The 144,179-nt window shown below is 43.5% G+C and overlaps 1 non-coding gene across 1 annotated transcript; it reads left to right on the top strand.

Moving 5' to 3' along the window:
* The first annotated feature begins 104,278 nt into the window (after positions 1–104,278).
* Trnaa-agc (transfer RNA alanine (anticodon AGC)) lies at positions 104,279–104,351 on the top strand. Its single transcript has one exon. It is a non-coding gene; the product is annotated as a tRNA-Ala (tRNA).
* The last annotated feature ends 39,828 nt before the right edge of the window (positions 104,352–144,179 follow it).

Genomic DNA, 144,179 nt, shown 5'->3' on the forward strand with positions numbered 1-144,179 from the left:
ACTGAATAAACGTTTGAGGAGATGAAAGAAGTTATTCAGATAGTTAAAGGAAACGAAAATTTAATAGTGATGGGGGGAATGGAGTTCAACAATAGGAAAATGAAGACGGGGAAATATAGTAGGTGAATATGGATTGGGCAAAAGGAATGAAAGAATAAATCGTCTGCTTGAATTTTGCACAGAATATAATTTACGTACTGCTAACACTTGATTTAAAAATCATAAAAGAAGGTTATATACGTCGAAGAGACCTCCAGACAACGGAAGGTTTCAGGTTGATTATATAATGGTTAGACAGAGATTTAGGAACCAAGTTATGAATTATTTATAAGCCAGGGGCAGATGTAGACTCTGACTACAATTTATTGATTATGAACTGTATATTAAATCTGAAAAAATTGCAAAAAGTTAGAAAATTGAGAAGATGGGACCTGGATAAGCTGAAAGAGCCAGAGGTTGTTGAGAGTTTGAAAGAACATTAGGCAACTGTTGACTAGAACATAAATACAGCAGAAGAAGAATGGCTAGATTTAAGAGATGAAACAGTGAAGGCAGCGGAGGATCAAATAGGTAAAAAGACAAGGCCAAGTAGAAATCCTTTGGTAAAACGCGAAATACTAAATTTAATTGACGAAAGGAGAAAATTTAAAAAAAGCAGCAAATGAAGCAGGCGAAAAGAAATACAAACGCTTAAAAAATGAGACTGACAAGAAGTGCAAAATTGATAAGCAGGGATGTCTAGAGGGGAAAATGTAAGGCTAAGAAGTAAATGCCACTAGGGGACAGATGTATACGGCCTACAGGAAAGTTAAAGCTGCTTTGCAGAAAATAGAAGCAGCTGCGTGAATGTCAAGAGCTCAGATGGTAAACCAATCCTGAGCAAAGACGGGAAGCTGAAAGGTGGAAGACGTACATAGAGGATCTGTTAAGGAAGATGAAACTGAAAGCAATCTTATAGAAAAAGGAAGTGGACGTACATGAAGGTGAGATGCGAATTGTGATGCTGCGAGAAGAATTTGACAGAACTCTGAAAGATCTAAGTCGGAACAAGGCCCCGGGAGTAGACGATATTCCGTCACAACTACTGATAGACTTCGGAGAGCCAGCCACGACAAAACTCTGCCATCTGGTGCGCAAGATGTGTGAGACAGGCAAATACCCTCAGACTTCAAGAAAAAAGTTGTAATTCCAATTGCAAAAAAAGCAGTTGCTGACAAGTGTGAAAATTACATTACCATCAGTTTAATAGGTCATGGTTGAAAAATAATATATTATATGTACAGAAGAATGGAAAAACTGGTAGAAACCAACCTCGGGGAAGATCAGTTTGGATTTCGGAGAATTGTAGGAACACGGGAGGCAATACTGATCCTACGACTAACCTTAGAAGATAGTTTAAGGAAAGGTAAATCTGCATTTGTAGACTTAGAGACAGCTTTGAACAATGTTGAATGGAATACTCACTGAACGTCTGAGGGTAGCAGGCGTCAAATATAGGGAATGAAAGGCTGTTTACAATTTTTACAATTTTTACCGCTAGCTTGTTCGGTAGCTCTGTGTGAGTCGAGTCAAGATAGCAATATCACAGCATGGAAGGGCATCTATGTGTGGAGTCAAACTGAGACAGATGCAAAAAAGTGAGTAAATTGTTTATTACTTCAAAAGAAGTCGCCGTAGCTGTTGATGCCTTTGTCGCACTTTGAGACAAGACGGACAATGCCGTCATGGAAAAATGGTTGCAGTTACATATATAAAATAATTGGTATTCTTGCGTCACCTGATCAAAAGTAGTTGACTATACTTCTCTGTTTAATGAATCGTTCGATACCATTCATAATCTGACGATGCTTCTTCTAAAATTCCGTATCTTGTTTCTGTTTTCGAGATCATTACATTGTTTGGGAACTGATACTTCAAATTTTATTCATCCTTTCATATTTTTTCTTTTATATATAGAAAACCTACTTCTTTCATTTTCGTGTCACTTTTGAAACTTTAATTATCTTATGAAATTGGAGTTATTTCTTTCGTCAGTAACCGGTAAACAATTATACATTTAACTTTACCCAAATGATGAAATTTCATTATCAAAAGCTATGTTTAGGAATATATAATTGTTTTTTCTGCGTAAAATATATGTTTGTGGACTTTGTTTATAGTTGTCAAGCCAACGGTCTTGTTGCAGTGGTAACACCAATTCCCGTCAGATCACCGAAGTTAAGCGCTGTCGGGCTGGGCTAGCACTTGGAAGGGTGACCATCCGGTCTGCCGATTGTTGTTGGCAAGCGGGGTGCACTCAGCCCCAGTGAGGCAAACTGAGGAGCTACTTGATTGAGAAGTAGCGGCTCTGTCTCGGAAACTGACATAGGGCCAGGAGAGTGGTGTGCTGACCACATGCCCGTCCATATCCGCATCCACTGACGCGTATGGGGGTGAGGATGACACGGCGGCCCGGTCGGTACCGTTGGGCCTTCATGGCCTGTTCGGCAGGAGTTTAGTGTTTAGTTTTTCTTATAGTTGTCAAATCAGAATTGCTGTAATGTTACCATACAAACTCTGTCTACTGCTATCTTTGTTTATTGTATTATAATGTTTTCGAGGCAGCCTCTTTGTTGGGTTGAAGGACGACGGATGTGGGAAGCGAAGTCTGTGATTGCTTCCAGATTATATAATGTGAAGTTCTTTATTGTGAAACGGGTGCTGTAAGACCAGATCGTATCAAGAATTTCAATGATTACATTACGTCACTGACAGCAGGAAATATAAAACGAGACGATCTTAAAAAAAATGTTTAGTTGGAAAGTGACCATTTTTACCCAGTGTCATTTATTACGTAAATGAAAAGAACCATACGTATTACTGTCCAAGCAGAATTCACTGATATACTATGATTATTATATGTTAACCAGTAAATGTTTTATTCGTAAACCTGTGAAGACCAGGCCTCTGAAGGAATCGTCTTCCGAATGTCACAGAAAAGCGAACTGAGGCAACAATTTACTTAGGAGAGATGAAGATGAATATATTTTATTGACTGCTAATTGATGACACTATCAACTTGGGATCAGCATCCCTACATTTCCGTTTTTCCACTTAAAATATTATACATTTCTATGTTAGTTGAATAATCACGGTGATAGTCAAAAATAAGTAATTTTCAACATTTCTCTCGGCATCAACTAAGGGAACGGGGTTGTTAGAATATGGAATCATGAGTGTACCCAGCGTGCATCTCTTCGTCCGAAGCAAATCGGTGGTCACAGTGGGCCCACATGTTGCCAACATTGTTTCAACCACGCTGCAGATATTTCGCCAGGAAGCCCTTACACATCGCCCACAGAGTCCCGATCGCTACCTATGCGACTTACATATTTTTGGAGCATTGAAGAGAGATATACGTGGCAGTATATTTGCTTTGGATGAAGAGTTGCACGCCTGGGTATAATCACGATTCTGTAGACAACCGCATACATTTTCCATGAAGCCATTGAGCGTCTTGTCTCACAATGGGATAAATGTATTAACAGTTACGGCGATTACTTTTGAAATAATAAACAGTTTATTTACTTTTTATGAATCTGCCTCATTTACATTTGGCTGCCTCTGTATGAATTTTGTTTAGCATGTGTAAGCGAAAAGGGGGAAGGGTGTTGCGAAAGACTCCGTCTATGTCCCCACTGCTTTGCGTGAAATACGACACTGCTTAGCAACAGTGGTGAACCCAGTGATTCGAGACGCAATCGCAAAAGCTTGGACCTGTTCGAATATGGTCTGGATTTTCGTCTTTCGTCCAGTGGGAAGCACACTGCACATTTGTGAAAAGTGACTCAATACATGTAATATATGTACAGTTGTATGATTCTTTTGAAAATAATCTGCAGCTCGTGGTCTAGTGGCCAGAGATGCTGCCTCTGGATCACAGGGTCCCGCGTTCGATTTCCGGCCACGTCGGAGATTTTCTCCCCCTAGGGCTGAGTGTTTGTGTTGTCCTCGCGCCGGCCGCCGTGGTCGAGCGGTTCTAGGCGCTTCAGTTTGTAACCGCGCAGTTGCTACGGTCGCAGGTTCGAAACCTGCCTCGGGCATGGATGTGTGTGATGTCCTTAGGTTAGTTAGGTTTTCGTAGTTCTAAGTCTAGCGGGCTGATGACCTCAGACATTAAGTCCCATAGTCCTTAGAGCCATTTGTTGTCCTAGAAATCGCCGAGACTGGCAAATGGAAAGATTGGGAATTTGTACGGGACCTGATAACAAGCTGTTGAGCACCTCACAAACCAAAAAATCATCATATTTTTAAAATAAGAACTTGATAGTTCCACGAGTAAGTTAAAATTTACCCTAAGTTTCTATCTTTATACATTAATAAAGTCTACTGCTGTGGAACCACATGGTTGTTTTTGGAAACATCCTGTATTTTTGAACAACGTTGTAGTTTAGCTGATGTGATGAAATGGATTCTAGAGGAAGAGGAGAACGAATGAGTTTCACAAGCGAATAAAAAACTGCGTTACACTTATGGGTACTCCGACAGCGCCAAATTGCGTTTTACTGCGCAAAACGAAGCGCAATCTCGTATGCCCAATAAGAACCAAGAGTGTCGCGTCTTGTACAGTAGGGCACTGTTCAGAGGCTGCCAGTCTCAGCAAATGCGACGAAGCGAGCGCCACCTCTGCGTACAGTGGAGTCCTTGATTGCGTCTGGCATTCGACAGCCGTCGCTCACTCCGCTTCTCTCGCTTGCGATTCCAGCCTAGACGCGACGTGCGATCGCTAGCACCACAGTTACAGCTGGTAACATTCACTTTATAATGACGAGAAACCAGCTCAGTTTGATGTACCTTTAGAGACGTACTTTTAAATATATTTTGTAGGAATTCGTAAAATATGTGAAAAACATAAAGTGCAACCATTTACTTAGCCTAGAGATCTGATGGTCTCTCGTTTTATAGCATCCGCACACTCACTGAAATTGCAATACAGTGTCAATGTCGCAGGCACAACATCGTTTTGGATATGGATGTTCAGAAGAAAACAGACTGTAAAATGTTGAGCAGACCTACAGTATTGGCGTCATAAGTCGTTCAGGACTGTACAAAGAAACAAAATAAAAAAAAAAACTTGGAAGGCATACACCCTAATACTCCATCCTGAATAGGTTTTTAATGGTTTTAGTTTTCAAGCATATGTCACAGTATGATAGTCCACAATGCTAGAAAAGAGCTAGTAGTTCGAACATGAAAATAAAAGGAACGCCAGAGCGTACAAAACAAACCAGTCAGTAGCTAATAATAGAATCTCATAGGTGGCTGGAGATCTCGCATACGCGCCAACGTTTTCTGCCAAAGCCTTTTGCTATGTCACTCATGAAATTTATTGCGTTTACACATCTGATATTGTTGACCATCTGCAGTGTGTCCGTAGCTTCAGTTACCTTTCCATGAGTCGGGATGGGCGCAAAACGGCCATTAAGATACCTGTGTGCCACTACACGCTCAAATACCAGTTGCTCGTGAACCTCAGCCAGCATATTTATCAAGGAGTCTGGCCAACAGCCCTTATACTCCACAAAGTAATTTTTCTTGCATTGCTGAGTACTTACAGGTCTGCAGATCTTCCAAAATAATAGCACCCTTCCCAACCAGTAAATACTGACGCAACATGAGTTCGAAGTTCTTTCTAACATGTGGTATATCTGTGGGATTAACCGTTCTGAGATAAAGAATGTCATGATTTATTTCGAAGTAATCATTAAACAAGGTATCGTATAGAGGTATACGTTTCAAAAACTGGCCCAGATATGTTCCAGATTCGTCCAGCACTAAAAACATAAATTTGTTTTGCGGGAGAAACAGCACAACTGTCTCACTAAAGACCGATTGTAAGCGTGCGGTCATATAATTGATTACTGCTCATATCTCTACCGTGCTCTCTTTAAAAACGCGACTGTAGTCCTTGCAAGTACACGTCTAAAGCCCTGCTTCCCGAGCTCGAATCCGTCCGGCGGATTAGTGTCGAGGTCCGGTGTGCCGGCCAGCCTGTGGACGGTTTTTAAGGCGGTTTTCCATCTTCTTCGGCGAATGCGAGCTGGTTCCCCTTATCCCGCCTCAGCTACACTACGTCGGCGATTGCTGCGCGAATACTTTCTCCGCGTACGGCATTATTACACTACCACGCAAACATTTGGGATTACACTCGTCTGGTGCGAGACGTTCCCCGAGGGGGGAGGGGGGCGGTGGAACCTACAGCGGGGCACAATAACCCAGGGTTAGGTGTGGGGCAGCGGTGAGGTGGGTGGACTGCTGTGGCCTGTTGGGTTGTGAACCATTGAGGGCAGGACGAAGCGTCTCCGTCGTTTCTAGGTCCCTGGCTTAATATGCATACACAATACATACGTAAGAACTACGGTTAAAGAGTAATGACGAATGGGACTTGCCCATTACCGGATGTGTCTATGGCTTGTGCTCCATGGCCAGTAAAGTCATTTCCAAACGGTCGCAAATCATGCTGAAAGATACTATATAGCTATGATACATATGCTCCGTCTGGAATATGTAGACGAATAGTTACATAGATATTGCTATTTTCTTGAAAAGTGAAATTTTAAGCCCGTGGCTGTGTACAAAATAGAGGTTGACTCTTACAGAGAAGATAACAGCAACCAGCCACTTTTTATAATGCTATTTATTTATTTAAATAGCGCCGTTACCGGTTTCGAACTGATAGGTTTATCATTAGACGGCTTGTTCCCGTTGAGATACATTTTACATTAGCTTTCACTTTTTGATCTCCCAAATGATAAATCTAAAATGTGACTCAATGTGAACAAGCCGTCTGATGATGAACCTATTGGTTCGAAACCGGTAACGCCGCTATTTAAGCAAATAAATAGCATTATAAAAATTGCTGTGTGCTGTTATCTTTTCTGTTAGAGTCACCCTATGTTATATAGATATTATTACCATTAAATAATGCCCGCCTCTCGTGGTCGTGCGGTAGCGTTCTCGCTTCCCACGCCCGGGTTCCCGGGTTCGATTCCCGGCGGGGTCAGGGATTTTCTCTGCCTCGTGATGGCTGGGTGTTGTGTTCTGTCCTTAGGTTAGTTAGGTTTAAGTAGTTCTAAGTTCTAGGGGACTGATGACCATAGATGTTAAGTCCCATAGTGCTCAGAGCCATTTGAACCATTTGAACCATTAAATACGGATGCTTTGTCAGGACGTTAATAATCACGCACGCCTGTGTGTCTCTTGGGAGATGTGAGCCCGTGCGGACTTGATGCTTTCGTGTGAAATGTCAATACAAGACAAAATGTACGACAAATGATAAGGCTTCACGTGTGGATGAACATGCGATTCGTTATCGTGTTGTGGCGACTAAATACATAAACCCGTGTCGCGAAGGCTGTGTATGCCCCCGTTAATAGGGACAGTGTGCCACAGAGTTATTATGGGCTCTGCATGTCAGGAAGTGACGTATCTATTACAATACTGTACCCATGAGGTAAAATGATTAGTGGATACCAATTGTCTTTAGCATACGGCCACTGCGTACAAATAATTGTAGACTGCATAGTGGAGCTCTCATTTATGGATGTTATTTCTGATCTCAGCTGAAAAGCAATTCAACCACAACTCCTGACTGATACCAAAGTGTATTTTTTCCGCTACCCTGTACACATTATCTAGTAACAGCTAAGAATGCTGCTGGTGGAACAGATATGGATGGCTTTTATCGGAAGAATAGATTGATCACCTCGACATCTGTGAAATCGTACAGGAATTTTTAAGTTGGGACTAGAAAAAGTGGTGGAGGAAAACTGATACGGGCATACAAAGTGCAGAGTGTCTGCTTTTCTTCCTCTCTGGTTCAACATTTATTCCTATGTTTCTCATTTATTTGAAGTCGTTTGCTCTCACGGAGGAAAATCGTGTCTCTGAATCGTGCACATTTTGTTCATTACTTATATTCGTATTTTATATCCTTTGGAGTTGTGTTCTGAGCGAAGATGGAGAACTAGTCTGCCGTTTTTCTATGCGTGTGAGGAGGTACACGTAAAATTCAAGCTATGAATGGCCGGTGAAAGAGACAAATCATTGCTGAGCCGGCGCGACAGTTAGAACATTCTCTAACTCATTTCCCAGTGCGAAAAGGTACAATGAATGGAATACGTAAAAATGCTTGTCGGGGTTGTTGAGTGCATTCCGTTTGCACAGATGAAAAGGTAGAATAGAAAATAGAACAGAAAATGTGAAAGAGTGAACGAAATGAGTCGAAATATGAGGGGGAGTCAACAAATAATTTGGGAAAATGGGTAACGAATAGGCACTTCTAACACCTGCCAGATATATACTGAAATTTTCAGACTAGTTTCTTAGTAATTTTATCCCGTCATTTGGCAAGACTCTTGAAAGTGCGCAGCAAAGAATTCTTGTGTAGCTGCAGTATCCAACGAGTGACCCACGCGCTGCGCCAGAGTCGTCTGCATAGCGCTGGTTTTTAAGGGACTCAAGGAGGTGAAAATCTGTGGGGGGAAGATTCTCTGCTTTGACCTGGGTGTTGCAAACGCTCGTACTTAACTGTCGGCAATAACCCGTGCGTTTGTCTTTCTATGTGAGGAAAGAAATTGTCAACCAGAAGAATCGTGCCTGTTGTCAGAAGTCCAGGATGCGCAGCATGCGCAATGATAACCCAACAGGAGCGAACAATTTTAGAAATTTTACACTCAGCACGTCAAAAAATCTGCAACTTGCAACTGCTGTACGTAATGCGCAGATCCATAAGAAACACCTAGTATGCGCGCCGCCTGATTGCTCGTCACACGACGATCTTCGTGGAATATTTTTTCCATGCGTAGCAATGTGAGATCACAGGGAAACTTAGCAGTCTCGTTCTTTGTTGAATTCCTGTAGCCATCTGAACACAAGTTTCCGTGAAGTACAGTTCTCAGTAATGAGTGATGCATTCCACGTAGGTCGTCCTCAGTGGACGTCTTCTTGGCCTACAAAACATACACAGCTGCGTGTTGTTCAGGTCTGGTACCCCCCCCCCCCCCCCCCCTGTAGCGCAGTTGACATCTACCACTGGTAACAATCCACTAACTGTCCATAGCGCAATATTGTTTAGCTGTTATCTATCACCCAACATATATTGTCACGCTCTAAATACATAGGAGTGCAAAATTAAAATGGTACTCAGTACTCTGGCGTTTGATACTGATTTACTGCCCACCGTCGCTATAACAAGCTGAAGTACGAGAAAAAGATTAGGGTTCAAGCTTCTGTCGACGAGATGGTCACCACAGACGGAGCAAAATCTCCAATTGGGAACGTTTGGGAAGGCAATCATCCATTTTCTTTCGAGGAAACATTCGCAGCTTTCTCTTTAAGAATGGGGGAATTATAAGTCTGCAGAGCTGAAGGAGGGTTTGACCCGCCTTCCTGCCGAAAGCAAGTCTAGTTTCTCACCACTGCGCCACCTCGATAAGTTGATAATTTAAAGACGAGAAAAGGAAAACAATACAGAGGAAAGTAAAAAAGATCCTACTTCACTGGAAAAAATCGTAATAAAAATATTCATGGCACTCGTAAGCAGTCTAAAAGGTTGGAAGGGTGTTCAGGAAACGTTGTCCCGAGAAATAATTGATAAGAAAAAAATTGTATACGTCTCGCTGTTTCTGAGTTAATTAGCATTGAAGTTAGTCAAGCAGGTCGTCGTGTGCGCAAAATTCGTGCAGCCTGCCAGAGACTGTGTTAGCAAACGTGTGCTTCATTTGGTTTCCTCAGTCGGAAACGTAGCTTTTGCTCACCACCCACCTTAAATTCATCCCTTCCGATAAAGGCGCATTTTAACTGGTACTGATGATTTCAGTAAGTTGGAACTAAATGTGTGTGAAATCTTACGGGACTTAACTGCTAAAGTCATCAGTCCCTAAGCTTACACACTACTTAACCTAAATTATCCTAAGGACAAACACACACATCCATGCCCGAGGGAGGACTCGAACCTCCGCCGGGACCAGCCGCACAATCCATGACTGCAGCGCCATATACCGCTCGGCTAATCCCACGCGGCAGTTGGAATTCGTAGACCCACAAGTGTCTGCGCAAGACTGCTTTTAGCGCGTTCAAGTGCTTGAATTCGCACGCACAACTACCTGGTTGCCCAACTTCCACGCTAAATAACTCAGGAACGGTGCAACGTATTGAGTTTTTTCTGAAAAATTATCTTTCAGCACAGGCTCCTGTGCAAAACCGTTACACAAGATTTACAGATTGTTTCCGACCACCCTGTATTTAAAACCGACGAGTATGCAGAGTTCAGTGCGGGAATAAAAAATGCAACAACAGGCAGATAACTAATATTTACGTACTGCTCGTACACGATCTAGTAGGAATAATGTTTGATTAAATTGGTAGGTGATTTGCGGATGTACGCCGTGCGAAATATACAGTGTGTCACAGTTACAGTTAGGACTGTGACTATGAAAGATATAGACTGATCAGCCAGAACATTATGACCACCTACCTAATAGCCGGTATGTCCATCTTTGGCACAGATAACAGCTGTGACGTGTCGTGGCATGGAAGCAATGTGATCATGGTAGGTCGCTGGAGGGAGTTCGCACCACAGTTGCTCACACAGGTCGCCTAATTATCGTAACTGCCGGGGAGGGGCGATGAGTTGTGGCGACGTTCAGTCACATCCCAGATGTGTTCCATCGGGTTCAGATCTGCCGAATTTGGGGGCCAGCGCATCACCTGGAACTCGCCACTGTGTTACTCGAACCACTCCATCACATTCCTGGCCTTGTGATATGACGCATTATCTTGTTGAAAAATTCCACTGCCGTGGGAAACATGATCGTCACGAAGGGGTGTACGTGGTCTGCAACCAGTGTACGATACTCTTTGGCCGTCAGGGTGCCTTGCACGAGTTCCACTGGACCCATCGATGCCCCCGTGAATACTAGAGCATAGTGTAGCCGCCGCCAGCTTGCCTCCATACCGCAGTTAGAGGACGACGTATTCGCTCCCTCTCATCGGCATGACAAAGAAGAAATCGGGATTCATCAGACCATGAAACGCTCTGCCACTGCTCCAACGTCGGGCAGATGGTCACGTGCCCATTTAAGTCGTAGTTGCCGATATCATGGTGTTAACATCGGCACATGCATGGGTCGTCGGCTGCGGAAGCCCATTGTTAGGAGTGTTCGGTACACTGGGTGTTCAGGCACATTTGTACTGTGCACAGCATTAAAGACTGATATTAGTTCCGCCACAGTTCGACACTTGTTCTCTTATACCAGTCTGCCCAGTCTACGACGTCGGAAATCTGTAATTAGGGGTGGTCGCCCAACTCCACGATGGCTGGACGTCGTTTCACCTTGGTTCCGCCACATGTTGTGCACGCTCACCATAACACTTCTCGAACACCCGACAAGTCTTGCAGTTTCCTAAATGCTCATACCGAGCCTCCAGGCCATCACAATCTGAGATAGAGAGCGCGCCTTCTCCATTCTGCACACGGACTGCACGCTCACTGATGCTACATACACTGTGCGTGTATCTGACTAGCAGTCATTCCTCGCCAGATGACGCTGCTATCGCCTGGCCGGGTTTATATGGATAGTTTGTCGTCATAATGTTCCGGTGATCAGTATAAGTCATGAGTTATCTTTACAAAACCACCGCATTTATTGAAAATAGTCCCCCCGTCCCTGAATCAGAACACTGGTGAAATCGTTTTAGAAGTGTTATGAAACGGTGATTTTAGTCATGTATTGGAATCGCGTTTTGTACTGCAGTACAGTTTTCTTGGATGTTAAATGCGTCATAACTGTGTTTCTTCATTGATAACTTAAATTTGGAGAACAAACGGAAGTCGGCTGGGCCAAATCCTACGAATGCGGTGGGTGATCCAGGACTGTTATCCATTTGCAGGCCGAAAACACACTCACGAACTTCGCTCCATGGGCTGTGGCGCTGTGGTGGAGGGCGACGAGGTACCTGCATCTCGGTATCTGGATTAAATTCGAAGAATTCCCGTCCAAGGACACTAAACTTAACACGTAACTTGACGTTGCCTCGCTACTCCACCGCCATTTTCCGACGAGTGTCAGACACGTACTGTTGCATTTGCCACCAGTATGCTTGCTGAAGTGATGCTAGTGCTTTGATCTTCTACACAGCTGATGTTGAAAATTCGAGGATCGTAACGCCACAGCTCTCCACAAGATGGCATTGAAGTTCGGAATTTCACACGGGCAGTCCTAACGAACTGGGACACACATAGTACTAACAAGGGAACCTCCCCATCGCACCCCCCTCAGATTTACTTATAAGTTGGCACAGTGGCAAGGCCTTGAAAAACTGAACACAGATCAATCGAGAAAACAGGAAGAAGTTGCCTGGAACTATGAAAAAAATAAGCAAAATATACAAACTGAGTAGTCCATGCGCATGATAGGCAACATCAAGGATAATGTGAGATCAGGAGCGCCGTGGTCCTGTGGTTAGCGTGAGCAGCTGCGGAACGAGAGGTCCTTGGTTCAAGTCTTCCCTCCAGCTAAAAGTTTATTTTCGCAAAGTTATGATCCGTCCGTTCGTTCATTGACGTCTCTGTTCACTGTATTAAGTTTAGTGTCTGTGTTTTGCGACCGCACCGCAAAACCGTACGATTAGTAGGCGAAAGGACGCGCCTCTCCAATGGGAACCGAAAACATTTGATCGCAAGGTCATAGGTCAACCGATTCCTCCACAGGAAAACACGCCTGATATATTCTATACGACACTGGTGACGGCATGTGCGTCACATGACAGGAATATGTTGTCGACCCACCTAACTTGTACACTTGGCGAATGGGTAAACAGACTCTTCTACCTTGCCCAATTTAGGTTTTCTTGTGGATGTGATAATCACTCCCAAAAAAGTGATGAAAACATAAGAGTTTGTCACAAAAACTGCAACAAATGAATGCAACAGTTTCACAGTCGCACAGTTTTCCCTGTGCACTGTCAAGACATGTTTTTAACGTTTTCAAATTTTTCCCTATGTAGACCTTCAGATCCTAAAAATTAAGCTTTTCGCTCGAGGGAAGACTTGAACCAAAGACCTCTCATTCCGTAGCTGCTCACGCTAACCACGGGACCACGGCGCTCCTGAGCTCACGCTCTCCTTGATGTTGCCTATCTTGCACATGGACTACTCAGTTTGTATCTTTTATTTATTTTTTTCATAGTTCCACACAACTTCTTCCTGTTTTCTCGATTGGTCTGTGTTCAGTTTTTCAAGGCCTATCCACTGTGCCAACTTATAACTAAATCTGAAGGGGGTGCGATGGGGAGGTTCCCTTGTAAGTGCTGCCACGTCTGGCAGTTACGACGGCTATATATAGACTGGGCATGGAGTTGAGGTGAACTTGGGCCATGGATAAGGGGAAATCATTCCATGGCGATTCTCCTGTATGGCATAATTCATGAATCGTAATCGCTGGCGTGTGGCGGTGTGCCAGGGTCTCGGCGTCACATGACTAGAGGCTATCAGCGGGTGAGAAATCTGGAAAACTTCCTGGTTAGGGCAACATTCGAACACAGGCTGCATCAAGGAAGGTCAAAACAGAACACACCCATACGATATTGCGTGATCTTGTTGAAACAAACGTTACGAAGACCGCTAACCAGACTAATCGTGTTGCCTATCCAGTGACACCTTGTACCATTGACCCAGTTGCTGGGCCTGTATGACGATGAAGAAAGCATTCTAGTACCGTTCGTTCTCCTTGTATCCTCCACACAGAGATACGTGGAGGCATCCACGCGTGAAAGGGACTCATCTGAAAAGACGACACGTTGCTACTTCTGAGTCCAGTGTCGGAGTTTCTCCTGTGCCTCTGCTACAGCCTCAAGGGAAGTCGCAACAGTCTCGCCATGCTGACATTCTCGATGTTCCAGGCGCAATCGTATTGTCTGCGTTTATAGTTGTATCACTGGAAACACGCCCATATCCTGGCTCAAAGTGCGTGATGTAAGTGTCTGGTCTTGCACCTCTGAGCGGACAATATGTCTGTCTTCACTAGCGCTAGTGGAGTGTGGCCAATGAGAATCTGCACGGCGTTGAATACGCCTGGATTCACTGTCTCCATATTCGTATGACAGTCGTGGGATCCCGACCAATATCAGCAGCAATGTCACGGCACGGTAAACAGCCGTCCCGAGAGGCCTGCCGCTGTGGAATTACGACACGTGATGGTGGACGATTGTGTTTCGTAAGCCTGGCCTACTCGTAACGTTTTGTCGTCAGTCTTGTACAGTCACTCAAGACTGATGACAGGACTGACAAAAATGGCGCAGCTACGCTATTTAAACTTCCGTTCAGTCTTTTTCTCAGTCGTTCCGAAATAATCATGGGGAAGAACTACTAGTGACGCCGGCTGCGCTACGTGTTCTTAAAATGAAGAAGAAAACAAGGTCCACTCGTCGTTCACGATGGTCCCGGGTTTGGTTATTGAAGAAAGAGACCAGAAAATTGACACAGTACCTTACGTATGGACATAGAAACATACAGTAAGCTGTTAACAGAAGTTGAGAAAGAAGATAGTGTCATGAGGGTGGCTATCAACCCACACAAGAGTCGTTAAGATTTTTATCGACCGACGGGAACTACAAGCACCATGAACTGCTTAATTCTGTATGAAGGACGCAATAAATAATGGTTGTTGGCCACGAAAATTAAAAGTGACATTTATTACGGGATTCCTTTCCAGAACATTCTATGTCTGATCGTAATCTTCGGCATTCAAGATGGGAACTAAATGAAACTACCACGAAGATGGATATACATTTCTTCCCTTCCAGCTCCAGATCTTATGGTCGCTTTTATTTTCGCACTCTCTTTGCAGTAAACTGTTCGAAATGAGTTGACTTTTATGGTGACAAGGTCTTTTGTTATTTAACGATCCACTTCATGCTACTTATTAACTAAAGTGGCGTATGCCTACTTTTTCCTGTCTTGCTTGCTGTAATAGATTTTACATGCCAGAGGCAAGCAAAACTTTGGTACAGGTCTATGAACTCCATGAAAATTCGTGAGTCCAGTGTTGCAAGTCTAAAATTTTCTTTCACCACTACACACTCTAAAATGACAGTTGGAACCTTTACACCGTCGCAGAGAGTAGATTGGCAGCAGAGCTAAGTTTGAGCGATAACACGGACATGCGTCTACATGCACAGGATTTCCGGTATTGTTGCATGTGCACACAGCTTCAGCCAACCAGTCTTCTACGAGTTTGTCAGATTTCATTCAGTTTGTGCAAGACTATCAAACTTCCATCCACAAGTAATGTTTTATTTGACAAACCTGACATGACCACACAAGATTGGCGACGAAACGTTACGTGTAGACCAAGCTTTACTCGAGGCATTAATAACATTCAGACGCTATCTCTGAATGACAAATCCTCATAATTATCTATATTTATTTATTTATTTATTTACCTATTGCTCATTCAGCCTTACCAGATTCGGGGCCTTAGAGCCATCTCTTCCGTTTGACAAGGCACAACACATGCCAGATTACATAATAATCACAACTATGGCAATTTGCGTCCTTAATAAAAATAATAATAGGAAAAAAATAGTAATAACATTAACAGTAAAATGCAAGGTGCGATCAAAAAGTTTCCGTTTGAGGACTTTGCTGCAGCCTGTATGCAACGCAGCGCGATTCCGACGCGGGTGTGTACGCAGCGACACTTACGTAAAGGCAAAGGATTAATGTGGCATTCGTGTCTTTCCCACGTGCGTGCTGTAAGTGAGGAAACGTGAACTGTGGCGATGTTATTACCAAATGCGTCCAAACAAGATAAAAGTGTTGCTGTTCTTTTCTTGGCTATTGAGGAACGAACACCGGTAGACATTCATCGGAGAGTGAAGAATGTGTATGGGGAGAAACTACGGCTTGCAGTTAAGGCTAAACGTCCGGGAAAATTGTGATAAGAGTTGCGGCTGCTTCATGATAACGCACGTCCACACATTGCAAAAGTCGTAAAGTACAAGTCACGCCAACTCAAGTGGGAGACACTCGAGCGGCAACCCCATAGTACTGACCTCTCCCCATGTGATTATCGGGCCTTCGGTCCCTTGAAAAAGTTCTTGAGGGTTGACGATACCTGTCGGAGGAGGATGTCCAGCAGGCAGTTACGGACTTCTTCACATGGCAGGACACGGTGTTTTACCAAACGGGTATTTTCAACCTGGTGTGTGTGTGGGATGATTTCCTCAGTGGTGACGGTGGTTTTGCCTGTTTGAAATATCGATTGTGGACTGTAAGGCCCTAGAAAGGATACTTCTTGATCGCCTCTTATAATAGAGGGCATGAAGAATAATACTTATTAGTTGAGCACATTAAAAGCTGTGTTTAGTAGTATAAGAAGTGGAAAAGTTAATGAGAGGAGAAGGTTGAAATGAAAGTGACAATGGCTGTTAGGAAAGAACAGAATTTCAGTAGAGAACTATGTAGACAAATGGGAGGGAAAATTAGTGGGGAAGGGAGGAATGACGAGAGTGAACTGCAGAAATATATGGTAGGAAAAACTATGGTCTTAGAATTTAGACCATTAGCTGTTGTCTTTTGAAGTTTGAAAGAATTTTAAGTTCTCCGATATTTTCAGGAACATTGCTCCAAAGTCAGGTTCCTTACAAAGAAAATGATTCAGAGAAGATGGTAGGATTGTGTAGCGGAACAGAGGGGATTTTACTTTGTTGCGAACGAGCATTTTTGCTGCGCTGTTTCAATAATAGTGTAAGAGTCGTAGATAAATTAGCCGAGCGGTCTGAGGTGATGCAGTCATGGACTGTGCGGCTGGTCCCGGGGAGGTTCGAGTCCTCCCTCGGGCATGGGTGTGTGTGTGTTTGTCCTTAGGATAATTTAGGTTAAGTAGTTTGTGAGCTTAGGGACTGATGACATTAGCAGTTAAGTCCCATAAGATTTCACACACATTTGAACATTTGAACATTTTGAAGATAAATAAGAGGGAGTGCAATGACTGAGAAGACGATAGGGCAAACACAGGGTATGATAATCTCTACGCTTATCGGCATGTAACCATGATAATTGTTCGTAGGCAGGAGTGATACGGTCGAAATGGCGTACGTCACACAGAAACATTCATCGCCAGTTCCAGCTGGCGTAAGCCCTCGTACGAAAGTCCTTGTTGAATTGGATTACCATATTCCAGAATGGGGTGGATTACCGACCATACGAGTTTGTTGGTAAGCTCGAGAAGAAATATATTTTTATACTTCTCTTGCGAATTACGTGCCGCTGACACCACCTTAGAGACTGCAGTCCAGTCTAAGTGATGGTCTAAAATTATCCCAAAGTTCTTTGCAGAAGAAGAAAAGGTTACTTCTGCGTCCTCTAAGCGACTGTGAGCGTCTAACACTGATTGCGTTTTGGAAGGGTCAATTTTGAATCCTAGCTTCTGCCACCACTGTGATAAAGCAAGTAAGTCAGCATTTACGTGCTCGATGTTATGTGAGGGTTTGTTGGATTTACACTTAAGCCGTCGGCACACTGTACTAGATAGTTAACGCTGACATAGCGCAGTACGAGTTTTGTGATGTCACTTCCGGCTGTTTCATATTGACGTTCCATTTCGTGACGTGAAACACAAAATAAATTCTGCCATTTTTCAGGAACGTGCCACGTGAAGCAGAAACGATAAGAAGCACGAATGCCCTTTGCGTCACAAGCAGGACTTGCGAGACGCCATAATGTATTTTTCATGCTTAGCTGAAGCCCACATTTGGCGAGTTTTATCTTTTATCTAACTTCTTTATAAGCTCTTTCTAAACATCAGACATCGATTCTCTTTAGAGCGTGTCGTTATTGGTTCGATTTGTTGTAACAAAATAACGGGAAACATGTCGTTCTTGACAGAATTCCTCAAAATGAAGTGTCGGTTAGTAACGTATCGGCGATAATGTCTTCAGAAAACTCTAACATAAAATATAAGGTCACTCCTGGCAAAACTTCAACGTGATGTAGATGGTAGGAGCGCCAAGTTATGAGACAATGGGTAGTAGGTTCGCTTCCACTGTATCCGGATTCTTTTCACCTTCGCATTTTCTAGAAGGTTATGGCACTCTCTTATTAAATTAATAGAAATAATTACCATAGTATTTGTTGTTATGTATAAGTGTAAATGAGCTCCTTGTCAGTAGTGAGTTGCTTACATTTTAGATTTTGTGAACTTCTATTAGCTGATGACCAGAGCTGCGCTTTAGCAAAACAACGGTTCGGTAATTTTGGTACACTATATAAATGACGTAGTAAATGGTAGTATTACCAATAGTATTGATAGCGTTAGTAAAAAGAGAGGCATAAATGAATGTTAAACTGGGAGCCGACGATTTCTCTTTCTTTTTTTGTTTGTTTGGTTGTTTTTTTGGCACGTAATTACAACCGCATGTCATTCAGTGTTAGACCATTGTGAATTTTATATCCTTACAGAATATAAATTGCACTTTATAAATCATGAAACTTAGTTGATCTCGTAACTTCTGCACTTTTATGTAATCAAAGCAAATACTTTTGATGCAAGTAAAGTTATCATGCACAAACATAAAAAATTATTTATGTGTTTATTGTTATTTTGTACTCAATAGGATATGCTTCATCATGATCAAAGGCAAGGGTTTCCTTTTATTATTGATAAATGTGAAAGTTTTTTATGAATAACGGGAACATGTTTTATATAGGTTCCACGAAGTATTGAAGTGACGTTTGGTACATTTTTGTTTTGCAGTTTTATATTTTATTTAATCTTTTTGTTGAGCAAACTGCGTTTGATAAATTGCGTGTGATAAATCTGTGTTGTTTTCTTTATTTTACTACAATCTCCCTCTGATTCAGGTTACAGATCAATCATTTTCGAGTAAAATCTATATTAAACATTGACAAATTAATTTTGCCATGAATACTGTTTACTTTCAAGTAAGAGACAGGAAGATAAATATATAGAACAAAAATTTTCAGTAGTTACCTGGCCCTTTATGTATCCTCACTCAGTTTCTAGATGGTTCATCATTTCTGGTTTTTAGGGGAATGTAGGAAGAAACAGATTGCTTATACAAAGAAAGCAATTGACGTAAGGTAACTCGCAACAGATATGAGACACCTAATGTGCAGGTACCATAACTACGACCTGAACTGACCAAACCTGCAAGGAAAGTACTGTAGTGTACGCTTATTTATTGTAGTCTGCTGTAGCTGTCAGTAGTTTTACAACTCTACTGATGTCCTTAATAACTGGACATGCGTGGTTCCTTCTTGTCTTATTACATGTTCACGAATATTGCTGTGTTTATTAATGTATACTACAGACAGAACAACATGATTTACATATGAACAACGGAAGAAATCTGCATTTTAATACAGTTAACGTAGGAATTTTACTCGCGTCCATTTTCGTAAAAAAAACTGTGCGGTTTGCCAGCCCAATAAAGCCGACAATTGCCTCTGCAGAGAGCTGAGAGCATAAAATCAAGTTAATCAGCCCATCCAACGTGCCGATGACGCTGTGTCTCGTGATGTTGGATTTAGAATCTGCGTCCACCTCAGTGATAGTTGCCTTCTCCCGTGTGACGACAGCTTTACGCTGAGGTGACGTAAGTCATGGTATAGAGATATGCTGAGAGGCACCCACATGCCTTGCTCATACTGTGGCATCAAGCAGTCAGGCCTGCAAGATGAGTGGTCTGCCAAGCGAGTGGATTCATTCTTATTTATCGAGTAACATGAACTCTCGTACTCACAATTAAGTTACCAATTATCCTCCTGTACGAATAATACGCAACGGAAACGCACATCTGACTATCAGTGATTTACAGAACTCAGACTGTTCACTACACACTGGCAATACCACATTTTCTTTGTCTTTTATTTAACGGCTTTTATCAACACGTGGCCACCGCACTGAATATGAATGGCGCACACATTATAAATTCGGGACATCATGACAACATACAATTCGAAGGAAAAGTCCACCAATCTTTTTCTTTTCACTATCTTATTTATTCCGATAAATTCTCTAACCTAAACACACGAATTCTATAACCTACAACAATAACACATGAGAAATTCCGCCCAGTGGGCATGGCATAACATTGGTGAATCTCTATATTATGGTCTCGTAATTATTTAACGCTACAGTGCACTTTCTGGATAGGATGGTGGATCTTTTATTATTTCTCACACTTCGACTCTCACAATCATCATCACGAAACTTTCCTCCAGACCGAGCGGTAGAGAAGGAACAAGCATAACCCACTAATCTTTTGAAACTACCTCGCTACTCTCCCATGCAAACCACACATACCCAAATTACATGGCATACACCACACTACAATACGAAATACTACACAGGTAATAGTCACAACATTATCACTTTCAGCTTTCCCACTTCAATTAATATTTATCTCAGTTTCACACGACACTGCCCCACTTCGTAATTCTACTTTCCTACTATGAACTCTGGAGATATATGCACGTCTTCCTGTGCAATGCAAGCCAAGTGGCGTTGCTGGATAGACGGCCGACTCACCGTGTTTCTCTCTCAGAGTTTGAATCTAGCGTCACACGGAATCATATCACGCAAAGTAATATTAAGAACGTATTCATCACACACGCGAGTCCTCAACTGATACCATGGACGAGTACTTCTCTTTATCCTTTGTCTCATACACAGTTTGAGACTCTCACAGTACTCACCACGTGGAAGTACTCGTCTCTAATTTCAAGTCCTGCACACGCCATTTCTTAAATATTTCAACTTAAGGTACACATGCTATTTCTTAAATATTTCAACTTATTGTACACACGCTAGTAATTCAGCTAAACTTAAGCACACGGGAGTATTTCAACTTATTGCTACACGTGGTTTCATTGTGACCGTTGGTCACTTCCGAAGATTACTACAATCCCATTAATATTACCTGCCTGACATTTAATTCTCCCCACAAAAGTTCCTGAAATAAAGAAATTATTATTTCAAACTACTCTTAAATATTCCACATGCATACCATGTCTCCACTCTTTCGTCATTACGGAGCACATCTAAAACAGGTCATAACAGCACAAGATCCAGCGGCAGAGTGCTGAAACATGGCCGTTCTCGAGGTCCTCTCGCAACTCTTCTGAAGTGGGGGAGCACCTTGCTACCGTATTGGTCAGCCACATTTCAGGCGCTTACAGCTCAGGTAAATTTCATCTCTTTGGTCCCACCAAAGGTGGCCAAAGGATCGACTCAAAGATGATCATATATTCACATTCACTATCTGCAGTTAGCAGACGACCATACATTCATTCATTTCACAGATCTCACCAAACTGGATGTAGGGATTTACTTTGTGGGAGTGCACATGTGATCAATTAAATAAATAAATTGTCATTATTTCCCACACTGGTATCCGGCTTCGCTGTATTAATTGAAATTTAGTTATTTTACAAAAGAAATGTGTTGTTCTGACAAAAATAATGAAGTATGTTGTACCTATTTTCAATGTCGGGCGGTATTGTACCCTTTCAATGCAAAAACAGAGATGATGGTAGTATCGTGTACTCAGGGTATAAAAGGGCAGTGCTTTCACAGCGAATTCATTTTTACTGAGATGATTCAAGTGAAAAAGTTTTCAACATGATTATGGCAGCACGATGGGAATTAACAGACTTTGAATGCGGAATGGCAGTTGGAGTTAGACGAATGGGACATTCCATTTCGGAAATCGTTAGGGGTTTAAGCATTCCACGATCCAGAGTGTCAAGAGGGTGCTGAGAATACCAAGCTTCAGGCAATACTTCTCACCACGGACAAGACAGCGACCAACGGCCTTAGCTTAACGCCGAGAGCAGCGGCGTTTGCGTGGAGTAGTCAGTGATAACAGACAAGCAACATAGCGTAAAATTAGCGCAGAAGTCAGTGGGTATGATGAACGTAACTGTGCAGTGAAATTAGATGTTAATGGTCTAGAGAGGCAGATGCGTGATGCTACTGACTTTGCACGATGTCGCCTGCTGTGCCTCTCCTGGGCTCGTGACCATCTCAGTTGGACTCTAGAGGACGGGAAAGCTGTGGCCTGGTCAGATGATGCCCGGTGTCACTTGGTAAGAGCTGATGGTAGAGTTCGAGCGTGGCGCAGACCTCACGAAGCCATGGGCACAGGTTTCGGCAAGGCACTGTGCAACTTGGTGGTGGCTCCATAATGGTGTGGGTTAGGTTTCCATGGAATGGGCTGGATCCTCCAGTCCAACTGAACCGATCATTGACTGGAAATGGTAATAGAATTTTTATGGATGACAATGCGCCATGTCACTTGACCACAATTGTTCGCAATAGGTTTGATAAACATTCTGGATGATTCGAGCGTATGATTTGGCCACCCAGATCGCGCGACATGGATCCCATCGAACATTTATGGGGCATAATCGAGAGGGAAGTTCGCGCACAAAATCCTGCACTGGCAAACACTTTCGCAATAATAGACTGCTATAGAGGCAGCTTGCCACAGTATTTCTGCAGGAGACTTCCAAAGACTTGTTGAGTCCTTGTCACGTTCAGCTGCTGCACTAAGTCGACCTAAAGGAGTTCCGACGCGATATTAGGAGGTATTCCATCACTTTTGTCGTCTCACTGTAGTTATACATAATGTCGATGGCGTTTCTCCTACCTAGTTTGTGTGGTTGCAGTGAAATGCTTATGATTTGTATGTCTTAGCATGTTGTATCCTTCATATCAATTTGACTACTGCCGTTCGCCTTCTTCGCGGTGTTGCAGTTTTAATGGCCAGCAGAGTAATAAACAAGTCAGTAGAGGCGGTGGCCGCAACCTCCCTGCCGCTATGAAGGATGCTGCCTGGTTGTCTGGCTAGCCGCCTGGCTCATCCTGATCGCTGACCGCAATAACGCGGCCAAGCCCGACCAAGCCAGGCCGCCCGCCGAGAGCGCGCCGGCCGCCTGCGGCGCCTCCCACGCAATAACAGCGCGCGCGCGTCGCCGCTCCACATATTGGCCGCCCTGGCTTAATGGCCCTCGCGGGCCGGCTATCAAGCGCCGCCATAAAAACGGACGCTCAGAGTCGTTCGTCACATAAATTAAGCGGAAAAAGTGCCCGCAAATCTAGTTCCAGAAATGCTGACCGAGCACAAGTGATGATTTAAGAAGTCTGGGCCAACCGCTGGAATGATATCGTCACCACGTGGTACCTCCGTGCATCTAACGACGGCAAAGCTGAAACGTCTCCCTAGAAAACTTAATGAATTACTGTGCTGATAAACCTCTTACATTATTTGATTTTCAAACAGCTGATCAGAACTGAACGTACTCAGACATTTCGCTCTTTGCTTTATTCTGATCAACACTAAACTGACACACAATATTTTTAGCGCAACGCAGTCTGACTTTCAATAATCCCTACAAAAGAATAGCCCTGACTAACATTAACCTATACTTTCACAAATCACTTACCTCACAAAAATCTGCGTTACACGAACTACTGCAATACAGCGAGCGCCACTACTGCCAGCTAAATAAAAGATTCAAACTACGGAAGGCACTAACTACTGATAGGCATAGTTAGCAAATGAAAGATTTTGATAGAGAACAAACAATGTATTTACCTTAATAGTGTTCAAAAGTCATAATATATTTATCAGTCCATGATATCCAATATTACAAATTTACTGTCTCTGTCCAGATCATCCGCTCTGAAAACTCCGCCATCTCACTCCCCACTCACTCCCCACATCCACCACTGCTGGCGGCTCACCTCCAACTACGCGCTGTTAACATCCAGCGCCCAACACTACAATAGCAAATTCCAACAATGCCACCCAGCCACAGACTGCACACAGCACAGCCAGTGATTTTCATACAGAGCGCTAGGTGGCGGTTGCGTTACCAATATAAGAACCTAAACAGCCTACTTACAAAGCTTTTTGTTTAGAAACATTGCTGATCAAATATCTTTTCCTTATCCGTTCACCCAGGTGTGGACGAATGTTCCTACTGTAGTCACCAATGAGTACTGTATCGAGGGCAAAGCACGTATTAATTTGGTTGAATTTTCTTATGTCCTGAAATGAGAAGGAGCGATCTGTTTTATTTGGTAAAGAAAACTTTCTACAGCCAAGATTGCATGAAATATTACTTTATTTTCAACAACGGGTTTCGACAGACTTCGTTGTCATCTTCAGGTCTTCAAAATTTTTGTTAAGAAACGTGTTCATTGCGAGTTGGAACCTCACGTCAAGTTGTCAAGTTAGTTGGCACATGAACATCACAACTTGGCGTGAGGTTCCGACTCGCAATGAACACGTCTCGTAAAAAAATTTTGAAAATCTGAAGATGACAGCAAAGTCTGTCGAATCACGTTGTTGAAAATAAAATAATATTTTATGCGATCTTCGGTTTAGAAAGATTTTTTTACCACTTTTCAATTTTCAGAGCATCTGATGATGTCTAGTTTTACCTTCCGTTATTTTGTAGTGCTCTTTAGTATCTAAAAATAGTGACAGGTTTAGATCTATGATTTTTATGTATTTTTGTCGTTAAAGCGAAGCGACAGTTTTATTGACGAAATAGTTCATAGGTGAACGGCCGGAAGTCTGTCAGCAAACGTCACGTTGTCATCGTCAGATTTGCTTATGGACTGACTGCTTGGCGGTTTTTCCATTCCCTTTCTCTGTGGGTGGACAGCGTGCTGTTCTAGAGCGTCTTAATTGCTCTTTCCAGCCGTACATAATTTTTTCGTCTTTCCTTATTGTTTTATCAATTTTCTTTAAGTAACATTTATTTCAACGTTGCTTATCAGTTGCGTTATTTTCAAAATTACTTGATGTTTATAAAAGGCGCTTATATCTGCACAAAAAACTTATTTTTACATCTTAGTTGGTACATTGTTTGCTGTCGACATTTTTTTGTTGAAGGAATCCTAAAATTAACGGTCTTGTACTGGATATTTTGGTAGTTTAAATATTTGTTGTTACACGTAATTTGGTTATATGTCTGTTGTTTAAGCCCGCTTTGTGGTTATGGTTCAAATGGCTCTGAGCACTATGGGATTTAACTTCTGAGGTCATCAGTCCCCTAGAACTTAGAATTACTTTAACTTAACTAACCTAAGGACGTCACACACATCCATGCTCGAGGCAGGATTCGAACCTGCGTCCGTAGCGGTCGCGCAGTTTCAGACTGAAGCACCTAGAACCGCTCTGCCACTCCGGCCGGCTTGTGGTTATGTTTATCTTAATATTATTTAGCTATAGTATTTTACAATTTTTTTCCGCATTGTGTTTGTTATACAATATTTTCTTAACGCCTAATGTATTGTTTCTGTTGCTAAGATGTTATCCTACGGTGGTGGTGATTTAGGTGCTGTGGGAGGGGGGGGGGGGGGGGTTAGGGGGGTGGTCGCTCGTCTAGACGTTCAGGTGATTGTTCATGCTATGTTATAAGTGTTATTGTGAGAGTTCCAGGAATATTAATTTTATAGCAAATTTCGTCCATTGTCCGTACCCAGCACCACCTCCGTGGCCGGCCGGGGTGGTCGAGCGGTTCTAGGCGCTACAGTCTGGAACCGCGCGACCGCTACGGTCGCAGGTTCGAATCCTGCCTCGGGCATGGAAGTGTGTGATGTCCTTAGGTTAGTTAGGTTTAAGTAGTTCTAAGTTCTAGGGGACTGATGACCTCAGAAGTTAAATCCCATAGTGCTCAGAGCCATTTGAACCATTTTTGAACCACCTCCGCTCTTTCCGCCGACACCTTCTGCAGTGCTTGGTTCGCACACAGGAACACGTGCTGCCGGCACCTCTGCTTTTGCTCTGTCCCTCCCCCTCCCGTGTCAGTTCGTTGTGGAGTATCTCCTTCCTCTTCTGGGGCGTATGTAGCCATTATTACGGTGGATTATCGGTTCCCTTACACGAATCTCGATAGGTTCTTTAGCAACACAGTCCCAGAAACTTAGTATCGTCGTAATCCATTCCGGAAATTCCTGTGGACAAAGTTCCACAATTGCCGCCTTGGTAGGCTGCTGCAGTCTGATGTGCCATTGGTGTTCTCAGCAAGTATCTTCGACAATACGCATCGTCTCATCTATATATGTCTTGCCACATTGGCAGGATATCTGTCAGGCTGCGATTTCCGTAATATGAGGTCGTCTCCCATTCTTCCAACCAGTGCCTGGTATTTAGCTGGTGGGTGGACTACTGTCTTCATTTCGTCTTTTATTTTTGTATACTTGACCAGACGTGTTCTCCCACGCACGTGAAATCATTAGTATGTCTTTTCTTTACTTAATATTTGTCAGATTACAATATACAGGGTGTTACAAAAAGGTAGGGTCAAACTTTCAGAAAACATTCCTCACACACAAAGAAAGAAAATATGTTATGTGGACATGTTTCCGGAAACGCTTACTTTCCATGTTAGAGCTCATTTTATTACTTCTCTTCAAATCACATTAATCATGGAATGGAAACACACAGCAACAGAACGTACCAGCGTGACTTCAAACACTTTGTTACAGGAAATGTTCAAATAGTCCTCCGTTAGCGAGGATACGTGCATCCACCCTCCGTCGCATGGAATCCCTGATGCGCTGATGCAGCCCTGGAGAATGGCGTATTGTATCACAGCCGTCCACAATACGAGCACGAAGAGTCTCTACATTTGGTACCGGGGTTGCGTAGACAAGAGCTTTCAAATGCCCCCGTAAATGAAAGTCAAGAGGGTTGAGGTCAGGAGAGCGTGGAGGTCATGGAATTGGTCCGCCTGTACCAATACATCGGTCACCGAATCTGTTGTTGAGAAGCGTACGAACACTTCGACTGAAATGTGCAGGAGCTCCATCGTGCATGAACCAAATGTTGTGTCGTACTTGTAAAGGCACATGTTCTAGCAGCACAGGTAGAGTATCCCGTATGAAATCATGATAACGTGCTCCATTGAGCGTAGGTGGAAGAACATGGGGCCCAATCAAGACATCACTAACAATGCCTGCCCAAACGTTCACAGAAAATCAGTGTAGATGACGTGATTGCACAATTGCGTGCAGATTCTCGTCAGCCCACACATGTTGATTGTGAAAATTTACAATTTGATCACGTTGGAATGAAGCCTCATCCGTAAAGAGAACATTTGCACTGAAATGAGGATTGACAAATTGTTGGATGAACCATTCGCAGAAGTGTACCCGTGGAGGCCAATCAGCTGCTGATAGTGCGTGCACACGCTGTACATGGTACGGAAACAACTGGTTCTCCCGTAGCACTCTCCATACAGTGACGTAGTCAACGTTACCTTGTACAGCAGCAACTTCTCTGACGCTGACATTAGGGTTATCGTCAACTGCACGAAGAATTGCCTCGTCCATTGCAGGTGTCCTCGTCGTTATAGGTCTTCCCCAGTCGCGAGTCATAGGCTGGAATGTCCCGTAATCCCTAAAACGCCGATCAATTGCTTCGAACGTCTTCCTGTCGGGACACCATCGTTCTGAAATCTGTCTCGATACAAACGTACCGCGCCATGGCTATTGCCCCGTGCTAATCCGTCCATCAAATGGGCATCTGCCAACTCCGCATTTTTAAACATTGCACTGACTGCAAAAGCACGTTCGTGATGAACACTAACCTGTTGATGCTACGTACTGATGTGCTTGATGCTAGTACTGTAGAGCAATGAGTCGCATGTCAACACAAGCACCGAAGTCAACATTACCTTTCTTCAATTGGGCTAACTGGCGGTGAATCGAGGAACTACAGTACACACTAACGAAACTAAAATGAGCTCTAACATGGAAATTAAGCGTTTCCGGACACATGTCCACATAACATATTTTCTTTATTTGTGTGTGAGGAATGTTTCCTGAAAGTTTGGCCGTACCTTTTTGTAACACGCTGTATATTCTAACCTTCACAAAAACAAATATTCAGAAGCACACTTTTTGTTATTATTTTTTAAATTTGTCCATGTTACAAAGAGTTCGAAGAGGTCTGCGACAGTATTGGGAAATTCATGAAACAACGCTTTGTCAGCTTCAGTCACTTTTATTTTTCAATATTTATTCGCACGCTGCGTTTAGGCAGTATGCTGCTATCATCAGGAGCCTAACTGTTACTTATGCAACAACTGGTAGTAACAGGTTCTTGTGAAATGAGAAGATATTTTACTGTTTGTGGCACAGATGTTACGTTCTGAAGTGTTGTTGCCCGTCTTGGCATGTAAACAAACAAGAGAAAGTATGAACTGTTGGCGTTCTGTTTGTTCCTGTGCCACGGATCCCAGATAAGGATGTACTCCCACAACACGTGCGACAATATTTCTAAATATAACCTCACTGGTGCACACAGTGATCCGAGACTCACTCTGAAGATGGCTGGACGGTATTCAGCCGAAATATTAGTAGAAGAAGTTGAATTTATGCAGCTGCACGCCCGAAATTTTATGGACCAGTCTTTGCGCTGCGAAAATATGAAGACGCACATGAAAGACCATAGTCTCACGTGGCTCCAAACTCAGCAACGGTGGTTTATCTTCATATCTGAATCGCCCTGAAAAATCTGCACAACAGTGCAGATGTCGAAGGTAATGCGCTGTGCATCTTGTTTGAAAACTACTTCAATAATTTCGCTAACGAGATATCTAAACTCGCCCACTACTTCTAGTGTCAAGTTTCCTAAACTAATCCCCTCGAAATCGGCTGATTTAATTCGCTTTGTTGACGTTCATCTTATAAACTCCTTTTTAAGACAGTATCCATTCCATTCAGCCAGTTCTTTGCTGTCTCTGACAAAATTTTAATGTCACCAGAACACCACAGAGTTCTTATTCCTTCTACCAAAATTTGAATTGCCTTCCCAGATTTTTCCATTACTGCTCAGGCTGGATAATACAGGGGAAACCTAAAATCGGCATCACTCTCTTCTCAACTACTGCTCCCCTTTCACGTCCAGTGACTCATAACTGTAGTCTTGTTTTTGCACAAGTTGAAAATAACATTTAAATAACTCTTTTTTTATCATTATGCACTTCACAATTTCGAAGAGAGTACTGGAATCAACTTCGTCGAACATTTTCTAACTCTATAAATACTATAACGAAAGGTTAACCTTTCTTCAGTCTGGTTTTTTTTTTTTTTTTTTTTTTTTGGATAACTGATAGGGGCCGTATTTCCTTGCGTTTTCCTACATCTCTCGCGAACTTAAGCTAATCATCCTCAAGGTGGGCTTTACCAGTTTTCCCACTCTAACGTGAGTAATTCGAGTTAGTATTATACAAGAATAATTGATAATAGTGAGGGTCTGTAATATTCAGCATCTGCTTCCTTTGGAGTTGTAATATTATTACATTGTTCTTTAAGTCTGAGACTCTTTCGCCGGCTATATGGTTCTTGCGTAGCAGGCGGAGAGTTAACTTTCCCAAGGACGTCATTATTCCGAGGGTCATTGGTCAACTCCAGGTGCCTTGTTTCTGGTTAGGTCATTCAGTGCTCTGTCAGACCCGTCTCGCAGTATTGCATCTCCTTCATCATCTTCATGTAATTCGTTCTCCTTTATTGTAACACCGTTTTCAAGTTCATTTCCCTGAAGAACCCTGTTCTACATACTGCCGGAAAAAGATTAGTATACCAGAAAAGGCGACGATGATTTTGACCCGGTGACTACACATGCCACCTGAGGGGTAGTAGATGTACTGATAACAGTTTAAACGTCATCTGCCAACAGATAGGGCAGTTGCACAGCTGCCAAAGCGCCATCTGGTAGGGAAGGCTCATAGCTAGAAGGCTCAGTGTGGCGCCAACGTGTGAAGCAAGCGGGCAACCACGCCACGGAGATGCACTTGTGCTTCCTGCAACAGCCAACTGACCGAGTTTTGGGGTCAAATTTGGCCTTCCGAGTGTTGCGGTTTCTTTCGGAGAATTGCCACGCAAATTGGAAGTACTGTAACAGTTGTGCTACGATGTTGGTATCAGTGGTCACGTGAATATTCTCACGTGCGTAGATGAGTTATTGGATGCCCGGGAAGCACAGACCCGGCCTGGATCGTCGCATTGTAAGGGCAGCAGTGGCAGAAGGCGCAGCTACCACAGCAGAGATAAGAGGGCTTGTGAATCCCGATGTGTCCACTGGAACTGTTGCGAACCGGTTATCAGCAGTGGGACTACGGGCACGCACACCTCCAGCCCTTATTCCACTCCCGCCACAGCTTCGACATGCACGACTCGAGTGGTGCCGTCAGAGGGTCGCTTGGAAGGTAGAATGGTGAGCCGTTGTCTTCAGGGATGAAAGCAGATTTTACCTGCACGCACATGATGGTTGTTTGTGCATATGTCATACACCTGGTGATCACTGTCTCATAGAGTGCCTTCGTCGAAGACACTGGATCCACCGCAAGCCTTACAGTCTGAGTTGCGATAAGCTACAACTCTCGTTCACTTTTCTTGTTTCTGGAGGCGACGCTAACCAGCGCAGAGTGTTGTTAGATCCGCTCTTTTGCAATTCCTGTAACAGGATAATGCTCGCCTAAACACTGCCCGTGAAACTCAACGTGCTCTACAAGACGTGCAGCAACTTCGCTGGCCAGCACGATCTCCGGACTTGTCTCCAATCGAGCACGTGTGGATATGATGGGAAGAGAAGTGACTCGTCAACCAACAACTCTTACGGAACTACATGAATAGGTAGAGCAGGCGCGGCATAACATATCCCAGGACAGTATTCCGCATTTGTATGATCGCCTGGAAGCCAGAGTCTGTGCCTGTACTGCCGCCTGTAGAAGCTCCACCACGTACTAATATGGATGTTGCAGAATGGGTCGATATCTGGTACCTCGGAACCGCTTGTGATATTGATCTGTAAGTGTTATCATTTCGTTTGGTCCATATGCACTGTTGCAACAATAAAATTAATGCCTGGAAACCCCTAAAAGGGTGCACTAATTTTTTTACGGTCGTGTATTTAATGCAGATTTTACCTTTCACTATTTTTCCCCAGTACTGAGTATCTATCATATATTTTGACCTCTGTAGACATTACTGTTTCAGGTCATTTTCGTTATTTTCGTCATCGTTTTTCGTCTTGTAGTCTGTGTTTTCCGCACATTGCTTTTCTCGCCAACTTGCGGAGATCATAATTTCTTGTGTAATGTTGTTGTTGTTGTAGTTGTGGTCTTCAGTCAAGAGACAGGTTTGATGCAGCTCTCCATTCGACTCTATCCTGTGCAAGCTTTTTCATCTCCGAGTACCTACTGCAACCAACATCATTTTGAATCTGTTTAGCGTATTCATCTCTTGGTCTCCCTCTACGATTTTTACCCTCCACGCTGCTATCCAACACTAAATTGGTGATCCCTTGATGCCTCAGAATATGTCCTACCAACCGATCCCTTCTTCCAGTCAAGTTGTGCCACAAATTTCTCTTCTCCCCAATTCTATTGAATACCTCCTCATTAGTTACGTGATTTACCCATCTAATCTTTAGCATTCTTCTGTAGCACCACATTTCGAAAGCTTCTATTCTCTTCTTGTCTAAACTGTTCATCGTCCACGTTTCACTTCCATACATGGCTACACTCCACACAAATACTTTCAGAAACGACTTCCTGACACTCAAATCTATACTTGACGTTAACAAATTTCTCTTCTTCAGAAACGCTTTCCTTGCCATTGCCAGTCTACATTTTATATCCTCTCTACCTCGGCCATCATCAGTTATTTTGCTCCCCAAATAGCGAAATTCATTTACTAATTTCAGCGTCTCATTTCCTAATCTAATTCCCTCAGCATCACCCGATTTAATTCGACTACATTCCATTATCCTCGTTTTGCTTTTGTTGCAGTCATGCACTGTGCAGCTGGTCCCGGCGGAGGTTCGAGTCCTCCCTCGGGCATGGGTGTGTGTGTTCGTCCTTAGGATAATTTAGCTTAAGTAGTGTGTAACCTTAGGGACTAATGACCTTAGCAGTTAAGTCCCATAAGATTCCACACACATTTGAACATTTTTTGCTTTTGTTGGTGTTCATATTATATCCTCGTTTCAAGACACTGTCCTTTCCGTTCAGCTGCTCTTCCAGGTCCATTGCCGTCTCTGACAGAATTACAATGTCATCGGCGAACCTCAAAGTTTTATTTCTTCTCCATGGATTTTAATACCTACTCCGAACTTTTCTTTTGTTTCCTTTATTGCTTGCTCAATATACAGATTGAATGACATCGGGGATAGGCTACAACCCTGTCTTACTCCCTTCCCAACCACTGCTTCCCTTTCATGCCCCTCGACTCATAACTGCCATCTGATTTCTGCACAAATTGTAAATAGCCTTTCGGTCCCTATATTTTACCGCTGCCACTTTCAGAATTTGAAAGAGAGTATTTTCAGCACCCCCCTTTATTACCACATCCAACCACAGATTCTGTCCATTTCCATCTTTCAGCCTCGCTTTATTAGTTGTCTGTAGCGTTTTCCTGTCGGCACGATACTGGCGTCGTGCACCTCGTTAGGGGCCTAGTCTGCCTAACTGCTGCCTACGTTTGGGAGGGGGATGGAGTGCGTGTCAACCGTGGAGGCAGACCTGGAGCGCTCAGCCCGTCGTTGTTGCCGCGGGCGGCTGGTAATAACAGCGCCGGCTGCCCGCTGCGCCCTCGCCGCCTCCAGCGCCAGCGCAGGCACGCCTGCAGTGGTTGCGAGTAATTTCCATGCGGAATGAGACCCCCTCCCCTCCCCTCACCACTACTTCACCGAGCAGTAGCAGTGACTGCCGCGCCAGGTGCGCCCCAGCCGGTCGTGCTTCCGCTTCCCTCCCCCACATCTAGGTCACTGCCGGGCCCCCAAAACCCAGCAGAGCTCTCGCGCACGTTCCCGGATGAACTCGGTAACCGCTCATTCCTCTAATTTTTCGCTGACGTTGAAAAACTCTTAAACGTCCATGTGGTCTGTTGCATTAACCAACTGTACGTGGCCCACGTGATACACAAGAACATATGTTAAAAACGTTGCTCTTGAGGCAATGTTACTTATCTGGTGCACACGTTTTGGGATTGCTCCTTCTACACTACAGGCCATTAAAATTGCTACACCAAAAAGAAATGCGGACGATAAACGGGTATTCATTGGACAAATATATGATACTAGAACTGACATGTGATTACATTTTCACGCAGTTTGGGTCCATAGATCCTGACAAATCAGTACCCAGAACAACCACATCTGGCCGTACTAACGGCCTTGATACGCTTGGGCATTCAGTTAAACAGAGCTTGGATGGCGTGTACATGTACAGCTGCCCACGCAGCTTCAACACGATACCACAGATCATCAAGAGTAGTGACTGGCGTATTGTGACGAGCCAGTTGCTCGGCCACCACTGACCAGACGTTTTCAATTGGTGAGAGATCTGGAGAAAGTGCTGGCCAGGGCAGCAGTCGAACATTTTCTGTATCCAGAAAGGCCCGAACAGGACCTGCAAAATGCGGTCGTGCATTATCCTGCTGAAATGTAGGGTTTCGCAGGGATCGAATGAAGGGTAGAGCTACGGGTCGTAACACATCTGAAATGTAACGTCCACTGTTCAAAGTGCCGTCAGTGCGAACAAGAGGTGACCGAGACGTGTAACCAATGGCACCCCATACCATCACGCCGGGTGATACGCCAGTATGTTGATGACGAATACACGCTTCCAATGTGCGTTCACCGCGATGTCGCCAAACACGGATGCGACCATCATGATGCTGTAAACAGAACCTGCATTTGTCCGAAAAAATGACGTTTTGCCATTCATGCACCCAGGTTCGTCGTTGAGTACACCATCGCAGGCGCTCCTGTCTGTGATGCAGCGTCTAGGGTAACCGCAGCTATGGTCTCCGAGCTGATAGTCCATGCTGCTGCAAACGTCGTCGAAATGTTCGTGCAGATGGTTGTTGTCTTGCAAACGTCCCCATCTGTTGACTAAGGGATCGAGACGTGTCTGCACGATCCGTTACAGCCATGCGGATAAGATGCCTGTCATCTCGACTGCTAGTCATACGAGGCCGTTGGGATCCAGCATGCGTTCCGTATTACCCTCCTGAACCCACCGATTCCATATTCTGCTAACAGTCATTGGATCTCGACCAACGCATGCATCAACGTTGCGATACGGTAAACCGCAACCGCGATAGGCTACAATCCGACCTTTATAAAAGTCGGAAACGTGATGGTACGCATTTCTCGTCCTTACACGAGGCATCACAACAACGTTTCACCAGGCAACGCCGGTCAACTGCTGTTTGTGTATGAGAACTCGGTTGGAAACTTTCCTCATGTCAGCACGTTTCGCCACCGGTGCCAACCTTGTGTGAATGCTCTGAAAACTAATCATTTGGATATCACAGGATCTTCTTCCTTTTGGTTAAATTTCGCGTCAGTAGTACGCCTTCTTCGTGGTGTAGCAATTTTAATGGCCAGTAGCGTATGAAAATGCAGCGGACCACGATAGGCAGGTATTAAGAACACTGGTTCCCTAAACAGCACTGAAGAACTACTCAGCCTGCCACTTATTGGACGATCCAGTATTCAGGAAGACCAAGAAGTACTCCACGAGTTATTCAACCACACGACACCGTACTTACACACTCTCAGTAAATATTTTCCACGTGAGATCGACGTTTCCCGCGATGACATCCTTATATTAGGCTTACAACCTTGCCTCCACCGTTTTGTAATAGATGGCAATAGTGACAAGTAGTGGTGCAGTTGAAAGATCGTATGAGTCGTGCAACAAGTTAAGGCATTTATCAACATAACGGTATCGAAATATTAGTCGATTTATTATTGCATCATAAAGTTATTCTCGATTGAACATGTTAACTTACGAGCCCGCTTCTCGTCATTTGCGGGAAGTTTAAATTTTATGCTTTAACGTAAAGAAATCTGCTGCTGAGACTCATAAAATGCTGGGTAAGATCTATGGTGAAGCGCCTATCAGTGAAGGATCATGGAGAGAATGGTTCAAACGATTCAAGAACAGCGATTTTGACGTGCGGTAGAGAGAATGTTGCTAATGAAACCGAGGGAAACAATCACAGTATGTTGTTGTTGTTGTGGTCTTCATTCCTGAGACTGGTTTGATGCAGCTCTCCATGCTACTCTATACTGTGCAAGCTTCTTCATCTCCCAGTATCTACTGCAACCTACATCCTTCTGAATCTGCCTAGTGTATTCATCTCTTGGTCTCCCTCTACGATTTTTACCATCCACACTGCCCTCCAATGCTAAATTTGTGATCCCTTGATGCCTCAAAACATGTCCTACCAACCGATCCCTTCTTCTAGTCAAGTTGTGCCACAAACTTCTCTTCTCCTCAATCCTATTCACTACCTCCTCATTAGTTACGTGATCTACCCACCTTATCTTCAGCATTCTTCTGTAGCACCACATTTAGAAAGCTTCTATTCTCTTCTTGTCCAAACTAGTTATCGTCCATGTTTCACTTCCATACATGGCTACACTCCATACAAATACTTTCAGAAACGACTTCCTGACACTTAAATCTATACTCGATGTTAACAAATTCTTCTTCTTGAGAAACGCTTTCCTTGCCATTGCCAGTCTACATTTTATATCCTCTCTACTTCGACCATCATCGGTTATTTTACTCCCTAAGTAGCAAAACTCCTTTACTACTTTAAGTGTCTCATTTCCTAATCTAATTCCCTCAGCATCACTCGACTTAATTTGACTACATTCCATTATCCTCGTTTTGCTTTTGTTGATGTTCATCTTATATCCTCCTTTCAAGACACTGTCCATTCCGTTCAACTGCTCTTCCAAGTCCTTTGCTGTCTCTGACAGAATTACAATGTCATCGGCGAACCTCAAAGTTTTTACTTCTTCTTCATGAATTTTAATACCTACTCCGAATTTTTCTTTTGTTTCCTTTACTGCTTGCTCAATATACAGATTGAATAACATCGGGGAGAGGCTACAACCCTGTCTTACTCCTTTCGCAACCACTGCTTCCGTTTCATGCCCCTCGACTCTTATAACTGCCATCTGGTTTCTGTACAAACTGTAAATAGCCTTTCGCTCCCTGTATTTTACCCCTGCCATCTTCAGAATTTGAAAGAGAGTATTCCAGTCAACATTGTCAAAAGCTTTCTCTAAGTCTACAAATGCTAGAAACGTAGGTTTGCCTTTTCTTAATCTTTCTTCTAAGATAAGTCGTAAGGTCAGTATTGCCTCACGTGTTCCAACATTTCTCCGGAATCCAAACTGATCTTCCCCGAGGTCGGCTTCTACCAGTTTTTCCATTCGTCTGTAAAGAATTCGCGTTAGTATTTTGCAGCTGTGACTTATTAAACTGATAGTTCGGTAATTTTCATATCTGTCAATACCTGCTTTCTTTGGGATTAGAATTATTATATTCTTCTTGAAGTCTGAGGGTATTTTGCCTGTCTCATACATCGTGCTCACCAGATGGTAGAGTTTTGTCATGACTGGCTCTCCCGAGGCCATCAGTAGTTCAAATGGAATGTTGTCTACTCCCGGGGCTTTGTTTCGACTCAGGTCTTTCAGTGCTCTGTCAAACTCTTCACGCAGTATCTTATCTCCAATTTCGTCTTCATCTACATCCTCTTCCATTTCCATAATATTGTCCTCCAGTACATCGCCCTTGTATACACCTTCTATATACTCCTTCCACCTTTCTGCCTTCCCTTCTTTGCTTAGAACTGGGTTGCCATCTGAGCTCTTGATATTCATACAAGTGGTTCTCTTCTCTCCAAAGGTCTCTTTAATTTTCCTGTAGGCAGTATTTATCTTACCCCTAGTGAGACAAGCCTCTACATCCTTACATTTGTCCTCTAGCCATCCCTGCTTAGCCATTTTGCACTTCCTGTCGATTTCATTTTTGAGACGTTTGTATTCCTTTTCGCCTGCTTCATTTACTGCATTTTTGTATTTTCTCCTTTCATCAATTAAATTCAATATTTCTTCTGTTACCCAAGGATTTCTATTAGCCCTCGTCTTTTTACCTACTTGATCCTCTGCTGCCTTCACTACTTCATCCCTCAGAGCTACCCATTCTTCTTCTGCTGTATTTCTTTCGCCCATTCCTGTCAATTGTTCCCTTATGCTCTCCCTGAAACTCTCTACAACCTCTGGTTCTTTCAGTTTATCCAGGTCCCATCTCCTTAAATTCCCACCTTTTTGCAGTTTCTTCAGTTTCAATCTGCAGTTCATAACCAATAGATTGTGGTCAGAATCCACATCTGCCCCAGGAAATGTCTTACAATTTAAAACCTGGTTCCTAAATCTCTGTCTTACCATTATATAATCTATATGATACCTACTAGTATCTCCAGGATTCTTCCAGGTATACAACCTTCTTTTATGATTCTTGAACCAAGTGTTGGCTATGATTAAGTTATGCTCTGTGCAAAATTCTACAAGGCGGCTTCCTCTTTCATTCCTTCCCCCCAATCCATATTCACCTACTATGTTTCCCTCTCTCCCTTTTCCTACTGACGAGTTCCAGTCACCCATGACTATTAAATTTTCGTCTCCTTTCACTACCTGAATAATTTCTTTTATCTCGTCATACATTTCATCTATTTCTTCATCATCTGCAGAGGTAGTTGGCATATAAACTTGTACTACTGTAGTAGGCATGGGCTTTGTGTCTATCTTGACCACAATAATGCGTTCACTATGCTGTTCGTAGTAGCTAACCCGCACTCCTATTTTTTTATTCATTATTAAACCTACTCCTGCATTACCCCTATTTGATTTTGTATTTATAACCCTGTAATCACCTGACCAAAAGTCTTGTTCCTCCTGCCACCGAACTTCACTAATTCCCACTGTATCTAACTTTAACCTATCCATTTCCCTTTTTAAATTTTCTAACCTACCTGCCCTATTAAAGGATCTGACATTCCACGCTCCGCACAGTATATCGTTTTCGAAAGCAGTTGATGCGTTTGGGCCTAGTACTGAAAGACAAACGGCCACAAAGGAGTGATAGACACGAAAAGGTGATTTTGTTGATGATAGTCCTTTACCCCATCTCGCAAAGCCCTTGAATACATATTTGGAAAAGTTGAAATGGGAAGACCTACGCGACGCGTCGTATTCTCAGTATATTGCTGCCTTTGACTATCACTTGTCTCGTTCAGCGGAACACGGCCTGGCTCAACAGGACTTCCGGTCATATGAAAAAGTGCAAAATTGGATAGATTCGTGAGTCCCTTCAAAAGACACCCCCTTCTTTCGCTTCGGAATTCATATGCTGCCCAAAAGATGGGAGAAAGTTTTCCTCAGGTACGGCCAGTAATCTGAATCGTATTTTTTTTTCTAAGTTGTTCACTTTAAAGTCTCGAACTTCGAGAAAAGACGACACTAGTTTTAGACCTAATACAAAGTATTCAAATCTGATTAGAATCTTTTGCCGAAATCGTGCAGCGTATTCGTCAGAAACAACTGATTGTCGTGACTGCCGTTGTGGTAACCATTTATAGCCAATAGGGGCTTGCGATTGGTCGGCGTACGTCATTAATACGTCACTCTGCCATAGATTGTGTATGTCTGCACTGGTGGTGTCAGCGGCCTCGTAGAAACGAAAACAATTCAGCGCATTCTTCTGTGTCCTCTCAGCGTCGAGAGTTGCTAGGACTACGGTAGTTGTTCTGGATGAAGCTGTTCTCGCACGTTCTAATTTCCGCTGCTTCTTCAGCAACAGAATTCCAATATCGGGAAGCGTGCGACAAGATTTTACTTTTATCAAATGATCTTCTGTGTCTATTTGTGAGGCTGTGAAAGGCGGCAAGTCCTTTAGACTCGCCTTTCTTTCACTTTATTTTTTCATTTCATACGGACACATGCAAAATTGTTCAAATGGCTCTGAGCACTATGGGACTTAACATCTGAGGTCATCAGTCCCCTAGAACTTAGAATTGCTTAAATCTAAGTAACCTAAGGACATCACACACATCCATGCCCGAGGCAGGATTCGAACCTGCGACCGTTGCGGTCGCGCGGTTCCAGACTGAAGCGCCTAGAATCGCAGGGCCACATCGGCCGGCGGACACATGCAATTAGGGCACTTGTATCGAGTCAGGATGACACTGTGAGCGATATAATGTTTATTAAAGAGGGCTGACAGTTTTTGCTTACTGAGTTCGTTGGTAGCTAACTGCACGGAGTAATTTTGAGGTGTCGGGACTGAGTTTATGTTTTGTTGCGCAGTTATGGCTCCAGGTGGGGAAGGGAAGCTTGTCGGACGTAGATGATGAATAAGGCCGTTTTATTGGCACCAGTTGGGAGAGCAAGGAAGAGACGCTGACGCAGGTATAGCGACTACGTCTGGGAGCCTCAGTCGCTGCTTTCACACAGAGGAAGTCGGCTGGCAGACACGGCCTGTGCAGCAGGAGGTCCTCTAGGTATCGGCAGAGAGTTGCTCTTAGCGAGCCAAAGTACATGCTCCAGAGGCCTGCGGCAGAGTTACTTACACGTTCTTTAGCTTTGAAACGACAGGCCGGCGCCCTGACAATTGTTCTTTGTCGAGAAGATTGCACTCTTGATATTCTGCAGGTATTCACCTGATGTTTTCTCTCGTAGACCACCTGTGAGATCCATATTAGTCAGGACCGTGAAAAGATTGGCTGAAATAGGCTGGCATGACAGGACGCCCCACACAATGCCGCTAGAATAGCCATTATGTTTTTGGAGTCACGTAGGCATCCACGCCAAATTGCTTTCTACATGAGCAGAGAAAAAACGTCTACATTCGGATGCCAGCGGTGCCACTAGGAAACGCACCACCGGGCGCCTGTTCTATGTCATAGAAAGCATTAGGACTGGAGGAACGGAATTTGCCTGACTTCTGGATGGAGGCTGTACTGAGAGTGGGGAATTACGCGATTGGCGTACACAAGCGCTACCACATTGTGACACGTTGTTTTAGCTTTTCAAGAGTACTCAACTGTAGTGGTTTTTGGAAATGATAGAAGAGAGACTGAGAAGTTAGGTGGATAGATTCGGCCTCAGGTCACGAGTAGGCTGTGGAATGGTGGTTTCATTCATTCGGGTGTTGGGTGTGAGGCGAGCCTCATCGCACTATTCCGGTTAGATCCAGAGACACGGTCACAGATCCTGGGATGTAGGAAGGAAGGAAGAGTGGGGTTTAACAACGCGTCAGAATAGAGGTCATTAGAGGCGGAGCACATGTTTCAAGGAAGGGGGAAGGAAATCGGCCTGCCCTTTCAAAGGAACCATCCCGCCAACTGCCTGGAGCGATTTTGGGAAATCACCGAACACTTAAATATGAATGGCTAGACGATGATTTGATCTGTCGTCCTCTCGGATGTGAGTCCAATGTGCTGACCACTGCTCCACCTCACTCGGTCCCGGGACGAGAGGAGACGGAGGTCCATAGTCCGAATTGACACAGATGCACACTAGACACAACATTGCAGCTCCGGCATATTAGGAATCTTTAAGGGGGCTAGGACGTCAAACGGGCCGACTTGGAGCAGGAGAGGCATCAAAGTACACTTTAATTTCCAGTGTCTATACTTTTACAAACAAATTCATAAAACCTTGTCAGTATCACCAGGAAGGATTCAGGATTCACGCTCATTGCAGTGGAAGTCGAAAACATAAAAAAATAATTTTCGTTTACGTGTGAAATTTCATCTATTTTTCACTTACTAATGGCTGCATTGTTGCTATAGGTACACTTTTCTTCATAAGTTACAGAGATACTTCGATGGATTTTGCACAGCATACATACCATACTTACAGGTGTATGAAACTCTAGAATTTATTTAATTTATGAAAAATCTAATGATCTGTTGTATTTTAAACTTCATGTTTAGAAAAAACACAAATTTTGTAGTTAATTACCTCAATGTTTACCACAGTTTTTAAAAGATTTGGAAAATTTTAGAGTTTCATGCACCTTTAAGTATGGTTTGTATGCTGTGCAAAATTCATCGAACCATCTCTCTTACTTACGAAGAAAAGTGTACCTATAGCAACAAAGGCTGCCATTAGTAAGTGAAAAAAATGATGAAATTTTACATGTAAAAAAAATTACTTCGTTATGTTTTCGAACTTCCACTGTTATGAGTGCGAGTTCTGAATCCTTCCTGGTCATGCTGACAAAGTTTTATGAATTTATTTGTAAAAGTATAGACAGTGGAAATTAAAATGTCCTGTGGTGCCTCTCCTGCCCCAAGCCGGCCCGTTTGACGTCCTACCCCCCTTAAGCTGAAGCTTCACAGTCCACGACGCACTCTTTCAAACGGCAGCAGTCGCTATCCAATATATGCATACTGTGGGACTTCACACCTTTGCAGTTCACAATCACTGTCAGATGAAATAGTCAGTCAGATCGTGTTATCCACAGTCAGAGCCGAAATTAATTTTTCACCACTCCCCCACTTTGTCAACCGTACACAGGTACATACTTCATTTCATTAAACAAGAGCTTGTATGCTTGCGTGAAATCAGGGTTGTTTGTGCCTATTCATTGTCCAAAGTCTTTTTTTCCTTTTTTGTAACAAATCTCTTGTGATATTGAATGTCATCTGTTGTTTCAGAAGATACCATTCCCTGATCACTTATTAATTTGATTCATTTATGTGGGAGACGATAAGAGTTATTTTGGAATATTATACATTGCATCAACTCCAGTTTCACCGTTAGGGGTGCAAATTAGTCATATACGTATAAATATCCTGTTGCGTTTAATTTCACAGTTGTGTAACTGAACGGTGGTCCTGTGCCGCAGAATATTCCAGAGCAGAAGTTCGGTAGAGGTATCCCACATACCTTCCTACAGAATGAGAGAATTTGTAATTGTATTCAGCAACTGCAGATTTCTCAAGTTCTCGATTTTTAATGTGCCTTTGGTGCTAGACACTGTAATCGGCAACGGTACGGATTGATTGACCGGTATAGTTGCTTCCGCATTCACAAGAGCTGTTATAAATTCCAAGGACCCTGACAACGAGACTACCCTGCGAAGAAAAGACATGAGACCTATTTTCCGACCACTCAAGAGGACAAAGGAGATGCAGCTCCCAGCTTCTGTTTGTTAAAGACGCACTAGAAACTAGAACGCGTGAGTATAACTTCAACTGAGACAGCCGCTGGAATGTTAGTAGCTCCCGAAGCTGAGAAGACAGAGAGAAATGGGCTGAACTGTTTACGTTCGTATGAGAGCGCTGGCAGGTGCGCAACAGTGCACATGACAAGTGGCAGCATGACGTAATGACGACGTACGCCGACCAGAGACAAGCCGTCTATGGGCTGTAAATGGTCACCACAACGGCACCCACGACATTCAGTTCTTACTGACGAAGAGAGTGGAGGATTTCATCCAAAGCTGAATATTTTACCAAGATTTGACGCTACAAGTAGACCGAGAATGTTTCTTACAACATTCCGTAAAGATGGAGAGAAGGCAACTGGGGTCGGCGACCGGTGAAGATAACGGTTTTAAAGATTGCCCATTGCGTTAATGCTTACAGAAATACAAATTCTAAGGTGGTACAGTGAAGCGTGGAATCGACTGTCATAATTTAAACGCTGCATATGTGCCGCCTTTTGCCCAAGAAATCCAGCCTATAACGGCTGGTGTTCGCAGTAGTTTCACAACGAATGCATGACCTATTTTAGCTATCCAGATAGTAAGGTATAATTGTGAAGATTAAATAGATTCGTAATTGTAGTTCTATTTTGTACCCCGAATCTGGGTAAGCGTCATTTTATAACTACATGTTACGGTTCAAAGGATTAAACCACAAACCAGACAGACTCGATCCGACCCCAATAGTTCAGTGAGTGGGTTCCGAAATAGATGAATTCATTAAATGCACTCATAATAACGTCGGGTTGTTGACGGAGACAAAAAATTTCCTCGTGACTAACAAAATTGGAAGGCTGCTGACTTCCCTGAGTGACTCTTCCTCACTTCATAGGACTGACAGACGTCAGCATGCCAAGCGAAAAAGTTCAGAGAGCACGCTCTCTGCAGATAGCAACTGCTTAGTATAGTCATATGATTTGTGAATATAAACATACATTACATCGACCGTCTATTGATGTGGAAGGCGCTCGTGAACTACACTCCTGGAAATGGAAAAAAGAACACATTGACACCGGTGTGTCAGACCCACCATACTTGCTCCGGACACTGCGAGAGGGCTGTACAAGCAATGATCACACGCACGGCACAGCGGACACACCAGGAACCGCGGTGTTGGCCGTCGAATGGCGCTAGCTGCGCAGCATTTGTGCACCGCCGCCGTCAGTGTCAGCCAGTTTGCCGTGGCATACGGAGCTCCATCGCAGTCTTTAACACTGGTAGCATGCCGCGACAGCGTGGACGTGAACCGTATGTGCAGTTGACGGACTTTGAGCGAGGGCGTATAGTGGGCATGCGGGAGGCCGGGTGGACGTACCGCCGAATTGCTCAACACGTGGGGCGTGAGGTATCCACAGTACATCGATGTTGTCGCCAATGGTCGGCGGAAGGTGCACGTGCCCGTCGACCTGGGACCGGACCGCAGCGGCGCACGGATGCACGCCAAGACCGTAGGATCCTACGCAGTGCCGTAGGGGACCGCACCGCCACTTCCCAGCAAATTAGGGACACTGTTGCTCCTGGGGTATCGGCGAGGACCATTCGCAACCGTCTCCATGAAGCTGGGCTACGGTCCCGCACACCGTTAGGCCGTCTTCCGCTCACGCCCCAACATCGTGCAGCCCGCCTCCAGTGGTGTCGCGACAGGCGTGAATGGAGGGACGAATGGAGACGTGTCGTCTTCAGCGATGAGAGTCGCTTCTGCCTTGGTGCCAATGATGGTCGTATGCGTGTTTGGCGCCGTGCAGGTGAGCGCCACAATCAGGACTGCATACGACCGAGGCACACAGGGCCAACACCCGGCATCATGGTGTGGGGAGCGATCTCCTACACTGGCCGTACACCACTGGTGATCGTCGAGGAGACACTGAATAGTGCACGGTACATCCAAACCGTCATCGAACCCATCGTTCTACCATTCCTAGACCGGCAAGGGAACTTGCTGTTCCAACAGGACAATGCACGTCCGCATGTATCCCGTGCCACCCAACGTGCTCTAGAAGGTGTAAGTCAACTACCCTGGCCAGCAAGATCTCCGGATCTGTCCCCCATTGAGCATGTTTGGGACTGGATGAAGCGTCGTCTCACGCGGTCTGCACGTCCAGCACGAACGCTGGTCCAACTGAGGCGCCAGGTGGAAATGGCATGGCAAGCCGTTCCACAGGACTACATCCAGCATCTCTACGATCGTCTCCATGGGAGAATAGCAGCCTGCATTGCTGCGAAAGGTGGATATACACTGTACTAGTGCCGACATTGTGCATGCTCTGTTGCCTGTGTCTATGTGCCTGTGGTTCTGTCAGTGTGATCATGTGATGTATCTGACCCCAGGAATGTGTCAATAAAGTTTCCCCTTACTGGGACAATGAATTCACGGTGTTCTTATTTCAATTTCCAGGAGTGTATTTTGCTATTTTGTTGAGGAATCGGCTCCCGAGCAATACTATCTACACATCAAAACTGTCTTCGTTGAGAAGAGCAGAATCTTTCTGTAAGATGATAAGCTTCGGTACGCGGCTATAGTTGCCGCATATTGCAGACAGAATGCAGGAACGTCTTTTACAGAACAACCCCAGGGTTCTTGTAGACAGAGGATTTACCTGCGAGTAGACTTGGCGTATCCTTATCGTCTCGTTAGGCCTAACTGCTTCGACATGTTGGCACCAAGTTAGGTGCCAGCCAAGTATGACAAACAGGTATGTGAGATTGCTTCCCCATTCCTCGGCTCCACACAGAATGCTTATCTGCCTCTTTTCTATAGTGAGGACCAACTTGCGTTTTACCATCGGCATCAGATCGTCACGAGGTAGTGTGAAGTAGGCGCTTCTTGAGCTAAACATTCATACTGCGCGTACATGGCATCGCACTTTTCTTTTAGAGGACGACATAGACGCGCGGAGAAGTTCATAAATAAGCAGTGTACATAGTGTACAGCAAGGGACCCAACCACCGTACCTTGTAGGACTCTCAATTAGACCGTCGACTTTATTAAGGGCACAAGACGCTCTAAATTCCTAGGAAAGATGAGTAAATATACAGTAGTTACAAGAACCAAGAGGGAAAAAATGAGAAAGGAAGGCCAACAACGAAGTGCTAGGGTTAGGTAATGTGTAAGAGAGGGATGTAACCTGTCCAGTTAATACGTCTAAGAAACAATGACGGAAATAAAAGGAAGGTTCACGAACACCACTAAAATTCAGGGGGAAATGATATTAATGGAAAGATTCGCTAATGACATTGACATTCTCTGTGGAAATGAGAAAGAACTGCAAGAGCTGTTGAATGTAATGGAGAGCTTAACGAGCGCTCGCTATGGACTGAAAGTAAACGGAAGAATGACAAAAGTAATCAGGAATAGCAGAAAAGAGATTATCGATAAAGTTAGCGTTTAAACTGATGACTACAAAGTAGACGAACTGTAGGAATTCTGCTACATTGGAAGCTACGTCACACTTGACGGATGGAGCAAGGAGGACATAAAAAGCAGACTACAACAGGTACAGAGGATGTTCCTGGCAAAGAGAAGTTTCCTAGTATCAAACATAGACTTTAATTTGAGACAGAAATTTCTAAGAATATACGTCTAGTCTATAACATTGCATGCAGAAAATGCGGGAAAACCGGTAAAGAAGAGAATCGACGAGTTTGAAATAGACATGGTGGTGTAGAAGGATGTTGACAGTTATATGGACTGATAAGATAAGAAATGAGCAGGTTTTCCACAGAATCGCCGAGGGGAGGAACATGCCAAAAACGTCGACAAGAAGAAGGGAGAGCACGACGAGACGTCTGATGCATCAGGGATTAACGTACATGGTACTAGAGGGAGCTGTACAGGGTAAAAACTGTAGCGGAAGACAAAGATTGGAATATACCCAACAAATAATGAGAAGTTTAGGTGCCAGCGCTACTCTTGAGATGAACAGGTCGGCACAGTAGAGGAATTCGTGGTGGGTTGTATCCTCTGTAAAGGATGATCTTAGTTTACATAAAGCGTTTGTCTACCACACCTCTTGCAGTTATGGCATGTCGCACATTGAAGAGACCAACAGGACAGTGGAGGACCTATCTATTGAGCATAAGCATTACGCACGCTTACAAAAGTTGAGCAAACGTGTTAATGAAAAATATTGCCTTATCACCATCCATCCTGTGGAATATAACAACAAGTAGACTCTGGCATGCACTTCCAGTTACTGGGATAGTGTTATTAAGGATTCAGGTGAGATAAAATTAGCAAAAGATGCTATAAATGGGGATAGAGGTTTTTGCTTAAGTTCCACTTGGAACTGCCCTCTCTCCCTCCTCAAACAACAGGGCAGTATTAGTTCCACCTTTGTGGATCAGTGTTGTGGCCTCCTCCAGACCCCATAGACGTAACTTCTCACAACTACACGATATAAAATAGGAGTGATTACCACGCCCATAGCAGGCAGCTGAGCTGCAATACGGCGTGAAAGGAAGCGCGATGGGGCGCCGCCGAGAGACCCGGTGTACACGTGGACACTGATGGATTAAACAGGACACTGTAAACTTGGCCAAAAATAGTCAGCTGGCGGTTTCAGAGTAACACTTAGCCACACTGCACTGCTATTGTCCCTGGGTGCTGGATATATCTTTGCAACAAAAAATAGTTTCAGGTTTTCAGTGTGTAGTGCCATTAGGATGATGACATCAGTAGTGGGACAAAGCCAGAATTGCCCCACTCTGCACTGTTGCCAGATTTATTCAAAATGGCGGCCATAGATGTTCCAGTGTCGCACTGAGGTCATGGTGGGAAATTCAGATTTTGGCGAGAAATTAGTTCAGTTGTGCTACTTCAACTAACCTAACTCCACCCCCTCCCTCCTCCACTGCTCCCCCCACCACATTTCCTCCACTCCGCCATCTGGAAATTGGCGGGAAAAGGATTCTTTCTGTGCTGGGCTGCTACATAGCGGCAACCACAGGGTCGCACTAAGCACTTCCTGTGTTGCTAGAAATACTTCAGTGTTCTTTCTTTCTTCGTGGCACACAGGAATCCCTCATCACTGAAGACAAACTGCTTCAGGAGTTATTAAATCTGGTATTTAGAAAGCAATGGGCGGAATATTGTTACATACATATCTTGAAGACGTCACAGTTACTAAATGTACCACTGCATAAAGAGAGAAAGAAGAGGTTTGCAGGTGATGCAAGAATATTTAAACAATTTGCAATTTAATTATACGTTTTATTCCGAGGAATATCGTCACACTTGAACACAGACTCTAAAAATATCACAGAGGCTTCTGGCACTCTTGTGAATCCCCCCAGCCTTTACCAGCATTCCTCCCTCAGACACTTCGCGCACTTTTGTGGCAAACAGATCCCAAAACCGATGTCATCGGCAATATCCGATTTCACATGCCAAAACGACCATATTTGGATGTCGAAATAAATATCTCTGCAACTCTTAACAGGTTGCTCACCACTTTTTGAGTCTTACCTGCTTGTTTGAAGGCACTGCCAGAGAGAGAGAAATTTCTGGGTTCTACAGCTGCAGTGATGTTCATCTCTTTTCTGAATCACTGAATGGGCTTAGTTTATATTTGCTACTAAGTCAGAGATGTTAAGGTTCCTATTTTTTTTTTTTTATTTTCCTCACTCTTCTAAGCACACTAGTGTCCAAGCATAGATGGGAAAATCAGAACCGTTATGTATCTAAGAGTTCATGACATCTTTCTAATCCCACAACAGATCATGAAAAGCACACACACACACACACACACACACACACACACACAGAAGTCTAAGCACTGTCGTACAGACAAGAAAAATGGCTAGAATTTTCGCTGAATTTTCGATATACTACAACTGCTGGTCTGGAGATGCTCTAAGGCCACCATGGTAGATGAGGGTAGTATCCCAGCTGTCCGAACTAGAGGAGGATGGTCTGCTTCGACTTGTCTCTGAACACTCCAACAAAAGAGGCATCACGTGATTCTCAGATATCACAGAACTTTCTGTAGACACCATGCCCCTGTCTTGTTCAAACCAGGCTCCTAAACCCCACTCAAACGATGTCTTGTGACTCTCAGATGTCATGGAACTTCCTGTGAATTGGAGCATTCTGATTGGTTTTAATGAATTTACCCACCAAACTGCCGCAGCCTGTATGAGAACACTGTCTGCCACTTTCTGTAGACAGACATATTACGAGACTTCCACTGGCAAACTATTTTCTACAGTTTAAAAAAACATACAGCAGTCATATTACACTGACAGCTAAACCCTGCAAAAATGGTAAATTGCACTGCTCTCCTACATTCAAGGAAATATTGAATTTTTCGATGTGGAACCGATCTTCAACCAAGCTACATCACCACAAACGATTACACCATAATACTGTATCGATTTAGTAAACACAGTTCGTATCCTAACCCATGCAAAATCATCACTTCTGTATCCTGCATATAGCTATCGACCACTAGACACTCATACATATTCTGTGAAGACAGACAGATCCCTAAAAAACATAAGCACATACACCGTATACAGGCACAGGACTAGATATTTCCCACGAGGTTGGTCGGTCTTCCACTGTGGACACCAATCACGAGGCAACTGCCCCTGCACGCGCTGGCCCGATGCATGATCAGAGCGCCCTCTGCAGACAGCACCCACTCTCCAAACTGGTGTACAACACCTGTGCTGTCTGCCCCGGCTCAAGTGGCACAAGGTGTCCAGAGACGGTACTGTTTCCAGCCTGGCCTGCTTGCTGCCGTTGTTTGCGCAATGACTTGCGATCATCTCCAGATTCTGGGATTACATGAAAATATGTACTTTCATATGGTTTGAGAGAATATCATACTATTTACGCGATAGTTCTCGATATCAATCACATAGCAGTATGCTGCCGATCGTTTTCACAGCATTATTCCGAAGATAAAGAGTGGAAGTTGAATCTCTAGAAACCTGAAACTTTAGTGAAGTTATTATGTGGGACATGCTACAAACCACTGAGTAACTAGAAGCTTATCTCGTCTGTGAAGATCTTTACGTGAAAGCTCGAAAATAGAGGAAACTGGTAGTTCGACTCGTATTTTTAACGTATTTCAATGTAAATGATATAATAGATTGGAGATCATCCTTGCGCTTTACAATATCAACAAAGGTTCCAATACTTATAATCATATGTGTTTCTGATGTTTAGAGAACCAGCAAACGTCTCTTCCGCCAGTTTTTCACCATCTACGAGGCGTATTCGGAAAGTAAGGTCCAATTAAGCGCGAAATGCAATCCACTGCGAAAATCCGATGGAGCTTTGCACAGCTGTTGGGCACTGTCTTTAGTGTGCCTATCGATCGCTTCACGTCGCTCTTTGCAGTTCAGAGCGCAAAGTCATCAAGTAGATGTACCTAAAACAACAGTGTCTCCCTTAAGTATGTAGAGCTGCTGACAGATTTCGCCTGATGCTATGCAGCCCACGTAACATAAATGCCATGCGTTTTTCCTTCAAGACCATTTTCAGCCAGATTCTGCAAGGACAATGAAGATGCTCCAGCAGCGTTTTCGGTGGGAAGTGTTTGATCACCCACAATACAGTACCCAATTAGCTCCCTCCATTGTTGATCTCTGCTCACATGAACCGTTAGCTATGAAGACAACATTTTGACACAAACAAGGAAAGGCAGACCAGCACGGAATTGGCAGAAAGCACAGGCAGCTGCTTTTTGTGATGAGGGTACTGGAAAGTCTGTACAACGCCACGACAAATGTCTGTCAGAGCGGTGACTATCTGGAGAGGTCACTGGAAGGTGTGGCTATGTGCTGAAAATAAAGAATTTTTGATTTTCACTGTAGTTTGCATTTCGCGACCGATCGGACCTTACTTTCTGAACAGCCCTCGTAGTTATACTCGACACACATCACAATCGATATTTCCTCGATCAAATAAAGACGGAAATATGTATAACGGCAGTGCAAGCAGTCAAGCAGACAATTAACATGGGAAGGAATAATTGTCCGGCGCAAACTCTCGCCCATATTGAATCTTCTTAAATTTCTACAGAGAATACTCACAGCACACGTGATCACGAAGGGTTCCCAACATACACTGAGTATTATTTCGCTATTCATATATCCAGAGGGCGCTGCTGGGACTTAACCCTGCAGCTGCAGGAACAAACAACTAGCTGGCCGGCCGCAACTTTCCTTTGAACCTGCAGCTCGCAAGAGCCTAAAGCCGAAAATGCCACAGGCTACCTACGCCACGTGCCTCGTACACCAAATGGTGTCGTCTAGGAAACCAGCCACATATTTATCACTGTAATTACAATTAAATATTACGGTTGCAACCTGAATCTGAAAACATTCGACAATAAGTGAAGCATCGGATATACCCCCTCCTGACAATTGTGGGTCTGAAAATGTCAAAATCTGTAGCCCATAGTTTTCCACATAAAATCTTTCATTCCTCTTACGGTTTTCAATGCGCTGAAATCACAATTTTTCATATAAATTCCATACCTCCATTACGATCAGAGATACTGATTTCCTTTGCACACGTCGCAACAGTAACCACACTAACTTTACAACCTAACACATACTTTATAAGACTGCTGATCACAGCGAACCTATCACACAACCACTACGAAGTGTAGTACTTTGCCAACAACTGATTGCTGGTGATACCTAATAATACTGAGCAAAAATTCGCTTTGGATTTCATGTCTCATTTGTTTTTCTCGCGAGTGATCCCAGTGTCTCTCAGGAAGAGAGGTGTAATTGTATTGTAAGCGATCAGGAATTAAAAACACGATAGCAACAGCCATGTTACTGTAAACCTGCATAAAAAGCAATAATTGTTATACAGGCTCACCCAAGTATTGCTAACCATATCCATATTAAAAACTATACAGGCTTTATAAATCAAGATATGTATTGCTTCCGAATGAAGTGGTCTTTCATATAAATACTGCGACACTGAATGTAGATGGCAATCGCTGGGTTGTGTATTAGCAGACCAAAAGCACGGGTGCATTTCACCAGAGGAGTAAGCTTGTAATAAAATCACTGAATGTAGAAAGTTATTTGGCTGAGGAACATGGTATTAAGCCGATACTTGCAACGCCCTCATCCTGCCACTCTGGCTAACAAACAGTATTTGTAACGCATTCAAAAAATGGTTCAAATGTCTCTAGGCACTATGGGACTTAACAACTGAGTCATCAGCCCCCTAGACTTAGAACTACTTAAACCTATTTAACCTAAGGACATCACACACAGCCATGCCCGAGGCAGGGTTCGAACCTGCGACCGTAGCACCAGCATGGTTCCAGACTGAAGCGCCTAGAACTGCTCGTCCTGTAACGCATTCAATCACAATGCCATGTAGGCAGCGTAACAGAGGTTCTGCGATATATCGACTGGGTTATAGGCAAAGGAGGATGGTGGCTGATTGAGAATGATCACTTACAGTAGATGGTATACTATGTGAGGGACGCTTAAAAATCGCATCCCTAGATTGAAGTCATACGAAATGAAGAAAATCCTATGACCAATACACTGGATTTTCAGGTCTGTAGTGTTACGCTTTCTGGTAGAAATGTTGTTCACAATTCAAAATCAAGTCTGTCCATTCAACCACACACACTTCCGATGTATTCTATGGAGATGTCTTTTATTTTAATGATTTACAGTCGCTAATGATTCACATCCCTGAAAATTTATCTGTGTGATCATCACAATTTAAGTCAAAACTGCACAGAAGTCACAGAGTGCTAGATCTACAACCTTCAGAAAACTGTGAACAAGCCGGCTCAACTGAGTTAATGCAACATTACCATGTTTTGACAACTTGGTGGAAATGGCAACATGTATCTCCGCCAACGATGTGCAATGTTTACAGCCAGCGCAAAACGAAGCTTTCTCCTGCAATAGTGGAAAAGACAGTACAAACAGTTACAGTGGTGTTTTTTATTGGGGAAATTAGGAAGACTCCACATCATATGGGAACTACATAGAGGATGAAGATTTTACTACTTTACTGCAGTGCATCTCCAAACTACATACAGGTATTGCAGTCCAAGGAGATCTGCATTTCGCAAGGTGCATTCATTCTGTCACAGTTATTTTGTACCATCCAAGAGAGAGAAACTATGAACACCTGGTAGAGAACTTAATAAGTTTTTACTGCATCTCTCTTCCAATATATTGAAAAGAAACACCATCTGCATGTTCCAATTGACCATATGTGGTGATCCCACTAAATATACATGTATTGGTCCACTGGAGCAGGTGGCCAGTGATCGAAGTCGCTTGCACAGATCGGTGTAAAGTTTAATCGCCTGTACTGTAGAAGGACCATATCCCACGGACTATTAGTTGAAAGAGAGGGTCCCTGCAATGTTGTTTGATACATTGTTCTTTCTGCTCTAACACATCCAAGCAGTGTATGACTACAGCTTTGTATGCCACCATACATTTTGGTTTTCCACCACGACTTTGAGGTGTGTGTCAGGTGTTAGCCTAACACTGACATGTTTCAATCCATTGGCTCTCACAGAAAACGTTCCAGTGCATGGATGGGATGGAAAAGATACTGTCGTTATGGGACAATCTACTGTTATAAGCATCACAGATGACAGGGCAATTAATTTTAACAGTTTTACCGGTTTTTCCTTAAATTCAATGCTGACCGTTGACACAGCAGCACGTTTCCCAATTTCTGTATCACTAAACCACCTCTCCACTATTTTGCAAGTACCATACACTAGATTGTGCTGTAGAGAGATGACTGTGCAATATGTCTATTCATTATTAGTTGTTGAAAATATATATCAAAGAATACCAGACAGCATCCTATACAGTTCTACACATTTCTAGGACTTCGATCATAGAGCGTAATTTACGATTATGATTGCCCATCTTTCCCTGTCTGTCCCTATGCAGATGGGAGTCACCGAGCATTCTCGCATCCTTAAGAGAAAGGAGCAGATTGAGCAATCTCCTCGTGTTGTCTTTGACCAACCCTTCCTGCAACATTGTCACCGATTTAATTTGACACTGACGAGAAGTAGGAGGGTACTATATGCAGTACGTTAATTGTCTCAAAGAGGAACAGAGTGGGCAGAGTCCATAACTGCTGATCAGTGAAGACTGCTCTGCACTAGTCTTACTCACAACACACATCCAAGTGCACAAGATCTCTCCAGAAGCACACACGTCAAGGAGGTTAGCAACCCTTATCAGTGTATAGTAGATACCAGGATGTTGTGATGATATAACACGTGATTAAGAAGAAACATGTAGTTTATGCTTGATGGACCTCTAGAAGGATGGATTTCGAAGCACTTTACATAGATCAACTGCACTGTCAATTGCAAAGTATTGTTCTGGTGCCCGGCGTCAGTACCAAGAAGGTATTGGCAAGAGAAAAATGATTGTAGAACATAAACATATGCACTTCTAAGACTACATAGTTTGTCACTTAAACACGTAATAATGTTAAAGCCAGGTTTCCAAAATATTAGTCATGCAGTATGCAGTGCTCTTAATACGCTATTGCAGGACATAAATGTCCAATATCTAACATACATCCTCCTTGCATATTTTCCTCCCCACTCACTATGGTGACATACTTTAACAAGATAAAACTACTTCCTTCTATATTAAAGAAAAAACATAGTCTTTGTGATAAATGCATAATAAAATATTTCTGGAGGTCTATAGCATCCATTGTTCACATTTGATCACAGTTCAGAAATTCTACTATGCTCACATCAGTCCTATAAAATAATCATCTGCAACAGAGAATGCCTCTTAGAAGGAAACAGACAAACACATAGCAGCAATATTTGACATGTGAAATTACATACCATATTGCTTTAACTCCAGGAACAGAACACAGTCTCTTCCACACACAACATCTGTCAGCAAATGTATACGCAGGGATTGGAGTACCTCACAAACACCTGCCATTAATTTAGAATCACCATAGTTATGAAACTGAAGACTCTATTTATGCCCAAAATGTGGCAGGGGAATGGAGTATGTTGCATAGATCTCAGTTCATCTAGAGGAGGGTGCCAGAACAGATTTCCCATTACTGGACATGTCTGATCACCCATGTGTTGGAAGTCGTCTTATGAATGTGGTATGGACAGGTTTGCTGTTAACTATCCCAGGTAGATAGTGCTCTAAGTGACACACAGAAGACACAGTTGTATATGAGTGGAGTGCAGGTTTTACCACACAACTGACACCCCCCCCCCCCCCCCGCCACCAAGAGAACATCAGGAAAAATTATTAAATGCGCGATGAATGACCTGCAACAACATCTCTCTTTTTCTAGAGTACATAACTGGCCTATCATTAAATCATATCTTTTTACAATCCCATCTCAACCGATCACTCCATCCATGTTCTATCATACTTTAACGCACATGCGTTAGAGACAGATGGTTCTCTTTCCAGGAAAGCATCAGAGACAGCAGTCAACTGGCATGTATCATTGTTACCTCAATGAACATACAGTAGAATTTTGGTAAAAAACACCATACAGCAACTATTTGTAAGGCATTTGTTAGCTGACAACACACGGTGGTGAATGATTGAAAACACAGTGAAGCACAGGATAACTATTGTTTGTTAGTGTATAAAATACATAAACATTCATGCACAGGCAGGGGCAAGGTATCTATGGGAAGTTCCATGATGTCTGAGAGTCATGTGATGGCTTCTTTGTTCGAGTGTTCAGAGACAAGTCCAAGCAGACCATCCTGCTCTGGTTTGGGCAGTGGGATAACGTCACCCACCTGTTGCTGTGGCTTTAGAGCATATCCAGACCAGCATTTGTAGGACATCGAACATTCCAGCCATTCTTCTTCTCTGTACGACAGTGCTATGAGTTCTGTTTGTGTTTTTTGTTTTCATGATCTGTTGTAGGATTCGAAATATGTCATGAACTTTTAGGTACATAATAGTTCTTGTTTCACCATATGTGTTTACACACTAATGTGCTTCGAAAAGTGAAGACAGTAAAAAAGTAGGGGCCTTATTATTTCTGACTCCAACAGCAAATATAAATTAAGCCCACTCAGCATTTCAGAAACATGATGAACATAACAGCAGCTGTGGACTCAGAAATTTTTGTCTCTCTGGCAGTGCCGTCGAAAAAGCACCTAATACTAGAAAAGCGGTGAGTGTTCTTTGCGCAGTGGTACATTTAGTTCCTGTGACATCTTCAGGATATGCATGTGCAAATACTCTGGCCATTGCTTAAACACGAGATTTAATAACTCCTGAAGCAGTTTCTGTTCAGCAACAAGGAGTACCTGTGTGCCACAAAGAAAGAAAGTAGGCAGAGCTATTTCCAGCGTGACAGGAAGTGTTTAGCGTGGCCTGTACAGTTGGTACATGCTGGTGACTGATGTGGAGCAGCTCAGTGCATGACTCCTTGCAGTGGCGGCAGCTCTGGTGCACAGAGTGTGCACGAAAAAGTTTTTCAGATATGTTTGGTTTTACGTCGTCTCATTGTCTCTGTAGAGCTGTACCACAGTAACAAATAGAGTATGTAGTTTGGTGGCTAGTATTCTCTTTCTATAACACAAAGTGCATGCAATTATTAATGGGGTTCTTTATTAATATAAACAAAGAGTTACTTAACTTAAGCTTGCATGTGGATTGGTACAAGCTCACTGTTCTACTCCACTCTTTAGCCTCACTGCTGGTGAAGTACAAAGTCCGCTATGTTCACAATTATGGTCACCTATCACTGAATTAGAGGGGGTGACTGCGGCTCTGGCTCGGTGACATGCAGGAACTCACTTGGTGCAACAGGCTGTGACAAACCTAAACTAATTCTAATCAAGTGGCCCTCCAGTCCCACGGCAGCTATCTAAATACTGGCTGCCAAGAGAGCATTGTGGCACATTTCTTGCCAGTCTGTTGTTGGCCCCTATCAATCTTCTTGTAACCTCTATGCCACATAGCGTGCTGGCACCAGCTTATACCAGCACATTTACCATGATCAGTGACAAATGGAATTATGTAGTTCATTTTTCTACAGGAATTAAAAAAAAGTACCACAGTAGTTTAACATCATTTAAATTATTTAAACACCAGCATCAATTTCGAGGTGTATTGCACTTTGAGAAATACAAAAACAATATTCTTAAACAAATTATTTAAACAATGCATTATGCATGCAGTATTAGCCTACCATCATGAGGTCCTCCGAGTCCAGCAGCTCCAATCCGACTGAACGAATGTCCCACCGTTTTTCCCCAGACCACCATCTTAGATTACATCAGGGAAGAAAGGGGGAGGGGGATAGAGAGGGCTGACAGCGCTCTCTGGTTGTGGTTTTGTGAACTAGGTCAGTTGGTCTCTGGAACTCAGGTGAATACACTGAATACACTGGATGAAGCTACTGTTTAGTGTTCAATCAATGGCTCAAATTGTTTAAATAAATAACATTCTGAACTGCATACAGAATGGAATTACGTCTGCCACATCTCGCAGCTCAGCACAGACTGAATCGTATCACACCAATTCCCAGAAGGGGAGGGGGGAGGGAAGGAAGTTAGGGGAGCGGTAGGAGGGCTAGTGTTACACTATGTGATCGAAAGTATCCGGACACATGGCTGAAAATGACTTACAAGTTCGTGATGCCCTGCTGGAATTCAGTATGATGTTGGCCCACCGTTAGCTTTGATGACAGCTTCCACTCTCGCATACATTCAATCAGCTGCTGGAAGGTTTCTTGGGGAATGGAAGCCCATTCTTCATGGAGTGCTGCACTGAGGAGAGGTATCGCTGTCGATCGTTGAGGCCTGGCACAAAGTCAGTGTTCCAAAACAACCCTAAGGCATTCTATAGGATTCAGGTCAGGTCTCTGTGCAGGACAGTCCATTACAGGGATGTTGTTGTCATGGTAACCACTCCGCCACAGGCTGTGCATTATGAACAGGTGCTAGATTGTGTTAAAAGATGCAATCACCACCTCCAAATTGCTCTTCAACAATGGGAAACAAGAAGGTGCTTAAAACATCAATGTATTCCTGTGCTGTGATAGTGCCACGCAAAAGAATAAGGGATGCAAGTCCCCTCCATGAAAAACACGACCACTATATAACACCACCCCTAAAATTATACTGTTGACACTACACATGCTGGCAGATGACGTTCACCGGGCATTCGCCATACCCACACAATACCATCCTATTGCCACATTGTGTACCGTGATTCGCGACTCCACACAACGTTTCTCCACTGTTCTATCGTCCAACGTTTACGCTCCTTACACCAAGCGATGTGTTGTTTGACATTTACCAGAATGGTGTGTGGCTTATAAGCAGCTGCTCGACCATGAAGTCCGCCTAACTGTCATAGTACTAGCAGTGGCTCCTGATGCACTTTGGAATTCCTGTGTGATGGTCTGGATAGATGTCTGCTTGTTACACGTTACGACCCTCTTCAACTGTCGGCGGTCTCTGTCAGTCAACAGACGAGGTCGAACTTTATGCTTTTGTGCTGCACTTCACTCTATCACGTTGGGAACACTGGACCTAGGGATGTTTAGGAGCGTGAAAATCTCGTGTACAGACGTGTGACCCAAGTGACACCCAATCATCTGACCATGTTCAAAGTCTGTGAGTTCTGCAGAGCGCTCCATTCTGCTCCCTCACGATGTCTAATGACTACTGAGATCGCTGATATGGAGTACCTGGCAGTAGGTGATAGCGCAACGCACCTGATGTGAAAAACATACATTTTAGGGGTGTCCAGATACTTATGCTCACATAGTGTAGGTTTTTAGAGATAACACAATTGAGCTCCTCTCCTGCCAAAATTTGAATTTCGCACAATAACGTCAGTGCGATTTTGCCACATCTGTGGCCATCATCTTGGATCTTACATGTTGAATAAATATGGCGACAATGCAAAATGGGCAATGCCATCTTTGCCCCACTACTGACACTTACTTCATTAAATGGTTCATGGTCATATTCATGTTTATAATGATACAAACAGCATTAAGAATGATTAATGTAAAGATGGTCACCAAATTTGTAATTTTGCTCTTTAACGATTTATTACAGTGGGGACTGTGTTATTCTTTATTTTTGATGTGATTCTGTAATTTCATATTTTTTATGCTTTAGATTTTTTCACAGTGAGACTGTTTTGTAATAAGAAAAGCAAACACTGTGCTGAGGGGGCACTTTTATCATTATTGGCTGCGGTTTGTATCTATTTAAAGCTTAGCATTGACTTTCAGTGTTTGACACAGTTATTTGGGAAGCAAACATGATGACTGCGTGCCATGGGTTAGAGGCGGCCTATATATTTTAAGTAGCATGTAAAACCTTATGGTTGCCATTATAGAGAGAAAATATTACGTAAATGTTTCTCTCACTATTATTTTGACTTTGTAGTGTGATATTTTTTTATCATGGGATAGACTGAGTATGGTGCTGTGACTTGAAGTGGTAGCTAGTAGGCAAAGAAAGGAAAAGTACCAGTATAGACTAAGATAAATATTCTTTTCTGATATATTGATCCAAAAGGCAGTAAGTGGAAATATAGAAATAAGGCAAGTTGCATAAACATAAATGTGAAACTGCACAAGTAGAAGTGGTTGCACATGACATAATATTATAAAGCATTTTTTATTAATATAGAAGAATTATGGTATAATACAGGAAGGTGACAAAAGTCATGGGATACCTCCTAATATCGTGTCGGATGTTTCTTTCCCCAGCGTAGTGCAGCAGCTTGAAGTGGCATAGACTCAACAAGTCGTTGGAAGTTCCTTGCACAAATATTGAGCCATCCATAAGTGCGAAAGTGTCATCGGTGCAGGATGTTGTGTTCGAACTGATCTCTCGATTATGTCCCAGAAATGTTCAATGGGATTCATGTCGGGCGATCTGGGTGGCCAAATCATTCCCTAGAACTGTCCAGAATGCTCTTCAAACCAACAGCGAACAATTGGGCCCGGTGACATGACACCGTTCTTTGGAAACAAAAAGTCCATGAATGGCTGCAAATGGTCCCCAAGTGGCCGAACATAACCATTTCCAGTCATTGTTCAGCTGGACCAGAGGGCTCAGCCCATTCCGTGTGAACACAGCCCCCACCAGCTTGCCTTGTTGACAACTCGAGTCCATGGCTTCGTGAAGTCTGCACTAATCTCGAATCCTAAAAACGGCTCTTAGCGAATGGAACCGCGCCTCATCTGAGGGGGCTACGTTTTTCCATTCGTCTAGGGTCCAACCGACATGGTCACGAGCCGAGGAGAGGCGCTGCATTCGATGTCGTGCTATTAGCAAAAGCACTCCCGTCGATTGTCTGTTGCCATAGCCCATTAACGCCAGATTTCGACGCCCTTCGTAACGGATGCGTTCGTCGTACGTCCCTATTCAGGTTTCTCCGGTTATTTCACGCGCTGTTCGTTATCTGTTAGCACAGACAACTTGACGTAAACGCCGCTGCTCTCGGTGAAGACTGTCGGCAACTGCGTTGTCCGCGGTGAGATTTAATGCCTTAAATTTAGCATTTCCTTCTCATCCGTGACACTGTGGATCTCGGAATATACAATTTTCTAACGATTTTCTCGTCAAAGTCAATTAATCTCCATCGTGTGGCCCCAGTCACGTCGGGAACCTTTTCACATGAATCACCTGAGTACAAATGACAGCTCCACCAATGCGCTGCCCTTTTATACCTTGTGTAGGCGATACTGCTGCCATCTGTATGTATACATATCGCTGTCCCACGACTTTCATCATCTCTGTGTAATTTACACAGATCTATATGCATATGTACCGAAAAAATAAATCATATTAGCAAGTATTGGTTTAAAATTATACAAAATATAAAGACGACCAATACATGTATGACAGTTATGAAGATCTTACGTAAGTGTACTTGCAATGATGTCATTCATATAAAAATGATGAAACAGGAATAGATGTGGCAACTATTATGATGCAGCTAACAGATGAAATCTAAAATAAGAAAGACACACAATATGTTCCTGAAGTAGCGAAATTTTGCATAATGTGAGGCTCTGGCTTACAACCGTATTGTAAAATAAGAATAAAGATATAACAGAAAAATCAACATTCACTGAAATAGCAGAACACTGTCTTTGCACTGTCAATGCCAAGTAACCAAGTAACTACCATATGTATAAGTTAAGTGTTCAAATTGCGATGGAGTATTGCTTTGTACGGAATATTTGCTGCAGTTAGCTCTCGCACGTATTGTTGTTATAATCCCTGCTTTCTAGTGGCCCTGCGTAATTTCTGCCTTGTCTGCTGTAGCGGGAAATCCTTCCCAGTGATGAAGCCTGCCTCCCGGAACTTGCAATAAGTGCTGCGGGGCTTCCAATATTCGCGCGGACGGGGGTATCGCAGCAGCGACGGAAAATATTGCAAAGGGAGGTTGTAGGGCGAGTGGCCTATCTACTTAGCATTCAATCTGCAGCTAGCGATTTACCGCTTTCATTGTTGCTGTGCATTAAATATAAGCGCCAACAGTAAAGTTAGCAGCGGAAAGCTGTACAAGTAAAATTTAGCGAATATGCAGAAAATACCGAGAAGCTTCGGGGATAAAGACGTCTGAGCTCGTTTGCACTTCTGAAATGATCTCTGGTCGTATGTAAAGATACACAGAGTTTTGTAACATAAATGAAAACATTAGAATAAAAATGAAATATATGAAACTAGTTGAGGGTTTTATTGTGAAGTACTTTGTTTCAGTGATATTCTGCTTTAATTGTGACCACTCTCAGTCGCAGCTAATGGAGTGTTTGGTACTGCAGTACATTTTTTATCAGCGGCACATTTAATCAATACTTAGTGTTCTCCACGCCAACGTTTCTGCTTTTTATTTAGAATCTCCGTAGAGAATCATACATACATCAACATAGACATATATGAACTAAAATGCGTAATGTAAATGCCCACAAACACAGCTGTATCCCCTTAAGGGCGACCTGCACTTCAACTAAAAATGAATGTAGTGTGGGTTGTACATTAAATTCTTTGAGGCATAAGAGTACAGCTAAAGACGCACTTTTTTCTCCGACAAATTGCCTCCAAAATTCAGGTGCGTTTTATACTCGAAATTGATATACAAATGTCCAGTGTTTGATTTAAAATTCGCGCCAGTCTTAGAAATGGTCATATGTTGTTGCTGTTGTTGTGGTCTTCAGTCCTGAGACTGGTTTGATGCAGCTCTCCATGCTACTCTATCCAGTGCAAGTTTCTTCATCTCCCAGTACCTAATGCAACCTACATCCTTCTGAATCTGCTTAGTGTATTCATCTCTACGATTTTTTCCCTCCACGCTGCCCTCCAATACTAAATTGGTGATCCCTTGATGACTCAGAACATGTCCTACCAACCGAGCCCGTCTTCTCGTCAACTTGTGCCACAAATTTCTCTTCTCCCCAATCCTATTCAATACTTCCTCATTAGTTATGTGATCTACCCATCTAATCTTAAGCATTCTTCTGTAGCACCACATTTCGAAAGCTTCTATTCTCTTCTTGTCCAAACTATTTATCGTCCATGTTTCACTTCCGTATATGGCTACACTCCATATAAATACTTTCAGAAACGATTTCCTGACACTTAAATCTATTCTCGACGTTAACAAATTTCTCTTCTTCAGAAATGCTTTCCTTGCCATTGCCAGTCTACATTTTATATCCTCACTACTTCCACCATCAGTTATTTTGCTCCCCAGATAGAAAAACATCTTTACTACTTTCAGCGTCTCACTTCCTAATCTAATTCCCTCAGCATCACCCGACTTAATTCGACTACATTCCATTATCCTCCTTTTGCTTTTGTTGGTGTTCATATTATATCCTCCTTTCAAGACACTGTCCATTCCGTTCAGCTGCTCTTCCAGGTTCATTGCCGTCTCTGACAGAATTACAATGTCATCGGCGAACCTCAAAGTTTTTATTTCTTCTCCATGGATTTTAATACCTACTCCGAATTTTTCTTTTGTTTCTTTCACTGCTTGCTCAATATAGAGATTGAATAACATCGGGGAGAGGCTACAATCCTGTCTCACTCCCTTCCCAACCACTGCTTCCCTTTGATGTCCCTAGACTCTTATAACTGCCATCTGGCTTCTGTACAAATTGTAAATAGCTTTTCGCTCCCTGTATTTTACCCATGCCACCTTCAGAATTTGAAAGACAGTATTCCAGTCAACATTGTCAAAAGCTTTCTGTAAGTCCACAAATGCTAGAAACGTAGGTTTGCCTTTCCTTAATCTACACTCCTGGAAATTGAAATAAGAACACCGTGAATTCATTGTCCCAGGAAGGGGAAACTTTATTGACACATTCCTGGGGTCAGATACATCACATGATCACACTGACAGAATCACAGGCACATAGACACAGGCAACAGAGCATGCACAATGTCGGCACTAGTACAGTGTATATCCACCTTTCGCAGCAATGCAGGCTGCTATTCTCCCATGGAGACGATCGTAGAGATGCTGGATGTAGTCCTGTGGAACGGCTTGCCATGCCATTTCCACCTGGCGCCTCAGTTGGACCAGCGTTCGTGCTGGACGTGCAGACCGCGTGAGACGACGCTTCATCCAGTCCCAAACATGCTCAATGGGGGACAGATCCGGAGATCTTGCTGGCCAGGGTAGTTGACTTACACCTTCTAGAGCACGTTGGGTGGCACGGGATACATGCGGACGTGCATTGTCCTGTTGGAACAGCAAGTTCCCTTGCCGGTCTAGGAATGGTAGAACGATGGGTTCGATGACGGTTTGGATGTACCGTGCACTATTCAGTGTCCCCTCGACGATCACCAGTGGTGTACGGCCAGTGTAGGAGATCGCTCCCCACACCATGATGCCGGGTGTTGGCCCTGTGTGCCTCGGTCGTATGCAGTCCTGATTGTGGCGCTCACCTGCACGGCGCCAAACACGCATACGACCATCATTGGCACCAAGGCAGAAGCGACTCTCATCGCTGAAGACGACACGTCTCCATTCGTCCCTCCATTCACGCCTGTCGCGACACCACTGGAGGCGGGCTGCACGATGTTGGGGCGTGAGCGGAAGACGGCCTAACGGTGTGCGGGACCGTAGCCCAGCTTCATGGAGACGGTTGCGAATGGTCCTCGCCGATACCCCAGGAGCAACAGTGTTCCTAATTTGCTGGGAAGTGGCGGTGCGGTCCCCTACGGCACTGCGTAGGATCCTACGGTCTTGGCGTGCATCCGTGCGTCGCTGCGGTCCGGTCCCAGGTCGACGGGCACGTGCACCTTCCGCCGACCACTGGCGACTACATCGATGTACTGTGGAGACCTGACGCCCCACGTGTTGAGCAATTCGGCGGTACGTCCACCCGGCCTCCCGCATGCCCACTATACGCCCTCGCTCAAAGTCCGTCAACTGCACATACGGTTCACGTCCACGCTGTCGCGGCATGCTACCAGTGTTAAAGACTGCGATGGAGCTCCGTATGCCACGGCAAACTGGCTGACACTGACGGCGGCGGTGCACAAATGCTGCGCAGCTAGCGCCATTCGACGGCCAACACCGCGGTTCCTGGTGTGTCCGCTGTGCCGTGCGTGTGATCATTGCTTGTACAGCCCTCTCGCAGTGTCCGGAGCAAGTATGGTGGGTCTGACACACCGGTGTCAATGTGTTCTTTTTTCCATTTCCAGGAGTGTAGCTTCGAAGATAAGTCATAAGCTCAGTAATGCCTCACGTGTTCCGATATTTCTACGGATCCAAACTGATTTTCCCCGAGGTCGGCTTCTACTAGTTTTTCCATTCGTCTGTAAAGAATTCGCGTTAGTATTTTGCAGCCGTGACTTATTAAACTGATAGTTCGGTAATTTTCACATCTGTCAACACCTGCTTTCTTTGGGATTGGAATTATTATACTCTTCTTGAAGTCGGAGGGTATTTCACCTGTCTCATACATCTTGCTCACCAGATGGTAGAGTTTTGTCAGGACTGGCTCTCCCAGGGCTGTCAGTAGTTCTAATGGAATGTTGTCTACTCCCATGGCCTTGTTTCGACACAGGTCTTTCAGTGCCCTGTCAAACGCTTCACGCAGTTCATATCTCCCATTTCATCTTCATCTACATCCTCTTCCATTTCCATAATATTGTTCTCAAGTACATCGCCTCTGTATAGAGCCTCTATACACTCCTTCCACCTTTCTGCTTTCCCTTCTTTGCTTAGAACTGGGTTTCCATCTGAGCTCTTGATATTCATACAAGTGGTTCTCTTTTCTCCAAAGGTCTCTTTAATTTTCCTGTAGGCAGTATCTATCTTACCCCTAGTGAGATAAGCCTCTACATCCTTACATTTGTCCTCTAGCCATCTCTGCTTAGCCATTTTGCACTTCCTGTCGATCTCGTTTTTGAGACGTTTGTATTCCTTTCTGCCTGATTCATTTACTGCATTTTTATATTTTCTCCTTTCATCAATTAAATTCAGTATTTCTTCTGTTCACCAAGGATTTCTACTAGCCCTCGTCTTTTTACCTACCTGACCCTCTGCTGCCTTCACTACTTCATCCCTCAAAGCTATTCATTCTTCTTCTACTGTATTTCTTTCCCCCATTCTTGTCAATTGTCCCCTCATGCTCTCTCTGAAACTCTGTACAACCCTTGGTTTAGTCAGTTTATCCAGGTCCCATCTCCTTAAATTACCACCTTTTTGTAGTTTCTTCAGTTGTAATCTACAGTTCATAACCAATAGATTGTGGTCAGAGTCCACATCTACCCCTGGAAATGTCTTACAATTTAAAACCTGGTTCCTAAATCTCTGTCTTACCATTATATAATCTATCTGAAACCTGTCAGTATCTCCAGGCTTATATCTTAATCTTAAAAATGGTCTATCTCTTTCTGGTAACATTGGGTTTCCCCCGTCACCAGCAGTGCACCGATGCGACGAACATGAGTTTCGGAGATTCACAGGCTTGCTAACGCTGCCTCCCTACCGCCCCGCTATCACAAATCCAGAACAGTGTCTAGGCTACGGGGCGTCATTGTAGTCCATGGTGTCAGTGAACTTGAAATAAAAGTGATTTTTATTATCTGTACCAGTACAGTATCTTCTGTCAGTAGCTTGTTTCATAATGGAAAAAAGTAAAAGATATTCATATGATGCGGGATATAATTTTAAAGTAACAGCATATGCAGAAGAAAATGGGAACAGAGCAGCTGAGCGGCATTTCGGCCCTCCACCAACAAAAAAAAACCTATTCGCGATTGGTGTGGTCTAGTAAAGAGGAACTGAAAAAAATGGGGAAGACTAAATGAGCAGCTAGGGAACGGAATGCAAAATGACCAAAACGAGGAGATTGCAGTTGAAATGGATTCAAGGACACCGTCAAAATGGCATTGAAATTAATACAAGAATGATTCAAATATACGCTCGTCGGCTAGCGCTACAGTGGAACCTAACAGACTTCAGGGGTGGAGTTGGTTGGTGGTACAGATTTATGAAGCGTCCTGGACTTAGGATGTGAACCAAAACCAAAATGTCTCAAAAGTGTCACAAGAGTATGAAGAGAAAATATTATCTTTTCATCGCTTTATTATTCAACTTCGAAAGAAACCCACTGTGGATGTAAGCCAAATAGCGAATATGGACTAAATTTTTCTGACATTTTATGTGCCGAGTAACAGAACTAGTGCTAAAACTGTAGCTGTAAAAACAAGTGAACATGAGAAAATGTTGTCCTTTCATGTTGTGCTGACGGTACTAAACTTAATCCAGCTATAATCTTCAAGCGCAAAACCGGAATTATGGATTAACAGAGCATGGGGAGAGAAGGAAATGTGGATTATTGGGAAGAATTATCTTCTTGTGCTAGATAAGTTTAGCAATATTTTGAAAAATTCTGTGAGAGGGGAATTGAGACAGTAAAATACAGAGCTTGCTGTTATTCCAGGAGGACGTAATTCACAATTGCAACCTCTTGATGTCTCGATAAATAATGAGAGAGGAATGGCACAAATGGTGATGGATGAAACCCAAGATGAATTCACAATCAGGCAAGTGTGTCAGTAGATAAAATAACAGTGGTCCAGAGTGAGAAAAGCCGTTGTCAAAGCTTTCAAGACGTACAGCATAAGTAACGCTTTTGATGACAGTTAAGACCATATTAAATGTGAAGAGCACAACGATGACGAAGAGGAAGAGGGAGAAGAAGAAAGTTCAGATGACGATTTTCAGGGATTTTTAAGGTCAGTTCCGTTTTATAAACTAAGAAGTTTTTTAGTCTGTCTTTGCAATCCTATAATAAAAACTGCAAATATGTTATTTTTTTAAAAAAAGCTTAAAACTAAGGTGTGTCTCATAGCCCGCAGCGTCTTAACTCTGTAAAATGCGGTGTAGAATTTAACAGATGTCAGTCAGTGCTGACCAGATGCCGTAGTAGTTCACTTATAGGAAAGTATCTGTTTGGAAGCCAAACAGAATGTGCAAAAACTTATCGGTTTACTTATCACGTCAAATCGTAACTGCAGCAACGACAGTCTGTTGTTCCTGACGAAGGGATATTTCGTCGGGACGTCGAAATCGTGCCAAGATTTGATGAAAAAAGCAAACCGAGATAGTTGTCGCGAGCAACTTCGAGATCAACGAGGATGTGGTTGGCACCCTCTTTACCACAGTCGCGTAATGGAGATGCCATTAAGTCTGAGTGAGACGCAGTTTTAGACGTTGAACAGTATGCGGATTATAGTGCTCTTGAATCTTGTGAATCATTAATGATACTTGTGTCAGTAATTGGTCGGGAGGTCCGTATTAATTTTGGCATATCTCTGTCCATGTATTTGGCTGCCCCTTGATATTGTGCCTTACTCTCATTTCTAGTTTGAGGGTATTTACAGGATCCAAAGCTGATTGTGCTATGTGATCTCTCTGCCAGTTTCAAGTAGCTGCTTTAGCTAGTTTCTCTCCCTGTTTCATTCCGGGAATGTCGCAGAGAGCTTTTACTCAGTACCTAGTAATATTCTGATCCCTAGCCGGAGTGTTTAATACCAGATTTACCATGTTGAGCGCCACTGGATGAATGTTTCGTCCTTTGTAGTGGTGTGTCACTAGATCAAACGGTAATCTGCAATGAGAGTGTGATCATCCAGACGTTCCTCAGCGTATAGGGCTCGTGTTTCCCACAATTCTCATTCCGATAAGCGACTGAAAGATTCGTTTGCATTTATTTCCTATCTACCAGCTATTCTTCTTTCACTCCATGGAACTATGTCGCTGATGCTTCGTTAATGTTTAATGTCAATATCACGAGCTACGCATTGAACCGAAAGGCTTGTTTTGCCGAATATCTAAACTTGTAGACGCTGAAGGACACGTTTTCCAAAGCTGGCCACATCTTAAGTCTTCCGTTCAAACAAGTGCAGTGGTAGCTGTACATGATACAAAAGAGCGAGAACAAGACATAATGTAGCCTGTTGAACAGTATCCCGGCCGTACGTAATGGGCTTTCAGATTGAAAACCAGCAAAGTTTGGTGAATGTATATTGATGTTTTCTTCGGCACATCGCAGTAACATATTACTAGTTGTGTAAATGAAACATGGAAACTCAAGAACAAAAACATTCGGTAGAGAGAGTTACTTTACCGTTTGCTGTTGTGTGTTACTGAAAGAAGGATGGATCTATCGCGCCCCTGGATTTCCGCCTTGCAGTCGGGCGGCAACTCATCACTAAATAAGGTAATTGTTTTTAGGACGATGAAACAAAAAAGGAAACGTCGCTGCAATTAGTCCTCTTTCATTCGGTCAAACCGTGCGAGGTGGCGTTTTTAGCACACTGAACATTCATTAGGAAAGGCGCTGTTCAAAACCGCGCCCGATCACCCTGATTTGAGTTCTCCCTGGTTTTCCCAAATCACGTCACTTAGATGCGTCCTTTGAAAGGATTTTCCCCAATTCCGAGATTGTGTTCCACTTCTACTGACCTCGTTATCAATTGGACGTTATTACCTAATCTTCCTTTCATTCTTCGAAGATCTGCTAATCAACGAGACCTTAATTGACTTGTCGCTTTGGAGCCCGAATCAAAACAAACTCGAGCTAACAGCGAACAACTTAATTGCGATTTTCAGTATAGCGTAGTAATGGAATTGCACCAGTGTGAACTCTGACAGTCAGCCGAAATACCATCCACTAATTTAGTAGACTTTCAAGAATATCATTCGGTAAAATGGAACACCTATCTGATTGGCATCGAGGAGGGAAAAGGAAATCCATAATAATAAACTGTACAATGCATGGTGACCTATGAATCCAGTTCTGAGAGTTGACTCTTAAACACGCATTCACAGGTGCACAATAAAGCGTTTCATATTATCATTTTTTGTCCTAATTTTTATTCTCATAATTGGTAATGCAACAGGGAAAACCATTTCTCGTTTGTAAAGAGAGAAACATGATTGTGAAAAATATATTCGCTATATGTTCAAAGATTGTCTTTAACATAGCAGAACTTCCAGAAACTGTATTAGCTTCAGTCTGACGCCTACAGCAGTCGTGTTCAATCCGGTGGATCCAATGGAGCACACCCGCTGAGCCACGCCTCCAATGGCTCTGACTATGAACGCCATCTGCCATTGCAGTGCAGGACCTCCGGTGGCAGCTGCTTAACCCACTTGTCCTTCGACCACTTCGCTATGGGAGGCTACGCAGACGATGCCTAGTAGCGGCACCGATGTCATCGCCCGTGCTTCAGTACAGAGACTTTTCCTTGTTGACATCGATAGCTGGACTCTATTTCTTGTTGTATCATGTGCAATGAGTCTTCGTTCGTTTGGAGAAATACAAGTTCACTCGATCCTTTGCTTGTTGCGTTGACTTGTTCGCTAATCATTTCTGCTCCTGTCAGGTTTTCCTACGACGACAGTTGCCATACCACTCTGTAGCTCACATCTCCTTACCAATGTGTACGAAGTTGTACACAACAAAATTCATTTTACAAAAAAAATGGTTGGTTCAAATGGCTCTGAGCACTATGGGACTTAACTGCTACGGTCATCAGTCCCCTAGAACTTAGAACTACTTAAACCTAACTAACCTAAGGACAGCACACAACACCCAGCCATCATGAGGCAGAGAAAATCCCTGACCCCGCCGGGAATCGAACCCGGGAACCCGGGCGTGGGAAGCGAGAACGCTACCGCACGACCACGAGATGCGGGCTTCATTTTACATTCTGAAGAATTTGCATTACTTACGCTCTGTTTATATGCATCAGTTGTTGTACGCAAGAATATACAGGGTGTTTCAAAAATGACCGGTATATTTGAAACTAAACGAGCAGCGATAGAAATACACCGTTTGTTGCAATATGCTTGGGACAACAGTACATTTTCAGGCGGACAAACTTTCGAAATTACAGTAGTTACAATTTTCAACAACAGATGGCGCTGCAAGTGATGTGTAGGATATAGAAGACAACGCAGTCTGTGGGTGCGCCATTCTGTACGTCGTCTTTCTGCTGTAAGCGTGTGCTGTTCACAACGTGCAAGTGTGCTGTGGACAACATGGTTTATTCCTTAGAACAGAGGATTTTTCTGGTGTTGGAATTCCACCGCCTAGAACACAGTGTTGTTGCAACAAGACGAAGTTTTCAACGGAGGTTTAATGTAACCAAAGGACCGAAAAGCGATACAATAAAGGATCTGTTTGAAAAATTTCAACGGACTGGGATCGTGACGGATGAACGTGCTGGAAAGGTAGGGCGACCGCGTACGGCAACCACAGAGGGCAACGTGCAGCTAGTGCAGCAGGTGATCCAACAGCGGCCTCGGGTTTCCGTTCGCCGTGTTGCAGCTGCGGTCCAAATGACGCCAACGTCCACGTATCGTCTCATGCGCCAGAGTTTACACCTCTATCCATACAAAATTCAAACGCGGCAACCCCTCAGCGCCGCTACCATTGCTGCACGAGAGACATTCGCTAACGATATAGTGCACAGGATTGATGACGGCGATATGCATGTGGGCAGCATTTCGTTTACTGACGAAGCTTATTTTTACCTGGACGGCTTCGTCAATAAACAGAACTGGCGCATATGGGGGACCGAAAAGCCCCATGTTGCAGTCCCATCGTTCCTGCATCCTCAAAAAGTACTGGTCTGGGCCGCCATTTCTTCCAAAGGAATCATTGGCCCATTTTTCAGATCCGAAACGATTACTGCATCACGCTACCTGGACATTCTTCGTGAATTTGCGGCGGTACAAACTGCCATAGACGACACTGCGAACACCTTGTGGTTTATGCAAGATGGTGCCCGGCCACATCGCACGGCCGACGTCTTTAATTTCCTGAATGAATATTTCGATGATCGTGTGATTGCTTTGGGCTATCCGAAACATACAGGAGGCGGCGTGGATTGGCCTCCCTATTCGCCAGACATGAACCCCTGTGACTTCTTTCTGTGGGGACACTTGAAAGACCAGGTGTACCGCCAGAATCCAGAAACAATTGAACAGCTGAAGCAGTACATCTCATCTGCATGTGAAGCCATTCCGCCAGACACGTTGTCAAAGGTTTCGGATAATTTCATTCAGAGACTACGCCATATTATTGCTACGCATGGTGGATATGTGGAACATACCGTACTATAGAGTTTCCCAGACCGCAGCGCCATCTGTTGCTGAAAATTGTAACTACTGTAATTTAGAAAGTTTGTCTGCCTGAAAATGTACTGTTGTCCCAAGCATATTGCAACAAACGGTGTATTTCTATCGCTGCTCGTTTAGTTTTTATTACCGTTTCAAATATACCGGTCATTTTTGAAACACCCTGTACTTAACACCGAACACATGGCTCTCACGTTTCTGGTTCTTACTACTGTACAAGGTAGACCAAACAGAATATTTTCATAGTGAATAGTAACTGCATTTCGTGATACAACAGCTTTCATCATACATCAGATAATTGCACTTTATTATCGTCCAAAAACAATCCGATAGCGCACTTGTTCTGTAACACAATTAACATATCAACAGCAGCTTTTGCGACACAGCGTTTACTACACATTTGTACGCTTACATAAGTATCAGCTTGATTCCCATGTAATTCTGTCATGGAAAATTTTCAACGTAAGTCCCAGCGAAACTATTTTGATAGAGATGGGCATCGAGTATTTTATGATAACATTTTACCTACTTTCTACTGTTGCTATGTGATAAATGAAATTGGTAATAGAAGATACAAAGTTATTACAAAAAGAATTAATACAGACCTTACATGTATTACGTGGCAGAGTACACAAACACTTATTTCTTTCAACCACTGCACTGCAGTACATATATTTTAAAAAAATATTAATAAAGAACTGACTTTATCACAAAACCACAAATGTGTTTATATACTATATAATTATTGTTGTGTATGGTGTATTTACACTCTGTTGGACACCGTTGCTGGCAAGTCTGTGAGACCATACTCTGTAATGAACAATGACGTGATAGCGCTTAGATACAAGTTCTGCCATTAGATTTATGTTCTTGTTCCACAATCTGTGGTTTTGGATCAAACAATAACTCGAGCTACTTCGTATTACCAGACGTTACTGGCAATGACATTTACTCGCGAATCCCGAGTGCTAACTACAGAGGAAAAATGAAAGTATCTGCAAACCACTGATGACATGCTACCATACACTCTTATGTCACTGATGACTACACAAAAGAAAAGGAAAGAGTTTAGCGCCAATCTGACTGCAGCATCATATGAGATACGTCATACGCTTTGGCTGGAAGACGATCAGGAAGGAAATGTAAGAGGCCTACCTAATTACCCCGGCGTGATTTAGGAGAAGCTCTGGAAATTAAACTCTGCTATTACCGAAAACGAGTTCTTACGTAAGCCAATCTGTCAGTGCACACAGAGGATGATGGTACATGAATAGTTTTGATCGAAACAATATACACACATTAAAAAAAGTTTTGCATCACCCCAGTTCCCAGAACTCCTGAAGACAGACGTTGACTGTGGGTATTGTATCACAGACACAGTCCCTTTGACTGTTCAGAGATGTCACTAAACCCGCCCAAAGATGTAAACAACCATGCATGAACAGCGCCTATTAGACGGAGGGGGTCCGACAGGCGAACGTTCCACTCATTCTACCAGGAAGGAGGGGCACGGCTCGTATTGTCTAGTTCAACCATGTCTAGATGATCAATACCGCGGTTCGATCGCGTTCGCATTGTTACTTTGTGCCAAGAAGGGTTCCCAACAAGGAAAGTTTCCAGGCGTCTCGGAGAGAACCAAAGCGATGTTCTTCGGACATGGAGGGGATACAGAGAGACAGGAATTATCGATGACGTACCTCGCTCAGGCTGCCTAAGGGCTACTACTGCAGTGGATGACCGCCACCTACGGGTTATGGCTCGGAGGAACCCTGACAGCAACACCACCATGTTGACTAATGCTCTTCGTGCAGCCACAGCACGTCGTGTCACGACTGAAACTGTGCGCAACAGGCTGCATGATGCGCAACTTCACTCCCGACGTTCATGACCAGGTCCATCTTTGCAACCGCAATACCATGCAGCGCGGTAGCCATGTTTCCTACAACACGCCGAATGGAACGCTCAGGATTGGTATCACGTTCTCTTCACCTATGAATGTCGCTTATGCCTTCAACCAGACAGTCGTCGGAGACGTGTCTGGAGGCAACCCGGTCAGGCTGAACGCCTTAAGACACACTGTCTAGCGAGTGCAGCAAGGTGGAGATTCCCTGATGTTTTGCGGTGGCATTACATGGGGCCGACGTACGCCGCTGGTGGTCACGGAAGGCGCCGTAACGGCTGAACGATACGTGAATGCCATCCTCCGACCGATAGCGCAACCATATCGGCAGCATATTGGCGAGGCATTCCTCTTCATGGACGACAATTCGCGCCCCCATCGTGCACATCTTGTGAATGACTTCCTTTAGGATAACGACATCGGTAGACTAGAGTGGCCAGCATGATCTCCTGAAATGAACCCTATCGAACATGCCTCGGATTGATTGAAAAGGGCAGTTTATGGACGACATGAGGGATCTACGCTGAATCACCGTTGAGGAGTGGGTCAATCTGGACCAACAGTGCCTTGATGAACTTGTGAATAGTATGACACGACAAATACAATCATTCGTCATATGCAAGAGGACGTGCTACTGGGTATGAGAGGTACCGGTGTGTACAATCTTGACCACCGCCCCTGAAGGTCTCGCTATATAGTGGTACAACATGCAATGTTTGGTTTTCATGAGCAATAAAAAGGGCGGATACGATGTTTATGTTGATCTCTATTCCAATTTTCTGTACAGGTTCCGGAACTCTCGGAACCGAGGTGATGCACAACTTTTTTTGATGTGTGTAGTTGTTCGGTTTAGTCGGTTAAGCGAAGTAATAACTACCGTCGAACTGTGTCAAGCGTCTAATAAACTGCTGGTTGAGAAGCGCACGACATGTAAAAGATGCGGGTTTGCTCTTCTCAATTACGAACGAAAGATAATTTTTAAAGTTAGTCCAAGTAAAGAAGAAAATATTTTATTTGAAGAAACCTAATATTAAACTAATTTACAAATGAAAAAACAGACACTGACATGAGAAACATATGTATCGTGACTTCGCCAGAAACGTGTCTTACCAACGTATTAAGAGAACCAGCGACATCTTAGAGATCAGCAACACGTCGTCAAACATGTCGGTGAGTTGGAGTGAAATGAAAAACAGCCACAGTGCGGGGACGAGAGAGGTCTGCAGGGAATCGACCCGTGGAGCAAAAGTCCTCGGCGAGCCTCCGCTGTACCAGCTCACAGCCGATAAGCGCTCTTCTCGTATCTGCAGTGCTGACAGTGCGACCGTCTTCGTTATACTTTTTCGTCGTGTTGCAACATTACCAGGTCTTCAAGAGGCACATTGCGTACACTGTATCCTGCAGAGAAAATTCATTCTTTCACTTGAAGGAGCGGAATAGTTGAGGGAGCTTTTAGTTGTAGAGCGCTTCAGACAGAACTTGTAGAATACCGTTAATAATTTTCCTGATCACGCCGTTGTAATTGGGGGTGACATCACCTTGCCAGGTATAGATTAGGAGTGTCATACTATAAAAACTTGTGCCAGAAACAGGGAATCGTGACATTTTTCAGGATGTCTTGTCCGAAAATTACTTTGAGGAGATAGAGAACCAACTCGTCAGGGTAACGTCTTAGGCCTCCTGGCAACAAACAGACTTGAACTTATCGAATCAAATAACGTAGAAGAAAGTATCAGTGATCATAAGGCTGTAATAGCATGTATGACAACGGGTCTTACAAAGAATGCTAAGGGGGAAGATAATTTTATTTACCAAAAGTGACAGGATACAAATTTCAGAGTATCTGAGAAGTCAGCATCAAGTATTCGGTGATGAGGACGTAGATGTGGACAACAAATGGAAAAAATTCAAAGGCATCGAACGATATATTCTAGACAAGTATCTTCGGAATAAGGTCTCAAGGCTATTTAGGCAGGTGGTCGGTGCGTACTTTCCGCTTCGAAGGTAGCGCCGTGGGTTATGTGGTGGCTCCCCGCGAAATGCCGCGAATGACGCGCACTGTGACGACAGCGACGGAGCAGTCGGCTGTAGTGTTTCTAAGGCGGCTGTCACTTGCATAGTAGCGTGGTCCAGGTTCACAGAGTGAAGTACAACGCAGCATCACGGCGTACAGAAATGGCTACCACACAGAGTACTGTCGGCTAGGTAACTCTGGCACCACCCAAAAACAGATGACTACCGGTGGAAGTCTTCCAAGTTCTACCGATTCAGGACCAGGGAGCTGATCGACTAACTTGTAGTTAATATATTGTACATTAGATTTGTTGTATCTGACACATATTTCCTTTTTCTTTGATATAACGAATGTACTTGGTTCGACAATTGGATTCCTAATTCATGGAAAAAGAGAGCACGTAGTGTTTTTCTTTTTCTGCTTCTGCGACATGTTTCTTCTGCAGCTTCTGGACTGGAGCGCAAGTGTGAGCTGGTCGCAGCCAGCTACTGCCGACAGCCGGAAATGACGTCTTAGCCTGCGTGCCGCGTTTCGTTTGGTGGAGCGGCTGATGCGATACCCCGACCCGACGCCTTACTGCGCGTTGCTGGTCCGAGGACTGTCCAGAAGCGGCGACTCCGGATTAATTTCTCCGCCTGCGTCGTCTTTCTGCTCCGGGTAGGGAGACAGACGCCGCTGACGGGAAGAGGAAAATGTGACCAGCTGCCGGTGCGCGAAAAACGATAACGTCTGGAAAGACGCGGACAAAGCGCTGTAGGAAATTAGCGCTAAGCGAGAGACAAACTGAGCAACGTAACTGTAGAAAGAGCCGGACCGGATGTTTCTTTCTTTTGTAGTAAAAAAGAGAGAGAGAGAGAGAGAGAGAGAGAGAGAGAGATAGCTTCACTCGGAAGCTCCCTTGTGAGCCAAAATTGTTGACATTCAGTCTCCTGTCACTCTATTATACTTGCAACTGTTGAATCCATATGGTCAGTATTATTTACAGCGAAGTATAGAATACGAGCACCTCACGACTTGTGTCTCTTGTGCCTGTTGTTTTCACGGAACAAAATACATCCAGAATCCCAATTAACAGAATTTACTTCTGTTCGTAATCTTAACCAGTTGTTGAAGAGGTGAAGTTAGTATACCAGTATGCTATCGGTTTTGGTAACACTATATCTCTAATTTCGCAACGTGGCATCTACAGCTCGCAATATTACTGATTTTGGTCTAAACCGCCATCAGTCACTGATAAAGAAAATTAAAAAAAGACACTAATGCAACAAAAATATAGCGGACATAGCGTACCATACTAGAGTGCTGTTATGATACAGGTGTCAAGATCGATCTCTGTTCATACATACACTCCTGGAAATGGAAAAAAGAACACATTGACACCGGTGTGTCAGACCCACCATACTTACTCCGGACACTGCGAGAGGGCTGTACAAGCAATGATCAGACGCACGGCACAGCGGACACACCAGGAACCGCGGTGTTGGCCGTCGAATGGCGCTAGCTGCGCAGCATTTGTGCACCGCCGCCGTCAGTGTCAGCCAGTTTTCCGTGGCATACGGAACTCCATCGCAGTCTTTAACACTGGTAGCATGCCGCGACAGCGTGGACGTGAACCGTATGTGCAGCTGACGGACTTTGAGCGAGGGCGTATAGTGGGCATGCGGGAGGCCGGGTGGACGTACCGCCGAATTGCTCAACACGTGGGGCGTGAGGTCTCCACAGTACATCGATGTTGTCGCCAGTGGTCGGCGGAAGGTGCACGTGCCCGTCGACCTGGGACCGGACCGCAGCGACGCACGGATGCACGCCAAGACCGTAGGATCCTACGCAGTGCCGTAGGGGACCGCACCGCCACTTCCCAGCAAATTAGGGACACTGTTGCTCCTGGGGTATCGGCGAGGACCATTCGCAACCGTCTCCATGAAGCTGGGCTACGGTCCCGCACACCGTTAGGCCGTCTTCCGCTCACGCCCCAACATCGTGCAGCCCGCCTCCAGTGGTGTCGCGACAGGCGTGAATGGAGGGACGAATGGAGACGTGTCGTCTTCAGCGATGAGAGTCGCTTCTGCCTTGGTGTCAATGATGGTCGTATGCGTGTTTGGCGCCGTGCAGGTGAGCGCCACAATCAGAACTGCATACGACCGAGGCACACAGGGCCAACACCCGGCATCATGGTGTGGGGAGCGATCTCCTACACTGGCCGTACACCACTGGTGATCGTCGAGGGGACACTGAATAGTGCACGGTACATCCAAACCGTCATCGAACCCATCGTTCTACCATTCCTAGACCGGCAAGGGAACTTGCTGTTCCAACAGGACAATGCACGTCCGCATGTATCCCGTGCCACCCAACGTGCTCTAGAAGGTGTAAGTCAACTACCCTGGCCAGCAAGATCTCCGGATCTGTCCCCCATTGAGCATGTTTGGGACTGGGTGAAGCGTCGTCTCACGCGGTCTGCACGTCCAGCACGAACGCTGGTCCAGCAGAGGCGCCAGGTGGAAATGGCATGGCAAGCCGTTCCACAGGACTACATCCAGCATGTCTACGATCGTCTCCATGGGAGAATAGCAGCCTGCATTGCTGCGAAAGGTGGATATACACTGTACTAGTGCCGACATTGTGCATGCTCTGTTGCCTGTGTCTATGTGCCTGTGGTTCTGTCAGTGTGATCATGTGATGTATCTGACCCCAAGAATGTGTCAATAAAGTTTCCCCTTCCTGGGACAATGAATTCACGGTGTTCTTATTTCAATTTCCAGGAGTGTATGTGCCAGAAACAAATGCCAAATACTATAAAACATTTTGTACAGTTCAGTCACAGGTACATTTTAAGAATCGTTTTAGAGAGCATTTTTATGACAAAAATGCAAAGGTACATTTCATGCCCATTTGGACTTTGAAAAACACACGGCAGGAAAAGTGTAGAATAACCCTCAAATATGTATTTACTTGTTTGACACGGCAAAATCCGGCCTTCTCTTACATTTAACCAGTAATTCTACACGTTTTACATTACATTCATTACAAAAAGCATATTACGAGTACAAGTCACATGTGATGTATAACGTTATAAAACAGTTAGTACGAGGTCACTTTTTTTTTTTTTTTTGAAGGTCCGATCGGTCGAGAAACGAAACCCTCGGTGAAAATCCAATGAAGCTGTATGCAGATATGTTGCGTGGTCTATCACGTCACGTCACACTTATCACTTCTGAGCGCACAATGAGTGCGTGAACATCCCTAGAACAACGTTGTCTCGCACAAAGTGTAAAGTACCTGCCGTCATTCGATGTCCTCATGTTAAGGGGTTCTAGCTGATTTCATGCAGCCACACTGATGTTACTGGCATGCGTGACAGCAAACTTCTTCTTCAGGACAATGCTCGGTAGCTCACTGCAGCTGCACCAAAGAAGCTCTTGCAGCGTTTTCAGTGGGGAGCGTTTGATCACTCACCACGCAGCCCGGACTTGGCTCCCTCTTTGGTCACATGAACGGCTGGCTATTAGGACAGAATTTTGGCATCGTCAACGAGCTGCAGACCAGCATAGGGAATTGGCGAAAGCACGGGCCGATGCCTTCTGTGGCGAGGGTATTAGAGAGCTGATGCAACCCTAGGTCAAATGTCTAAGTCGGAGCGGCGATTATGTAGAGAAGTATCTGGAAAGAGTAGCTAACTGATGCAACAAATAAAACATTTTTGATTGTCACTGTGGTTTCCATTTCGCGAGCGATCGGACATTGAAAAAAAGAAAAGTCCTTGTAATTATTATGGTGTAGAAGGAGAAAGAATAAACACAGTTAACATTTGCACATAGGTACAAAAATAGGGACACGTTACAGGAAGGCCGATTTGAACGATAAGTGCTGCCAGCAGAGGGCACGACAGAAAGGGTGGAGTAGGGAGGGAAAGAGTAATGTCACAAAACACAATTTTAGTGGTGACAGGGGAAAAAGAAAGTCACGTGACTGCTTGAGGAATGAAAAGCGTAACAGGAAAAAGGTGGGAGCATTTGCTTCACTGTCTCACTCAGGGAAAGCGTGCATTTACATTAATATTCTTTGGAAACGTTATGAGGGTGACAGAAGGGGGCATTTCACGTTTTTATTAAAAACAGCACGGCATATAATTGTGTGCAGACTGCAGGATAGCTTGTTCCACAGGCAGACGTCAGTAACGGAGGCGTAGTTTGCAAATGTTTTTGTTTTATGGTTGGGGCGAGCAAAGGTACTAGACAGCTGTGACACAGAGCACCCAAAGGACAGGTATTCGACTTCTTAGAAGAAATGGAGATTTTAACACGTTGAAAACGAAAACCATAGCTATTGACTAATGAAAGGAGCAGTTTGATCCCCGGTTAAGACATAGTCGTGAATTTACCAGGATTTATTTAATTTATTTCATTAACATTATGAAGTAACCCACCGCCTTGACAAGTAAGGTGAATCGGATGCTACTAAATCTAATAACAGAGACTTATTATTACCATCTTGTTGGCATGCAGTTGTTAATGTTACTTTAAATAATATAAAGAACGTAACATACAAAAGGTTTGTAAGGTTACAGAGAATTTAATGCTTTACGATTGTTAATGTGGTGCTGTATAATTCGTTCTGCCTAGTTACGAGAATATAATTTATGTAACGCAAACGTTAAAAAAAGTAATACAGTAAGAGTGGTGAAAATAGGCTGTCATACGTAGAGGAAAGTGATGTGCTATATTTACAAGTGTAATATAGTCTAACTAGCCTACTTCTCCCTATTTTAGGTGAGAAGGGCTCTGAGAACCTTCAGCTGCTGTCACCTGAAATAGTGTGTGTTTATGTAGGACTGTTGTGTTTGCGTGTATTGGTATATTACTTAGAGTATTGCGTGTCAGAACACCACATGATATTCAGTGATTGTTTGTTTGTCTAATTGTTGGTAAGTGCAATGTATTCTGTGTGATACCTTGGATACACACGCATCTAGTGTTATACAGATTATATATTGATCTGCATTTGATACTTGGAATACACGAATTTTAGCTTTACATGAAGAGTAAATTTATGGTCGTAAATTCATTGGTAAAAACAGAATGTAGTTCATTGCTACTTGAGTGTAGTATTCCTTACATAGCTCAATACATCACATTTTTAGCTTGATACATAATTTATACAGAAAATAGATTTTACATATAAAATACATTGATTGTAACTTTAAATAAAGAAGAGAATATGCTTCTACTTATAAATAATAAGACGAATAACACATTGTGCTTGTACCATATTCTTCGTGCAATGTGTTCGATACAATATCGGTTACGCTATTTACTGTGTTCCAATCACGGGATCTCGTATTATTATGGCGATGTCTTTGTCGCTCTGAATAGGCGTCACATGTGCTAGCGTGTTGAATAGTAGTTTGACACGTTCTGGTGTCCCAGTTTCTCCGCAAGCTCATATTCATGGTTAGTTAGTCCCATGCGGTTTAAGTGTACCGGGTACTGTCCATGGCCGGTCAGGAAATGGTCCATTCCCGGGCTTGGGTCGATATGATTTATCTGTAATCTTTTTTTAGTATGAAAGACGTACACTGTCCGGCGCCAAGGTTGCGAGTTAGCTTTTCTCCTCAAGCAATACCACGGCGAAACGATCCGCAAAGGGACCAGGGGTGCCGTCAGTTGGACGACCCACTAAAGGGGCCATCAGCTCTCGAGGATTTTTAATTAAATTGGTACAATTACATTTAATCACTGGCCACAACACCAGGCTTTAATGTACTCTCCGGGGCTTAAGCGGTTTACTACCAGTAGTTGGTATAGTAATTTTATTCATCTACATTCTGTTTTTAGGTACCGATGTTATCGGTGTATATTATTAGGCTCATATTTCACTTATTTTGAAATCATTTGAAGTAAAGATAATGAGTATGCTTGCAGTTGTTACAGATCAATGAATTGGTGATGATGGTCACTTGTTGTTACTTCACGTCTAGCGTCTTCTAACGGCGATAACTCGCGTCCACCTAAGTATGGTGCGCTCTCAGCCTGTTGTTAGGCCTTCGTGAGGATAATTTATGAGTTGATATCTGAATCAGAAGAGTGTTCCAAAATGGTATACTGTTCGAATTATTATGCACTGTTAGAACTACCTTACAAATAAACATACATTTAATTTTTCGATTTTTGACGTTTGAACAGTTATCAGATACTACATTATATGCTGTGTATATAGAAAGATCCTTTAATTTTGGAAGACGCAAATCTCATCAAATGGTACGATTTCTTCATTTCGTGTACTTTTTTTTTTGTCTTAAAGCTATTCATGTGTCGTGAGAAACTGTGAGAGGTAGTACTACATTACTGTACGGAAGTGTGCACAATAGCTAAACGTTTATTTTGTTTGTGATCAGTAGGTATAAAGGCATGTGCAGTATGGTCGACAGAAATCATCGTATTCACCATCTTCCGTGTTGGACACGGGCCTGGCATATTAAAACCTTAGAAAGTACGATTCATGCACAGTTAACCTTTTCCGTGGTTTATTTCGCATATAGTTGAAAAATAAAACATCAAAACCTGCCTTCGTTTGGTACAAATAACACAGTTTTACTACCAAAACAATTTTGAGCTCACCGATTTTGAAAATCTGTGAAGTGGGGCACATGTGTCCCAGAACCTAACTAAATGCGTGTTTTGATGTGAAATTAGGATTTTCAGAATAAAATTTTCAATTTTAGAACGATCTTATCAGGTTGGCAATTTTGGAAGAAAGTATAGCGAATCAGTAGCAAAGCATATTTATTCTCCTGACAGTAAAAGAAAAACATAAAAAAATCATACACAAGTTCTCAACACAACATTTGAAGATGGCTTTCATACGCCACACACAAATATTTTCTACACTCTATGAAGTTTTCTGGAGCATATGCGTCCCACTGCACACACATTATGTACAAACCAGCGTAATTACTGACGTGCTCAGTAATGAATAGAACACAGTTACTTCAGACAACCTTGGAATGGAGAACACAGTCATTTGATTTGATTTTAATGACACAGACACACTATCAACAGACACAGCCCCGTTTGACCTCTCACATTTTTCTATTTATCCTCCTCATGGTCCGTAATATTTTTCTCCAAGTTCCGAAAGCATTTCGCTGCATACTAGCACTAGACAGATATGAGATATAGACGTCCAAACGCTCAAAACTGCATATTACTTTAGTGGGACGTGTATGTCCTATCTCACATGTAATAATGACTGTATAATGACTGTCTTACGAAATAAACTTTTCGTTTCATTACCCATGTATCACATTCAGAACACAAATTCTTAACGTGACTGAAGTCTTTCATTGTTTCTGGTCTCTTTTGCACCCACTTCTGCGATTCCGTTTCACGGTAATTTTCTTAAACGTCGGAATCGGTGACTAAGCGATTAAACCGAGTTTATTGAACTAATTTCGTTTTCGTTCTCCCGAGTTATTCATTATCATCTGTCGTCTCGGAATAAATCGGGGCAGAGATGCTAATTCCGCCTCGTTGCTGTGGATACAATAAAGTAATTATATCATTTTCCAATCAGTTTATTAATTTGGAGTTGCTAATCTGCGGGGTCGTCCTTCTTTCGAAAAGTCTTGAGAAGAGGTATCCAGATTCCTCTCACTACAGTCACATCCCTGATTACCAGCTTTATTTTCAAGTCGCTTCCAAAATTGTCATTATTCATCTGTAGCTAGAGCTTTAGCGATGTTGTGTTTGCATCGTCTTCCTCAGATATCTGTTCACTGAATCTAAGTGTTGAAGCGGAAGTACTTAACATACCCCGGGTTCCCGGGTTCGATTCCCGGCGGGGTCAGGGATCTTCTCTGCCTCGTGATGACTGGGTGTTGTGTGATGTCCTTAGGTTAGTTAGGTTTAAGTAGTTCTAAGTTCTAGGGGACTGATGAACATAGATGTTAAGTCCCATAGTGCTCAGAGCCACTTAACATACGAGCAAGAAAATGCAGCTACCATTCCTTTCGTTGGTGGCTACGATTTGTACGAGAATTTTCCAAATTAATTTATTAAATGGAATAAATTTCGTAGTTCACCATATGTATGCTGTTTACCTTTGTTTAGGAGGAAAATTTCATATACAATGTATTAAGTAGTTCTGTTCAACCTTCGCGTGAGTCTTTATACCATCACAACTGCGGCGCCCTGTCGGAATTCATCTCCACGTCGTCTTTAGCTGTTGATACCAAGAGTTTTATAAAACATTAGTAACAGTGACGATTACAGTGAGAATGAGTTGGTTGAAGCCATTAATTAAATAAAACAATATTACTATTATTCAAACAATTGAGAATTATTTCATTTTATGAGGAAATAAATCTTCTGTCATGCACAGACCGTCGACAGCAGAGGAAAAATGATGAATAACAAGCAACGCCTGTTCCGGGCGGTAAGGGCGATGGGCGGTGTTGGTTAGCGCAGGGACTGGAAGAGAAGAAACGAACGTGGTGCAGCCTGCTTCATCTGGAAAGACCGCGATGTGACAATCAGTCACTGCCTTCTTGGGGTTGTCGCTCTTTGGTAGACTGTGCTTGTGGAATGTGACGATTTAGAGCAGACATGATGCTGTACTAGTACGAAAGTGTGGTTGTCAGCGCTGGGCACTTAAGATCAGAATTATTCGATGAGATTCGGTAGGCAGTAAAGGAGGACAGTTTTTTGTAACCATTGCCAAGTATAGCAAATGGAAGAATTTGTCCATAATTTGTCAAAGTGCACACGAAGGCGACAATTTTTCTTTTAGCGTTTTAAGTCTGTTGATGAAACTAGCCACTGCTATAAAAGCTTATACAATACGGACAGGAAGTAATTGTCACTTCTTTCATTCGTAAATGAATGTCAAGATCGAACAGCACAGCAATGAGCAGACGTGTTTATAATCGACTAAATCATAGGGAGTTTAGTTAATGCATTATATTTCCAAAGAAAACATTAGAAAAGTATCTCCTTACGTTGAAAGATCTTTAAAGAATGTAACTCATCCACTTTCAAACGAAATAATAGAAGCTTCACATGAATTGAGCAGTTGGGCAAAAATTTTCAGCTTCCACTCGCTCCCTGCTTAACCCACTTGACTTCCTCGAGAAGTGAACTACCATCTATCGGCTATGGATTCAGGTCTCTAAAACTTGTCATTCCGTTCTTATCCGTAAAGAGCTAGACATCTGAAACACATAGGGTATAACATGCTACCTTCCAATCAGTTGCAGGAATAGTTCAAAAAAGTGTTCAAAATGTGTGTGAAATCTTATGGGATTTAACTGCTATGGTCATCAGTCCCTAAGCTTACACACTACTTAACCTAAATTATTCTAAGGACAAACACACACATCCGTGACCGAGGGAGGACTCGAACCTCCGCCGGGACCAGCCACACAGGCAGGAGGAGTAAAGACCACGTTGCGTAAGTGTAGCTGAAAGTACGAGTACTATGCGTGGAAATAAGGTTGTAGTAAAATACTATGTTAGCATCGAACACGACTGTCACTTCGATTGGAAAAGGGCAGAAAAGTTCCGGCTTATGTCTAAAGTGATTTAAAGAAACAGAAATTCGATTTTAGGCTATGACATGTTTGATATGCCTGCATCATTAGCGATGATGTGGCGCAGACGGACAGCGAAATTCTGCATGACCCGTTGAAGTGTCGGAATATCGATGCTGTCGATGATCTTCTGAATGGCTGTTTTAGCTCAGCAATGGTTTTGGAGTTATTGCCGTACACCTTGTCTTTAATATAGCCCCACAAAAAGGAGATGCCTGTCTTCAGATCCGGAGAATATGGCGGCCATTCGAGGCCCATACCAGTGGTCTCTGGGTAACCCAGAGCCAGAATGCGGTCCCAAAGTGCTTCACCAGGACATCAAACACTCTCCTGCTTTGATAGTGTCGAGCTCCGTCTTGCATGAACCACATCTTGTCGAAATCAGGGTCGCTTTTATAATGGGGATGAGTTCAAGTTCCAAACCCTTCACGTACCGTTCGGTAACCATCGTGCCATCAAGGAATATCGCACCGATTATTTCGTGGCTGAAATTGCACACCAGACAGTCACCTATTGAGGATGAAGAGACTTTTCGATCGCGAAATGCGGGTTCTCAGTTCCCCAAATGAGCCAATTTTGCTTATTGACGATCCCATCCAAATGAAAGTGGGCTTCGTCGCTAAGCCAAACCATACATCCTAACGCAAACCGTTTAGAAGTTATGACGATTTTATTTCATGTAATAAGATAATGTCATTCTCTACCTCGCTCTATGTGGAGTGTTGATGGCTGCTTCAAAAATGTAGAGCGTGTTCTGTGATGCTGATTGATACTGTGATGGATGTAATACTACGCGTATTACGATGTGAGTCACATTATACAGTGTGCTTCAAAGGATTCATCCAGTTTCACAAGACCGAAGCTTCTACTTGAATGCAGATATCAACTTGGGGTGAATTTTAACCTACGCAGCTAAACTAAAATTCATATTGGCGCTATTTGTAAGTTAGTATTTCATGTGCTTGCCAGTATGGGTCTTCCTAGGGCAACAAAGTCGCCCACTTGTACATTACATCAGTGGAAGAGCATGCAGAAAACCTCAGAACGGAACACCACCATACTGGCGTCTACCTGTAAGTGCAGCTGCGTCAGTGACGGATGGACCGTCAGGGCTCACAGTCCTGGCATTGCACCACTGACCTCCAAGGTCACCTAATCTCACTGTACGTGGTTCCTTTTATGCTTTTAGATCGGAAAAGTTTCCCTCTCTGTGCTTCCCGTTGCAACAACTTCGTGTGAACTACACCACCACATGTCAACAACAGAGAATGCAGTATCTCCGCAATATCCTTTCTTTCAGGAGTGCTAGTTCTGCTAGGTTCGCAGGAGAACTTCTGTAAAGTTTGGAAGGTAGGAGACGAGGTACTGGCAGAAGGAAAGCTGTGAGGACGGGGCGTGAGTCGTGCTTGGGTAGCTCAGTTGGTAGAGCACTTGCTCGCGAAAGGCAAAGGTCCCGAGATCGAGTCTCGGTCCGGCACACAGTTTTAATCTGCAAGGAAGTTTCAATTCTTGATTTGTTAACAAATTTAATGTAGCAATATTTCTCTTAGCGTAGTGAATAACCTTTCTTTCCCCTTAACTAGTGGTTAAGTGTTAATCATACGCTGTTGATATTCCTGACAAGGGAACCTCCCCATCGCACCCCCTCAGATTTAGTTATAACTTGGCACAGTGGATAGGCCTTGATAAACCGAACACAGATCAATTGAGAAAACAGGAAGAAGTTGTGTGAAACTGTGAAAAAATAAGCAAAATATACAAACTGAGTAGTCCATGGGCCACATAGGCAACATCAAGGAGCACCTGAACTCAGGAACGCCGTGGTCTCGTGGTAGCGTGAGCAGCTGCAGAAGGAGAGCTCCTTGGTTCAAGTCTTTGCACAAGTGAAAATTTTACTTTCTTTATTTTTGCATAGTTATTATCTGTCCGTTCGTTCATTGACGTCTCTGTTCACTGTAATAAGTTTAGTGTCTGTGTTTTGCGACCGCATCGCAAAACCGTGCGATTAGTAGACGAAAGGACGTGCCTCTCCAATCGGAACCGACAAGATTTGATCGCAAGGTCATAGGTCAACCGATTCCTCCACAGGAAAACACGTCTGATATATTCTATACGACACTGGTGACGGCATGTGCGTCACATGACAGGAATATGTTGTCGACCCACCTAACTTGTACACTTGGCGAATGGGTAAAAAGATTCTTCTACCTTGCCCGATTTAGGTTTTCTTGTGGATGTGATAATCACTCCCAAAAAAGTGATGAAAACATAAGAGTTTGTCACATAAACTGAAAATAAAAAATTAAAGTCTTCACTCGATGGATGATTTGAACCACGGACCTTTCGTTCCGCAGCTGCTCACGTTACCACGAGACCACGGCGCTCCTGCAATCCAAGTGTCCTTGATGTTACCTATCTTCCCATAAACTACTCAGTTTGTATATTTTGCTTATTTTTTCACAGTTCCACAAACTTCTTCCTGTTTTCTCAATTGATCTGTGTTCAGTTCTTCAAGGCCTATCCAATGTGCCAACTTATAACTAAATCTGAGGGGGGTGCGATGGGGAGGTTCCCTTGTGAGAAATGTTGAGTCTGAGCTCTGTCCACGATTATGATATGTGCTGAAGCAGTGAATTAAAATTTGTGCCAGCGCTGGAATTCGAACTCCGGCAGATATGGTGTGTGCTGCGCCACACTGACACTACAGCCACCATACCTGCACAGAATACCTTCGTACGTCTACCTTGTCGATACAAATTCGAGATTATCTATGATTACTGTGTAGAAAAAGGTGAGACTAAATATGTGTCAGGAATATCAACTATATAAGATTAAGATGTCACCAAGAACTGGAATTTTTATAGCGGAGGGAGACTTAGTAGGGGATTCCACGTAGATGTATTCGCTGCATGCCGATGTGGCACAGCAAATCGCGCTTGTACGTAGTAGGTGGAAGACCTGGGGTTGAATCCCAGTGCTGGTACAAATTTTAGTTCATTGCTTCAGCTCACATCATTATCGTAGCAGTTACGTGTTATTAAAGGACAAGGCGTGTGCCGCATTCATACTAAATTTAACTGTGCAGTAACCTTTTGGACGCGCAAATTAATTTTTGTAACTGTTGTTCAAGTTTTATTAAAAATGCAAGGAGTTGCCGCCGGGAAACTTAATTGTGTAGGTTTCCTTATCGGTGCACCGAATAACAGTTGTTATATTTAATGGTCATGTTTGTTAAAGTGCAAGATGTTTGCTGTGAGTAAAATTAACAGTAAAGCATCTTTCACTTGTGCACTACATAACCTCGCATCATGTTTCCAAGGAGCTGCTCATGTGCTTCCGTGGTGTATAATTCTATCTCAGAGAGTTACTGATTGCTTTTCTCTGGCTTAGAAAGTATTATTTGCTACTGTGACATGCCCTGTCTGCGGGCGTGACTAGCTGTATGTTTAGTGAACTCGTTTTGGGAACAGAAGGTGCGGCCGTCTGACCCCAGTCGTGCCTGCCTGTTGAGCCGGTACGCGGCTGGCATTATATGTGCTGTTTCTGAAATTGTTGAAATATATTCACTTTCTTCAAACGTTCCTCGCCTACAGAATTTCCGTTGATTTGGCGGGGATGCCGTTGTTTCTGGTATTGGATGATGTGCGTGACTCTTTATTGTATCAGAGTGTTTTTCAGTAAAATTAATTTTAAATTTGGAATTTTCTTGAGAAGTTCCAATAGATTTTTAAATTGGGCCTTTCCTTAAAATAAATTCTAACTACGGTCTTTCTTTAAAATACTACACAGTTACAGTAAATGGTGAACCAGAATAAGTAATTGCAAGCTAGATTGTTTGTTGCCTTCTCATTTAATGTATATATATACTGTTGATGCGATCAGTTGTCAAATGTGTTTATAACTGGCGTGTACAGCGTAGACATTGCGATAAATAAAGATTGATAATCGTTTTTGCCTCTGTGAACTCAGTGGCCTCCACCCCAGGACCCCAATGTCATGTTATCACAATCGGATAATCCTTTACAAAATTAAAACTTTGTAGTCCTACGAGTAAGCTAAAATTTTTTCTTAAAGCTCCATTTTTATTCAAGTCGAAGGCAAAACTTTGTGATACAGTATGAATATTTTTGAAAACCGGTGTATATTGCATCATGTTTTACTGACGTACACTGTAAGTAGGGTACTCCTGGCTGTTCTCTGTCGCCATTATTGTCCGTCGCAGACCAATTCCAGTTCGACGTAACAGCAGAACAATACTGGAGCGGACACGAAATTAGACAGCGTGCTGCCATTGTGCCCGTGGGATACAAAGCGACCATCTGCGAAGCCGGCTTCCGCGTAGACGCAGCGCGCTAAATCCCTGCCGGGGCGACTCTGGGGGCGCAGGCAGGCGGTGGGGCAGCAGCCGAGCGTCATGGACGACATACTGCACTGTACACTGCTGGCCACAAAGTGGCAACGTCATGAAGGCGGCATGCAGCAAAACCAACCAAGCTCGAAGTATTCTACGTGCTTGGATATGCGAACCATTAGCTTTTCAGTGTAGTTCTGTGTACAGGGTGTAACGGGCATAAGTCAGATATTTCTTATATGGTACCTTATAAGTACAAACATCAGTATGTTGGCTGTTTTTTCTATGTGTCGAACAGTCTTCCCGCAAACACATTAAAAACTTTACGACCTGATGTTTGAGTTCGAGGTCGCAAGTTCTGTCTTTAGTATGGCTCATTTGAAAGTGTTCTGTTGACAATTATGACAGGAAAATGTTAGCTCCTAGTAACTCACCATGTCCATCAGTAGGGCGACAGTAAATCAGTGGTCGGGAGGTGCGGAGATAAACTTTCTATGAGACGTACATAGTACACTTCACAAAATGGACATCATCCACACTCAAGACATGTTCGAAACCAAACATCAACCTGTAACGTTAATACACTACTGACCATTCCAATTGCTACACCAAGAAGAAATGCAGATGATAAACGGGTATTCATTGGACAAATATATTAGACTAGAACTGACATGTGATTACATTTTCACGCAATTTGGGTGCATAGATCCTGAGAAATCAGCACCCAGAACAACCACCTCTGACCGTAATAACGGCCGTGATACGCCTGGGCATTGAGTCAAACAGAGCTTGGATGCCGCGTACAGGTACAGCTGCCCATGCAGCTTCAACACGTTACCACAGTTCATCAAGAGTAGTGACTGGCGTATAGAGGCCAGCCAGTTGCTCGGCCACAATTCACCAGACGTTTTCAATTGGTGAGAGATCTGGAGAATGTGCTGGCCAGGGCAGCACTCGAACATTTTCTGTGTCCAGAAAGGCCCGTACAGCACCTGCAAAATGCGGTCGTGCATTATCCTGCTGAAATGTAGGATTTCGTAGGGATCGAATGAAGGGTAGAGCCACGGCTCGTAACACATCTGAAATGTAACGTCCACTGTTCAAAGTGCCGTCAATGCGACCAAGAGGAGACCGAGACGTGTAACCAATGGCACCCCATGCCATCAGACCGGGTGATACGCCAGTATGGCGATGGCGAATACACGCTTCCAATGTGCGTTCACCGCGATGTCGCCAAACACGGATGCGACCATCATGATGCTGTAAACAGAACCTGGATTCACCCGCAAAAATGACGTTTTGCCATTCGTGCAACCAGGTTCGTCGTTGAGTACACCACCGCAGGCGCTCCTGTCTGTGATGCAGCGTCAAGGGTAATCGCAGCCATGGTCTCAGAGCTGATAGTCCATGTTGCTGCAAACATCGTCGAACTGTTCGTGCAGATGGTTGTCGTCTTTCAAACGTCCCCATCTATTGACTCAGGGATCGAGATGTGGCTGCACGATCCGTTACAGCCAAGCGGATAAGATGCCTGTAATCTCGACTGCTAGTGATACGAGGCCGTTGGGATCCAGTACGGCGTTCCGTATTACTCTCCTGAAACCACCGATTCCATATTCTGGTAAAAGTCATCGGATCTCGAATAACGCGAGCAGCAGTGTCGTGATACGATAAACCGCAATCGCGCTAGGCTACAATCCGACCTTTACCAAAGTCGGAAACGTGATGGTACGCATTTCTCCTCCTTACACGAGGCATCACAACAACGTTTCACCAGGCAACGCCTGTCAACTGCTGTTTGTGTATGAGAAATCGGTTGGAAACTTTCCTCATGTCAGCACGTTGTAGGTGTCGCCACCGGCCCCAACCTTGTGTGAAAGCTCTGAAAAGCTAATCATTTGCATATCACAGCATCTTCTTCCTGTCGGTTAAATTTCGCGTCTGTAGCACGTCATCTTCGTGGTGTAGCAATTTTAATGGCCAGTAGTGTACCTAATGAAAAATGGCGGGCCATAATCATCACAAAAGTCTGCAACATCAAGATCGAAGACGGACTCCTTGGGAGTATCCACACTTAAAGAATGCATATAGAATCATGTTGGTGTAACGCGGAGTTGAGAACTGATGGAATGTGATGGCATGCAACCAAATGCGAAACAGTCTGTCGTGGACCTTATCGTGAAACTGGCTATCCTTTAAGGCGTAGCTGCAGATAGTGCGATAATATGTTTTACAGGCATGAAAAGCACAAACATCCAGAGGTTGAATCTGACCATTGGTTCCAGGTGGCATGAAATGCTATGTTACACACATTTCAGGAAGGTTAGCTTGCTCTAAAGGAGTACGATTTTTATACGCAGACCGGGAATCAAATAAAAGCAAGTTATTTTGACCAGCTACTGCTCAAAAGCAGTGCTTGTACCTTGGTTGTAGGTTTCTTACGCCCGCTTTCCCGCTGTTGTGACGTAAATATACCCTACTGCCCTTGCAAGTATAGCTGCACGAGAAAGAATCGTATGTTGCAGAGCACCTCCAACCTCTCACAGCTCAATAAGCAACTTTCCAGCCACTTTATCATCCAGATTAACAGTCGACATAATTTATACGAATGCGTTAAGGCATTGATGCTTACTGATCTTGATACAACTCTCTTGGTACCACTAATTTCCAGGGTTCCTTTCATACACATTTCCTCCTCAAATCCAGATTGGTCTCGGTTAAAACCAATTTCATTACTGAACAATGGAATAAGTTCGTTTTGGCCTTATTCCGCACCTTTCTGTGCATCGTCAAGTTGATGCTTTGTTTAAAATTTCGTTATCTTACGTTTTCCAGTTCTGTAGCACTGTTTAAAGCTGTGCAAGTATCCACTGCTTCCCTTGAAATCTCTGTAATCTACGCCGCACCCAGTTTGATGCGAATAAGCAGTGGGTCACTATCACGCATATCCTGTAATTTGTATCGAGACGCGGAAACATGTTTTTGTAACAAGTCCACCTTGTACTCCCTTGAATATCCGTCATTATTCTTATACCCTACATGATCATATTGATGCTGACTTTTTTGAAATCTGATTTTTTATTTTTTTCTGTGGTTGATCTTCCGTGTACGTGATTATGTTTAGTGCACGCTCCTTGGACAACGATTATCCTTTACAGCGCTTGACTGGAGACGGTATTTGTGGCTCCGTGTCCGACAAGCCGACAAGGATGATGAACTACATGGCTCGATACCTGCTTCAATATCTCTCTTACTTGTCAAGCACATATCGTTAGCCAGCCGGTGTGGCCGTGCTGTTCTAAGCGCTTCAGTTTGGAACCGCGTGACCGCTACGGTCGCAGGTTCGAATCCTGCCTCGGGCATGTGTGTAATGTCCTTAGGTTAGTTAGGTTTAAGTAGTTCTAAGTTCTAGGGGACTGATGACCTCAGCAGTTAAGTCCCATAGTGCTCAGAGCCATTTGAATCATTTGAACATATCGTTATCGCAATACTCCGCCTGAACATTGTCCGCACAGTCGAGCTTATAAGACACCACACATTCCACTGACTCGTCTTGTAGAAACGTTAATATGTCCGCAGCTCGTGGTCGTGCGGTAGCGTTCTCGCTTCCCACGCCCGGGTTCCCGGGTTCGATTCCCGGCGGGGTCAGGGATTTTCTCAGCCTGGTGATGACTGGGTGTTGTGTGATGTCCCTAGGTTAGTTAGGTTTAAGTAGTTCTAAGTTCTACGGCACTGATGACCATAGATGTTAAGTCCCATAGTGCTCGGAGCCATTTGAACCACTAGTTAAGGGGAAAGAAAGGTTATTCACTACGCTAAGAGAAATGTTGCTCAGAGCCAAACATTAATATCTCATGTGTCACTTGTTTCTCATTATGGTAAATTCTTCGGATTTCTTCCTGACGATATGTAAACTTCGGCAACAGTCGTTTCAGATATAATGCAATGTTTGCTGTGGTTATCGTTGCCATAGCTCTGCTTTCTGTCGACACCACTAGCACTTTAGTTAAAAAAAAGCATGGTCCTGCGGGTGTGAGCAGCACCTACATGTAGCACCTAAAATACACTCATGGAAATGGAAAAAAGAACACATTGACACCGGTGTGTCAGACCCACCATACTTGCTCCGGACACTGCGAGAGGGCTGTACAAGCAATGATCACACGCACGGCACAGCGGACACACCAGGAACCGCGGTGTTGGCCGTCGAATGGCGCTAGCTGCGCAGCATTTGTGCACCGCCGCCGTCAGTGTCAGCCAGTTTGCCGTGGCATACGGAGCTCCATCGCAGTCTTTAACACTGGTAGCATGCCGCGACAGCGTGGACGTGAACCGTATGTGCAGCTGACGGACTTTGAGCGAGGGCGTATAGTGGGCATGCGGGAGGCCGGGTGGACGTACCGCCGAATTGCTCAACACATGGGGCGTGAGGTCTTCACAGTACATCGATGTTGTCGCCAGTGGTCGGCGGAAGGTGCACGTGCCCGTCGACCTGGGACCGGACCGCAGCGACGCACGGATGCACGCCAAGACCGTAGGATCCTACGCAGTGCCGTAGGGGACCGCACCGCCACTTCCCAGCAAATTAGGGACACTGTTGCTCCTGGGGCATCGGCGAGGACCATTCGCAACCGTCTCTATGAAGCTGGGCTACGGTCCCGCACACCGTTAGGCCGTCTTCCGCTCACGCCCCAACATCGTGCAGCCCGCCTCCAGTGGTGTCCCGACAGGCGTGAATGGAGGGACGAATGGAGACGTGTCGTCTTCAGCGATGAGAGTCGCTTCTGCCTTGGTGCCAATGATGGTCGTATGCGTGTTTGGCGCCGTGCAGGTGAGCGCCACAATCAGGACTGCATACGACCGAGGCACACAGGGCCAACACCCGGCATCATGGTGTGGGGAGCGATCTCCTACACTGGCCGTACACCACTGGTGATCGTCGAGGGGACACTGAATAGTGCACGGTACATCCAAACCGTCATCGAACCCATCGTTCTACCATTCCTAGACCGGCAAGGGAACTTGCTGTTCCAACAGGACAATGCACGTCCGCATGTATCCCGTGCCACCCAACGTGCTCTAGAAGGTGTAAGTCAACTACCCTGGCCAGCAAGATCTCCGGATCTGTCCCCCATTGAGCATGTTTGGGACTGGATGAAGCGTCGTCTCACGCGGTCTGCACGTCCAGCACGAACGCTGGTCCAACTGAGGCGCCAGGTGGAAATGGCATGGCAAGCCGTTCCACAGGACTACATCCAGCATCTCTACGATCGTCTCCATGGGAGAATAGCAGCCTGCATTTCTGCGAAAGGTGGATATACACTGTACTAGTGCCGACATTGTGCATGCTCTGTTGCCTGTGTCTATGTGCCTGTGGGTCTGTCAGTGTGATCATGTGATGTATCTGACCCCAGGAATGTGTCAATAAAGTTTCCCCTTCCTGGGACAATGAATTCACGGTGTTCTTATTTCAATTTCCAGGAGTGTATATTCCAAAAATAAAAACACTGTGACAAAGTTATATAAGTTACTGAATTAATAGCAGAAATACCAGAAAGATACAAGCAGGCTAACACACCTTGTAGATATCTTCGTCGATCACACGCTTTTCTCCAACCCGTCTGGCTCCTAGCGTTCTTGTGAGTTACTAGTCTACTAAGTAGTTCAACTACGCTCACTGTTGGATGCCTCCAGTCCCGCCCCCTGTTGCCATTATCAGCCAATATTGTGGTTGCATGGTAGACAGCAAGTGGAGCGTCGAATGCCTTTTGCGACCTCGCACTCAAGGGGTTCGTTGTAAGTCGACAACACCTGTCAGTATAGACTAACAGTTTTGCACTCATGGGTGCATACTTCAGCACCTGACCTGCTGCGCAAGGGAAAATAAGCATTAATGGCCTGCTCTAGCCACATGCTCATGGAGGTATTAACCAACCTAAAAACTTACGATTTGTAAGGGCTATAGTTATTAATCTGCAAATTACGTAAATACTGATGTAATGTTGTTCAGCACATAGTCTTCAATCACCAACAGAGTTATCTTCACATATACCCATTACTCTATGTAGCAGCTTTCTCATTCAGAAAACGCATCTGAATGTTGTTTATTTCGAAAAGATCATTTGATGCGACGTCTGAGAAGCGGAGAAGTCCACCGATAGATGGCAGCATCGCGGCCTACTTATGCTAGTTTATCGTTTCATGATACTGCTGCTCGCTCGCTTTGATCAAGATCCTACAAGTGTCGTGGGAATATGTAATCGATGAAATGTGGAGGGATATCAAGCTTCGATCAGTCTTTTTCCGAAACAGATCAAGAATTTAAAACACACATGTCTCAAACCTTCTTGCTGTTGAGCAATAATTGATTTTTCCGTATATTTATGTGCAGCATTTGTTCGTTGATCCACTGCCAGTAGATGAACAAATTGTCGATCATCTGCCGGTTTCCCCTATTTCTCTACAATATTCGGCTCTGCAGTTTTCCTACATATAGCCGCTTCATTGTGGACAGCCTTTACGAGACTTCCGACGTTATCCACCAGATCGTTTATACACGGTGTACAATAATTAACGGCTGAAACTGAAATGGATGAAAGCATACTATAATGGGAGCCAAAACATTCCAGTAAACATGCGTCTGCAAACAAGCCGTTTGCAATGTAATTGTGCATATCTGGTTACAAGACATCACTCGCTTCGGTATGAAATAGTGTGTAATTACCGCAAATGTATTTTTAATGTAAATTTTTCTCTTAAATTTGCTTCAAACTGAGCTCAAATTTCACCTGTGGCATACCTTAGCGAAAAATACATTGCTGTTTCAGCACGTAACGTGGGCGACACTGACAAATTTCTAGAATATCAGGAAAGGAACAGTTTTTAAAAAATTAGATGATTTTACTGTTTTCTAAAATATTCGCCTTTGAGGTCAGTACATTAAGCGTACGGTGCAACCAGTCCTTAAAGCCATAGTGGCAGTCCTACAGAGGCACTTCATAAACTAGGTTTTCACGATGTTCTACCACTTCATCTGATGCCAAAAAAGTGATACCCCGCATTTCATCTTTAATTTCTGGAAACAAAAATAAATCACAAAGTGCTGTATAGTGGAGCGTCCATGTTGCTGGCTGATCTTTACAGCAACCAGATATTCAGATTTTAGTTTTGCTGCATGCTACGATGCTTTGCCGTGACGAATTTTTTTTTTCCTTTTAGCGCTTATCACGAACCTTTTCAAAAATTTACTATGACAGACATTTGTGTACCAATCGGTAGTAACGGTACGTCTATCTTTTGATGCTATAGTAGCGTTAAGACCCGTTTTATGAGAAAAAAAAACAAGAATAAAACACTAACAATAATCTTGTTGCCAGTACTGCGATTTCATCGAACTTTTGTACGCTTAGGTTTTGTTTGAGAGGCTCAGTGAGCCTATAGACTTTTCTTTTCAGAATAATAACACTAAATCTAAGTTTCATAACAGTAACGGCGTTAAAAACCAAATCTGAAGTGCTCCTTGGATTTTTTCCAAAGTTTTACACCACCAGTCGGTAAGTTGTTGTTTTTGATCGAAAGTGAGTCGTTTAACTACTGGTGTAAGATGCCTTGGATTTTAGCAACGCCATTGCCCAGTGTCTTTCGAGTAGATTCATATGTTGTCTATCGGTCTTCTTAAAGCGTTGCTCGAGCGGTACTCTTTTCATCAATAACAGCGGCTTTCGGGTCACTAAGAGAAACCCTATCTCATTTTAATTCACTGTACCTATTATAAATTGTTGCCATATATGGGGCTTCTTTGCCAAATGCATTTCTAAGCCAAACTTCTCATTGTTTAAGCAGTAATGCCGAATTGAAGGCGTTAAAAAGTTCATAACCCTGGAAATATTCTGTGGTCAAATTAATTTTTCCATGCACGAAAAATCTTTATATAATGACAATTAACAAACTATGAGGTGGAATCCAAAATTTTCGGGACTGGTGCTGCCATCTGGAAAGAGGGAGTAGTAGACCTTTGCACCGCTAGGTGGCGAGAGCTGCATATCTGATGAGTCAGTGTGCGGAGTGGCATTCAGCTGGGAGGAAGTGTTGCATGTCCACAGTGATTTCCGTAATACTCTGTGTTTGGTGTGTGGCGATTTTTCAATGGATCCGCGAACGGAACAGCGCGTGTGTATGAAATTCCGTGCGATTCTCGGGAAATGTGCTACGGAGACCCTTGCAATGATTCAACAAGTGTTTGAGCGACAGAGTATGAGCCGTACGCGTGTGTTTGAGTGGCATGCTCGGTTCAGGGCCGGCCGTTCAGATGTCGAAGATGATGCTCACACTGCAAGGCCCATTAGCCGCACAGCGCTGGACATTGTTGCCAAACTTCAACAATTTGTTCGTGCGGATTGATGTCGAACCATTCAAGACCTTGAGGATGAAGTGGGTATTGGTTATGGGACATGTCAACGAATGTTGACTGATGAATTGGGCATGCATCGTGTCGCCACAAAATTTGTGCCAGGGATCTTCACTGCCGATCAGAAGGCACAGCGTGTTGAAGTGTGCATGGACCTTCGTCAGACCGCATCTGATGATCCAATCTTCTTGTCACGGATTATCACCGGTGACGAGAGCTGGTTTTACGGTTATGACCCAGAGACAAAGCAACAATCTTCCCAGTGGAAGATCCCGGGCTTTCCAGGACCCAAAAAAGCGAGACAGGTGAAGAGCAAAGTGAAGAGCATGATCATCGTTTTCTTTGATACCAGTGGAATTATGCACAAAGAATTTGTCCCACACAACCAAACAGTGAATTCCGCGTACTACTGTGACGTTTTGCGATGGGCTCGATGAAAACGTGCGGCGATGACGGCCCGAACTTTGGCGTCAAGGCAACTGCTTGTTGCATCACATCACGACAACGCGCTCTGTCACACGTACTTGCTCACCAGGACCTTTTTGGCAAAAAACAACATGACGGTTGTACCCCACCCACCGTACTCGCCAGATTTGGCACCTTGCGACTTCACGCTATTCCCAAAACTGAAACTCAGGTTCAAACGCTGTCGGTTCGACACTCTAGAGAGGATTAAAGAAGCATCGCTGGTGGTGATAAGCTCCCTCAAAGAACAGGACTTCCAGAAAACGTTAGACCAGTGGCAGAAGCGCTGGGACCGGTGTGTACGTGCAGATGGGAACTACGTCGAGGGTGATGGTGACCATTAGTCCAAAGGTAAGGTTTTCAACAGATGGCAGCACTAGTCCCAAAAATTTTGGACAGCACCTCGTATTAGAGCAAATCGAACAGAGTATGAGGGCTGTTCGGAAACTAAGGTCCGATCGGTCGCAAAATAGAAACCACAGTGAAAATCCGATGAAGCTGTGCACAGATGTGTTGACGCGTGTTTTTATTACGCCCGTCGATCGCGTCACGTTGCTCTGTTCAGTTCTGAGCGCACAGTGAGCACGTAAACATTCCCAGAAAATAGTGTCTCCCGCCAAGTATGAGATTTCGTCTGATTTCGTGCAGCCCACATAACGTACCTGTCATACATTTCCTTCCTCATGACAGTTGTCGCAGCACACTCAAGACGCAACGAAGACACTCCTGCAGCGTTTTCGACGATAAGTCTTTGGTCGTCCGTCATATAGACGGGACGTGGATCCCTCTGATTTTCATCTCTGCTCACATGAACCGCTACACTTTGACATAGACAGTGAGCTGCAGGCCAGCGTAGAGACGTGGCGGAATGCACAGGCGCCTGCCTTAAGTGACGAGGGTATTGGAAAGTTGGTACAACGCCACGACGAATATCTACGTCGGAGCAGCGACCGTTTAGAAGAAATAGCTGGAAGCTATTGTAAATAAAACATTCTTTGATTTTCACAGTGGTTTCCTTTTCACTACCGATCGGATCTCGTACGCGGCAATCAACTCTTAAAACCTTACAAAGAAGCTGTCATATACAAGGGGCGTTCAATTTGAGAGGTTTCTGCAGTGTGTCGGTGCTGCTTCACAAGCACCGACATCAAGGGAAGAGATTAATGTGGCATTCTTGTCTTTCCGGCGTGCGCACGGTAAATACAGAAACATGAACTACGACGATGCTATTACAAAACACTTCCAAACAAGGCCAACGTGCTGCAATTTTTTTTCCCGAAAACCATATTGTGGAATGGTGTGCCAAGTTGCGTGCGACAAGTAGAGCTGCTGCTTCGTGATAACGCACGTCCCCATATCGCAAATATCGTAACACACAAGCTACGGCAACTGAAGTGGTAGACACTCGAGCACTCACTCTACAGTCCTGATCCCTCCCCTTAAAAAAAGCCTTGAAGGGTCGACGACTACTGTTGGATGTGGATGTGCAGCAGGCGGTAACGGACTTCTTTACACAGCGGTACACGGTGTTTTACCAGACGTGTGGGCTGTCGCATTGTCCTGCTGGAATTGCCCAAGTCCGTCTGGAGCGGCGGTGGGATGATTTCCTAGGTACTCATGGTGATTCCGCCTGATTGGCATATCGATTCTGGACTGTACAGCGTTAGAACGGAAATGTTTTGATCGCCTTTATACACTGAAAAGCCAAGGAAACTGTTACACTTGCCTAATAGACTCGAGTAATGTCTGACTTAGTGATGGAGAGAACTGACACCATGAATCCTGCAGGGCTGTCCATAAATCCGTAAGAGTACGAGCGGGTAGAGATCTCTTCTAAACAGCACGTTACAAGGCGTCCCACATATGATCAATAATGTTCATGTCAGGGGAATTTGGTGGCCAGCGAAAGTGTTTAAATTCAGAAGAGTGAGCGTGGAGCCACTGTGTGGCAATTCTGGACTTGTGGAGTGTCGCATTGGCTCAAATGGCTCTGAGCACTATGGGACTCAACATCTTAGGTCATAAGTCCCCTAGAACTTAGAACTACTTAAACCTAACGAACCTAAGGACATCACACACACTCATGCCCGAGGCAGGATTCGAACCTGCGACCGTAGCAGTCCCGCGGTTCCGGACTGCAGCGCCAGAACCGCTAGACCACCGCGGCCGGCGAGTGTCGCATTGTCTTGGTGGAATTGCCCAAGTCCGTCGGAATGCACAGTGGACATGAATGGATGCAGGTGATCAGACAGGATGCTTACGTACGTGTCACCTGTCAGAGTCGTATCTAGACGTATAAGGGGTCCCATATCTCTCCAACTGTACACGTTCCACACCGTTTACAGAGCCTCCATCAGCTTCAACAGTACCGTGCTAACATGCAGCGTCCATGGATTCATGAGGTTGTCTCCATACCCGTACACGCCCATCCGCTATATACAATTTGAAACGAGACTTCTCCTTCCAGGCAACTTGTTTCCAGTCATCAACAGTCGAATGTCACTGTTGACAGGCTCAGGCGAGGCGTAAAGCTTCGTGTCGTGCAGTCATAAAGGGTACACGAGTTGGCCTTCGGCTCTGAAAGTCCATATTGATGATGTTTCTTTGAATGGTTCGCACGCTGACACTTGTTGATGGTCCAGCATTGAAATATGAAGAAATCTGCGGAAGTGTTGCACATCTGTCACGTTGAACGATCCTCTTCAGTCGTCTACATCTACATCCATACTCCGCAAGCTACCTCACTGTGTGTGGCGGAGGGTACCTTGAGTACCTCTATCGGTTCTCCCTTCTGTTCCAGTCTCGTATTGTTCGTGGAAAGAAAGATTGTCGGTATGCCTCTGGCTCTCTGATTTTATCCTCATGGCCTCCTCGGGAGATGTACGTAGAAGGAAGCAATATACTGCTTGACTCCTCGGTGAAGGTATGTTCTCGAAACTTCAACAAAAGCCCGTACCGAGCTACTGAGCGTCTCTCCTGCAGAATCTTCCACTGGAGTTTATCGTCTGCGTAACGCTTTCGCGATTACTAAATGATCCTGTAACGAAGCGCGCTGCTCTCCGTTGGATTTTCTCTATCTCTTCTATCAACTCTCTCTGGTACGGATCCCACACTTCCTTTTCGGATTGCATTTCCTTAGGACTCTTCCAATGAATCTGTCTGGCATCTGCTTTATCGACGATTACTTTTATATGGTCATTCCATTTTAAATCACTCCTGATGCGTACCCCCAGATAATTTATGGAATTAACTGCTTCCAGTTGCTGATCTGCTGTATTGTAGCTAAATGATAAAGGATCTTTCTTCTGTGTGTTCGCAGCACATTACACTTGTCTACATTGAGGTTCAATTGCCATTCCCTGCACTCGTTCTTGCAGGATCTTTTTCCGGCAGGAGGGATGTCGGAGATTTGATGTTTTACCGGACTCGTGATATTTACGGTACACTCGTGAAATGCTCGTGCGGGAGAATCCCCACTTCATCGCTAGCTCGGGGATGCTGTGTTCCATCGCTCGTGCGCCGTCTATAAGACCACGTTGAAACTCACATAAATCTTGATTACCTGCCATTGTAGCAGCAGTAACCGATCTAACGATTGCGTGCGCGCGCGCACACACGAACGAAGATGTCCTTGACTGAAGTAGGAATACTAGCGCTCAGAGGCGCTTCTCCTTCTGGCTTGACGGGTAGGGGAGGAAAATTCTTGGCGGTTTCGATTGGCTTGACTTTTGTGCGTTGCTTTTTTTTTGTGTGTGTGTGTGTTTTTTTTTAACATAAGAAAGATAAAGGATAGTTAGAGGGACAGTACGAGAAGAGGAAGACGAGCGGCCTAAGTGGCTGGCCGGTAGGTTTCGACAATGAGCTCCGCCCCGTCTGGAGATGATTTCTCGTTGTTTCGCTACTTGGATCGGGGACTGTAGCGTAGTAGGTTGGCAGGCATTTCGCCCGTCACCCGCACTTCTGCCATGGTGGTCAGTACGCGCCAGTCATTGGGCGCGAAGATGGGGTGGGAGTTGATTAAGGTTAGCTCCTTCTTTGTGATCAAATCACGACACATAAACTTCGAGTGGTGGAGGCGGTTCGGACGGTGGGGGAGTGGAGGCTTAGGCAGGCACGGAGGGAGGAAGGGGTATGGGCCACTTGTTGTCTTATATAGGCGTTGCCGACCGCAGCGCCGTCTGCTGCGTGTTCACATCTCTCTGTATTTGAATACACATGCCTATACCAGTTTCTTTGGGGCTTCAGTGTATAAACAAATGTCTTTTGTTCTTACAATCATGCCATTCTAAAAGTTTTAACCGTGTCCCTCATATATATTACAGTTTACTTTAAACGCATGCCTGTTAAAGGAGGCGTTTCACGTGTCTTCCGCGCATTTTGATGTAACGCTGCGCTCGTCTCTGCAGTGAGTTACTAATTCCTGAAAACATCGGCCGTAAAGCTTGACAAGAGTGTGCAGCTCACTGCGTAAGTTCCTCATCTGTATACTTGACTTCTAAGATAATCACAGACGCAAACAAACAAAAAAAAAAAAAAAAAAAAAAATTGAAATTGGAAGTTAGGTGATCTTGGAAGTCAAGGTACAGGTCCATAATGTCGCGTTGGATGACCTGTTATGTTGTTGTTGTTGTTGTGATCTTCAGTCCTGAGACTGGTTTGATGCAGCCCTCCATGCTACTCTATCCTGTACAAGCTTCTTCATCTCCCAGTACCTACTGCAACCTACATCCATCTGAATCTGTTTAGTGTATTCATCTCTTGGTCTCCCTTTACGATTTTTACCCTCCACGCTGCCCTCCGATACTAAATTGATGATCCCTTGTTGCCTCAGAACATGTCCTACCAACCGATCCCTTCTTCTAGTCAAGTTGTGCCACAAACTTCTCTTCTCCCCAATCTTATTCAGTACATCCTCATTAGTTATGTCATCTACCCATCTAATGTTAAGCATTCTTCTGCAGCACCACATTTCGAAAGCTTCTATTCTCTTCTTGTCCAAACTATTTATCGTCCATGTTTCACTTCCACACATGGCTACACTCCATACAAATACTTTCAGAAACGACTTCCTGACACTTAAATCTATACTCGATGTTAACAAATTTCTCTTCTGCAGAAATGCTTTCCTTGCCATTGCCAGTCTACATTTTATATCCCCTCTTATTTCTGCAGCAAAATGTACCGGTAGCCCATCATCAATCTTCGTGCTCCAACCATGGAACCATGGTTCATGTTTAAAATCTGAGCCCAAGCAAATGGAGACTTTACTAACAGTTTACACTGCAAATATTTGTATTAACTATGGAAATATTTTATACCGAATTCATTGTGTCAACAAACTTAACCAGTCATTTACATTTAAAATAACTGTAAAGGATACCACGAAAGGCAGGTTCGGCAGTCAAATTGGAAAGGTTTTCACCGTTCTTTGCGCCCGGAGGGTACCTTCCTTCGCTAAGTATGAGAGCTGTGTGGAAATGTGTTAAATGTAGGTGACAGTAATGATGTTTATGTGAAGTGTAGTGCCGTGTTCGCGTTGAAGATGAGGAGGGAGAGGGTGAAACCCGATGCTGGTTCTCAGCATACTTCTCTCAATTAGATCAATATTTCATACTGAATTCAGACCCATCTTTACTGTAACATTTTTGCATCTATTATGGTATACTTTCACCTGTATCCTTTTAAATACCAGTTGCGATACATCTTGTATATAAATGATCTGGTGCATGACATGCTGTTTTTATTTGGTATTTCTCACTTTGTGAGTTTTCCAAATTTTCATTTATTGATAGCTCTATTTCATGCCTCTCCAGGTAATATAAAATAAACCAAGAAATGATAATTAAATTGACAGTTTAGATTTTATGTTTGTATTTGAAACTCGATGATGGAAATAATAACAGGGACCATAGCTGTTCCTTCATGTTATAGTCCTTGCCATCGATGCATTCTTTGACGTTATCCACTGGTTGTTACCCAGATGGGACGTACTTGTCGTCAGATTATCAATCTTAAAGTGTAAGTAAGTGCAGTAACTTCATTATCATCAAGGTGACGAATGCTGACCTTTAGAATATTCACAAATATGCATAACATACTCGCGAAAGGTACTGAATTGTATCATGATACGATGTGATGAGGGGCACGCTTAAACGTCGGTGAATGTGTGTACAATAGGCGGATTATGGTGAGTTCCTAATGATACTCAGAGGTTAATTTGGATTACTTGGAGTTCGTTAGGAATCTGTCATTATTTTGCAGCTTTGTAGAATTATCGGGAATCTCAGCACCTTCGCCGTCCAGTGTGGCCGAGCAATTCTAGGCGCTTTAGTCTGGAACCGCGGGACCGCTACGGATGCAGGTTCGAATCCTGTCTCGGGCAAGGATGTGTGTGTTGCACTTAGATTTCTTAGGTTTAAGTCGTTCTAAGTTCTAGGGGACTGATGACCTTAGATGTCAAGTCCCATAGTGCTCAGAGCCATTTGAACCATTTTTTTCTCAGCACCTTCGAGATAAAGAATTTAGTTTTAATAACTGGGTTGCTTACCTTGACCAAGAGCAACGACAAACGGTGTAAGTGAGAAGCCTGTAGGTATGGATGAAGAAGTGACAGTGCGCCCGAAGTCGCACAAGCGGCGCAGCGGAGGTGTGGCTGGCTCACGGCCGGCCGACTTTCTCTGCTCCGGTTGGAGGTCGGGTCTGGCAGGCTCGACTCAACCATCCAGCTAGTTGCATTAAAACAACTGGGGGCGTAGCTCAGATGGTAGAGCGCTCGCTTAGCATGTGAGAGGTACCGGGATCGATACCCGGCGCCTCCAGCTATAATTTTAAGTTTGCTAACCATACAGGCCTCTGCATGACTCACGGATAAATGAATTAGTAATTTATAAACTACTTAAGGATTAAAGATAAAAACTCATTCATCAGTTCAGGCGCTAAGTCGTAGGTATATTAACAAAGCATTGCTAGCTTTCGGACGAGTCTTTCTCCGAGCTATATTTAGAGTGAACACCTATACACGGTAGTCAGAATCAGTCTGAAAAGCCTGTTTCAGGGTACATTGTGCTGGGATATAGATTTTTGAAAACAAACTTCGATACGATGTGCGGAGTTAATTAACGTTGAAGTTAGCGAATCAGGCCTCTGCGCTTGTGAATTTAGGCGGCCCGCTAGTTACAATTAGCGACAGTTGTCCTCATAGCTAAAATGATAGCGCACGAGAGTGCTCAGTCTTTGGCTCCGGTTCGATTTGTACTGCCGTCCCACGTCCAGTTATTGTATCGCCCTCTTATTCGGTTTTGGGAAACCAAACGCAGAACACGCTTGGCGACGCTTGAGTTTGCGCGCACAAGGGCCTGATTGGTTAACTTCAGTGTTAATTAACTCGGAAACGCCGAAACGTATAGAATTTTTTTCAGAACAATTATTTCTCAGCACAACTTATCCTGCAATACCCTTACAACCTTTTCAGACTGTTTCTGACCACCTTCTGTACATACATACACAGCTGTACGGTGGCGTTGTTTCAGCTGACTGCTGGGAGAATGTGGCCATACTGATGTATGTGTGAATATGTATAAGTGTGCGTATATGTCGTCTGCTTACCTCGTCTTGTATTGTATTGAATACAATCGAGTAGGTCAAATGATTGTATAAAACTGAATAATAATAATAATACGAGGGTTGGAACTTTGATAATGGCAACTATTTATTTACAGCTCGTACAAAATACATACGTGTGGTACTGACCTTCGTAGGTTGTGTTACAAAAATGAACAGCATAGAGACAGAAGTGATGACACATTCTGCAGGAACTGACCATCATTTTGCAGGACAATGCTCAGGCACTTACAGTAGAAGCTGTTACTGATTTGTTTGACTGATGGGGCTGCTAAGTGCTATACCATCTACTGCACTCCCCTGACTTAGCCCTCGTAAGTTCAACTCGATTTATAAACTGAAGGAAACACTTCACGGCATTCGCTTCAGAACTGCTACAAATTCGTTGGGCAATAGATCACTCCGCTCCAATTGTCAACACAGCTGGCACTGCTAAGAGTATCCCACGACTTCCACATCGCTGGCATCGGGTATACACAATTCTGGTGAATTCTTTAAAGGTCAGTAAAACTTTGAAACACGTATCTATTTTGTACGAGCTGTAAATAAATAGTTGCCACTATTAAAGTTCCAATCTTCGTAATAATAATAATAATAATAATAATAATAATGATGATAATAAATTGCATTGCATCCACATAACAATAATTCAGACGTCTGTAGACTACGTAAGACACTAAGACTACATAAGACATTAAGAGAATTATAAAGTACTGCACTTTTCTTGAATAACATATCAAACTAGAAAACTAAATATTATTATAGCACTGCTGCCCATGTTCTCTGACTGCATACTGTGTCATCAGCTATAAATAAATTTGATTATTGATTTTAAAAGAAAGAATATCGATGTACAGTCACTCCAGGTCCACTCGCCTGCACGTTCAATATTCCTCAGTTATGCCAGTTGTCTTTTATATAAAGGTGGAAGACATGTCCTCCTGTGATCTAAATTGATATTTGATTGTCCGCGACAATAATGAAAATGTACTACAGCATTACGTTTGTGTCTGCTACTAGGTACAAAACTGAATTGGTTGCACCTATAAACATGTTTCTAGGTGGATGTGCACTACATTGCTTTAATATAATTTGATTACAATAGAAGTATAGTCCACCGATTTTTTTATGCTTCGCATGCTTACTAAATGAAGATTGATTGTATAAATTATCCTCTTTCGCTGCACATGAGCCAACACAACAACAACAACAACACATACAAGACAGTGCTGGCACAGTTTTCTTTTATTTGTTTTCGTTTATGTGTCTGCTGACTACACGGTGACCTATTACATATACACTAAAGCTGGAGTGCATCACGATTCTTCGGGCTTTCCAGAACTAGGGTGCTCTATGAAACGTCCCTGATTTCCAAATGCTATTAAGAAAAACATGATACTTGAGGGATCAAGTACAGAAACTCAGAAAGTGTTGTGAAAAAATTCATACAGTTTTACATGAGCTCATTTCGCAACCCGCAAAAAGTCTAGATGATACATTGTCTCAACTTACGTGCGTACGAGGATGTCTAGGGTGATGGACCGTGTAGCATCCACAATTCTTGTGTGGAAATCGCCAAGATTACATACAGCCAAGGCATACACAGTTTCTTTCACGTAAGCCCACAGGAAGAAATCCAGAGGGTCTATGTCCGGAGATCGCAGTGGCCACTTGTTTGGTCTATCAGGCCCCATCTATCACAGCAGAAAACCTCTGTCCAGGAAGTCACAAAAAAATAAATTCCATCCTGCTGAAAGATCACATTTGTTGAAGGGGAAGCAGCTGAAGGACAATAAATTGATCAAGTAATGTCCCGCTTGCCCCTCTTCTAACAGCCGTGTACCGCAAGTCTCTAGAGGAACGGAAGGTTCCAAATGATTGGAAAAGAGCACAGGTAGTCCCAGTCTTCAAGAAGGGTCGTCGAGCAGATGCGCAAAACTATAGACCTATATCTCTGACGTCGATCTGTTGTAGAATTTTAGAACATGTTTTTTGCTCGAGTATCGTGTCGTTTTTGGAAACTCAGAATCTACTATGTAGGAATCAACATGGATTCCGGAAACAGCGATCGTGTGAGACCCAACTCGCTTTATTTGTTCATGAGACCCAGAAAATATTAGATACAGACTTCCAGATCGATGCTATTTTTCTTGACTTCCGGAAGGCGTTCGATACAGTTCCGCACTGTCGCCTGATAAACAAAGTAAGAGCCTACGGAATATCAGACCAGCTGTGTGGCTGGATTGAAGAGTTTTTAGCAAACAGAACACAGCATGTTGTTATCAACGGAGAGACGTCTACAGACGTTAAAGTAACCTCTGGCGTGCCACAGGGGAGTGTTATGGGACCATTGCTTTTCACAATATATATAAATGACGTAGTAGATAGGTCGGAAGTTCCATGCGGCTATCCGCGGATGATGCTGTAGTATACAGAGAAGTTGCAGCATTAGAAAATTGTAGCGAAATGCAGGGAGATCTGCAGCGGATAGGCACTTGGTGCAGGGAGTGGCAACCGACTCTTAACATAGACAAATGTAATGTATTGCGAATACATAGAAAGAAGGATCCTTTATTGTATGATTATATGATAGCGGAACAAACACTGGTAGCAGTTACTTCTGTAAAATATCTGGGAGTATGCGTGCGGAACGATTTGAAGTGGAATGATCATATAAAATTAATTGTTGGTAAGGCGGGTACCAGGTTGAGATTCATTGGGAGAGTCCTTAGAAAATGTAGTCCATCAACAAAGGAGGTGGCTTACAAAACACTCGTTCGACCTATACTTGAGTATTGCTCATCAGTGTGGGATCCGTACCAGATCGGGTTGACGGAGGAGATAGAGAAGATCCAAAGAAGAGCGCCGCGTTTCGTCACAGGGTTATTTGGTAACCGTGATAGCGTTACGGAGATGTTTAACAAACTCAAGTGGCAGACTCTGGAAGAGGGGCGCTCTGCATCGCGGTGTAGCTTGCTCGCCAGGTTTCGAGAGGGTGCGTTTCTGGATGAGGTATCGAATATATTGCTTCCCCCTACTTATACCTCCCGAGGAGATCACGAATGTAAAATTAGAGAGATTCGAGCGCGCACAGACGCTTTCAGACAGTCGTTCTTCCCGCGAACCATACGCGACTGGAACAGGAAAGGGAGGTAATGACAGTGGCACGTAAAGTGCCCTCCGCCACACACCGTAGGGTGGCTTGCGGAGTATAAATGTAGATGTAGATGTAGATGTAGATGTAGAAATATATTCTAAATTTGGTCGAATGCGATAATACGTTACTTGTCCGAAATGGTAAAATTACTTGCTGCAGACAGTTGCTTACTCAGTGCGACTTACTGTCGCTAAGACATTATTAAAGATTGTACTCATACCACCTGGCAGAACTAACAACAACTCTCCGAATATGAGTGAATGGTACGTTTCTGCAGTCGTCACTTACTTGTTACCTAAACTACGCCTCTTGCATATGGCGAGGACTAAAATCTACGCATTAGTACATTGTGACGAATTACACTAAGCTGAAGTACAGTACTACCACTACTACTGCTACATTACTACTACTACTCGTATTACAACTCATATTACTTGTGGAGATTGTTGTGCGTAAGCTTAGAGTGCCTAGGAACACATCATGTTTGTGCAGTCGCTACTTCAATCTAGTGACTAACTTCGGAATGATTTTAGAAATGAAGGAACATCATAAGCAGATTGCGCAATTTTCTGCAGTTTTTGTTGCCATTCGAGTTCTACATATTTAACTGCTACATAATATATTAAAGCTATTCGGAATACAACGCTAATTCTTCGGTTACAGAAATTTATGACAAGTGAAATTATATATATTTGTGAAACTAGTTATATAACGTGTGTACGATTAAGCAAAATTTCGTCGGTAGTGAAGCATCTTGTACCTTGAAACAGAAGACGGTATTTTACTATGGAATATGTTATATTCGCAGATTAACTGAGTTTCGTTAATTTGTTAGAAATTTTACGTATCTTGAAAATGGAAATTTGTGTTAGTTTCGAACAGCTTATATCTCAAAATCTATTTAAGTTGTAGTAACTTCGTAGGATTTCTGATCGTAATAATTCTTGGCAGTCTCCTCGGGTCTGCTGCCGGAATTAACTTGTAACTGGTTTTTGCAAACACTCCTTCTTAATTTGATTTCACTTACTGACTGTTGGTATGTAATAGAGTAGTAATGTAACGGATAGATGACTAAATGCAATATTGACGAGGTTTTTCCATTGTAACGCTCTTAAATGTCAATAAAATGTTTGTTCTCAGGTTCATGACTATGTTGTGCCTTGGAGCATGTTTCCATATTTGGAAAAATCTTAATTTTTTCGTGTAATTCTTTTTAACGTTAGTGAAAGTATGAAACTTATAAAAAGTGAATACCATCACCTAAAAACGGATAAGAGAATGTAATAAACTTCTGTTACAGTTGCGGAAGTCTGAATAAGTGTTCCGCGGCCCATTTCACCCTACTATTACCTTCGTATAACATTCTTATTCATCTCTTTTTATTTATCTCTCCTGGTTTGTAGTATCCTTCCTTCATAGTGTCTAAGAACTCCATCTATCAGTGCCCGTATCGAGTTGTTGTTATTGTAACAGGAAATCTGTGGGTGCCATCTCCAAACCATACCCAAAATAACCTCGTGACTAACCATCGACTTCATACGACAGTGGAAAATTCACTATATCAGACTGACTCTGCTACAGAGAATGCTGTAGTTTTCTTTAGATACTATGCTCGTTCCAGACATCCTGAATAATGCCTGATAAACGGTTTTATTTGAAAAGATGCTCTTTTACATTGCAAGACTTCTATAAGATGTGAGGAGGGAACCATTTTTCCTGGACAGCTGGAAAGATTTGTTCACATTTAAAGGAGACCGCATATAAGACGCTGGTACGACCGATTCTTGAGTAGTACTCGAGTGATTGGGATCCGTGCCGGGTCAGACTGAAGGAAGACGTCGAAACAATTCAGAGGCGGACTACTAGTTTTTTTACCGGTAGGTTCGAACAACACGTGTTACGGAGATGCATCGAGAGTTCACGTGGGAATCCCTGGAGGCGACGTTCTTTTCGAGAAAGGCTATTGAGAAAATTTAGAGGACCGGCATATGAAGCTGCCTGCCGAAAGATTCTACTGCCGCCAACATACATTGCGCGTAAGGACCGAAAAATTAGGGCTCATACGGAGGTATATAGACTGTCGTTTTTCCCTGGCTCTATTTGCGAGTGGAACAGTAGAGGAAATGAATGGTACTGGTACGGGAGGCTACCCTCCGCTAGGCATCGTACGGTAGCTTGCGGAGTATCTATGTAGATATAATGTGTGATATCGCCATAGTCCTGTTCATGCTTCTGATGCTCTATTAGGTACCGTGCCTGTAATATCACGAGTTCTGAATTAAACCCTTTCTCTTTCAGACATCTCCCTTCCGCGAGCGTATAATTGCTAACAAAAATCATTATAGCATTACGTCATAACTACCAATTATTGTAATTCTGCTTCTGTACGGATACGCATTGTATCCATTAACGATGAATAAATGCCACACACTTTAATTACAAACGACTGCGCAATTAACAAACTAAATAATGAGCTACCGCCATCTCTCTCTCTCTATCCGGTCAATGCCAGTATCATATAATGTGATTATGGAACGCTGGTGAACATTTGTTCAGACTGTGAGAATCGCGACGCCAGAGTCAAGGCTAGTGACTTTCAGGTATTTCACTGATGATACGTACTTTAATTCTTCTGAAGTTAAAGCGCTAAGTAATCTAACAATAAAAGGAGGAAAAACACGAATATGGCAACGAAGTGTTGTTTATCAGGAAGTTAATTTTCTAAACGATTTTCAGTTTAATCTATCTACATCCGAATCCCGCTCCAGCTACTGCCGGGTCTGGGTGATGACGAATCCTCTCCATTTGGCTCTGTCCTCCCACCACTTTTCTTCCTCCACTTGCTGCCAGGTCATACCTCTCCTTTCTACAGATATTCTCACTCCTATTTTCCACTGTGTTCTTGGGAGCCCTCTAGGTCTTTTCCCATCAGTCTTTAGTTCTTCGATAATTTTCGGGAGTCTCTGCCCAAGCATCCTCTTAACATGTCCATACCATCTTAATCTCTTTTTTTCAATTTCTTTTCTCATACTTTCTTGTTTAAGGTCCTTTCTAATGTCTACATTCCTTACTCTGTCCATTTTTGTTTTTCCCTTAACTGCTCTGAGAAATTTCATTTCCCCTGCTTGCAGTCTGCTCCAGTCCCTTTCTGTCACTGACCATGTTTCTCCACCATAGGTGACAGTAGGAAAGTAATAACTCTTATATATAAGCAGTTTTGCTTTTTCTGAAACTTCCTTATTCCTAACCTGGTGTTTTATTGTTTGGTAGAAATTGCCTCCCTTCTGTAACCTCCTATTAATTTCGTTAGTTATTCTTCCATTCCTAGATATATCACTCCCTAAATAAGTGAAACTTTCTACCACTGTGAGGGGTTCTCCATTCAAGGTAATATTTCCGTTGATCCCTTTCTCTCTTCCAAATACCATTACTTCACTCTTATCTTTATTTATTTTTAATCCATACCTTTTCATTATTTCCTTCCACACATCAAGCTGTAACTGTACATCTACCTCTTAATCACCCCATATTACCATATCACCTGCAAAAATCATCTTTTTGTCTTTCTTTTACTATATCTTTAACTGCCCTATTCATTCCCTCCATCACAACATTAAAAAGTGCAGGTGATAGAATACTTCCTTGTTTAAGTTCTTGTCTTATTTCGAAGTATTCAGAGTTCCCCAATGGTGTTCTAATTCTACAACTGTGTCCTCTGTACATTGTCTTTATTACATTAATGTATCCATCTTCTATATTATCGTCTTCTTCCCAGAGTCTTTCCCTGTTAACTGAGTCATATGCCTTTTCTATGTCTATAAAAACCATTATCACCCTTTTGTTATATTCCCAACTCTTTTCCATCAGTTGACGGATAGAAAATATCAGGTCGATCGTGCTTCTTCCTTTCCTAAACCCATACTGTTCTTCACTCAGCTCTTTTTCTGTCTTTTCACTTATTCGATTTAGTAAAATTCTTTTAAAAATCTTGGTTGTACGACTCATAAGGGTTATTCCTCTGTAGTTTTTACAAAGTCTTTTACTGCCTTTTTTGAAGATGGAAACAACGTCTCCTGTTCTCCAATCGTCAGGTATTGTACTATTTCTCCACATACTTGATAGTACTCTATACAACCACTGCATTCCCACTGGACCTGCTGCTCTTATCATGTCCACTGATACTTCGTCAGGTCCTGGGGCTTTCCCCCCATTCATCTTCTTCACAGCTTTTCCATTTATTCCCGTGTAATTTGTCCAAATTCTGCTTCCCAACTTCTCTCAATTTCTCCATTATTTTTTGTTTCCTCATGTACCTGCCCCTCAGCGTTTAACAGCTTCTTAAAATGTTCTTCCCCGGATCTTCAATCACGGTACCGTACTCTGTTTCCATTTTTACTGGTACTTCAGAAGCCTTCCTTTTATTTTTCATCATTTTATAGAACATTTTCTTGTTGCTCTTCACATCTTCAAGTTTTTTTGTAAACTCTCCCCATGGTTTTTTCTTTGCTGTTTCCACTATTTCTTTGCACTTCTTATTTTCCTCTATATATCTTTTATGGTCTTCGTCATTTTTAGTTTTCCACCACTTTCTCCACGCTCCATTTTTCCTTCTAACTGCTTGGATTGTGGTATCATCCCACCAACTTGTCTGTCTTACTTTTTCCTTTCCAGATGTTCTACCACATATTTTTTGTGCTGCTTCGACTAAGCTGTCTTTGAATAAACTGCATTCTTTTTCTACATCGCACAAAAGTTCTTTTGGAAATTTTTGTGTGATTAATTCTCTGTACTTCTCAGCACATTCACTCTCCTTCAGTTTCCAATCCCGTATCCTCATCACTTTCTTCTGTTTTCTATTTTTCACACACTGATTCGTTTTCCATTGTCGCACCAGTAATCTATGGTCTCCATCTGCGCTCACACTTGGAATTGCCTTCACATTTGTTACTTTCTCTCCCCATTCCCTTTATACTAGAATATAATCAATTACACTCTTGGTTCTTGCATTCCAACGGTATCTGGTGCTAACATGACTTTCTCTCTTCATAAACCAGCTGTTTGCTATTTTCATTACATTCCTCTGGCACAAATCTAGAAGTCTTTCCCCTTCTTGATTTCTGCCTCCATATCCAAAACATCCCAATATTTTCTCAAATCCCTTTCTGTCTTTGCCTACCTGTACATTAAAATCTCTCATCACTATATTAGCACTCTCTATATGGTTTTCTAACACACTGTCAAAGTCCATCTTCTCTTCCTTGCTACATCCCACTTGAAGTGCATACATCTGGATTACTTTTAGTGTTTCTATTTGGCATCTCAGGTTTAAGATTATGATCCTGTCTGATATATATCTCACACTTTCAATACAGCTTTGTACGTTCTTATTCACCATCATTGCCACACCATTTCTTCCAGACCTGTTATTCCCACTCCAGTACAGTTTTCCTCCTCCTCTCAAATTCTTCTCACTTTTCCCCTTCCACTTTGTTTCGCTTAATCCCAATATATCTAACTTCCTCTCTGTTAGTACATCTGTCATTTCTTCCATTCTTCCATTGAGGGTTAATATATTAAAGGTGCCAATATTCAGATTATTTCTTAGTCCAGTTGGTTTCATCTTCTTGTACTGATGAATATCATCAGGTCTCCCATCATTCGCAACAGTACTTGAAGAAGCAGTTGGGTCAAATCCTGAGTGATTCGTTCCGAGGCTCGTCTGTGTTTTGAAAGCAATATATGAAGACTTTCCTACTGGCTTGCTAGGCCTAACGCAAGAAAGGATTTTATGTTATGGTTATCTCCCTTAGCCTTTGGAGTATGTTCTCCACCGCAAGGCAGTCTTTCCCATCTCATTTAATCCCCAGAAAGGAGGGTTGCCTCATCTGCCAGCTACGCCATTCCGAAGTCTTCCTTCTCCGCCGTCTCTATGTAATATGTAAAATTCCAACACGTCTTCAAAGTGCCAAGATTTTCCGACTGCTGATATTCTGCTTGGTTAACGTTGTTTGCTATAAACTTGATAAAAACTGCCTTGGCCGGCCGGTGTGGCCTTACGGTTCTAGGCGCTTCAGTCTGGAACCACGTGACCGTTGCGGTCGCAGGTTCGAATCCTGCCTCGGTCATGGATGTGTGTGATGTCCTTAGGTTAGTTAGGTTTAAGTAGTTCTAAGTTCTAGGGGACTGATGACTACAGATGTTAAGTCCCATAGTGCTCAGAGCCATTTTGAACCATTTTTGTAAAACTGCCTTGTTCTTTTTCCTGACATTATCTCTTATCCTCCCGGGGTCGCACTATTGACGTATATTTGGCAATGTTACTGGCGGAGGGTGGACAGGTATCCTTCCTGTCGTCACCCCTTCTTTCAGGGACGGAAATTGTATACCCCATCTGTTTACGTCTAGTGTTTTCCACGTGAAAGTATGAGCACATTTTCGAAAAGTTTGCGAATCGTATGGCATGCGGGACGTGGATACGAGACCAGTATTCATCTAATCGAATGTGGGAAACTGTCTAAAAACCACATCCAGACTGGACGGATTACCGACCCTCGCTGTTAATCTGCCGGACGATTTCGATCTGGGGCTGGGGCGCCTCCCAGAATCGCAGAAGGGGCGTGCTAACGCGCGCTGCTAGCCGCGCCAGTCAGACTTTACAAAATGTTGTTTAGAACAACTTGATTATCCGGCATTGTTACAAAATTAAAATTGTTACAAAATTAAAATTGAAACAAATGAGCTCTCGGTCACAATGTTTTTTAGTCTTATCAACCAGGTTTCAACACTTCTAAGAGAGCCTTCGCCAGAATTTAAACGTTTAAAGTGGCCTATAACATAATTATAAATTTATGGGAAAAGAAATTTTTTGTATAAAATGTAAGTACTGACTACCAATACAAGACAGAGACAGTATTTACATGTCACGTACAAAATAACAGGCCAGAAGGGCTTTAGTGAAAAAATATTTTTAAAAGAATGCATGAAGGCGAGCCACTATGGGCTGCTCATACCTGTACAGCCACAGGTTGCAACGGACTGAGGCGCCCGCGTTAACAAGTGCAGTCAGGTGAACATGACATTGCATCAAGAGTGCCATCTAGTAGCCGCAAGTACAACTTGGCTATTTAACATTCAAGTGTAGACAGACAAAAATTATAATGAATATTATTCGGTACATAATGTAAAAGGCAATATTTTGTCTAACAGCGACAGATAAAGTAACATTTTGTCTACATCAGAACTTAGAAGTACAGTTTGAAGCATAAAAAGTCATTATAGAAAATACTAAAAGGGCTGAATGACACAGCCTGTAGCAAACGATATAACATGAAATACACCAATAAACCTTTTAATAAAAGAAAACTTATGAGTTGACTTAGATGTAAAAAGAAAAACATTTCGGTAAACTGCACGAGGAGACCCAAAATTAAATATCAAGTAACGGCTTTATAACGCTGAAGAAATTTTTATTACGCAACTGCAGCTGCTCTAATTCTTCAAATCTACATCTTTTCTTCTCGTTGTTCAAAATGTTGATATCGTAAATAGCTTTAGGCGCATGACCTGTAATCAGAAGATGGTCGGCAAAAGACGAATTTTGCGGGGCTAGTAGCATTTTTCCTTAAAAGGTGTTCTTTATATCTGGTTGTTAAGGCACGTCCTGTTTGTCCTATGTAGTAAAAAGAGCAGGTATCGCAGAAAATCTTATAGACGCCAGAACTTTCTAAAGGGGAACGAATCGATTTTAAATTATGAATGATTTTTTTTTTTCAAATTATTATTGGTAGAAAAGGCAACGTTGCAGTTGTGTTTATTACGAAGAAGGCGTTGGATCTGATAGAAGATGGGCCACAAGAAAGAAATAGAAATAGAAAAATATTTTTTTGGGTTAGATTCAATGACAGAGGTGCCGAGCGTAGTAACTCTTTTAACAGTTTTCTTTTTAAGGATGTCATCTACTATGCCAGGTTTATACTCGTTATTAACTGCTATCGTTTTGAGTAAATTGATTTCGTCGTTAAACTTTTCTTTCGAAAGTGGAATAGAAGTAGCTCGGTGAATAGTAGAGTGAAAGAAAGCGTTTTTATGAGAATGTGGATGCATAGAAGACGCAGGTACGATCTGATCAGTATTATGTTTCTTTACGAAAAATATTGAATGATATTTTATTTTCTTCTATTGTAAGCGTCAAGTCAAGAAAGTTTAATTGGCGGGCCTCGTTTTCAAGTTCGATGGTAAAAGGCATTTTCTCATGAAGTTCATTGAAGAGATTAAAAATACGGTCAATGCCATCAGCAGGTCCCTTGTATATAACTAAAATATCAACATATTTGAAATAGGAGAGAATGCCCACAGCTGTAGCTGAAAAACAGTTAAAAATTTTTTCTTCTAGAGAGTTGATGAAAATATCGGCAAGAATACCAGCCAAGGGATTTTCTATAGCGAGACCGTCGGATTGCTGGTACAATTGTTCATCAAATTCAAAGTAGTTGTACTTGACTACGACGTTGATGAGATTCAGGAAATCAGTGATTTGTTCATCTGAAAAATCTTTTTTGAAATGACGTAATTTTTTTTTTCTACGATTGTAACGTTTCCTTTCATTTTTGATGTTTTATGAAAACAACTTGGTGTCTTAACTGCATTCTAAATCTTTTATTTTATGGACTAAGGCGTGACTATTGGGGATCGAATAATTGTTCTCGAAAACGAATGATTTTTTCAGAGTTTCATGTTGAAATTTGGCCAAATCGTGGTACGCGCAATTCATATTATTAGGTACCGGCCGTATCGGATGGTTAGGTTTGTGGTGTTCAAATTGAGACAGAAGTTTTGGGGGCTGAGGGCTCATGTTAATAAGCATTTTCCTCTGGAAAGGTTTGAGTAGAAATTTTGCGTTATTGATGGCTGACCTGACTTCTTTTGTAATTGTGAAGTCGGATCTTCATGAAGTTCCGAAATAATATTGTAATGTTGTTGCTTAATTTGCTATGAAAGCGGTGCTGATAGACAATAAAAGCGGGTTAAAAGCTGTGAGCTGTCTGGGGAGTTAACCTTGCATTACTGCGCAACTGTTTCACCAGGTATCCAGTCTAGCTTACCAAATTCCCAACCAGACTAACATTAATTATAATCTTTGAATAGTCATACGACAACCGGTGATATATATATAAAAGATAATTTAAATAAAAAGAAATAAATCAGTTTATATTTGGAAATTTATTTTAACATTGATCATTGAAATTTCAGTATATTAAACGTGGTGCCTTATTTAGGACTGTGAAAATGTGAGTTTGTAATCTTACGGAACACATCAAATGTGAAGCCAAGATTGGGAGACTGCATACAACACTGCATTCATAAAATAACACACGAAGAACGTTGAAACATATGCAAGAGGAAATTAACCACAACCAACCGATTCAATTTTCACCCAAAGAAATTACCTTCGTAGCACAATCCTGTCCGTCATGTAATTACCACACACTGGTATACTAAATTCATACTAACTCTCTGTGAAATCTTCCCGAAAAGAATAGCTGAGGGCTACTTTGATGATTACACCACATGCTTCCCGTGGTCAACTTGGTTTACACAAAGAGTGTAACTCCACAATGATTTTTATAATTAAAATAAATTAGATCGAAAAGCAATTTACAAAAGAAAAACCTCGAACTGGTTACTATCGTCTTACTATTAGCCTGATGGGTCAAACAATTGTATAAGCACGTGGTACTGGTCTCACAAAGGACACCCCACGTGGGTTGAACATAAAGAAAAGTTGCTATATTGAAAAATATTGTCAAGACGAGACGTTATAATCTCACGAACATTCGCATTTAAGATTGATGATCTTAGTTAGAGTTACTGATCAACACGTGGTTCCACTTTACTCACAAAGTAGTGACAAAGCAACTACTGGAAGATATTCTGAACTGTACACTCGAATCACACTGCGTTGCAATTTAAGATAACATTAGATATTTTAGAGCTAAACCTGGAATAATATTTTATAGTTCATTCTTTTATAAGATCTGCATTTCGTATCCTACCCATCCTCGAAAATCCTTTAAAAAAAAAGTCTCATTTGTGGTAACTGTATTTTAGTCAGATGCTTTTGAGTCGGCACCCAGGCTTCGCTGCCATAAAGCAATGTGGGTAAAATCATTGCTTTATTAAATTTCATTCTATTTAGAAAAGGTATTTCAACACTGCTATGTACAGTTTGAAATTTACTAAATTTTTACTCAATTTCCCCGTCATTTTAAAAACTTATGTCACAACCAAAACGTTTAAAATTCGATACTTGTTCTAATAACGTAATTTTCTAGCACAATGTTTGATAAGACAGATCCCTTTCCTATAACAACCATGATTTTCCTTTTGTTAACTGACATTTTGTAGTTATTATTTTATCAACTGAGATATTAAAATTACTCTTTTATTAATGAATATCTCAGTGTCACTTTAGCTGATAATGAAGTATTACTTTGCGACAAACATAACGCTGGCAAGCGGGGACTGTTACTGGAGTAGTTTCGTGCAAGTTATTAGCAAACGAAAGCGGTCTGTCGGAGGCATGACCATACGAATCGACGCTGGCAAGCAGGGACTGTTACTGGAGTAGTTTCGTGCAAGTTATTAGCAAACGAAAGCGGTCTGTCGGAGGCATGACCATACGAATCGACGCTGGCAAGCAGGGACTGTTACTGGAGTAGTTTCGTGCAAGTTATTAGCAAACGAAAGCGGTCTGTCGGAGGCATGACCATACGAATCGACGCTGGCAAGCGGGGACTGTTACTGGAGTAGTTTCGTGCAAGTTATTAGCAAACGAAAGCGGTCTGACGGAGGCATGACCATACGAATCGACGCTGGCAAGCAGGGACTGTTACTGGAGTAGTTTCGTGCAAGTTACTAGCAAACGAAAGCGGTCTGTCGGAGGCATGACCATACGAATCGACGCTGGCAAGCGGGGACTGTTACTGGAGTAGTTTCGTGCAAGTTATTAGCAAACGAAAGCGGTCTGTCGGAAGCGTGACCATACGAATCGACGCTGGCAAGCGGGGACTGTTACTGGAGTAGTTTCGTGCAAGTTATTAGCAAACGAAAGCGGTCTGTCGGAGGCATGACCATACGAATCGACGCTGGCAAGCGGGGACTGTTACTGGAGTAGTCTCGTGCAAGTTATTAGCAAACGAAAGCGGTCTGTCGGAGGCATGACCATACGAATCGACGCTGGCAAGCGGGGACTGTTACTGGAGTAGTTTCGTGCAAGTTATTAGCAAACGAAAGCGGTCTGTCGGAGGCATGACCATACGAATCGACGCTGGCAAGCGGGGACTGTTACTGGAGTAGTTTCGTGCAAGTTATTAGCAAACGAAAGCGGTCTGTCGGAGGCATGACCATACGAATCGACGCTGGCAAGCGGGGACTGTTACTGGAGTAGTTTCGTGCAAGTTATTAGCAAACGAAAGCGGTCTGTCGGAGGCATGACCATACGAATCGACGCGACACACTGGAGGAAACTCTTCATCCCACGGCTGGGAATACCTGTCGTGTTTAAATTAAAACTGGCCCACTATCTTTAGCAGCAATGACTGTCACTGACTGCCAACACATGCACCTTCTACCAAAATCGTGTGCGACCCCTCGGCATCCGTGGACGATCATCATGTGAGGTACAGTACCAAAATGTCGCTCGGAAAGCCTAGCATCGATATCTCCACGTGAAGAATATCATTCCGCTATCGTTCAGCAAAATTTTCTGTGGATCATGTCCATATTTGTAATCGGCGAACTTGAATCTTTGATCTTTACACTCAGATATTTTGCTAATAATCTTTGCTTTTGTTCCATACTGCCCTCTTTTCCTGCTCTAAAATATCAAACACACTCGCAAATAAAGTACTTTCTAAAATCTTTCCTACATTATTTTGACTTACACTTACACGATCCACTCACATGAATGTGACCACCGCTTACGTTTGACGTCAACGTCGTTCTCATAATGCGGAAGCGGAGAAATTTATATGACGTCCAGAAGGGCATGATCATTACCTTTTGTCTTTATGGCCAAGGGTGAAAGCATTTCAGAAAGGGCTAAGTTGGTAAACTGCTCATCTGCTGCCGTGCATGGAAAAATGCCGCTATCCGAAACCGTCGCAGGGGCAACGATGATGAACCAAGGTCCATAGATGACATGGGTGAACGACGGATGCGGAGATGTATTTGGGCGAGTAGACGTGCAACTGTTGAGCAACTTACCCCCCAGATGTACCAAGAGGCTATCAACAGTGTTTCCTCAACGATCATACAGCAAACGTTGCTTGCGTGTGGGCCTCCATAGCGGGAGCCTTGTTCATACACCCTGCTGACTGCCAGGCAATGGCAACGAAGACTGGAATTTGCTCGCCTGTACCATAACTGAACGTCCAGTGAGTGGCGACCGGAGGCTTTCCGGATGGATCACGTTTTATGCTCCACAGGGCACATGGCAAACACTCTGCAACAATCAGCAATGACCGTCGGAGCTTCATAGTTTGGGGAATGGTTTCGTGGCTTGCCCTGGGTGATATCGTATAGGAATGTATCTACTCTTGGGGACCATGTCCATCACTACAATGAGTTTGCTATCTTCGGCGTGATGGCATCCACCAGCAGGACAGTGCGAGGTGTCACACAGCTCTCAGTGTACGTGCGTGGTTCGATGAGCTACAGGATGAGTTAATTATACTCCTCTGGCCATCAAACTCCACGGATTTAAGCACTGTCGAGAATCTATGGGACCCCCTCGATCGGACTGTTCGCACCAGGGATCCTCAGCCGAGGAACCTAGATCAAATGGCCACGACACTGGAGTCGGCGTGGCTTGCACGTCCCTGTTGGTACCTTCAGAATCTCACTGACTATTCCTGGCCGTCCGCTGTGGTCGAGCGGTTCTAGGCGCTTCAGTCTGGAACCACGCTGCCGTTACGGTCGCAGGTTCGAATCCTGCCTCGGGCTTGGACATGTGTGCTGTCTTTAGGTTAGTTAGGTTTACGAAGTTCTAAGTCTAGGGTCTGATGACCTCATATCTTAAGTCACATAGTGCTCAGAGCCATTTGAACCAATTTGTCGACGTGATAACACTATGGCGGGCCGGAACCGGTGCTTTGGACCATTTGAATCTATTCCTGCACGTCTCGCATCAGTCCGCAGAAGAAATTGTAGCTATTCAGGCTTTTGGTAGGTGGTCATATTATTGTGACTGAACAGTGTACTTTCTCTAATGTCTCCAAATTCCATGCTCTGCCGGATCATCAGTTTGTCACGTGTCTTCAACTGTTGTCATGTCTGCGGACAATAAGAAGCCTTAGGTCAGATTCCTTTGGCCTGCAAATACGATGAGCTACCAGAAGGTGCCTGCACCATCTTTGTCCTACGAGACGCGTCTGTGTGGGACGGTTTTGTCTTGTGAGATACCATTCTCTCCCTCTGTCTTGGAGTAGCTGGTGTCACTTCAGCCGACACATTACGAGCTGTATATCTGACAACTAGTGTCATTATGTAAGAAATCTCTCTAATTAGCTTTCCCTATCTGCATATTTTTAACAAAATGGACTGCCTCAGAAGGCAGTTTTGAAGTAAAGGCTATTTATATCAGCCACAGGTGGCCGTAGCCTTTTTAGATATTACTCTACTACCTATCAAATGACTACTGTACCAAAGAATGGAGACGTGCTGAACACACTTTGCTTCTTCTGATTACCTACACAAAAACTAAATATCTTCTAAAATATGTGATCAGAAAATTCAATAGAGACATTTACTCTGTAACGTCCCCTTGGAAAAATTAATGAATGACTGTGCTGGTAAACCCCTTACGTTATTTGATTTTCAAACAGCTGAGCAAAACTGAACGTACTCAGGCATTTCTCTCTTTACTTATTCCGATCATCACTAAACTGACACACAATATTTTTAGCGCAACGCAGTCTGACTTTCAATAATCCCTACAAAAGAATGGCCCTGACTAACATTAACCTATACCTTTCAAGAATCACTTACCTCACAAAAATCTTCATTACTCGAACTACTGCAATACAGCTAGCACCACTACTGCCAGCTGAATAAAAGATTCAAACTACTGAAGGCACTAACTACTGATAGGCATAGTTAGCAAATGAAAGATTTTGATGGTGAACAAACAATTTATTTACCTTAATAGTGTTCAAAAGTCAGAATATATATATCAGTTCATGATGTCCAATATTACAAATTTACTGTCTCTGTCCAGATCATCCGCTCTCAAAACTCCGCCACCTCACTCCCCACATCCACCACTGCTGGCGGCTCACCTCCAACTGCCCAACGATATGCGCTGTTAACAGCCAACTGCACAACACTACAATAGCAAATTCCAACAATGCCACCCAGCCACAGACTTCACACAGCACAGCCAGTGATTTTCACACAGAGCGCTAGGTGGCGGTGGCGTTACCAATATAAGAACCTAAACTGCCTACTTACAACTCCTCGTGTACTGAATGCCAGTTCGTCTTGAACATGGACAAAAACTTCATAGATAAAAGCAAAATGGTGGATATAAGCAGTAATAACAGAAACTGACGCAAAGTGTACAACTACAGCAAAATTAGTGATAAACATTTGTGCTGTATCACTTCTACAAGATGCAGTCAAATGAAAACGAGACAGATGGAAAAAAATAAGTAAACTGTTTAGTATTTCAGAAGTAAAAGCTGCAACTGCTGATAAATTTACCCCATTGTGAAACAAGATGATCAATGCCTCCATGGTAAAATGTTTGCGCTTGAGTACGGAACCATGATAGTATCCAGGGTGCCTCCCTTCGATCGAAGCAAATCCTCTATACAGTCCCGATCTCTCACCATGCTATTTCTTTATTTTGGGAGCCCTGAAGAAAAACATTCGTGGCCGTCAATTTGCTTCGGACGAAGAGGTGCGCGCCTGGGTACAACTACGTTTTGTAGACAACCGCAAACATTTTTCCATGAAGGTATTGCCCGTCTTTTCTCACAGTGGGATGAGGGTATTAACAGCTATGGGGATTACTTATGACATAATAGAGTCTTGTTTTCATTTGACTGCCCGTACATTAAAATCAAATGTCCGATTGTTTAATGTAGCTCTTCTCTGAATTAGTTCGAACTCTTCCTTTATTCTGCTTCAGTGGAGGTTCCTCATACTCTGTCGAACACAGGAATACTTTCGTACGTGACCTTTTTCTGTAGATTTACTTAAGGTTCCCATAATTTGTGACTCCAACTGAATAAGTGATTTTATTTGTTTTTCACTTCTATTTCATTTCTCAATGTTATCTCCAGTACTTGGTCTTATGTTACACTGTAGGTCATGTTACTTTTAATGAGATCCAAGAAAACGCATTCCTGTTACTTTAGATCGAAACAACAATGAATACGCTTCAGTGTAGTTAATATTACAATATTTTTAAACGATTTTGATTTACATTTTTATGTTTCATTTTACTTTTAAAAACACGTAAACAAACTAAGTTTGTTTTTACGCTATAGACTAATTGATTCATTTTCCTAGCTGACTGAAGACTTAGAGTAAATAAGCACCCGGGCAACGTTAGGCACTCAACTAGTTTCATAAAAATGGGTATTGCAGATCTGCTGCAGTTACATCTGAGATAAGGCTCAGAGAACTGCCTTGAATTCTGCGAAGCTCCCCGCGATAAATTAAAGCCCTGATTTCACCCCCAGAAGCCAACGGTCTTAATTACAGACCGTTCTGGTTACAGCCCATAGAGAAGAGCGGGCTAACATTCCTCCGGAAGCGTCAGACACCGCTGGCTCAGGCCAGCAGAATTAGGATTATCATAAAAGGCGGGAGCCGTATTAATGGCACCTGCTAAAGAGGAAACCCGATTACCGTTGTCGAGTTTCCAGTAGTTCTTGCTATACTGCGTTGCAAGTAAGGAAAGTAACAAAGGGAGTCCAATTACAGCACGTTCTAACACAGTATTGTAGTTACTCACGGATGTTGTACGTTTAACCAACTGATTAAGGAATAAAACAGACTGAGAGCAGGATAAACAGTCACAAACACAGTAAATCCGGTAAGTGAAACTGTTCGTGTTCGCTGTCTATTTGAGCGTAAGTTTTTCCCAAAAGCTAACAGAACATACAACAGAGTTCCTCTTTCCAATTAATAATCACACTAACGAGAGGAATACGGCAAGTCCCGTAACCCGATTTCCCAGGAACTTCGCTCAACGGAAGAGGGGTCAAAATAAGCGAACATGGCTCCTGGCTTATCCGCAGATACTCTACTGTTTCTCAAACAAGGACGGTCAAAGCTTTCGAGATATTTTCGAGGTACTTTATGTGCCTTTTACCGTGCGAGCTGCTCAGACGAAGTGATGGTTCACTGGTTAATATTGCGTCTCCTTAATTTTGCGCCACGTGTTCGAATCCCGATTAATGTCTTTAATTATTTTTATTTTGTTTTCATTTAACAACCCATATCAGTTGAAGATTGCTACACGAATGTTTCTTATCAAATTAGGGGATCCAAGGGCGTTATATTAATTGAAAAATTACAAGTGAATTTCACAATAGTATATATATATATATATATATATATATATATATATATATATGTGTGTGTGTGTGTGTGTGTGTGTGTGGTGTATGTGCACTATATTGTTGGGTTACGCTCTTTTTAAATTCTCATATTTTCATATTTCATTCTCATAGCAATTATTATATTATATTAATCTCATACTTTACTCATATCTTCATTCTTCAGGAAAATTTTGTGCTTTCCCTTGGATGATACCTATCGTAGAAACATTCTAGACTTCTAGACACAGATGTTCCGAACATCACGATCATCGCGAGAAGGCAGGTCTACCGTAGTAATGTTTCTTCATATGAATCTCACACAGGAAAGAAACGTCATTAACATTGATGAAGATTTCGCGCGTTGGCAATAATTTCGCGGAAAATCGCGCATAATGGACCACTTTTACGACAACTAGTTCTTGCAGTTGACTATCGGTCAAGTTACACTACAGAAATTATTTCACTGAAAACAATTTCAAATAATTTTCTCATTTTTTCTTTTTTTTTTCTTTTTTTAAGTCACTCACATGACACAATCTGTAGATGGATAATCACTGTACCGTCATTTCGTCCAAAGATATCGCTTGGTAAAAGGCACATAAATTACCTGTAAAATACCTCGAAAACTTCGATCGCCCTTTTTTCAGGAACGGTCGAGTATATACAGATAAGCCGAAATGTGAACTCGGGTTATGACACTTTCCGTGTTCTTCTGGTAAGGAAGAAAAATTATACCCTAGCTATAAGTTGTTTTAATTACATGCAAAAATATTTTTACCATTTTTATCATTTGTATCACATTTGCTGAGAAAGCAATTCTTAGAAACTGCCTGCTATATTGCCCTATCCGTACCCCGTCAATCCAAAACTATTCGAGACTGGTTTAACGGAAAACAGATAAAAGTTAAGATGGTAGTTTTAATGCTTCAGGCGTTGTACATTGTCGTACAATACGCACAAAACGTTCACACAACCAAGTGAAACTGTGAGAAATGTCATTCTTTGGGATGTTGCTCAATCACGCCTCGCGTTGGCTTGAATGTCTGTTAAGTCATCAAAGTGTTGACTTTTCACGTGAATTTCTGCTCTTTTTCGTTTTGTGGGAGGTCCGTATTGCTAACCCCGTCACTCGCGTTGGTTTTTTTTTCCAGGGGGGAAACTGTCCGGATTTTGTATTTCAGTCAAATTTTGCACACACTTTTCTCTCCTTCAAACGTTCTGCAGAATATCTTGAACACTTAATTTGGTCCACTGCAATTTATGATATGACAACGTTGACACTCTCCGGCCATACGTCCACTACTTAACACTGCCTGCTCACGATTGTCTTATAGAATGCAAATCTATTGTTTACAGTTGTTAGTTCAAGCTAGCACCATAGTTAATGCACCGCCGTCGCTTATACTCCAGGTCGTCTCACTCTCTGTAGATGCTGACATAGTAGCATGTCAACATTCAACCAGCTTCGCCATTTTCGAGGTACTCGTTCACAGGCTCTGTGTAATAATGATCTGCCCTTAAGCAAAGTCGCTTAGATCAATGGCTGTCCGCATTTGCAGACTATAATTATCTTCGCTTGAATGATCCCCCGTCCGTGTATGCTCAGATTACATACATTTTTTTTTTACCGTGTAACATGTCCACAATGCCACCGGGCGGCATCCAATGTCGCGGTGGGCAATGATCATAATGTTTTGGCTTATCAATGGATGTCTGAAGCTACACACAGGAAGTTTTCACTATCATGAAAGTTCCTGTAAAATATAGGTACCTATCTCCGGGTTTATGGACTGACTCATGTTTGTATCTTGCCAGTAAATATCTTTTTCAATTATGGAGAACAGTTTCGAAAAATTCTTCTCTTCCATTCGAATGAAATTGCGAAACGAATCTCTATCTAGAAATGTATGTGATGAAGTATGTAATTTCAAAGTGATGCTAGTCATTCCAACATCTAGTATTTGGATACCAGGCATGCGCAAACTGACATTAAACACTACACCTTAGATATGATAAATGTAAATGCAAAATTGTATGAAAATTCAATTCAGTTAGCGAACAACTTCTGGTAGTATGTATCCCTGATGCCTGCCCGGTTAGCCGTTCGGTCTAACGCCCTGCTTTCCGGGCGGGAAGGCGTGCCGGTCCCCGGCACGAATCCACCCGGCGGATTAATGTCGAGGTCCGGTGTGCCGGCCAGTCTGTGGGTGGTTTTTAAGGCGGTTTTCCACCTGCCTCGGCGAATGCGGGCTGGTTCCCCTTATTCGCCCTCAGTTACACTATGTTCGTTAAAGCTGCGCAAAACACTCTCTCCACGTACGCGACCACCACAATTACTCTACCACCCAAACATTAGGGTTACACTCGTCGATGTGAGACGTTGCCGGGGGAGGTAGGGGAGGGAGGTTCACTGGGGGTCGAACCGCCGAATAACCTTGGGTTCGGTATGGGGCGGCGGTGGGGTGAATGGACTGCTGTAGCCTGCTGTGGCGTTGTGAACCACTGAGGGGTAAGGCGGGGATGAAACCTCTCCGTCTTTTCTAGGTCCCCGGTTCCATACAATACAATGTATCCCTGATCTTTGTACAGCATACGCAATGTTCCTGTACCAGCAACTCTCTGTTCCACCTGTTGACGAGTCCAGAATCTTCTTCCCGACTTTCTCCGCTCTTCTTCAACCATCTCGTCCCGTATGCAGACAGCGCTGTCTCTCGTGAGGGCGGATGTCGCGTCCGCGTCCATGTCAACGTTAGTTGCCTCGTCCCGTGTGGGGACGGCTTAATACCATGTAACGCGGCGTCTAGCCTCAATCCGGCGAGGAAGAGCATCCACTAGTTTTCTCAGGCCTACCATAGCCGTTTGAAACCACTCACTGATTATTACATCCTGCAGAACTACCGAATTACTTGGATGATACATGATGGAATTACTTGAAACATTTCACCTGCTGTAGATCAGGTGATTCACTGGGCCAATCGAGGTGTGATACAGTGTTTGTGATACAGTGTTCGTGAAACGAGGAACATCAGCACCCAGACCTGTGAACACGGCTGTTGTCATGTTAGATGATGGGAGTGTCCACGGCAGACTCAGCGTGAAGACTTTGACAGGACATACTATGGGAATCCATACATGAAGTATTCAGTACGACGCTAATATACGATACACAAATCATAGTATAGCAAAAATTGAAATACAGCCTTTGGTGCTGTGTATTGTATCAAGAAGCATTGTACACGAGATATTGTAACGCGCCCATTTAGTCAACTACAGCTCACTTAAATACAATTAAAAGGGATCTTTAGTTAGTGACAAAGTATCTTATTGTAATGAATAATGTTGCTAAATTTACCGGAAAACGAATTATTTGATTTATGTAACTATCAGACAATAATCATGTAGAAATGTTAGTGTCAAAATCATTTCTGTCATTAAATGGGAAATTAATAGTTAAAAAAATCGATTATTCCACAACACGTGGAAATTGTTTTGCGTAGATTTCCGGCTAACTGATGCGCTGAAATGGCTCTGAGCACTATGGGACTTAACATCTATGGTCATCAGTCCCCTAGAACTTAGAACTACTTAAACCTAACTAACCTAAGGACAACACACAACACCCAGTCATCACGAGGCAGAGAAAATCCCTGACCCCGCCGGGAATCGAACCCGGGAACCCGGGCGCGGGAAGCTAAAACGCTACCGCACGACCACGAGCTGCGGACCGATGATGCGCTGAAATTTACGTTCACCCTCAAGAGATTGTTTCTACAAAAACTCAAATCAGAGTCATTGTAATAATTTCTGTAATTACGAGTTCTAGAACTTTCTATCGTAAACAAAATATTATTTCGATCGTTTGGTCAAATCGGGATTGTTAAATAAAATTTGAACCTCTAAATGTATTTCCGCATTTTGTAAAGGACTCCAAAATATGTTAGCATTAAAATTCCTCTTGTAATTACGAGATATTAATTATTTCGTATGAAGTATTGTTAAGCCGTCTTGAGGTTGCTGGCGTCGCCTTTCGATTTTCTAGCGCCACTAGCTCGACTTGTGTGATTTCGCTGTGGTTTGGGACCACTTACATCCTTGCTCGAGGTTGTTGGTGGGGACGGGGCGTATGATGGCTTGGCAATTTGGCGAGCGGTAACTGAGCGAGGAGGGCGGTGTGAGAGGTCCGCTTGGCGCGTAAGGTGAGCACTTGCGCAAGCGGCCTGGGCACAGTGTCCGGCGAGTGATTGCTGGGCATATTCGTGGGCCGATTTGAATCCGTGGCTGAATTCGAGTACCGTCCTCGTGCGTAGCCTGGCCAGCTAGGTGTTAATAGCTGGTGTCCGTGTCTACATCGTTGCTCTGCAGCTGTGAATTCCGCACGATTTGTTAAAATGTCGGTCTGATCGGAGCATATTGAAATTGTGTGTGGGCTCGTTGATGCAAAGGACATATACACGCCTACTGAATGCAGACCGCTCATTTATATTGAGATAATTGGTTTTGTGTCGCACCACAGGTCTGCTATTACGTGTTTTAGTGCAGTGTCGTGGCCGTAGTGCATGGTAGTTTGTTGCGTAGACACGCTCCGGTTGGCGAAATTGTGAGTGGAGTGCAGTTTACATTTTTTTGCATCGTTACTGTTACTGTAAGCTCCTTGGCCTTGCTTTTTGGCCGAGTGTTCACTACTGGTTAGATGGAAAGTGAAAGGAGATGCTATTGCATGTGCAGCGATCAAGACGAATTCCTGCGGAAGCACCTGGGCAGCAGACGGATATATCGTCAGAGACAGAGCACCTCGTGTTCCTGCTGCTAATAAGGCGAGTACACCGTTCGTTTGTTTTATATTTTTATGAGATTCCAACAGGAGCGACTTATTTACAGATACCTGTGTAGTTGCTAGAGTACTTTTGCAATTTCTGTCGTGTTCGAGTGCGTACTAGGCACAACCTTTCATTTTAATAACAGCGTAGCGTACAGTACCGCCGTTTTTATCGACACTCGTATCGTACAAGCTTTTGATTGTTTTGGTTAGTGTAGCTCAGTGTCGGTTAGACTGTCAGTGAGAGAGCACTTCGAATTCCTGCTGCTAATAAGCCGAGTGCACCGTTCGTTTGTTACATAGTTTTACGAGTTTCAGACAGGAGCGACTGCAATAATGGATAGGAACTGTGATTGCTGTGTACAGATGCGAGCTGAGTTCGCGACCCTTCGCTCACAGCTCCAGCCTGCGTTGGTTTCCGTCACACAGCTTGAGGCTGCTGCCAAAGTGGAATCACGGTGGGAGGTCGGACGCGGGAACGCGGGGATGCGAGGGACGTCGAGCACGTCTCGGAACGTGTCCCCCGATCGGTTCACTGCTGTGGCCGCCCCAGGTACTGCCTGCACTGAGGTTGACCCCTCATCCGTGGTCGAGTGGGATATCATTCCAAAGTCTGGCAGGCAGCGAAACACTTTCCGAGGGGCCGATCGTAAGGCCTCCTCGGTTCGTTTGACGAACAGGTTTCGCGCGTTATTTGTGGCTGACGATGTCTCTGAGCCGGATGCAATCGTCCGCCCTGTTCCTGAGGAACGTTCTCGGCCCGCAATGTCTGGGCGTTCACACAACGTGAACATGGCTGCCGAGGAGGGGAAGGAAGCCAGTGTGCACTCCGTGTGCATCCCGAGGGGACTCATTCCGAATGTGGAAAAAGTGCTTCCGGATGACATGAAGAGTACAGGGTGCAGCCAACTGCAGGTGGTGGCTCATGCCGGTACCAATGACGTGTGTCGCTTTGGATCGGACGAGATTCTCTCTGGTTTCGGACGGCTAGTGGAAATGGTAAAGACTGCCAGTCTTGATTCCGAGATTAAGGCAGAGCTCACTATCTGCGGCATCGTCGACAGAACCAACAGTGGTCCTTTGGTGCAGAGCCTAGTGGAGGTTCCAGTGGCTCAGACGGTTCTGTGACCGTGTGGGCTGCAGATTCCTTGACTTGCGTCATCGGGAGATGGATTTCCGGGTTCCGCTTAACAGGTCCGAGTCCACTACACACTGGAGGCGGCTACACAGGTAGCGGGGGCTGTGTGGAAGGGACTGGGCGGTTTTTTTAGAGGGCCTCAGGGAACCACAGAAAGGGCGTCCGTCTAAAAGGGGTCAGGTAAAACACAGTAAGGTAGGCTAGTTGTAGAAATGATCGGTAATGTAGTTTAAATTGTCGTAGCTGTGTTGCGAAAGAAACAGAACTCCAAGTCCTAGTAGAAAGCAGTGAAGCTCGAATAGTTATAGGTACAGAAAGTTGGCTAAAGCCGTAAATAAGTTCAGCCGAAATTTTTTCAAACCATCTAACAGTGTTCAGAAAGGATAGATTATATACAGTTGGTGATGGAGTATTTATTGCTGTCAGAAGTACACTCCTGGAAATTGAAATAAGAACACCGTGAATTCATTGTCCCAGGAAGGGGAAACTTTATTGACACATTCCTGGGGTCAGATACATCACATGATCACACTGACAGAACCACAGGCACATAGACACAGGCAACAGAGCATGCACAATGTCGGCACTGGTACAGTGTATATCCACCTTTCGCAGCAATGCAGGCTGCTATTCTCCCATGGAGACGATCGTAGAGATGCTGGATGTAGTCCTGTGGAACGGCTTGCCATGCCATTTCCACCTGGCGCCTCAGTTGGACCAGCGTTCGTGCTGGACGTGCAGACCGCGTGAGACGACGCTTCATCCAGTCCCAAACATGCTCAATGGGGGACAGATCCGGAGATCTTGCTGGCCAGGGTAGTTGACTTACACCTTCTAGAGCACGTTGGGTGGCACGGGATACATGCGGACGTGCATTGTCCTGTTGGAACAGCAAGTTTCCTTGCCGGTCTAGGAATGGTAGAACGATGGGTTCGATGACGGTTTGGATGTACCGTGCACTATTCAGTGTCCCCTCGACGATCACCAGTGGTGTACGGCCAGTGTAGGAGATCGCTCCCCACACCATGATGCCGGGTGTTGGCCCTGTGTGCCTCGGTCGTATGCAGTCCTGATTGTGGCGCTCACCTGCACGGCGCCAAACACGCATACGACCATCATTGGCACCAAGGCAGAAGCGACTCTCATCGCTGAAGACGACACGTCTCCATTCGTCCCTCCATTCACGCCTGTCGCGACACCACTGGAGGCGGGCTGCACGATGTTGGGGCGTGAGCGGAAGACGGCCTAACGGTGTGCGGGACCGCAGCCCAGCTTCATGGAGACGGTTGCGAATGGTCCTCGCCGATATCCCAGGAGCAACAGTGTCCCTAATTTGCTGGGAAGTGGCGGTGCGGTCCCCTACGGCACTGCGTAGGATCCTACGGTCTTGGCGTGCATCCGTGCGTCGCTGCGGTCCGGTCCCTGGTCGACGGGCACGTGCACCTTCCGCCGACCACTGGCGACAACATCGATGTACTGTGGAGACCTCACGCCCCACGTGTTGAGCAATTCGGCGGTACGTCCACCCGGCCTCCCGCATGCCCACTATACGCCCTCGCTCAAAGTCCGTCAACTGCACATACGGTTCACGTCCACGCTGTCGCGGCATGCTACCAGTGTTAAAGACTGCGATGGAGCTCCGTATGCCACGGCAAACTGGCTGACACTGACGGCGGCGGTGCACAAATGCTGCGCAGCTAGCGCCATTCGACGGCCAACACCGCGGTTCCTGGTGTGTCCGCTGTGCCGTGCGTGTGATCATTGCTTGTACAGCCCTCTCGCAGTGTCCGGAGCAAGTATGGTGGGTCTGACACACCGGTGTCAATGTGTTCTTTTTTTTCATTTCCAGGAGTGTAGTTTGCCTTGTAGTGAAATTGAAGTAGACGGTTCCTGAAAAATAGTATAAGTAGAGGTTATACCTGAAAATCGGACTAAAGTGTTGATTGGATCGTTTTACCGACCCCCCGACTCAGAAGACATAGTTGCTGAACAACTGAAAAAAAAACTTGAGTCTCATTTCAAATAGCTACCCCACTCATACAATTGTAGTCGCTGGTGACTTTAATCTACTCTAAACCTGGAAAAACCACGTTTAAAGCCGGTGGCATGCATAAAACGTCATTCGAAATTGTACTGAATGCTTTCCAAGAAAATTATTTTGAACAATTACTTCATGAGCCCAATCGAAGCGTAAATGGTTGCGAAAGCATACTTGACCTCTTAGCAACAAATAATCATGGACAAATAGTGAGTATCGTGACGAAAACAGGGATAGCGACGACGAGGCAGTTGCCGTTAGGCTGAATACCGTAACACCTACAATCATCAAAAAGAAACGCAAAGTATATCTATTTAAAAAACGCTGATAAAAGTGCTCTTAATGCCTTTTTAAGAGACAGTCTTCACTCCTTCCGATCTGATCATGTAAGGGTAGAAAATTTGTGGAATGATTTCAAAGAGATAGTATCGACAGCAATTGAGATGTATACCACATAAATTAATAAGGTATGGTACTGATATCACATGGTACTCAAAACGGGTCAGATCGCTGTTGCAGAAACAGCAAAAAAGCATGCCAAATTCAAAGGAACGCAAAATCCTCAAGGCTGGCATTGTTTTGCAGAAGTTCGAAATATAGCGCGTGCTTCAATGCGAGATGCTTTTAATAATTTCCACAAAGAAATTCTGTCTCGAAATCTGGCAGAAAACCCAGAGAGATTCAAGTCATACATAAAGCACACCAGTAGCAAGACGCAATCAATACCTTCACTGTGCGATAACAACGATGAAGTCACTGATGTCAGTGCCACTAAAGCAGAGTTATTAAATACGGGTTTCCGAAACTCCTTCACGAAAGAAGATGAAGTAAATATTCCTGAATTCCAATCAAGAATTACTGCCAAGATGAGAAACATAGATGTAGATATCCTGGGTATAACAAAGCAGCTTAAATCACTTAATAAAGCCAAGGCCTCCGGTCCAGATTCTATACCAGTCAGATTCCTCTCAGAAAATGCTGATACAATAGCTCCATATTTAGCAATTATATACAACCGCTCGCTCACAGAAAGATCCGTACCTAAAGAATGGAAATACCTAAAGAATGGAAAATTGCTCAACTCACACCAATGCCCAAAAAGGGAAGTAGGAGTAAGTCGCTGAATTACAGAACCATATCACTAACGTCGATTTGCATTAGGGTTTTGGAACATGTACTGTATTCGAACATCATGAAGTACCTCGAAGAAAAAATTCATTGACACATAGTTAGCACGGAATCAGAAAATAACGTTATTGCGACGCTCAACTTTATACTCATTAAGTAATGACTGCTATCGACAGGGGATGTCAAATTTATTCCATATTTTTAGATTTCCAGAAGGCTTTCGACACATTTCCTCACAAGAGTCTTCTAACCAAACCACGTGCCTACGGAATATCGCATCAGTTGTGCGACTGGATTCGTGATTTCCTGTCAGAAAGATCACACTTCGTGGTAATAGACGGAGAGTCATCGAGTAAAACAAAAGTAACATCCGGCGTTCCCCAAGGAAGTGTTACAGGCCCTCTATTGTTTCTGTTCTATATTAACGACATAGGAGACAATCTGAGTAGCCGCCTTAGATTGTTTGCAGATGATGCTGTCATTTACCGTCTTGTAAAGTCATCAGATGACCAAAAAGAATTGCAAAATAATTTAGATAAGGTATCTGTATGGTGCGAAAAGTGGCAACTGGTCCTGAATAAAGAAAAGTTCATTGACAGAACACTAAGAAGGTGCAACAGGTCTACTAAAGAGACGGCTTACACCACGCTTGTCAGCTCTATTCTGGACTATTATTGTGCGGTGTGAGATCCGCATCAGATGGGACTGACGGATGACAACGAAAAAGTACAAAGAAGGGCAGTTCGTTCTGTATTATGGCGAAATAGGGGAGATAGTGCCACAGACATGATACGTGAATTGCAGTGGCAGTCATTAAAACAAAGGCGTTTTTCGTTGTGACGGGATCTTCTCATGAAATTTCAATCACTAGTTTTCTCCTTCAATTGCGCGAACGTTCTGTTGGCACCCACCTACATAGGGAGAAATGATCATCACGGTAAAATAGTGCTCGTTTTTCCCGCGCGCCGTTCGAGAGTGGAACAGTAGAGAGACAGCTTGAAGGTGGTTCATTGAACCATCTGCCTGGCACTTTATTCTTAATAACAAAGTAATCATGTAGATGTAGACGTAGATGTACTCATTAACTATGGACACTGTGTGGTGGTTCTTGTGCATTATCTACAGGCGCGGAACAAGGTCAGCGCTGTCTGTGTCCGACGACACGTCCTAGTGCGGAGTGCAGTCCACGTCAATTGTTCCTGTGTTGTCAAATGGTACTGCTTTTATTCTGTGTTTGTCTTGAGGGTTAATAGAGAGCCATGGGTCATTCATTCTCTGTCTCTCTGTGCACATGGACATGAGTGGATCCAGGTGATCAGACAGGATGCTTACGTACTTGTAAATCGTCAGAGTCGTCTAAAGATGTATCAGGGGTCCCATATCACTCCAATTGCACATGTCCCACACCACTACAGAGCCTCCACCAGCTCGAACAGTCCCCTGCTGACATGCATGGTCCATGGATGGATGAGGTTGTCTCCATACCCCTACACGCCCATCCGCTCGATACAATTTGAAACGAGACTCGTCTGAGCAGGCAACATACTTCCAGTCATCAACAGTCCAATGCCGATGACGGGCCGAGGGGAAACATAAAGTTTTGTGTCGTGCACTCATCAAGGGTAACGGGTGAGCCTTCGGCTCCGAAAGGCCATATCGATGATGTTTCGTTGAATGGTTCGCACGCTGACATTTGTTGATGGCCCAGCACTGAAATCTGCAACAGTTTGGGGAAGGGTTTCACTTTTGTCGCGTTGAACGATTCTCCTCAGTCGTCCTTTGTCCCATTCTTGCAGGATATTTTCCCGGCCGCAGCGATGTCGCAAATTTGATGTTTTATCGGCTTCCTGATATTCACAGTATTCTCGTGAAATGGTCGTACGGGAAAATCCCCACTTCATCGCTACGTAGGAGAGGCAGTGTCCCATCGCTCGTGCGCCGACTATAACACTACGTTCAAACTTACTTAAATCTTGATAACCTTGCCATTGTAGCAGTAGTAGCCGATCTAACAACTGCGCCAGACACTTGTCTTATATAGGCGTTGCCGACCGCAGCGCCTGCCTGTTTACATATCTCTGTATTTGAATACTCATGTGGCCGAGCGGGTCTAGGCGCTACAGTCTGGAACCGCGCAAGCGCTACGGTCGCAGGTTCGAATCCTGCCTCGGGCATGGATGTGTGTGATGTCCTTACGTTAGTTAGGTTTAAGTGTTTCTAAGTTCTAGGGGACTGATGACCTCAGAAGTTAAGTCCCATAGTGCTCAGAGCCATTTTTTTGAATACTCATGCCTATACCAGTTTCTTTGGCTCTTCAGTGTATATGAGGAAGGGTGTTTGCCACATTCAGTGTGAGCAAAGAATTGATGGTCTGTATTTTGATAAACGGCAATTGTCGTGGCCTTTTGACACTGTTTTCCAGTGTTATGTTTAATTAAACTAAAAGTACAAGTGTAAGAAATTTTATTGCACCCAATAGGGCTGCCCCATATTTGTATATTAGATGTGTTTGCACCACGCTCCCTCAGGATAGTGGGCCGAATAGTCTCCTAGCGTAAGTGGTGACTATGAAGATTTGTCTCGGTTAAGCTGGCTTACTTCAGAATGTATAAACCTTAAGGAGTGCTGCTAGACTGTTTAAGCTCTTCTGCGCGAAAAATAACTAGTTTGGGCTGATGATTTGGCATATAGAGAGCACAGCGCGTAGTGTTATACCGCTAAAGCGGTGCATCGGGCGCTAGTAGTTGTGTGTTGTGTTTTCGTGTGGTGATTGCTGACCAGAGGTTCATTAGCTGTTAAATGTGGTGTAAATTGTTATTGTGGGGTAGTTCTCGTCGACGAGAATGAATTGATTTAAATTGGATATCACTTGTCCTTCAGTGTGTTAAGGTGAAAAACTGTGAAATCAAAAGCCAAATTTTGATGCTATTTATTAAACTGCGTATGTATTATCACATGATTAATGTTTGGACTAATGAAGGCCCGCCTGTTTTGCGTTTGGTAATTTTACTTAAGTGAAGCTGCTATTATTAGAAGCCTGCCCATTTGCCTTTGGTAATTTTACGTAACGGAAGACGTTATTAAAGAAGTCCTGCTTGTTTTCTATTTGATAATTTTCCTTAACTGAATATGTTATTATTGAAGGACTGCCCGTTTACTGTTTGGTAGTTTTACTTAACTAAAGTTGTTATTGAAGGCCTACCTGTTACCCTTTTGATAAAATTAAGAGCTGTTTCATAAATTGGGTTAGCTGAAACTCTTATTAATCAAGGCGTACCGGTTTTTGTTGGCCTATTATTGAGATATGATATCTTAATCTGTGTTGCACTTAACTGAAATTGTGATTGCCAAAGACCTACATATTTCAGAGGTATTACGTCAACAAGGTAGTAACAGAAAATGACACATTGTGGTACATGGACCCAAACTTTTCGCCTTACATTCCTTTATCTATAATTGTAGGTTACAGTTGTAAACACGTTTCTCAAGCAGGATTTCGGTACTGAATTTGAAAAACAATTTTAGAAATTACATTTGTTATATTCAGTCATTTATTATCTTCAAAACTGTATCTGTAATTTCGTATGAAACCACCGATTTTAAATGTAACTCTATGCTACTCTAATCAACAATATTTTCAAAGAACTTGTATTGTTAAGAGATTATATAAACAATGAGCCTGAGAACTCGAGAGTGGCAGTTGTTTTCAGTAAGTTCGAGTACGTGACCTATAAAGTTAGTTTATTTGAGCTGGGCATTGCACGAATGTTATGTAACAATATAAACATTAACATAAAAATGCAAACTATGTGTTGGTGTAAATTATATAATATCATCGGCTTTTCACATCGACTATTGGTATTCCTGCAGCGAAGCATTTAATATTTTGCACTCTAACTAACATTGGAGAAAAGTAATAGAAACAAACAAGATAAATACACATTCCAAGCATTTCATTGAACTTACCACAGACTCAAAACGCACATTTTTAGCTAGAACTTGTGTTTTAGCTAGAAATGTGTTTGAAGATGTACAAGAAAATCAACACTCGGTCGTCGAGATTGTTGAAATAAACATACTGGTTCACGTTTACGATAGCCTGAATGAATGAGTCCAGTCATGCAACGCAAAACGTCCCCAAAACATCGTAGAACCACCACAAGCCCGAACTACAAATCCGCATACTACGGTTGAAATGCCTCATTTGACCGTCAGTGTACACAACGCCTTGCATCACTTGAAAACATGCCAAAAGGGGAGTCATCTGACCTTACTAGACGCCACTGGTCGGAAGGTGGGCAGTGCCACTTTCTGCAAGTTACGAGACAGAGAATGTCAGTTTCATGCAGTTCCCTTCGCAATGTCAGCTGGAAACTGGTTGAGATGGACATGCATACACTGACAGCAGAAATTGTCTATCGAATTTGAAAGCGACTTTTCCTGACTAGACGTGACACTCGTCTGCAATCCCTGTCAGTCAGCATCCTTTGACAACGACTACACCCTGTTAAATCCCTGCTAGTGGTACACCATTACATGCATTACTTGTAGAGAGAATGGACAGTCCACAGCGATGCCAACAAATCAGGCAGCATAATTCAGGTTCTGGTCATGGGCATGGACGAACAGGATACCTGTCCTCTGCCATTCTGTCGCGTCTCTGCGTTGATCCGCCTTACTGCACTGACTCCTTATAACCGACTGGCACATGCACACCACTTCACCGCCATGACCAGCGTTGGAGGGTCATACGACCACCGGTACCAATTCTCAATTATCTACAGCGCTTCAAAGCGACCGTTGTGCTCTTTTAAGGGGAAAAATAATATGTGGGACGTTCAAGATGTAATGCAACACTTTTTCTTCTGAAAGCAGGTTGGTTTCTTCCAGGATTCCAATACACAAAATTATTCTCCAACGGTCTTACACCATCTTACTGGGAGGTCCCGTACGCCTGTATGGAACCATTCTACTGGTCGGCTTCGGAGTCAACGTCTTGCTGAATCAATAACCTCTCCATTTTCCACGTACTGCTTCCCACGGTGTGCATTCTTCATTGGGCCAAACACATGGACTTGCAAGGTGCGAGATCTGAATTGTAGGGTGGATGAGAAAGAATAATCCGATGAAGTTTTGTGATCTACCCTCGGATGCACAGATTTGCGTGAAGTCTTGCATTTTCTTTAGGCACGAGAAGTTCCTTTGCATTCTTGTGGCAATAAACACGCTGAAGTCGTTTCTTCAGTTTCTTGAGGATAGCTGCGTGTGGCCGGCCGGCAGACGCCAGACCGAGCGGGTTGGCGTGACATTGTTGCGATGATGACAGACGCTTCGCCAAATGGCTCATTGTGCTTTTGTTCACCAACAGGTCTCCATAGACATTTTGTGATTTCTGCTTTTCCGCCAGAAGAAATTCAATGATAGCTCTTTGCTTGGAACGAAAGTCCGTTACGGAGGCCATTTCAAAGGCTACACATATCGCCGCCACCTATGGGAACTTATTGAAACTGTAGAGCCAGAAGCGGGAATATTCCGCGATGACCCACAACAAATTCCGCATTTTTTTTTTTTTACCGAAATTGATCAAGAAAAAGAATGTGTTGCATTGCTTATTTAGCGCCCCTAGTATGTTATCTTGTGAGCTAATCGTATTTTTTTTCTTAAAGTTAGCGTTAACCCGTCTAGAATGGGCTCCGCTGTACTCAAGATTTGGCATATTTATTTTCATTTAATTTTTTGCCCAGATGCCCTTCCAGTCTCCGCAGTCGTCAACGTAACCCAACTGTGGCATGTGGAGTGAACTTTATTCTGTATGTCAAAGAGTTTTAACGATTTGTGTATCTTATTTTGTGATCTGGCTCAGCATTTACCTTAACTAGGGTGAGAAACCACTTACAACCACACTCAGACTGGCCGCTGCATCAGCCATGTCGTTAATCCGCCACGTGGGTTTGATCCGGTTCTGGCTCGCTCCCTGTCTCGCAAACTAGCACGCTGCATGTTACCCAATGCGACAAAAAGGGAAGAAATGTCCCATCGACAGCGAGGTCATTAGTGATGGTTAGCCTATACATGTAAGTCAGTAAGCAAGTATCACTGCAACGGAAAATTTATGCACATGACATGGCGACGAACGCCACAGAGTATCACCTTAGGGACAATTTGCTCGAGTATTCAAAAATTTCTTCTTTTGCAGAAGATCGCTATCCGAAGTAAACTAAAGCAATAAAATGTGTCTTTAATTACGAGGTCGTGCTGAAAACTAATGTCTCCGATTTTTTTATGTGAAAACTCTTAAAAATTTTCAAATGAAACAAAAGTTACTAACATTCTACATCTTCATTCTTCATTTCTAAATATTTTTTCCTCAACGTAGTCACACTGGCGACGAACACATTTCTCTGATCGGGAGACCAATTTGTTGATACCATCACTGCTGAATGTTTGACATTGTTGATGCAGCCACAACCTCACCTCTGCTTGTGCTGCTTCATCACTATCAAAGTGAAATCCTCCAATGTGTTCTTTAAGTTTTGGAAACAGATAAACTCTGATGGCGTCAATTCGGGACTGTGTGGATGATGATAGATGACAGCAGGTAGAAGGTGTTGGATTGTCGCAGATGTCGCGATCCTCGTGTCTTCTCTGACATTATCATGCTGCAAGAGAGGGAACGCCACGTAGATGAACTCCTCGGATTCGAAACTCGATTACAGCATGGTGTTTCTCATACTCCGACATACACTGACGGGAAAAAATTGGCAACACCAAACAATAATTAATGTACTGTAGTAAAATTTCGGAAATACGTTTGTCTACGTAACATATTTAAGTGATTAACATTGAAGATCACAGTTTAATGTAGGCGCGAGATAAGTCATTGCAGTGTGAAATTCTGGTACAGTAATAACCGATCCAGGCGCCAGACTGTTGAGTGCAAGTATGCAGGTGCCGGATGCCAGTTTGTGGGATGGAGTTCCATGCCTGTTACACCTGGTCGGTTAATACACAGACGGTTAACGCTGTTTGTGGTTGACGCACAAATTGCCGTCCGGTGATCTCTCATATGTGCTCGGCTGGAGACAGATACGGCGATCGAGCAGGCCAAGGCAACATGTCGATACTCAGTATAGCATGTTAGGATACAACAGCGGTACTGTACGAGCGTTATCCTGTTGGAAAGTATCCCCTAGAAAGCGGTCCATTTATGGCAGCTCAACATGTTGAATCACCAGATACACGTACAAATCTACAGTCAGGGTGTGTGGTATAATCACTAAATTGCTCCTGCTGTCATACGAAGACGCACCCCAAATTATAACTCCAGGTGAAGGTACAGTGTATTTAGAACGTGAACAGGTTGGTTGTAGGCTCTCAACCGGTCTCCTGCTAACCAACACGCGACTATCACTGGCACCGAAGCAGAACCAGCTTTCATCAGAAAACATAACAGACCTCCACGCTACTCTCCCGTCCGCCGCTCGTGGTCTCGCGGTAGCGTTCTCGCTTCCCAAGCACGGGGTCCCAGGTTCGATTCCCGGCGGGGTCAGGGATTTTCACCTGCCTCGAGATGACTGGGTGTATGTGTTGTCCTCATCATTTCATCATCATCCAGGAAAGTGGCGAAATTGGACTGAGCAAAGATTGGGTAATTGTACGGGCGCTGATAACCACGCAGTTGAGCGCCCCACAAACCAAACATCATCATCATCATCACGCTACTCTCCAATGAGCTCTCGCTTGACACCACTGAATTCGCAAATGGCTGTGGTTTGTGGTCAGTGGAATACACGCTACAAGGCGTCTGGTTCGAAGCTGGCTTGAAGCAGCCGATTTGAGACAGTTCGTTGTGTCACTTTGATGCCAACTGCTGCCCAGATTGCTGCTGCAGAAGCAGTACGATGCGCCAGAGTCATACGCAAAACGCTCTGGTCGTCTCTCTCGGTAATGCCGCGTGACCATTTGTAGCCCTCTTCTTGCGACCGTACGTTCTCGTGACTACCGCTATCAGGAATCATGTATAGCGGCTGCATCCCGTCCAAGTCTTTCTGCAATATCGCTGAAGGAACATTCAGCTTCTCGTAGCCCTATTACCCGACCTCGTCCAAAATCAGTGATGTGCTAATAATGGCACCTATCTCATCTTAAAGGCATTCTTGACTAACGTCAACTTACCACGTCCAATCTCAAAGGCAACTAACGCTCACGACCTTTACGGCGGATATTTAAAGTAAACCTGATTTCCATCCTGATAGTGGCGCTACTAACATCACTCTTATGTGATAGACTCGAGATTTTAATAGACATGTGTAGAAACACGCTTACCAACTTTCGTTTATATCGCACAACTCCTTGATGTTGCGATTTTAAACACAGCCATGTTACACGCTAGAATTCAGAGCCCTCCAGCAGTAGAGGACTGCAAATATGTAGATATGAAGAATAAAAATGTAGAATATTATTTGAAAAGCTTCAAGAGTTTTCACATGAAATATTCGCAGGCATTATTTTTCAACACCACTAAGATTTCGTACCTAAGTAAAGAGCAGTGTGGGTTTACGTGTTTCTTTGTGTGTGTGTGTGTGTGTGTGTGTGTGTGTGTCCCACAGAGGAACGTTGATAAAGAATGGCGAGGGGTAGTGGTGTGTGTGTGTGTGTGTGTGTGTGTGTGTGTGTGTGTGTGTGTGTGGAATCCTCGTCGGTGGAGCGGCCGTTGCGTATTTATAGCCAGCCGGCGAGTTCCCCGCGTAACAGACGTGCTAGCCCGCGCTGCTGGTGGGGTGGCGGCAGGTGTTTTGGTGGTCGCGATAGCAACCGCCGTACGCCGGCTCGCCGTCACGCACCCAGCAGGCGCCAAGCACGACCCCAGCCGTCGCCACACGGCTGCGCCGCATAAAGTGTTTTTGCTCCTCAATTCAAGGCAGTCTAGCAAAGAAGTAGGGGAACCACGGCTCGGATCTGTCAGTCACGTTATTCTGGGTCTGTTTTTGCTGTGATCCTTTACTTATACGTCTGAATCGTCGCTGGTCTACTATTATTGTCCGATTCGCAAACTATGGCGGTCCGCGCATGTCGAGACGTGAACGGGGATTGCATTGTTTCCCGTTCTCCTGCTCCGAGCGACAGCTGCGATACGCGCTTATGCGTGCTTTGCGCTCGAAGAAAGCGTGTATCCTGTAAATTATGTATCTCGCTTGTTTGTGCAGAATTTGTCACTTACCTCCACCATCAGCGATGACAGTTCGCAAGAAATGGAGCAAAAGTTCGCTAAATAACTAGTTACGATCAAGTTCAATACTGGCATTGGCTACTACATTCACAGCAGAATGCTAAGAACATTACTGAACGTTCAGTGGCTATGGGAGAATGTGTGTCGTAGGTGCATAGAACAAGCTTAAACTCAACTCGTTCATAGTTATTGTTGTGACTTGGCAAGACAACCAAGCCACTCTGAGGAAGCCGAAAGGCACGCGTTTAAGCTCACGCAGGCTGGCGTGAGGTGTGGAACAGGTAAAGTAATTATACTAGCAAAAAAAGGTACGTAGCTTCTGGAATACTTAACTTTAATCCATAATTGGTGAACATCGGTCTGACGGTACATGCATCACAAGATAAATAGCAAATGATAATGGCGCCTTGCTAGGTCGTAGCAAATGACGTAGCTGAAGGCTATGCTAACTATCGTCTCGGCAAATGAGAGCGTAATTTGTCAGTGAACCATCGCTAGCAAAGTCGGCTGTACAACTGGGGCGAGTGCTAGGAAGTCTCTCTAGACCTGCCGTGTGGCGGCGCTCGGTCTGCAATCACTGATAGTGGCGACACGCGGGTCCGACGTATACTAACGGACCGCGGCCGATTTAAAGGCTACCACCCAGCAAGTGTGGTGTCTGGCGGTGACCCCACAGTTATAACTATAATATAGCCAAAACTGTCTTGATGGGTACATAAATCCGCCTTAGCATGTGACAGTTTGTAACAATTAATGACAGGAATGTGACCAGAATCATATTGCATTGAAGTACGTATTCGCAAAAGGATTTTCGTGTAGAGAATCCAGGTCTGAAGTTGTTTTTTCTCTGTACGTAGTAGTTTGTAGTATAATGTTTAAAATTGCCCCACTTTATTAATTATTCGAAAGA

This window comes from Schistocerca cancellata, chromosome 1 (genome assembly GCF_023864275.1).
Source record: "Schistocerca cancellata isolate TAMUIC-IGC-003103 chromosome 1, iqSchCanc2.1, whole genome shotgun sequence".
NCBI classification, from domain to species: Eukaryota; Metazoa; Arthropoda; class Insecta; order Orthoptera; family Acrididae; genus Schistocerca; species Schistocerca cancellata.